The 144,179-nt window shown below is 39.1% G+C and overlaps 3 protein-coding genes and 1 long non-coding RNA gene across 4 annotated transcripts; 1 reads left to right on the top strand and 3 right to left on the bottom strand.

Annotated features, from left to right (window-relative positions):
• Positions 1–37,481: 37,481 nt before the first annotated feature.
• mtss1 (MTSS I-BAR domain containing 1) lies at positions 37,482–98,187 on the bottom strand (the record flags this gene model as incomplete). The annotated part of the gene is made up of 15 exons (XM_079241992.1): positions 98,102–98,187; positions 77,331–77,392; positions 73,249–73,322; positions 59,891–59,975; positions 58,382–58,473; positions 58,232–58,306; positions 47,637–47,794; positions 47,426–47,533; positions 46,768–46,865; positions 44,971–45,049; positions 44,139–44,315; positions 42,476–42,607; positions 41,505–41,655; positions 41,087–41,113; positions 37,482–38,515 (listed from the first exon to the last, which is right to left on the bottom strand). Exons 1-15 carry the CDS (start codon positions 98,171–98,173, stop codon positions 37,482–37,484), a joined length of 2,424 nt encoding a protein of 807 aa, XP_079098118.1. The 5' UTR covers positions 98,174–98,187.
• A 6,918-nt stretch (positions 98,188–105,105) lies between these two features.
• On the bottom strand, positions 105,106–106,584 carry LOC306757029 (E3 ubiquitin-protein ligase TRIM35-like; the record flags this gene model as incomplete). Its single annotated transcript, XM_079241993.1, has 1 exon — positions 105,106–106,584. Exon 1 carries the CDS (start codon positions 106,570–106,572, stop codon positions 105,106–105,108), a length of 1,467 nt encoding a protein of 488 aa, XP_079098119.1. The 5' UTR covers positions 106,573–106,584.
• A 4,088-nt stretch (positions 106,585–110,672) lies between these two features.
• osgn1 (oxidative stress induced growth inhibitor 1) lies at positions 110,673–123,923 on the bottom strand. The gene is made up of 8 exons (XM_079242360.1): positions 123,795–123,923; positions 118,590–118,652; positions 117,485–117,621; positions 117,211–117,402; positions 116,748–116,839; positions 114,424–114,623; positions 113,968–114,311; positions 110,673–113,789 (listed from the first exon to the last, which is right to left on the bottom strand). The coding sequence occupies exons 2-8, from the start codon at positions 118,645–118,647 to the stop codon at positions 113,196–113,198; spliced, it is 1,617 nt and encodes a 538-aa protein (XP_079098486.1). The 5' UTR covers positions 118,648–118,652; positions 123,795–123,923; the 3' UTR covers positions 110,673–113,195.
• LOC306757353 lies at positions 120,206–134,132 on the top strand. The gene is made up of 3 exons (XR_013771350.1): positions 120,206–120,343; positions 129,827–130,018; positions 134,000–134,132. It is a non-coding gene; the product is annotated as an uncharacterized lncRNA (long non-coding RNA).
• The last annotated feature ends 10,047 nt before the right edge of the window (positions 134,133–144,179 follow it).

Here is a 144,179-nt window from a genome sequence, read left to right on the forward strand (position 1 = left end):
ATTTTATTTACTTTTTTAGAAATATTAAAGGAGGCTTTTTTAAGTATTCTATGTAAAAGTAGGCAATGAACGGGCCCCAAAAAACATATTTGAAAGTTAAGTGACCGAGCAGACGGCAAATCAGTGAATTATGTTGCAAAGTTGAAGAATTTTTTTTAAGTCGCTCTTTTGCATAATTTTTTAATTCACCTCTGCATAATTTTCTTTTAATCCTTAAAAAGTCCTTTTTTTAAGTCCTTAAAAAGCAAATACTAGTTTAGAGCTGAAATATCTGTCAGTCTTTTGGTGGTTGTGGATGATATAATCCACTTGAAAAACTTTACTTTTGTTAACCTAAATAAAGGGCTTTTGAATATCTGAAACTGAACAACATGGAAGAAATGGCAGCAGCAGACTTGCCTATGTTTGTAAGCCATTATACTGAAAGAAAACCAGCAGCGAGAGACAATCCTTTTGGAGCTTAATATTTGTTCTTCAGCTTAAAGCAGATGGATCCATCACTGTGACCTTAAAAAGTTTCCCTTTGTTTTTTAACAAAGGTTAAAGCAGTTAAATATTATCTATAAACTCATTTATACCTGTAAATGTTTAAATGTATTTTTAAAAAATTGAATTTCATAAATTCCAAATTGTTAAAGATATGACTGTACCTTGTCTTCCTCATTCATTGAGTAGTGATGTATGAATGTGCATATCTGACTCCACCCACACGTTCATCTGCAAGCACCTGACAGCAGCTTTCCTTGTCTGTGTTAAGTAATGACAATGCAATGACTGTTTAAAAAAAAACAGAAAAAAGTGGCTGTCAACTAAGATAAATACGTTATCAAGGTCTAATGCACACAGGTGCACGATATTAATGATTTTCAATCATGCTTTTAACAATTTAAGTACAGTTGGTTCCAGCAGACACAGAATACAGCGGACAGCTAAGTTAGCAATGCTAGCTAGCTTAGCATTCACACAATAAAGCTGAAATTTTACTGACATAGGCTCTGCGTAGGTCCGCAGAGGCTCAATGTGCACCTCTTTGGAGCTGACATGCATCCCGGCTACATGAACGCAGCTACACAGAAGTACTGTGTATAGCAACTCTGGGCCAGTCTGCAAGCTGATCAGAAGCTCAAGTTAGCTTTCAGATTATCAGGCCTGATAGATCTGGGAACAGACCTTGCTCCTGATGATAGTTGGTTACTTAAAGGGGTCTTATTATGGTATTTGGAGTTTTCTGAGCTTTCTACAGTGTTAAAGCGTTGAATCCTCACTGTTTTTTATCACCTGTTTTTTATCACTGTTTGAGTTTGAGTTCCAGCACTCTCTCCGTTCGGTTTCCATGGCGACGAAAAACGCGTTGTTTTAGAGAGTTTTTTCTACTTGGAAATCCTTGTGACGTCCCGGGGGATAAGGTTCGGTGATTGGTTACCTTCTACTGGTTAACAAGGGCATGTACAAATACATCAGGCGGGTGGAAAACGTCAGATAAAGTTATTTCCAACGATGGCTGGTGAGTTTACCAAAGAGAGACATCCTGCTGCATTTGTTGCTTTGGGTTGCTGTTGTCCACTTCGTTTTCAGGGTCTGATTCAGGTTCCAACATGTAGGGCTGTATGCTATGTGTTGACATTGTATTTTGCTTTTTTATTGCGTTCATATTAGCCTAATCCTTTTCTTTATGAGATGTTACAATGACGGTGAAAGCAGGTGTGGTGCGCGCTCCCGATGTAGTGCAGTGGCGGGAGGCGGGGCTTAATGCAGAAGAGTCAGCCCTTCTGGTCTCAGAAATAAAAATAAATTAGCCTGAAATGCATATAATAGTTCCACTTTAACCTTCACCACACTGCATAAAAATTGTTGTTTTTTTCCTTGTAAAACTACATTCTTTTTACAAACAGAAAAAGAAAATCCTAAAGCGACACCACTCAATCGTCCTGCTCTGTCCCCCTTTACATCTTTTACTTGGTCCACATACCAATTAATCTTGCGGACGAAAAGAGCGATGATCTCTTTGTTGAAGAATAGCTCAAACAGTTCCAACTTCAGACACATCATTATCTTCTAAATGTGGCCCTGCAAGTTCTCAAACAGTGAACTGTGTTAGCTGTCGAACGCTAGAAAAAATGGGGCGCATGAAAGCGCCGGCAGTGTGTTGAAGGTTAACTTAGCTTGCGAAGTGCAGTCTTCTCACTTGATTTCAGTTCTTGTGTGAAGACCTTTATTCAGCCAGGAGAAGCAAGCCACAAAGCTGTCAGAACCTATCAAAATTTGCCAAATTTTACAGCTCCTTACTCGGTCTGTTCTCCATGAAGCCTGTACTAATGTCTTTGTGTTTGCAACTTTCTCATTTTATCTGTTCCATACTGTGTATGCAAAGTAGCTGGATGCCGTCATTTGGCAAGTTGTCAGGATTAGCTGGTGCTCATTTAGGATCTCGAGACTGTTTGACTTTGCCTTTGCAGACATGAGATGATTTCATGCAGATTTAAAGCAGAAATGCTTTGCTATGGCAGTGAGTAAGTTTTGTGAACAAAATTTAATTACACAGGAAAAACATCCTATGAAGATTTTCTGAAGATTAAAAATTTTCACTTGCCAATGCATAAATCCCAAAGGACAAAAAAGAAAAGAAAAAGAAAATGTGTGTATACAATAAAGATTTTAAAAACTTTACAAAGTAATCTGAGGCCACCAAGCCAGTTCCCCTCAACACTTTGGCTGCACTTATAAATCCTGTTCATGAAAAGCTATGAACATTCAGGGTTCAGGAACTACCCTGACCTTGCAGCAGCAGCTCCTGTTGGCCGCCTCAACAATGGAGGTATTGAACATAGTTCACTCGCAGTCAAGATTCCCCATCTTTCTTTAAAGGTGGGAGTTGAGTTCTTTGTAGATGAGTTCAACAGATATTCCCAGCAGACCCTCACAACCCGCTTGGGCCTGCCCAGTCTTACCAGCATCCTCTTCCACCATCTGAGCCACTGCAGCACCAGGTGATGATCAGTTGATAGCTCCACCCCTTTTACCCAAAGTATTCAAGACATGTGGTTGCAGGTCCAATGACAGGATGACAAAGTCGATCCTCAAACTGCAGCTTAGTGTCCTGGTGCGAAGTGCACTGTTGCCTCACTATTGACTGATGTTTAGACTTTCTAAAGACTTTCCATAAAGTCACAAATTTTGTTATCTTAGTTGACTCGGTGTTATCACTTGTCATTTAATAAGGCTCTGTCCATTGTGCTTGAGCATTGTGACTGTAAGTGTTTCGATGGGGATGTGGTTGAGAAATGACTCTCTGTTCTCTCAACTTTGCTGACTTATATTGAGATTCGCTTCTGATAAAGAACTCTTCCAACAGCGTAACCTCCCTGACACTTCTGACTGATAAAAGCATCACTGTTAATGTTTTACATCAGTTCATAATGAAACTCACAGGAACAGTGTTACAAGAAAATGAAAGTAATTCTTCCAGCCCCCCTTGAGCTACTTTGGAAAATAGATAAGAAGTCTAAAAGAGTGCTGATAAGTCTTTGAAGACCTAATTCTACAAGTGGATATTTTAAAAGTTAATTTTGTCCTTATTTTTGGGCACTAATCTTTCTCAGGGCCCAGCACAATTAGTCTGTACAATCATTAACATTCATCTACCCAGTAACTCACCTTATACCAACTGTATAGTTATTACATAGAGTTAGTTAACCATTCTGGGCCCCTGAGCAAGGTCCTTCACCCTAAACTGCTTCCCAAACCCTGTATGGTGGTAGCCCACTAATGCAACAAAGATGGCAAAAAGAACTAAAAGAATTTTCCTGCCATCCTATTATCTATCATTTTTTAGATAAACGTTATCCTAAAGCAGGGTTGTAAGGGGTTGGACATAATTTTTTCCTTGTTCATCTTCTTTTTGTTCTTCCTCCTCTTCAACTTATTATTGTTATTATTATTATTATTATTATTATTATTATTTCATTTGTGGTTCATCAGAGATCTAATTAAAGAACTAAATATATAAGTTGGTGTGTCCACAAGCCTTTTTATTGACCAAATAGCTAAACCTATAGATTTGTTGCAACATCACCACAGAACTGCATTACCCTCAGTGTTGTGCTTCTGCATGCTCAGAGTAAAAAATAAATAAAAATCATAAAGTCATTTCAGTTACTTTTAAAATCTGAAAAGCACTTTGTACTACATTTTATAACATTTAGTTATTCATGAATAAAGTTTTATTTGGTTTGATTTATTGTCTGGTGTGAATCAGTCAGGCTGGCAGAGGGTTGTACAGCTACAGGCTCTGCTGTATGTGGTTGTGATAAAGTAAAACACAATGTACAACATCTTGATGAGCAAAAAAACATATTTTTCAGTTTCATGAAATACATTTGAGATCAGTTAATGCTAGCACTGACGTTTTATGACCCTAGAATTGAAACAGCTGATTACAGGTCTGTCTTACTCAAATAAATTGTTGCTTCATTAGAACTTATTTCAGAAGGGTGGAAAATCATTTCTGAATAATTCCTTCAGTACGGTGGCCCTGAAGTGTCGCAGCAAAACAAAAGCCACAACACAATAAGCCCCAACACAACACAATAAGCCCCAACACAACCCAATAAGCCGCAAAACAACACAATAAGCCCAGCACAACACAATAAGCTGCAGCACAACACAATAAGACCCAACACAACACAATAAGCCCCAACACAACCCAATAAGCCGCAAAACAACACAATAAGCCCAGCACAACACAATAAGCTGCAGCACAACACAATAAGACCCAACACAACACAATAAGCCCCAACACAACCCAATAAGCCGCAAAACAACACAATAAGCTGCAGCACAACACAATAGGACCCAACACAACACAATAAGCCCCAAAACAACACAATAAGCCCAACACAACACAATAAGCCCCAACACAACCCAATAAGCCGCAAAACAACACAATAAGCTGCAGCACAACACAATAGGACCCAACACAACACAATAAGCTGCAGCACAACACAATAAGCCCCAACACAACCCAATAAGTCCCAAAACACCACAATAAGACCCAACACAACACAATAAGCCCCAACACAACCCAATAAGCCGCAAAACAACACAATAAGCTGCAGCACAACACAATAGGACCCAACACAACACAATAAGCCCCAAAACAACACAATAAGCCCAACACAACGCAATAAGCTGCAGCACAACACAATAAGCCCCAACACAACCCAATAAGTCCCAAAACACCACAATAAGCCCAACACAACACAATAAGCCCCAACACAACACAATTAGCCACAACAGAAGTGCTTTTTATCATTTTTCTCAGGACCACTGTAATGGAATTCACATAATCGGAAGAGCACCGCAACGTACGTAACATCCCAGAATGATGGAAGATGCAAAAGCACTTAAAAAGACGTGGTGTGCATGGTAAGCCTGTGGTGAAAATCTGCAACAACACACACCTAGTGTGTACTACATCCTCAGCAGAACAGGAGTTTGACTGGAGAAGGCTGAATAAGATACAGTATATCTTTGTGTTACTGATATTCATATATTCGCCTCATTTAACAGGAATGGAGTGAGTTGATAGAACCACTCCAATCACATTATCGATTTACATTGTCCTAACAAACACAGCATGCACAGAATTGTGATACTGAATAAAAGTTGTTGCGATTTACAATAATCACATGTACAATGAAACAGTTGACAATTTGTGAAAGCCTGTAAAAGGTGGCTAGCTGTAAGAAACTTCAGCATCTTTTGACCCCCCAAAAATTGGCACATTTGACTGATTAGAGTTTTAATATGTACCACCTAAAGGTGTTTAAGATCCTGGGCTCAAAAATATCACAATTTTTTTTAATTCTACGTTCCAGAAACACAAAGTTAAACTATGCTGAATAGAAGTAGATACATCCATTATAAATAAGCTGTTTTTTCACTTTTTATTGCTTACTTGAAATAAATGAGGAGAATTTCCGGATGTTGTAAAACCAGCAGACTCTCCCTTCTAAAATACTCTGTATCTTTTTGTTGTAGATACCAATGCAGTAAATTATTAAACCTCTCAAATTAATGAGTAACTGCAGGCAGTGTCGGCACATTCTTTTATCTTCCTTTTCAATGGAAACACACCCATCTTTACAACATGAAAATGAACACTAAATCTATTTGATCCAATCTAACAGCTACATTTTCCCACCTGCTCATGGAGAGGAACAGGAAGTCCTTATTTGGATCCTTTTAATTTCCAAAGGCATTTTTTTTTAGACTTACACGTTTAAAGAGCACATGCACGCCAAGTCAGAATCAGAAAGGAAGGAAGTAAAAGTATTAGAATAAAAAGAATAAAATAAAAGAACTAATAAATAAAACAGACATTAAAAACATTTGCTCAAAAAAAGGAGGGGAGGTAATAGGAATTAAATGTTTAAAAATCATGTTCAAGTTGTTGGAAACTGTCCTTCTATCTCAGTGCAGCGATCAGATTACTGTCTGGATATCATTGTAAGATAAGAGATGTGCTCCAGTGAATTGAAAAGGAAACGAGTGGCAGAATTTCCCTCCAACGGCCAGATTCTGACAGGTGTGAACTAGCACACCTGTAAAACTATATTTTACTGTGTGATACATGTGTGAATAGATGATGTATGCAGTCTACATCTATGTCACAATCTAAACAAACTGAACACCTGCCCGCTATCTGACATCTGTGAAAGTTTGGACACCAACTGACGTGAACACCGTGTGTGTAAAAGGCAGAGTACACCCTAGACAGCTCGCTAGTCCATCACAAGGCAGGTGGTGTTGCAGGTTAGCAAAAGAGAGGAAAAGACCTGCATTTAGAAGAAAACTCTTTTTCCTCCACTTGCGAGCTGAACTGGAGCAGGAAACTGTCACTGTTTTGGGTTTTTTATTTTGTCTTATGCAAGTATACCTCAGAAATACACCGCAGCAATTTGCGCAGTATAAAAGCTGACAATGCAGAAAACCCTATGTATTTACCCACAATGCAATGCTACACCAAATCCAGGAGGTGACTTTTTTTTTGGAGTCCGCTTCCTGTATTAGGTCCACTTGAAATGGACCGAAACCTGCGTTTGTAGGCGGACTTAGTCCGCCTCTTTCATCCAAATCAGAAATAATTTGGCGCATTCACATTTCCCCAAACAAAGCGGACTTTCCGAGCAAACAAACTGGGATTCGAATCAAAAAGGCTGATGTGAGTGTGCCCTTACTTACTGCATTTGCCCTCCTGTGACTGTTTCTAGCTCTGCATCTGTAAACTCTATATCAGATTAATAAGAACAGCTCTCTTAGTCATATCAGTGATTTACCTTCATATAGGCTACATGGGAAAATATCAGCCTCTTTAATGTGAATTTATGCAACAAGCATGAAATTCATCACAGTCCAGGTATAAAACGTCATTATCCTGAAACATTCTTGGCCAATTGTCACCACATGGATGATGGAGCTCATTTGTGCACTACATGAGAAATGATTTCAGACAGAAAGATTATCATGATGTAAAGTAGTTGGATGTGCCCCACACTCCAGCGGCACCTTCAGGTTAGACCAGAGTGTGTTGTTTCATCAAACTGTCAGCTGGTGTTTTACAGATCCACGTCAGCACTGTGTGAGTTAATGTGTAACCGCTGCTGTGTGTATACCTGACCCAGGTCATAGCGACTAGTGTATGTGTCTGTGTGTGTTCTGCCAGAGAGTGTAATAGGAAAAGTGTGTTTTATTTTATGCAAGTATCATAAGTGTGTGACTGAGGGAAATTTGAGTTCAAAGTGGAATAAAGGCAGCGGGTTGAGCTGGACCAACTTGACCCTGACCTACTTGCCTGTCAGATCAGGACACGCAGTGATGCTGAATGTCAGCGAAACTTTGCTGCTTCTAGGAAACTTTTACAGCAACAGCTCAGCAGCCAACAATCTGTTTGTCAGTGTGTGTAAAAAATAGATGTAAAAGCAGAATGTTCTACAGCTTCGTCTGATGATAACAACCATAGTAGTGTGACACCTTCTCTTGAGTCTCAAATGTCCTTTATTTGACTGGACACCCCTGGTGCTTCCTTTTATGATTGACAGGTTTCTCGAGGAGAGCAAAAACATCCTTTTCAGACCTGCGTGGGTCAACAGTATCCTTACACCTGTTTGAAGTAAATTCAAAGTAATTTCCTAATTAGTTGTCCTTTAAAAGTCTTGGTATTACAACTACAAATGTTTTGTAAGGCTATTAACCTGATGTTAGCTATGCTAATCCACTTATATGGTAGCAGTGGATTAGTTTAAAAAGAACGTGAGGAAAGCGTGCCATTTTTAGTTTTCAGTGAGTGTTTTTAAGGACTACACATCAACTCAATCAATTAAGATTTTCACATTCGAGCTGAAAACTATAAGACGCTCAAGGAATACCATAATACCTAAGTTACTAAGTGTTGGCTAAGCTAGAGCTGCATTGTCTAGTTCTAGGATGCTAGCTGATTTTAAAGTTGGCTAAGCCAAAATGTGGCCCATAACATGTCTAGAAGATATAAGAATGAAGACAATTGGTTAATTGTACGTTAATTACTTTAATAAAAAAAAAATAGGAAAGACACTGATCAAGTCGAGATGGACCCCACTCCCAGCAGATTTAGTCTACCATCACTATTACCAGTAAGCTCCACCAGACCACTAGCTCAGACACTGTGCATACGTACAATGACTACAGATGCAAGGTCTATGTTCATTATGTTCGGAGTTGTATTGAGTTCAGATGTGTACTTATGAGTTTATGCGTTATTGGTGATGAATAAGTGAACATGACACACAACCCAAGTCAAGCTGGTTAAAATAAAAAACACCAAAACCAAACAAACATGAAAGAGATAACTAGCACCTAGCTTATTGTAAATGTTGTAGTTCATTTTCTGTTACTGATGGTCAGACATGGTTATCAAAAAGTTTAGTTATCTAGATGTTTGAATTGCTTTCAGAAAGTTTATGACAACATGACTTAATCTGATACAGTCTGGTGTGTTTGATAAGGTGAACAACATGACTACACTGAAAGAAATCATCATTAGACATGTTTTTTTTATTATTATTTCTTTATCCCAGTTGGAAAATGTGGCAACTAAACATGCAAATATGGCTGAAAGGGAAGGAGGAGACGGGAAAGTACAGTGTATCATTAAAAGGTTTGTTTGTTTGTTTACACTATGTTAGTTGTTTAGAAGAAGACAGCGCCTTCGTCACAGAAGGAGATGGCTGCTGGCAGGAATGATCTCCTTTATATTTTTATGCATTTCCACTTCAGTCTGTTTCTCAGCTGAACTTCCTCCACCAACTTCACCTCTTCTCCCATGTAAATAGTTCCTCCTGATGTTGTCTGTTTTGTTTTGTTTACATTCAATATGAATATAAGAAAAAATGATTATTATGTGCTCCATATATGAGTAATTTTTTAAGTAACTGGATCAATGTTTTCAGTTGTTAAATTAACAGCAGTCTTAAGCTGCATCATGGCTACAGAATGAATATTAGATTAGTTTTTTTCTCTATACAGCAGGTGAAGAGAAAGATCAGCTTCATAATTTTAAAAAAAAAAAAAGTGTCTAGAATTGATTTTTTGCAAACAAAGAAAAAAAAAGCAAAAAAAGAAATACATTCCTCTTTTCACATTCAAAACACACATTTCAAGTTTGCACAGAGAATCCTGGAGATATCATTGTAAAAGTCATCTTAGCATGCATTTCTGAATAAGAGTCAGATTAGACAGAACAGAAAACTTTGTGGAGTTGTGTGTGCGTATTCGTGTGTGTGTGTGTTACTTCACTTTGACTGAACTGAATGAACTTGAATGAAAAACTTCTCTGATAATGTGTCATCTTTCCTCCTAACTCTTTGATTCTATCGTCCACTTCCAACTGGAATGAACTGGACCTCCTCATTTGCAGGTCAGACTGATCCATTTAGAAGTTAAATCTCTTGTAGCTGCAGCTCCAGGTTTGTCAGATAGACGAACATTTCCCTTTTTATGATTACATGATCTACCTGAGCCTACATCCCTTTAAATTCACTTCCATTTGTTCTTTTATACTGAATCACTGTTTTGATCAGTCAGAATCGGCTGCGTTGATGTTTTACCATGGTTCTACCCTTTCCTCTCATTTCATGTTTCTTTGCCTATGTGCCATCAGGTTCCCCATATAAAAGTCATTTAAGTAAAAAGGCAGATCGCAACGCAGCCTTTTTGCATTACTGCACTATGCCAATGATATACATATTTTAACAGAGAATTAGAGAATTGATGTTCAGTCAGGGTTACCCTGCTAGTAGCTTAAACAATTTTAACATCTTTATTTTATTATAAATAATTATAATAACTGATAATTATAAATTTAATTAGGAGAGTTTAGGGACTGCAAATAAATCATTTTGCTAGCTTTGAAAGTTTTTAATGTTGTACTACGCTGTTGAGTTTGTTAGATTAAGCTGGCATGCACCTGCCTACACATAGAAATAGTTGTTAGTGACTGCCTGCCTATTTTATTGGTTTAATATTTAGGCTTTGATATGAGAGAACACAAGAAATCACTACATAACTACCAATCAATTCTGTAAGACGACCAACTGTGCTGTTTGACTTTCACTGATTATGTTGATGTCACCAGAAAGAAGTGCTTTTGTAGCCTAAAACAGAGATTGATCACTAAAGTTTGTTCTGGAACTAATGGTTACTTTTTACCAGAGGTGGCAATTCCTGGTCCAGAAAGTAAAAATCCTGCCATGTTTTTGGGTCTACCTGTACTTTAGAAAAGGTGTTTTCACTAACAGGCTCATTTACCTGGGAAATAAATTTATTAAATTTATCTCGTTTGATGACTGTTCGGAACAGCTGCCGGACAGGACTTTTACTTTTTGGATCAGGAATTGCCACCTTTGCTTTTAACAACAATCACTAAGCAATAACCTTTTTCGTTATTCCTCCATAGTCTCTGTATACATCAAATTGTGGCTTTATGTTCACATTTAGACCCAAACTTAGCTTATAAATTGGATTGTAAATGAGTTGAAACCACTGCAGAAGCAGTGTTGCTCTTCAGGCTTTATGAAGAGCTGCTAACTCTTGGTATTACATGAATGCAAACATTTCCAGAGTCAGAAAACGTGACTGACTGAGTAGATAACCTTAGTCATTGTTCTATTTAGTGGGATCTCCATTGTCAGGATTGGTTCAGCCAGATCAGCTGAGAGAGAAAAATAAAAACAATTATCCTGAACCTGCTTCATAGTTCAGGGTACTGCGGTGCTCAAACTATAATGTGAATCTAGACCTGCAGCATTTCAGGATAAGACTCTTAACCCTCAGCAGATGGCTTACAAATCAGAATCAGCTTCATTTGCCTAGCATGAACATACAAGTGTAAGGAGTTACTGTGAGGACCCAGTAGTTCAGCCACACACAAAAGGAGCTGTGAACAAAAACCAGTTTGAGGAAAGATGGATGAGGCTAAAGAGCAGAGGATCAATCCAGGGACATGAACAGCTGTGAGAGTCCTGGTTCTAGAGACAAGGTCAGGGAGGGACAAGATTATATTGTAGGTGAAGTACTCAACCTGGATGATAGGCAAGGTCCAGAGACAAGGCAAGGGTCTGTGTCCAGAAAATCCAAGAGATGTCCGTCATGGGAGAGGACGGGAAAGGAGAGGAGAGGAATCCAGGGAGGTGAAGAAGTGGGTCGGCAGCAGGAGACAGTCCGTACACCGCTGGACAACAACAAGACATTGGTCAGATGATAATCTAGCAGCGGGGAACTGACTGGAGAGTGTTTAGTAGGCTGTGAGTCATGACAAAATGGGCAGAAGACCAGGTGAACTGAATGAAACTTATGAGTCCAGCCAAGGCAGTTAGCAAGCCTCAGGTGGACTGAGTTCCAGCTGATGAGTGCCAGCAGATGTTGTCACTCTAGTGCAAGGGTGTCAAACTCCAGTCCTCAAGGGACGCTATCCAGGCACTTTGTTATTTCCCTGCTCAAACACACCTGATTCAAATCAATTGGCTCCAACAGCTTCTTGTCAACTTGTTCATTCATTTCAGTCGGGTGTTTTGGAGCAAAGAGACAACCCAAACCTGCAGGACACTGACCCTCGAGGACTGAAGTTTGACACCTGTACACTAGTTGAAGCATCATGATAAGTAACAGGAAAAAAATAAGTAAGAAGTAATAAATATAACAGAGCCTTATATAGTTGTGTCTACTCCATACAGATCTATATATATATATATATATATATATATATATATATATATATATATATATATATATATATATATATATATATATATATATATATATATAATACAAATTACAAATATAATCACACATAATACACACATAGACTATACAAGTACACGATACACAGCAGATGCAGCAGAGGAGCAGTATTAAACAAATATGTGTTGATATCGTGTAGTTGTGGATTGTGCAACCAGTTAGCAGTTTATCTGTTCAATAAAATGATTGCACTGGGAAGAAGCTGTTCCAGTGCTTTTAGTCCTGGTCTGCAAGGTGCTGAGGCGCCTGCCAGATGGGAGCAGTTCAAAAGGACTGTGCAGGGTGAGAGGAGTCCTTTATGGTGTTCCCTGCCCTCCTTTGAGTTCTTGAGGAGTACAGGATCTGAATGGTTGGTAGAAAGGTGGGGGGGGGGGGGCTGTGTAGTCCTCATACAGTGTGTTGTAGTGTGGTCTCATCCAGCATGAGTGCAGCTCTAAAGCACAGTGATGGAAGAACAAAGAATAGACTGAATGACTGCTGTATAGTTTGGGGCAGTTCATGTTTCCTCAAGAGCCGCACGAAGTACATGCACTACTGGGCCTTCATGGATATGGAGCTGATGTTTTGCTCCCACCTCTGAGCCATGATTGTGTCCAGGAATCTGAATCTCTCTAATGACACTGAAAGAGGGTGGTAGAGCAGAGAAGTATCTTCTAAAGTCCACAATCACCTCTACCATGTTGAGCGTGTTCTCTCCGGATTGTTCTGACTGGACCAGACTTCCATGCTGATCACCTGCAAACTTGAGTAGCTTCACAGATGGTCCATGGATGTAGAGTTGAGAAGAGCAGTGGAGAGAGAACACATCCCAGGGGAGTGCCAGTGCAGACGGTCCTAGTGTCATGGCCGAGCTGTCCCAGTCCTACCTGTTGGCTTCCTTCAGTAAAGTATTTGAGGATCCACTTACTGTATAAACAGCCCAATGAGCTGGGACAGTTCGGTGCAGAGGGAGTACTTGATGAATGCGGAAGTCCACAAACAGGATCCATGCATAGATCCCAGAACAAACCAGGGGGTGCATGTTTGATGCTGCACCATCCACCAACCTGTTTGCCTTGTGGGCAAACCACAGGGGGTTCATTAGGGTTCCCTGTGAGGGACTGCAGGTGGCCCAGGTCTGCAGTTGCTCAGTCCTGTGATGGTGGGTTTCTTGGGGACCAGAATCATGGTAGAGTGCTTGGCATGAAGCAGAAGGGGACTTCACTCAGCTCTACAGATCTGTTGAAGACTTAAGAAAAGACAAGAGTCAGCTGATCTGCACGGCCCGCAGACAGGAGGTGGACACTCCACCTGGAGTTTTCCTGCTCTTCTGTCTCTGGAGCAACCGGGTCACTTCTCCCACGCTGACTCAAAGTGGTTTGGTGGGATGGAGAGGGATGGTGTGTGTGTGTGTGTGTGTGTGTGTGTGTGTGTGTGTGTGTGTGTGTGTGTGTGTGTGTGTGTGTGTGTGTTGGGTGGGGGGAGGGTGCTGAGCCAAGGGGGTCAATGTCCTTTGGAGGAGAGGAACAGGTGTAAAGTGTTCCTTCTCAAATCTACAGTAGAAACTGTTGAGGTTGTCAAGCAGGCCTTTGTTGAGGGGGGTGCAGGGTATTTCCTGTTGCTGGTATTCTTCTGCAGGCCTTTCCACACCGTTGGGTCTTCAGATTTTCAGATTAGGTTAGGGCCTCCTGCCCCTCTGATCTCCCTCATCAGTGTGCTCTGAGCTTCCCTGTAGAAGGTTTCGTCACGTCATCTGTGGACGTCCTGCTTGGCTCAATGAAGATGTCTAAGTTTTCAAGTGGTTGGCAAACATCCATCCTCACAAAAGCTAATGTCTAGTGTCACCGCCTGTAAGTTCATCAAGGCTGGTGGCTTCAGCTTCATAAGACGCTTCCTGTTTGGCTTCATCTCACTACTTCTTCACACTCCTAACTACAGGTTTAGCAGATTTTCATTTCTGCCGGTAGGCTGGAATGAGGTGAACTAAGCAGCGGTCCCCCAAGCTGCACTCTGAACAGAGCAATCAGCATGTTTCAATACGATGTAACAAAGGTCCGATATGCTGGTGGGACAGTTTACATGCAGTCGGTATTTGGGAAGTTTATGTTGTGTGTGTGATCCCATTCTAAACATGTAGTCTGTTGAGCCAGCAGCTGCATAGCCTCGCTGACGTAGGCCTGAGGTGGGATGTAGACCCCGAAAAAGACACATGTTTGAGGGCCAGACTTTATCCTCAGCTGATGTTTCTGTCCTCTCTGTCCCTGTCTTGTCTAAGTCTGAATGGAGTAATAATCATCAAAACTTTTTCCATTTCCTCTGATGATGACGGCTGGAAAACAAACTTTTCTCTACATTTTCAGAGCAAACCCAAGAAAAGCAGAATTCAACATCATTCCTTAGATTTTAACTAAACAGTGCTAGCAAGTGTTCTATTTGTTAACACTCTGGGGACGCCGGCATCGTCAGCGATGCCAGGGACCGTGTTGTGTTTAATCGAGCATAGCTGTTGAACCATAACAGATAGAAACTTAATTTTTTTTTTCCCCTCTTAATCGGGAGACTCCGGGCTTTCAGACGGTAGATCCATTCATAAGTGATACAGTGTTGTGTCAAAATAGGTGTTTCAATCAGAGCCTTTTTCCTTGGCGCATGACACGTGTTTCTGTCCAATCAGAGTCGATGATGCCTCAGGAAACGCCTCCAAACAGTGTCTATCACTATGCATTGGTGTCATAAGCAGTCGGATAGCTGCCTTCTGTATTTACAAGGCCGATAAATTATGAAAACAGCAGCTTTTATGCACGCATACCATGCGTAATTGCTCAAACAAACATTTGCATTACTCAAGTAGTTTATTTCAACATAAACGACACGACGTCGTCGTAAGAGATGTATAACTTGGTAACAGATACAGTGTGTGCAGCTGACAGTGATTTTGGAAAGCTGCGGTGCTTCAGTCCCCTTCAGTACGTTTAGTCATGCTTCAAAATTATAATACTCTTTATTTCAAGCAAAGGAGCCTCATTTGCATAGCTATTTATGATATTTTAAGTAAAAAAAAAAAAAAAAAAGGTATAGGACATTATGGGGCATTGAAAGGTGGTGTTTATTTGCATTTAAACAAAAAAAAAAAGTCAGGTTTATTTCTCTAAAATACCCTTGATACCAAGAGGGTTAAACAGGAAGTGCCTACTTTTTGCTGTTAACTAGCAATAGTTAGTAACCACTACTTTAGAGAAAAAGAAAACTATGAAGAAAAGAAACAATTCTTTTTATATGTTTGAATTAATGAGTAAATCGATATTTAAAACATATTATTATTATTCCAACTTGTCAGCTTGTGCCATGTTTTTCATAAACGTCCTACTTAAGTTTGTCAGTGAAATTAAAATGAAACCTCTATCTTACTTCACCAAACACACACGCACACACTCACAATCATCTCTCAGTTTTGCTTTCCACTGAAACTCAATAAGCATTTTTTTCTAAAAGGCTAACTGAACCCACACCCATAAGGAAGCAGCCTAATACGGGAGCATGCATTTGTGAATGAAAGATTATCTCTCTCGCTCGCTTTCTTTCTTTCTCTCCAGGGAGCGTTTTCTTGGAAGCACTCCAGAAACTTTGCAGTGGCGGGAAAACAGATGCATGAACACTGTAAAAAGAGATTAGCCGGGACACTGATATTCTTTTAGACAAACACTGAAGACAACAGCTGACATGTGGCGCTTTATGAGCCGCACAACATCTTTTCTGTCTTAGAATCCTGTGGCTCCCTTTTGTCCTGCTCACTGAGACAGAACCTGAACTTATCTAAACATCACGTTTATCTTATGGACTGTTTAAAATGATGAATTTCTTTTTTTATTTTACTTTTCATGAATAAGTTAAATGTAAATATTTGTATATTCTGCTTCCTGGTTCATTGCCGGGTCAGAGAACTTTCTGCCACATGGCGCCGCCGTTCACATTGTTAATAATCCTGTTACGATTCTCATATAGACAACTGGTTTCTGTATTTGGAATAAATTCTGCGTTTTCACCAGATTTCAAAGACTCATTTCTGTATATCATCCTGAAGTTTCACAGGAACACAACTTTGTTTTCTGTTCCCATTTCAGCCAGGAATGGATGCACACACACGTCCAAGTTAGTTTTTAATAAAACATGTCTCAGTCAGTCAACAGAGGAAATTAGTTTCTTAGTTTTGACATCATTACCAACACAAACACTGTCGAACAGAAGAAGGTGATAAAAATGTTGAACTGTGTAAAGTCAGAACCTGAAGTGGAACACAAGAAAACACTCATCAGCTGAGACAAAAGCAGCTGGAGGATGCAAAACGTTGACTTTATCTGTAATGTGAATGAGATCAGATGTACAAACACGTTACTCACACCTGCTGTCTATGTTTTGTTTTGTTTTTTTCAAGGGGAGGGGTTGTTTTTATAAAAAAAAAAAAAGTCCAGAAAACCATTTTGTATAAGTTGTGTATTGTTCTTGTGCTGCCGTACTTTTTGCAGTGTGTTACCACCCACACAGGCTCACATGGTCCTCCTCTCTCCCTCCCAGCTGCTGCTGTTTTCCTGCTGCTCTGTCGCCCCTCCTTCCCTGGCTCCTGATTGGCTGCAGAACTTTGGCGGGCTTTTCTCCTCCTCGTGACCACTACTGCTGCGGTCAGCCAGGCAGTGTAGGGGAACAAAAGTTCAGCAGGGTGGTTTCCCTGACGACGCATCCCTGAGCGCAGCCCTGCTCTGTAAACAGGTCGCTGGACTGCGGCACCATGAGGCTAAAAACTGACAGCAGGAACAGAGGCGGCGTCACAGATGGATGACTTCTGTTTGAGCTCACAGAATACAAACTTTCTGGAGTCTGAGAGTGAGACACATTTGTTCCATCAGCTCACACACTGACAATAGGTTAGTGAAAGTTAAATACCATGTGACGTTGGTAATAAATGGTGATCATCCACCTGGGCTTCTGCTTTCACTATGAAACTCCCAGTCCCTGCTGGAACCACGAAGACTAGATGTCAGCTTCAGAGGAGTCTTCAGTAATTGAATGAAAAGAGGCAAACACACTCCACCCAACAGCTTATCTTAAATATAATCCCTTCACCAGAAAGATGGATTAGAAAAGCTAAATAAACAAAATGTATTCAAATAAACATTTCCATGGAGTCCACTTCCATCACAGCTCTGAGGTGAGCAGGATGGATGAATAAATAAATACTATCATAGAGCTGTAATGATTTATGGGCTTCTAGTTTGGTGGCGGCAACACAGATGTGCTTCGCTTTAATGTCTCACAAATCTACCTGAAGAATTATCACTATTCATTCATTGTTTTTATTCTGCTGATTCCAGTGCAGGGTTGCATGGGACTGGAGTCTATTCCTGCAGCTAGGCGAGAGGCCGGGTGCACTCTGGACAGGTCGCCAGTCCATCGCACTTTGGAGCAAAATGGATACAAAGAACTTTCACTTTATCTATAAGACTCAGCTTTCTTAAGAAAAAACTCACTCAGACTGTTGTGTATTTCTTTTCCACTCACTGTAACAAGCATCTTTGTCTCTTTTTTTTCTCTCTTTTTTGCAAACAGTTGTAACAAATGTTGCAATGCAGTAAAAGCTGCGGTGGAACGTAAGTGTGAGATTAATTAAGATAGGAAAGGTGGGATAACATGCTGGAAAGAAAAATGGCATGTTCAGCGCTGCAAACATGAGTTAGTACCTCATAAACTGGAGTGGTCTGACTGTCCATGGGAAGTATAATACATGACATAGTTCATTCTGAAAAAGGCTCTGCATGTTTGAGCTGAGCACATACTTACTGGTCTATATTTACTGAATCAGTCTGTAAATTATAACTGGCAGCTTGTTGAGCGGCTGCGTGATGCTGTATGTCTATTTTAGAAGTGGGTTAATAGGTTAGTTACCGTCTACATAACCACGACAAGTTATCAGTCCAGATTTATAAATATCTTGACCTTGTAAAGCCATATATAATGTGACTCTCTTCATATTAAATATCATCATCACTAGAAGGTGAAGGAGTTCTTTCATGTGTATTCTTGGATTCAGCATGTTATGCAGCACATGCATGATGTAGGAATGACCTCATAGATAACAATGACTTGCTTAAATTTTTCAACTCTTTTCTTGATCCCATCAACACTGCTAAAATAGCAGATAATTGTGACTTTTATTGAAACAATCTAAGTAAAACTGAGCAGACCAAAGTTACTCTATGTGGTTTTGTTTGCTTTCATGCTCTTATAATCTCATCCAAAACTGCAACAAGTCAAAGTTGCTTTTATCTCACCAAATTTAACTTTGATAAGGCAGCCGGTGATGAAGTTTGTTCTGGGTTCAAATCATATCAGCTGGACAGGAGGAGCGCAGCCCACATCTATTCAAACTAAAAGGAAAGAAAGGAAAAAAGCAAGGAACACCAGCGTCAGATCAATGCAGGCAAACAGAGTGAGGCGAAACTTGGCACACAGTTTGGAACAAAATGACGTCTGTTTACTGGACCGATCAGAGGTTTTGTTCCCAGTCAACAGATCAGTTCAGACAGGATGGAGAGACTAAGAGGAGGAAGAGCTTTGTTCTTTTTTTTTTCCTTTTCAATTCTATCTAAATTGACCCACAGAGGACCTCTGGTGGTGAGATTGGATACTTATGTTAAACATTTTTGCTATTATTCATGCTACTTAAATCTTTATACTATTTTTGTCTGAATATCACTTAATCTCACATTTTTCTAATTGATTTGCTCCTCAGGCCTTAGCCGGGCTTTAGCATTCATAATAAACATAAAAAACAATAAACTCAAATTTAAATCTGTTATTTTTATTGTTTCCCTTCAACAAAGAAAAGTTTTCAAAAAATTATTTTCAGTATTTTCACTGTCCTGATTCATTTTAACCTATAAATATAAGTAGAATAACATTTAAAGCTTGCCGCGTCCCTAAAATTTGGATTCGACATATTTAGCTTTTTGTTTCACCACATATTTAATTACACTTATTATATGTTTAGAAACTGATGAAAAATCTGCTTAATCTTACCAAATCTAAGATCTCCACTGCTCACAGTTTGTTGTCGTTCAGTTCTTCTCAAGATGCTCTGTAGCTTCATTTGGAGACAGAAGTGAACAGCAGACACACCAGTCAGGCACACAAGCACCTCATGAAGCTATGTTGTTACATGCAGAATGATGTCTGGTACTGTCCAGCGAACAGCCATGGGCCACCCAGGAAAATATGTCACCACAAGGGGAGTATCATTCAAATGCATGTCTTACCCCAAAACCAGCTAAAACTGACCACAGAACCCATGTCCACTGCTTTTATGACCACCTAACACTGGTGTATGGCTTCTACTTTCAAGTTACATTTCTGGATGCCGTGTTTAGTGAAGCATGCCTTTCCAAGGTTTTCCACAGTGATGATACTTTTAACACATTGTTGCTTGACTGCTCAACCATCATGACCATCCAAAAGTGTTTTTTGTCCCTAGCCATCCCTGCGATGACGGGTCTGGACACACTTCTGGAATACAATGTTCCAAACCATTAGGTGTTTGTTGAGCATGGCGGAGCTTACTGTCCAAGCAGTGGCTGATAATGTGAGAGGTGATAAGTTGCAGGTGAATGTAATCCAATGGTGAATGAAAAACTTCAAATTAGACATTATATTATGTCTAATGTATATGATTATATCATAACTCAGAAAATTACTCAACTCAGTTCAATTCAACTTTATTTATAAAGCTCATTTAAGCAACCACAGCTGAAATAAAGTGATGTATATGATTAGACAAAGCAACAAAGGAAAATAAACTAATGAACAGGAAAATACATATTTTTACTTGGGTCACTACTCCACAGTCACTTGGGAGTAGGGTCACTGTTGTCACCATAAAAGAAGAGGTATAAAAATGTATCTCTACTTTTAATGAATTGATCTTTGAGTAACTGAATTTCAGTCAGTTCAAATGAATTTTTTTTTCCAGCTCTTGCCGTGACCCATCCCTGCTTGGAAAGACTGTATTTCAAAAATGCTTCTTGCATTACTAATGCTGATACCCGATCCTGTTCCAACTGGTATTACAGAGTAATGGTCACACTTTGATTACATTTTTAGGAAATAGAATTGTGATTAGTTTTGGGGATGATCCAGATCACCATCTGCATCCAGAAATGTTTTAAACGATCTTTTACATGTGCAGGCAACCTTTTAATTGTGTGTAGATGCGATGTGATAACTAACTATATTTTCTATCAAAAACTAACAAAGAAGTTGCAAACTTTAATACTGACACTGGTATGATGCTGGGTTTGTTGTCCCTGGGAAGCTCTTCATAGTCATGTGACCACTGGGTTTTTGCTGCAAATTTTCCAGCAAATTAAGAAAACTCCATCACCAGCTTCCATTTAACTGACCATCCCATCCTTATGGCAGCTACGTCAACCAGCACAGTTCAGGTTCAGTATTGTTCATGTGGACATAATCACTGTCAACACGTTGTTTTTGTTAGATGTTGAGCTTTAATTTCCAACTCACTGTTTTAATCCTTTCACTCTGTGATTCACTGATTCAAGTTTTACTATTCAAAGCGAAGAGGATGAAGGCTGCACACGTACAAGCAGGGACACAAAACGTACACAGGTATAAAATACTAAATGTGTGTGCATGTGTTTCTTCTGTGTGTGTACAGAAAAATGAAGGTAAGTGGTTAGTGCCAAAGTGTGTTTTGTGTTTGCAGAGTGCCTGTCATCACATGGCACCACGGCAACATGAGACAGATTGTTTCCATGACGCTGGCCAACAGAATGAGCCAGCTTGTTCTCGGGCAAGAATAACCCAGAGGACAAGATTAAAGGTGTGTGTGTGTGTGTGTGTGTGTGTGTGTGCTACCTTTTCTAGTTTGATCCCTGCCCTTCCTGGGACCTGCATATGATGGACCATCATGTATTGCACCCAGGATGAGTTGCACCCATTAGAGCATGAAAACGCTATTTACTGCTACCTGCAGCGACGTTTGCAGCTATTTTATATTTTAGAGTGTCTGGTGATCCAATACACAATTATCTGACATCAAGTTGGTCAATTTTTCTGCCTGAGAATCAGAGGAATTATTAGTGTAATACATGGACAGGAGCCATGTCAATAATAAACATGTTAAACAAAAACAGATACTATTTCATTCCTGTAATGTAATTAAATCAATAGTTTATTACAGATTATTCTGTTCTAATATATTCTAAGTCATTTAGCAGACTCTTTTATCCAAATCAACTTACATATGTGAGTGAGAATAACACATGCATGAAATCAAACAGTAGAGGACATGGTAGGAAGGTGCTGGTAGACTGTCTCGTTGGACGCAGGTCTTTCCATGAAGTGCTACAGGCTTTTTTTTTTGTTGTTGTTGTTTGTTTGTTTGTCTTTTACTCCCTTCCCACCCCATAATATCACTTATGTTATAATACAAAGAATTAATGCCATAATGTTTGTTGCGAAGAACTGGGCTAAGTTCTCCAACTTTCCAACAAATATAGCTAAACTAAGTGTTGAAGTGCTTAATGACAACAACAGCCAGATGAGTGCAGTTAAAAATGACAAAAATGCAGATGTTGGTATATTTGTCTCATGAAGTTTAATCTCAGAGTGGGGTTGTTGATGCCTGCCTGCATTTGTTCATGTGGCACGTTTCTGAAATGCAGCACACCTTTGTAGCACAAATGTTCTATAGTTTGGAAATAGTGTCTTACTGTTTGGAAGCTCCAGATTTTAGGCTTTTTTTTTTAAATTGTACATCAATTTAATGAACACACACTTTATTTTTCTTTGTCTCATTTTACTTGTGACCAGTGTTGTCTTGTGTTTGATTATGTGCCTCCTTTTTTTTTTTTTTTTTTACAAACAACTGTTGTTTCTGCAAACAAAGATGGGACTGGGAGAACTGGACCACACAGAAATAAGCCCTGAAGTCAGTCTTTGTGTCGGAACATCAGCTCCAGCTTTGATTAGCTGATAGCAGCAATTACCTCAAAAGAAAAAGGAAAAACTCTTTTAGACTAAAGCTTGATCTCTGTAAACAGAAACCTTCCCAGGCTTTAACTTCAGACCGTGATATAATTGTTTATAGACTTTAAAAACTGAGGTAAAACTATTTGAAGTACTAAACTGTCAGACGCTCTCTTTTTTTCCTCCCTCGTTATTTGTGGGACTTGTGAAGCTTGTGGCCCCCTGCTTTCCTTTATTCTGCCGCTGTTTAGTTTGCGATAAGAGGCAGGCTGGGCACACACTGTTTGCTACCACTGTTGTGTTATCATGCTCAGTGTTTGCTCACTGAAGTGTTTTATAGAGGAAATGCAGCAATAATAGTGAATGAGTCAGAACTTATTGGAGCACAAATGTCATAAAACTTCTACACGCTTCTGTATATCTAATGTTACAATCTTAAAGGAAGTAGTTCAGGAAGTGTGTGTCTATGATGTGACATGAGAACACATTAGTTCTTGTTTCTGCGTTTGTTTTCTATGAAGCTTTAATAATTAGAAAACTACTCACCACCTTAAATAAGTCATAACACAATATCATATTCATTTAAGATTTAGCAGCAACTCTGAATTACACAGAACAAGACAACAATGTGTGTGTGTGTCAGCAAGCCCCACATACTGACTGAACGATTCATCTTTGTATTTCTTCAGAATGACACTCTGTCATCCAACTTGTGCAGCCCAAAAGAAATTATTTAAAAGAGCCAAGCAAACATTTTCTTTTTTAGCTCTTTCTTCTTCTTCTTCATGTTCCCATGTTAGGTGGCTGGAGTTTTCCACTGACACGTGGTTAAATAGGTTTTATAAAATGAAGTGGAAAATATTTTACCAATGCACAGGATAGGAGTTGCTATTTTTCATCAACTGGTTCAGAGGGCAATACCTGTTGGCAAACATGCCTTCCTGCATCTTTCTGTCTTGCGGCTACATGAAGAAGGCTGTGACGGATTTTTGTAAGATGATATAAACAACAACTCACTGTTCAGTTCAACGACCCACTTTACTGTGACATGTCAAGGTTGAAAAGCATTGCAGCAACATCTCATTTTATCTTTCTGCTTTGTTATCGTGATCTGCTTGTAAAGTCTTAAAACTGTGTCCTAACACATGAGAGTCCAGGCTACTAGATAGACTGATGATAGACTGGAGATCCCTTCCTTTCACCTACTAGCTGCTGGGAAACGCGCCAGCCCTCTGCAACATTGCACAGCACGGGAATAAGTGGGTGTAGAAAAAGCACGGTTGGATGTAGTCCAGGCTATGTTCCTGCAGATATGTCTCAGTGAAAACTATTCCTTTTTCTGTATCCCTGCTGTGCCTTTGCTCACACTTCAAGCTCTATTTTATCAGCTACCAGTCTGACTTTTTCTCATCAAAACGGTTGGAAGTAATGGTTTGAATTTCTTCTGCTTTTCTTGCTGCATTGCACCTGCCCACATCCTCTTCATTTTCACTTGAAGTCATGTGGGATTTGTTGTGTAATTTCACTCATTAATTTGGTTTTAAAGAGTTCATTTGGTGTATCCTTCTGGTCATCAGCTTTTCCGTTGCCATGAAGACTCATTTTTAACAGATCTAAAACAAGTCCAGTGTAATAGGAGCAATCAGTTGAGCAGTGCAGCCTCCAAACTAGAATAAAAATTTTCTTTATATTGTCATTTGTCTTGTCCTTATTGACTATGTTATTGTGGTTGTTATGAAATCACAACTAAATTAAAAACAAATTAAAAGATCTTTCAGTGCACAATTGTAAAATAATACATAGTATTTAACAGCATGAGGGCTCTAGGGATATATCTGCTGTTCATTCTTGACTTGATTCACCTTTACCAGCAAGGGCAGCGAGTGAAGAGTTAAAACATGAACATATTTATTCATCAAATTCTTTTGAGACCTGTCCTGGCTTTTTATCTAATGGGACATTTCTGCAATTGGTAATTTACCTGGTAATTGGTAATTTCTTTTTTTTTTTAATCTCATATTGAGGCTTTTAGCTAAACTAAACGTATTGTGAAATAATAGCTTCACTATTGAGCTGATATCACTAAAGGCAGCAAACAACATTTCCCAAAATCTATTACAGTGCTAGTTAAGTACTGGTTTAGCATATGTACCTTTCTACTGACCAATGAAGAAATTGAAATGCTACAAGAACACTTAAAACTTGAGCAAGTTAAATGATGCTGTGGGATTGCTAAAAAATTACAGTATGAATAAGAAGAACACAAAACAGATTAACTTAATAGATAAAAGCAACATGTTTTATTGTCTCTGCTGTTTGATTCCTACAAAATCTGAAGATTTAAACCAGCAACCCTCCTGTCTGGTAAGATGTCTGTCATCAGTCCAAATTAAACTGACATCAGCCTGAATCACCACAAACTATGACTCAGTTCAGGTAAAACACATCAGTGAGACCTCACAGACACACACACACACACACACACACACACACACACACACACACACACACACACACACACACACACACACACACACACACACACACACACACACACACACACACACACACCATGCATCTCTCTGTCCCTGAAAATCATTTATCATTCTTAGGTTAGCAGCTGAAAATAGCACAATGGCATCATGATGATGCAGAACCAGGGAGAGATACCAGCTGATGACACAGCCACACGCACAGCAACGTACTCCATCTATGCATCGACTGAAGTAAAATGTCATTAACCATACAAGGTTACTTAAACCTGAACAAACTCACTCCACTAACTTCTCACAGCCTTTGGGACTGTTTCTGTTATGTTGCCTAGTAACCTGGGATCAATATCCACCCATCCAGAGGTTCAGAATTTGTAGCATCCCTTTGCCTTTGTGCTTATGAGTTTCCCCCAGGGGATGAATGAAGTGTGTGTATGTGTCTCTCTGTCCATCCATCCATCCATCCATCCATCCATCCATCCATCCATCCATCTATAGAATAAGACCCTTGGGGTAGGTGTCCAGTGGCGAAGAGCTGCTTGCAAAATGTGCTATATTGTCTTTTCTTTTCAAATCAGAAGATGACCACCTTGTTGAGAACAATGACATGAAGACTACTTTAACACATTTAGTTAACCCAAAAATGGAACAGTGGTTGCATATAGTCAGGGAGTGCCACAATGGATAGGTCATTACTCTGCAGCTCAACTATCTATGTCCACACTAGTGTGCATTGCACATCAGAAGGGATTTACAGGTGTTCACACTTTGATGACTGGATAATAAGTGTAGATTAAAAAGCCAATTTTTCCCTTGGTCAACACAAAACACAATAAGTCCCTGCTGGCATATGATGCCACCAGAAGTCTTTTGTCAGCTTTCCTGCATCAAACAATCCTGAAGTAAATGTAGGTTTTATTGGGCCTCCATGGAAAAAAAAAATACCTAGGTGTACACACTGAAATGTGCAGTTACATTTATGCAGCATTATTATCTATACAGACATTTTTATTCAAATCAAATCAAATCAAACTTTATTTGTATAGCACTTTTCGTGCTTAAAAACAATACAAAGTGCTTTACATTATAAAACAATTTACATCAAAGTAGCTAAAACACTAGCACACATACACATCCCCTTTCACCCACCCACAACCACCCTCACCCATGCCCTATTTGCCCTATAACAGTTAAAACAAGATGAGTGGCCAGGTGCATTTGTACCAGATGTGCACCAGATAAGGAAACGATATTCTCAGGGAGCCTCTACACAAAGGGCTACCCCCAACCAAGACCACCCAGGCCATCACCATGGGGGCCACCCGGGTCCGGGCAGATAGGACCCACGCCAGGCAGATGTCACATTATTGTGATTTATACACCAAAAGTAGTCTGTTTAACCCTCTTTCTATGTACAGTCTATGGTTTAACCAGGTGTTTTAAACATGGATACACCAGCTTTAACAACCCAAATTCCCAGGAGTCCAAATCTCTGCAGGGGGACAAAAAGGCCACAGAATGATGCTTCCACAGCCATGCTTCATTGTACCAGTTGTGTTCACAGGGTAACTGGTTTACTTCATGTGCATGTGCAGGATTTGATCCTGTTCCACGTTGCTCTCCTGTAGTGAATACAGAAGCAGTTCTGCATAAAACCAATAGATGGACAAATTTCCTTCTTTGATGCGTGTCTCATAATTTCCTTCAGTAATTTTTGATGCGTGCCATATTCAGCATGGAGGGGAGGAGCACAAACTTGGTCCAGAAGAATCCTGCACCCCCTAACTGAGCTGAGACCCCAGTAGACGGAGTCAAGTGGACTATCGTGGTGTGGAAACACTCTTTATATGGTTCTCTGGACAAACTTTCCAATCAGTCAATCAATCAATCAAAACTTTATTTATAGATCACTTTCATAAACCACAAGATATCCAAAGTGCTGTACAGGTTAATAAAATAAATCAACATTAAAAGCTTGAATAAAAACAGATAAATAGACAATACATGACAAAAATAAAGAGGGCCTAGTAGTCCAGCTCTCCAAAGTTAAAAGCCAATTTTCCAACCTTTAAAGTCTCTGATGACAGCTCTACTGAGCAGGACAATAAGGATTTTTTGGTCAACACTGCTTTGGAGGTTTGTTTTGATGCCATTTTTCCTTCTTTTTAAACTTTAAACATCTGCAGTCAATTGAAAAGAAACGTTCCCATAATTTGGTAAATTCTGTTTATCAGCTTTTGAAATATTCAGCAGCTGATAACATTTATCTCAAGCTGTCATAAAATAATCCTGATTTACAGACCTGGCTGCAGTTGACTTTTTTTTTTCTTTTTTAATCTGGATGAGTCATCAGCTCTGTGTGAATGTTAAGTGAGGTGATCTCACAGTGTCATCCACTTTTTACCATGAGTCACAAGGAAGTAAGACAAAATGTTATCTCACTCTAATGAAAAAAAGACATTTTCTCGACAAATATTAACACAGATGTGCAGAGATGATTCCCAGGATTTCACAGTGTTTTCTCTTTTTCTGAACCTTTTTACACAGAGCTGAGGCTTCCATTGTAAATCAAAGCACATTTTCATGAAGTGGAGTCATAAACACTGGAGCCCAGCAAGGCTTTTAACCTTTTCAGGTATAAAATAAGAAACAGTTTCTCATTTTTATTGTTACTGACAGATCATTGTTTTTGTTTATATATTTAATTATTCATTCATTTGTCTTTACACCCATTTTTCTGTTGGCACACCAGTGAAGATTCTCATTAATAAACAAATCTGCTGTATTTTTTATGGAATTTGAAAATAACCAAGAACACAGAAAAAGCATTGAGCTATTATTCCTATGTTCACAAATAGTCCTCAACAGATTCATTTCCCACATCAGCTGCTGTAAATTCAAGCTGTTTTGTTTGTCCAGAAAAAAAAAACACATTTAATATGAGAATGAAATAAAGAAAAAGAGAAAACCTTTATCATAAAAATGAGCAACAAGGGACACTCAGGGAGGGATGTTCACATTTAGTCACACACTGATAAAATAAGCTGCAATTAGCAAAGCAGGCACAAAGGCAGGAGACAAGGTTGGACGCGTCTGCTCATTCAAAACAATAGACTCGCAATGTTTGGTCTAACTGACCATTTATAGCTCTTTAAAGTCTGAGAGAACTACTGCCACCTAGTGGTGATGATGGGCATAGAAATGTTGAGGACAGTTGTCAGTGGATGGTGGCCATCAGTGGCCAAAATTCTTCCTGATATAATCATCTGTTCATCTGAATCCAGAGGTCTCAGGTGGACCCAACACCATCATTATAAAAATGGTGGTACATATATGGCAGCTGCCACGTAAGCATACACACAGGATGTAGGTCTAAATGTCTCACTTTAAACTGAATAAAAACAAAATAGTTATTTTAGTCTCAAGTGATTGAATACGAGTAAAAACTGGGATTTTACTGTTATACTACATTTTCTGTCAGCGGCCTTTGATTAAGTCACATTCTGTACTTTTAATACAGTTTCTGATCTACAGAATAGGGAAAGGCATAAAAAGAAGAGAATGAATACAAACACCAAAACCTTTTTCAAGTCCGAACTCCAAAATCTAACTTTTTGTACCATTTTATTTTTCTTGTTTCATTCTGAATTTTGAGAAGAGCATAATGATGCTATAAACCAAAAACCACCAGGAAAATGTTTTCCAAACATCTGACTATAGACGGAGCAGAGTTAGTTCATGATCTTGTAAGTATGTTACAAAAATACTTGCTTTTTTTTTTAGTAAACTTACTGACTTAGAAACATGCAGACTTGTTGGAACTACATTGCCTAATTACTGACTGATCCTAACTAATTCATTCATGTGTAAAACTGTAATTGCAATTTATTATAAAAAAATAAAAAAAAAAGCTATATTTTTAGGCATAAAACATTCAGTCAGTTTGGAATCAACTTTTAATTTTGTTGCAATAATTCCAATAAAGATTAAGCTTTTTTTTTTTTATGTTAAATTCTCTGCCAGTAATAAAGTTTCATGATGTAATACTTAACACAGGACCAAACTGAAGCTTTCCAGCTCACAAGGCATGATGAGCAGGCTTTAATGTGGCTGTGTGGAAGAGATGAGAGCAAAACATTGGAGTTGGTCACTGTTTTGGACTATTTTGCCTCCTGATGGTGCAGAGTGGAAGTGCAGCTGGCGCAACACCGGTGCAACACAGATTTGTGCAGAGTCACAGTGATGTGGCCTCTGAGTCACTGAGCCAAGAGAGTTTGCCTCCTGCAGTATTTGGGTCAGTCTGACTCACCATGGCAATAGTTGCAGTTTTTATGTAACGATGACCAACTACTTCATGAGGGGGGCACACTCACCTGCCTACGAATGCTTCTGTCCTTATATAAACAAGTGAAGAATTAAAGGAGAAAATCTGATCCAAGAAGCAGATTCACGTGTAACTGAGGTGATAAAGGTACCGTGTGGAAGACGGGATTGTGTCATCGAGTCTGTCTTTACAAAAATGAAAAGGCGAATGCACATTTGTAATTCAAGTCCTGTACTTTGCACCTGTTCACCCCCCCCCCACCCCACATCCCCCCTCCAAGCACCAGATGACTAAATAACAAAAAGCAGAAAGAAAGAATGGAAAATAATACAGTAAGGGGCGATGAGTCACTGCTGTGTAACTGAAGGAGAAACTCAGCTGAGTCACTCTTTTAATCTTTTGCCACTGCTGGTAAACTTAAAGCTGTTCAACTTTGACCTGAATCCCTGGAGCGTGTGTGTGTGTGTGCAGGGGGCACCAGCTTCCACATCACAAGGATCTTATCTTATCGTCTTTCACTGAGACCACTTTCATCAGTTTTGACTGGATAGCTAACAACGTTTAGGTTTGTTTGGTTGTCATGTACAACCGCTAGCACCGAGTCAGAGGTACTGAATTTAAAAAAAATGGTTAAGAAGTTATTAAGAAGAAATTCTTAATTATATTCTTACTGTTAATGTTTTTATTGTATTTAATTCTAATACACAGTGACTGAAATTGTCACCTGAACAACTGTAAACTACGTTCTGTAGCAGTTACATCATCTGTTGATGCAAATCAGCATCCCTTACTGACCTCTTATGTACAAAGTATTGCATAAGAAAAGGACAGATGCTTCCAGAAGCTCAGAAGAACAAATCAATTATAAGCTGTGGAGCAAAGCTCTTATCTTTTCCACATTGTTCTTCCCATCCTTGTCTAAGAATTTCAGAAAGGCTAATACTCCCATATATGATTTGAAAGTACAGTGTGGAAGAGTACCTGACATCTCGAGGCTCAAATTCACACTATTTCTTCTATGTGTCTTTCAATGTCTAGGAAAATACTTCCTGTGTTTGCAAGCATGCACAGCAACGTTCCTCTTCATCTTTGTGAAGGTTTGCTACAAACAACAGCAGCACAAAGCAGCCAAAACATTCAATTATAGAGTGAAAAAGCCAATCTGCCAGTCACATTGTTATTCTGGGACATTTCCACAAACAGTTTGCCGATCTGTTGCCAACTGTTAAGGATGTTTGTCACTGTGAACAGGGGAGGAAAAGTAACAAAGATCCTGGTATTTGCAAACAAGGTCTAAGATGAACTCTATCCCCCATTGTGTTCACCTCTGACCTCACGTTGAGGCACTCATGCTCTTGTTCGCATGAGTGCCTCTAGTGTTCAAACTAATAGTGTAACATGCCCACGCTACATGTAATGAGTCTACATGCAGCCTACTTGCCCAAACGAATGTCAGGAACACATGGCAGCCATGATACGTACGTGGACTGGTTGCCAACAGAAAGTATATCCCAACCCAAGACCTGCGTAAGGCCTTAACAATCCCAAACAATACTATAGACCCTACTGAAATGAACTAAAACTGCCATTTTAAATCTCAGAGGACTCTCAGTTTAGATGCGCAAGTTTAGAAACACTGTCATAAACATGGTGGCACAAATATGGCAGCTGCCATGAACAGTATGTGCTCTCACAGTCTCATACTGATATAATAAAAACATCAATTATTTAACATTTTCTGTCATTAACCTTTAGTTTATCTACATGCTACACCCCCCGCCCCCCATAGACCATTTAAAACAATGATGACAAAGTAGTGTGCAAAAAAAAGTGGGGTTTTTAAAAGTCCCAGAAGAAAAGACTCTCACAGCCCCTGTGGATATAAAACAGACACAAAAATGTACACTGCTCAAAAACACTAAAGTAACACATAGATCTGAAAGAATGAAATATTTTAATTAAATACTTTGTTCTTTCCATAGCTGAATGTGCTGACAGCAAAATCACACAAATTATCAATGAAAATCAAATGTATCAACCCATGGAGGTCTGGATTTGGAGTTATACTCTAAATGAAAGTAGAAAAACACATTACAGGCTGATCCAACTTTGATGTAATGTCCTTTGAACAAGTCAAAATGAGGCTCAGTAGTGTGTGTGGCATCCGCGTGGCTGTATGACCCCCCCCCTACAACGCCTGGGCATGCTCCTGATGAGGCGGTGGATGTTCTCCTGAGGGATCTCCTCCCAGACCTGGACTAAAGCATCCCCCAACTTCTGGACAGTCTGTGGTGCAACTTGGTGTTGGTGGATGGAGCGAGACATGATGTCCCAGATGTGTTCAATTGGATTCAGATCTGAGGAACAGGCAGGCCAGTCCTTAACATCAATGCCTTCGTGTTGCAGGAACTGCTGACACACTCCAGCCACATGAGGTCTAGCATTGTCTTGCATTAGGAGGAACCCAGGGCCAACCACACCAGCACATGGTCCCACAAGGGGTCTGAGGATCTCATCTCTGTACCTAATGGCAGTCAGGCTACCTCTGGTGAGAACATGGAGGGCTGTGCGATCCTCCAAAGAAATGCCACCCCACACCATTACTGACCCACTGCCAAACTGGTCATGCTGGAGGATGTTGCAGGCAGCAGAACGTTCTCCACGGCATCTCCAGACTGTCACATGTGCTCAGTGTGAACCTGCTTTCATCTGTGAAGAGCACAGGGCGCCAGTGGTGAATTTGCCAATCTTGGTGTTCTCTGGCAAATGCAAAACGTCCTGCACGGTGTTGGGCTGTAAGTACAATCCCCACCTGTGGACATCTGACCCTCATACGACCCTCATGGAGTCTGTTTCTGACTGTTTGAGCAGAAACATTTGTGGCCTGCTGGAGGTCATTTTGCAGGGCTCTGGCAGTGCTCCTCCTGTTCCTCCTTGCACAAAGAAGGAGGTATCGGTCCTGCTGCTGGGTTGTTGCCCTCCTCCACATCTCCTGAAGTACTGGCCTGTCTCCTGGTAGCCCCTCCATGCTCTGGACACTACGCTGACACACACAGCAAACCTTCTTGCCACAGCTTGCATTGATGTGCCATCCTGGATGAGCTGCACTACCTGAGCCACTTGTGTGGGTTGTAGACTCAGTATCATGCTACTACTAGAGTGAAAGCACCGCCAGCATTCAAAAGTGACCAAAACATCAGCAAGAAAGCAACAGAACTGAGAAGTGGTCTGTGGTCACCACCTGCAGAACCACTCCTTTATTGGGTGTGTCTAGCCAATTGTCTATAATTTCCACCTGTTGTCTATTCCATTTGCACAGCAGCATGTGAATCTGATTGTCAGTCAGTGTTGCTTCCTAAGTGGACAGTTGGATTTAACAGAAGTGTGGTTGACTTGGAGTTACATTGTGCTGTTTAAGTGTTCCCTTTATTTTTTTGTGCAGTGTATAAACCACTCGGCTGGTTGAGGGGTTTAATGACACTGACTATTTCTTTTTGGTCATTTTGAGGTCAGTTTTCTGTCACTGTAAAATTCCAGAGCTAAAATATTACTTTGACATTGTTTCACATTGTGACTGTATCATTTCACCCTTTCATTCAGTCATGCACCTCTAACAGACTAACATATGTTATGTCTAGCCCACCCACGTACATCAGTGTACGTTGTCCACCCAAGAAGATTAGAGACACTAGTCCTCTTCAGATACTACACACCTCTCTGCCAGAACTTTTTTTTTAAATGTAACAAAATTTCCGTCGTTAAACCTACTTTTCTGCTTCTAAGTAAACAAAGCATTTGCATAAAAATCTGCTATCCAATCACTTCTGGCCTTGTTTGTATACAGCTGATCAAGTTTCCAAAGCGCTTCCAAGCAGCATGGATTGCCCCCTGAGAAAGTCCCTCTTGGCTCAGAATAACGACCTGATTCGTGGCTCATTCAACTTTTGATATTTGAGCTGCAGCCATATTTAAAAGGAGTACGCTGCCCGCCGGCTTATTTAGCCAAACAAGCCTTTGATGAGTCAACAGAATCCACCTGAGTGGCATCTGAACACTGCTTCAGTGGAAGGAGACAGCAGCAGGACATTAGGAACGGAGCAAAACCAAGCCAAGTGGTTCTTCCAGGAAACGGTTTGTGAGACTTGCAGTAGTGCGAAGGCTGTCCATGTTTCAGCATGTGTTTGTCAGATGGCAAACAGCTTACCGAGATGATCCTGCAGTTGCAACACGATAACAGCAGGAAAAGATTGGGACTTCCTGCTGCCAGGGCTTTTGACACATGAAGGGTTTAACGGGTTCAACATGCTCCCAGGAGAGGTTTTGTGTGCTCGCCCCACCCTGGCCTAAATTACACCCTGAAGATCATCTGAAGATGTTTCAGCAGGCTGTGAGTCAGATGAGCAGAAGGTTCATCATCTGATGAGGATGAATTCTTATCCTGTTGGGCTTTTCCAGAAAGCAGATGTGGTGGGTGGAGAGATCCAGGGTGACATCGTCCAACACAGAGAGGGGGGGGCGCAAAAATACGTTTAAATGTTAGTGGGGATGATCTACTGTATAAACTGTAAAAACAGTGTTTTAAGTGGTGTAAGAGAAGTTGTGTTTTTATCATTTTAATTCTAGGATCTACCAATAAGCATGGATTTATAGACTGAAAGGCCAAATATCTACAGTAATATAAATGTTCACAAAAATTGAAATAGACCTACATTAGAACCGCTGCCATCAGACTTAGACATACGAAGTTTGGTAGAACTGACAGACTTTATAAATCTGACAGAAAAATGTCTTTAAATCTGATAGTTTCTTTTTTATTATTCTTTGCCCTTACCTGGTGTTTCAGTATATTTTACACTTTCAGGCTCCTAATGACCATCGGGTTACACTGACCGGAATCACAATTCAGTGATTCACCTTCAGATAGTTAGAAACGCTTTAAGCCAAGTTTCGGCCTTTTTCTTTCCTACTTTTTTCCATATTTAACTAAATAATACCTAAATCCAGCTTCGTTATTTTTTACCGGGATTACAAAAATATATTTAATTTCTCTCCTACAAACACTGTAGATGTATTAATGCGCAACAGCATAATGTGGTCATAGTCATATAGTTAAGTGTGTTATACAAAGAAACTTGTCTGTACAGAAGCAGGAACAAAGGGAAGGAAAAAGAAGTCAAATAAAGCAATAAAGCACACAAGAACCAGTTATCATCCTCATTATTATTATTATTGTCATTAATCCCACAGTGGATGTCAAGAGATGAACAAATAAGCTCTACATTCTGCTGGCTCATACGTCTGTTTGGTCCTTCACACACGTCGGATCAGCATCCAATCAGGTTTCAGATCCTCAGACATCAGGAAGGACACTGGGTTTTTCTCCTTGAAGCTTTTCTACAAAAATATGAGCGATGGCAGTGTGATCATATCAGAATATGTGTACATACATCTTTATATAAAGATTTAGACTTCTCCCTGGAATAGAAGCACGCGCGCGCGCACACACACACACATCTGCTGTGGGGCTTAGTGAGTCCTGTCAATCCAATAATGAGAAAAGCTTTTGGACATACCAAAAAGCAGCTTTTCATCATCAGTAAATAATTAACAAAAAAAAAAAAAAAAAAAAAAAAAAAAAAAGACAAGCTGCAGAGAACGGTAAGATGCACAAATGTCCCTCTGAGAGCAGAGAAAGCAACTTGTCTGCGCTGCATTTCCCAGCATGCAGCTGCAGCACGGCTGTAGCCAGATCCCAAACCCACCGAAATAAGAAATATCAGAGCCATTAACCAGACGAATATTTTACTCATTTTACTGGGTGATTATACTTTCTTTAAGCCTGTTTCTACTTTGCTGGTTCTTTTCTGCTTGAAAATAATTTGATCTTAACACAAATCAGACTTTAGTAAACAAACTGCAGAGCTGAAACAGAACAGAAACCTGCATGGCGGCAATTCTACAACTATTTCAATGGTTTGGGCGACACCGAAGCATGTTTCGGTTACGGCTTCTCAAATGTCTGTTTCATCATTTTAATCATTCTAAATGAGGATTAAAGCCTTTTGTTTTTGATAAGATGAAATATGTTTAGGTAATTTATAGATCATCAGTTTATCTTAACTTCAGTTTTTATTAAACATGTCCTTGTATCATCTTAGCTTTTTAAAGCAAAAACAGAACCTCATCATGTGACGTAAACTGTAGGCAAACACGCACAGCGATTTTAACACAAAGCAACAGAAGTTTCATATCTGCGATGGTCATAAAGAGGTGGTGTTGTTTCTCTAAACTCTAAATAGCCTGAACTTGGTGCCGGTCCACTAGAAAAAGAAGTAAACAGCTCCTGCTCTCTCATTAAGAAACACAATCAAATCGGACGAGTGTCTAAGAAGGATGTTAAAAAGGAAAAAGAATATATAGGAATTAAAAAGATCAGCTAATCGTTGGATGCTAGATGACAGCACAAGGTTGAGAAATTATCAGATGGAAATATTCTACCTCAAAAAAACAGGATCCAAAACAGAACCAGCTATTTTGGATCAACCAAACCATATATAAATAATTCAATTTAAAGTTATATCCTCACATTAACAGACTTGATGCAATTGGTCAAACACAGCACTTTACACGTGTCAAAGGAATGAAAGAAGAAGACTAAACACTGTTTGAGTGATTTTTCTGTCATTGGATTGAATTTGAACACCCAAACAAATACCAGTTTTTGTCTTCAGCGTGTCAGATCTTGAATCTACATGTGATGCTTTAAATAGAAACAGTCTCAGAGTTTTGCCTTTAAAAGTCTGCTAAGAAAGAGTAAAAGACTTAGGTTTAGCTGCAAAGAGGAGCTGCAATAATCAGTCAGCCAAAAAGGAAAAACTCCAAAAATGATCAAATTTTCCCCCTTAACTTTCAATTAAAATAATGATCAAATAAAGCACTGTTTAAAAATGAATAAAGCTGAGACAAACATCCATCATCTCTTTATAAAAAAAAATCTTATTTAATTACAAAACCTTGACCAGGATGTTTTTACAATAAATCTTTGGAAATAAATGAAATAAAAGTCAGGAAAGTGATTCCTGGATGAAAACGAGGTGTCTGCTGCCCCCTGGTGGCTGAACGGAGAGTCAGACGTTCACTATAAACTAATGTTCATCATCACAGGGATCTGGATTAGCAAACTTAAGGGATCACCACTGACTATAAAAATGAATAAAATGATCATGTGAAAAGAAAATCTTTCCCTAAATTATTTTGTGGTGAGTCAGTCTGTAGTTACTACATCAATCTGCCAGCATAAATGTTTGTTTTCTACCTGTAAATGCTGAAAATACCTTCTATCTATTACAGACTTCTCTACAGTGGAATAGCTCTGCTCGTCATAGCCAGCTACGTTCGCAGCAGTAACATCATCTGGTTCGTTAATCTGCTTCTCCTGATCAGCGTTGCCCCCCCAATAGTTAACCATAAATCACAGTTCTAGCTTCTCTGTATATTAACCCACTAATTACACAGCAAATCAGAAGATATTTTGACCGTTTCTACAACCTGCAGAGGCACCATTTGGCATTCTAAAAGCAGAAATAATTAGCGCTCAGAGAGTGCAATGAAATTGTGACTTTTTGTGTCAAACAAGGTACATGAGGCAAAACATTCAAACTCCCGAGATGCTCCAAAAGCTTGTTTTGTTCTAATATTTACAAGCGACAGATCAAGTCAATATGTTGTTCCGAGCGTTAACTCTTTGAGATGACCAAGTCCTCGATAAACACTCAGTCTTCCAAATACCACGGATCTTCACTGACCCACACGCAGAAACATTTTAGGGGAAAAAAAACAACCTAAAACTCCACAAGACACGGTTCAACCATGTAACACAGTGGAGGTTACAGACTAATTGACAACCCTGCCCTCCTGGAAGTCTCAGCAAAACGCATATCAAACACACCCAGATACTACCAACTTCCTGGTTAGGCCAATCAGCATCATCTGACCAGGAAGGGAGTGCTAGCTAAAGCAACAGTTTTATCAGTAAGACTGAGACATGCAAAGATGGTTTACAGTCAAAATCCAAACCAGAGAAAAGCCTGAAAAACCAAACTAGTCTTTGAGGAAGCCGTTTTTTTTTTTCTCTTTACACTAAAACAAAGCAAACGTTGACTTCCAGCAAGTTATCAGTTTTGTTTGTAAAGTCAACAATCTCAACGTGTGTTTCATTTCACCCCGTGCCGAATCCGTCTGGAACCTCCTTTCAGGCACTGAAGACTGAAAACGTAACAATTCACCAGCAGGAAAAGGAAACAGTCACTTGTTCCGACTCATTTGTGATCGGCTGGAGTGGGCAGGAGGGGGGCTGAGCGATCGTTGGTGATGGTCCTTTTCAGCTTTACTTTTCTAATGAGAGTCAGCATATCTGCACCTCCGCCTTGCTGGGTCGCTTGCTCGGCGCCTGGGTCCTGGCTGGAGGAGGAAGGATGAGCCAGGCGCTGATAGTTAGTGCTGGGGTCCCGGTTGGCAGGTTCTCCCTGCGCAACGGGAACCTGGAGTTGGGCCTGGTGCTGTTGCTGGAACAATCTCTGATTCTGTTGCTGGTTCAACTGTTGCTGTTCCTCGCCTTGTAGGCGATAGTGATCTTGCAGATGCTGCTGCCTCTGTTGAAACTGTTGCTGTATTTGCAGTTGATGCCACTGCTGCTGCTGCTGACTGCGGAGCTGCTGGTTGTGCTGCTGGAGCTGACTGCGTTGCTGCTGGTGGTTGAGTTGTTGCTGTTGCAGGTATTCTCTCTGTTGTTGCTGCTTGACGTTCCCCCCCTCTGGTGGCAGGGAGGGTATGGTAGGTACAGGCACGGGAATGGGCATCTGACCTGGAACGAGTTGGTAGTATGGAGAGGAAGGAGGAGGTAAAGCACTGAGGCTCTGGGTGGAGGTGCAGAGTTTACTGTGACCCAAGCCTACCACTCCTCCAGCAGGGGGCGCTGTGAAAACATTCTCATCGCTGCCACCATTTCCTGCAAGGGCTTTGAAGGGAACTTGCGGTGTGCAGATGGGAATGGGAACCCCGCCGCTGATTGTACCTCTGCGATAAGTCGGTTTTGATGAAGGTTTGCGCCGGATGGTCGCTGTGTGGGACGGCAGCTGACGGACAGATCCGCCACTCAACTCACAATCAACCAATAGGCTGACGGTAGAAGCAGGACGTTTGGACTGAGCGAACTCCCTGTACTGGAATCTTAGGTCGGAGTTCCTCGGGATGGTGGAAGACTTGTCGAAGTCTGACTGGCTATTACCGTGAGACAGCTGATGGAAAGAGATGGAGTCAGCATCCCCATGAAGTGAGATCGACTCGCAGTCCACTGCAGAGAGAGAGAGAAAAAAAAAAAGACAATGTTAGTTTTCTGTTCGCATTAAGCCATTACCCACATTTACTGATTTGATTGCTTTGAGATTTTTATTCTGTTTCCGTCTCATCTGACACCCTGATGCGAGAAGCAGAAACAGCACATGGTTTCATCAGCAGCTCACTGGATGTGGATGGAAAGAAACAATCAGGGGACGCATCATTTGGGACATGCAAACAACAGAATGGTCCAAATATTTATGCTGAGAAGAAAAACTTCTGGGAAATGATGTGAAACACAGCAACATTATAAAAGTCGTACAGTTTCATGACACAGGATGAGGAATTGGGTTATACAGAGCAAAGGCGATGCTGTTTTAAAGGACATTTTTGTTCCCCAGGGTGCTCACAAACAACACACGCTCAGATATATCTGAGAGAAGGATGGCATGCCAGGCTCTGAAGATGAGAGCTACCTCAACAAAACTAAATGTTTCACTCATGGAAGTGAGACTTTAACAATAATATCTTGCAAAATCTGAAAGATACTTGTTACCTATAAACAAGCAAACACATCAAACCTGTTTCACTGCTGAAAGCAAAAACACACTAAGCTGTAAATGCATGCAAGGAGGAGATACTGGGAGATATACCACTCTAAAGTAAACAAATAAATAAATAATTACTAACTGAAGCTCATATGAAAACATGTAACCAACATGTTTAATGGAGGACATGATGCCTGTTTAACAACGGCAGCCAAATTTCAAGCTCTGCGGTAGAAATTTATTTTAGGTCCGAAAATTATAAGATAATCTTATTTTACGTATAGTTTAGCTAAAATGATAAACACATCATTGTCTTATCAATGATTTCCTGGGAGATTAATTTTTTATTACATTTGACACAGTATCATATCTATTACCATGTAATGCTGGTTGTACATTAAATGATGTAATCTGCCATAAACTACAGTAGCTGGTTGGTGCTGGTGTTGCTGGTAAGAGATTGAAAAAGCCCCTGATTTTACTTGCACTAAAAAAAAGCTGCAGAAATGACATGTCTGGAGAGTTTCCGTCAGGACTCACAGCACATCACAGCACAGAAACAGCGCTGGTCAAAATACATTCTATTACAGAGAATTGATTGTGATCAAAACTAAATTAGACTGGTGCAAGTAACATTTATCTAATAGCTTCCAGTTTTTTCATGTAAACGAAAGCTTCCCCAGGCATCAGAGTGAGTCACGGAGGGTTCTGCGCTGCATTGGACTGATACTTTTTACATTGAAAATGATTCCAACAGAGAATATTACACAGAAGACACTCTGATATACCTGTGGGATCCCAAAAACATCTTAAAAAAAAAAAAGAAAAACACAAAGGGCTGAAAGACTCTCCTTCTAAAGGAATATCCTTCTTCTAAATTCAGACATGACTAAATCATTATCTTTATTTTAATGTTATCTTTGTTGGAAAAAAAAAATCTAGTTGCAGTTTTCACGACTAATATTCCGACTGATCCAGATTAATCTTTAAATTCCAGCTTTTGTTTAGAGTTCATTCAGAAATATATTATCCATATGAGATGGAGGAGTGTCACGTGACACAAAAATATGAATTGCTTCATATTCGAGGAAGGACAAAAAGTTGAGCTATACCTGGCTGGAATCACCAACAGCAAGATGCAACCAACGGCCAAAACACTGAAGTTTCCTCTAAACTATGTTCATATTCTGTCCTTGTAGTAAAAACTAAACAGTCTGACGTTATTTATCTTATTTGCCGCACATTACGTTATTTCTCTTTGTGATTTTCTGTGCACAGAGCGAGTTTCATCCCAGTGCCACACACACACCCTGAGGTCCTCTGGTACCTGGTACCAGTACAAAGTTGCTGCAGCCTATCCAAGGCCAATTAAACTAACATGAATGTCTTTGGACTGTAGGAGAACAAACACGAGCATACATTGGAAGAGCAAACCCCACACAGGAAGGCGGCTGTCTGAACCCCAGCTGAGGCTTGAACCAAAACCCTTGTTGCTGAGAGGCAGCGGTGCTAACCACCACACAACCATGTGGCACAGTTTATTCACACAGAGAGGACTAAACTAATAGCGAGGTTTTGGTCCATCAGCCTTGTCTGTGGAACATCCTGCCAGAGAATTAATGTTTCCAAAGAGACATTTAGGAGCTCAGTCTAATATGCAAGTTTTGATAATAACTAGCAGGAGAGATAACATATTTTTCTAAGTTTACATTTCCTACGTTGGTTTCTGTTAAAGCCAGAAAATAATTCAAAATGAAAGATCTCAGGGTTGCACATTTTCCCAACAGTGCACGTTGCTCTCAGACTGCAGGCTTACTTGAAGCCCCTCCCATCCTCTATGTATAAACTCATGCTTTACACGTAATTTAAACAAATAATATCAACAAATACTGATCAATACTACACGATGAAAGTAAGCATGAATAAATGTGGATGGATGCCGGATGCAGGTGTGATGACATGCAAACAGCCCCTCACTGGGAGAAAAGCAGACGACAGGACAGACAGGCAGATAATCAGACAGGTAGTCAGAGACCTACCATAGGAGGGAGGATCTCTCCTTACAGCTGGAAGAGAAGGAAGGAAGTTTAACAAAGAAAATGAATCCAGTCAAAGGAGCACAACAGAGACCCAAACAGGAACAAATATTCAGCAGACGGGCAGGTGAACAGTCGGTTTTATCAGAACACCAGAAATAAGAAGAAAACACACATAAATGGTTCAGTCAGACAGATAAATTAGTTTTCAAAGTTTGAGCTCCATGAATGTGCTGCAATATTCTTCTCTTTAATATTTACTTTAGTCTGTATGAAGGTAGAGAGCAAAACAAAACTTTCTCTGATTCGGAGCCTGAAGGTGTCCAGAAATCAAAAGCACAATCATCCTTTAAAGTACCAGAATTATTTGTTTGCTTTAGTTGATTAAACTAGTCATTGTCAAACTAGAGTCAGCACTCACGGTGTGTGTGTATGGTGTCCTCGGAGCAGGACGGGGTTGTGGTCTGGGTGCTGTAACCGCTGGAACAATGTAGAGAGTCTCTGCTGCTTCTCTGAGTGTCCGAATTCATCACGCCCAAAGTCAACGCCAGCTGATCCCGAGCCGAGCAGGACTGAAGTAAAAAGTGCAGGAGGAAATATCAAGGTTCATTTCAAGTGTTCCAAATGAAGAGACAGAATTTACAAGAGACACAAAACCACGAGAAAATGTTAACGTACAACGTGTCTGTGCATCATTTTGAATTCAATTCTAATCAAACAAATATGAAGCAGGTTGCTGAAGCTTTTGACATGATCTGTACCAGTGTGCACTGGTTCACTGACAAACAAGAGACGCAATCAGACGAACACTGAGACGTATATACGCCTGTATCCAACATGTGATCTATGGTAGCCGCATAAAGCTACAACCTTGTGCACTATCCTCACCTCTAATGGTCCCATGTGTGACTCATAAAAACAGTTTAACTAATAATCTGTAACCTGGCACAGTGTGTGAGTGAGAAAGCTTCACACAGCTGAAATATAAAGGCCGAACAGTGAAACTCTTAGTGATGTTAAACAAAAGCAGAGACCTCTTAAATATAAGATGGATGGAGGGATAAATTAACAAGGAAGTAAAAGACAGTTTCCTGATAAAAGGAGAGAATGATGGATAGAGGATAAATGAGCAAGGAAGGACGAGTTAGATAAGTCAGATTTTCTTTTATATTCCATTTTTAGTAATAATCTTCTAATTTCTTCTAATTAAGAAATTAAACTTTTTTTAATTTTTTTTTTTTTTACTTAAGATGACTTCCCTGCAAGTTGACATTTCTCCTGTGTGTTGAACTGTAACACAGCAGTGTTAAAAAAAATCCTACTGATGGAGCAACTCACACAGTAAAACAATACACTGTTGTCATTTCCTGAGAGTAGATCTTGTCGTGTTACCTTTCCAGATGCAGACATGGCTCGAGCTCGCTCTCCGTGGTGGACATGGGTATTGTGCGGGGGAGCCAACAGGCCATTCTCTGCCCCACCGCTCCCCCCAGCCGCCAGCTGATTGGTGGAGCCAACAGTATCCTGTCATGAACAAACCAGTCAGCCAGTCAGTCAGCTTGTATTGTCAAGGTAAATACCATCATCATCAGCCGAGCATACAGAGGATAATCCCCTGGAGCCATCATAGAAGTCCTTCATTCAATATGCCAATCCCTTAAATTCACACTCTTTTACTGTGCGGCAGCTTTGACTGCAAGTACAAAGCAGGTATGAAGAGGCTAGAAGTGTGTTTTCATATTCTACACCAGCAGAGCAACAGAATGCTTTATAACAAGGTGAGACAGAGTAAGATTGACTCGTCTTGTTTTTAACAGTAACTTCTGATAAATGTGCAGGATTCCTTGTACCAGCAGGACTTCTACAACAGCCGCTGGAGAACCAAAACATCTTAAAACTATTACTGATTGGCTGACGATGACAATAACTACCAGAATGTCAGTCAAAATATCACACAAGAATCTGAAGAAATAATTTGTTTTATCACTTTGAAAATGTTATAATGAACTGCGTTTTTATGGATTTATCTTCTTAATAAAACTTTGACGACACGTCTACATATGGTGCACTTTCATAATCCAGAGGAACACTGACACCAACAGCAATGAAGAGCCAACGCTGACATAGTTTAACAACAGGAAGGTGTTTTGGTAGGATAACAGAGGGAAGATGTGCCGGTGGGAATAAGACTGGCTAAGATTTGGAGGACATGTGACGACATGATCAAACGTGATGAGGCGCTGCAAAATGCTTTGTCAAAATCACAAGACATTTTCTCTGCAGAACTTTAGATGATTGTGTGTTTTCTTTTGGGTTCAGGCTGTTTTAAGCCAAAAATGAAAAATGTAGCATCTGACTGAAATGCCGCTGGTATTTTACACCAGATTTTAGACATTTTACATGTCTAAGAACTAATATAAAAATGTGAGTGAAGGTAATAACAGATTAAAAAGGGTTAAAGTAAAAATATTAAAACAGAAAATAATGATCTTTAAAAAAAATCTAATGTGTCATTTAGGAAAAGCAGTAAAATGTAGCAGTGACATTTTGCAAGATTTATTGTGCTTATCTGTCAGTTTGTACTGACAGATAAGCACAATGAATGAGAAAGGCTAAATTCACACAACAGACGCAACTTAAATATTAAAACATTAAATATTAAAACATTAAATATTAAAACGATAACGATACATAAACAGTGCAGAGTAGTGTATATATGGAGAAAAAACTGACAAAAGACAATACTGACTTTATAAAATTCAGATCGAACTGACAGAGATATGAGGCAAAGCCAAACTTTAGTGGGATGAGGCTGGAGCTGGATATATGAGGACTGGTTGGAAATATTTTGACTGGGTGAAATCCGGATATTGGATGCAAAGGGTTTAAACTCAGAGTTATGGGCTTGGGATAAAAAGGTTGCACAACGGGGGATGCTGTGAGATGAGTCGTATTCGAGGTGATGGGAGACAAACAGCAAAAAAAAAAAAAAAAAGAAAAAACACAGGACGGTACTCGGATTTGGAAGGATGAAGTAGTTGTAATTATTTCTCACAGTGGTTAAATCTCTGCGGCTAACGCGGCGGCTCTGAGCGGGGTGGTGGCCGTAGCCGGCTGCGCAACCATAGCGACCACGGCTGCCCTGACGACCGAGGCGAGAGGGGGAGTTCCCTTCGCTGAGGGACCGCCCGCTTTCATCACAGCCATACAGCAGATAGGGTGAGACGGAGCGCTACACACAGGAAAGGGTTAGAGTGGTGTGTGTGTGTGCTTTTTGTCACTGTCAGAATAAAAGGTTTCTATTTTCAAGAGACTGAAAAGGAGATTTAAGTTTAGAATGAATTAAAATTAAGATATTAAGAGTCAAGAATGAGACAAATGCAATCATCAGTACTGTTTACTGTGAGGCCAAAAGTCTGCAGAGACCCTGATGAAACGTCCACATGCAAAGACTGAATATATGTCATTTATCTGGCGTTGTAACAGTTTTCACTTTGATGGTAAAGCTGCAGATGTTGTTTCCAACAAACTGGCCTCAGACAATCTGCTTCTAACCAGCAACAAGATCACTGATGTCACACCAGTACAAATACTGGTGTAGCATGACAGGACCAGGTCTGCAGGCAGGAAAACTTCTAAACTGAGATAAAAGCATAGAACTGTACTGCTGTAACGAAAGGGGAAAAAAAACCCACTGCTTTCATAACATTGTGAAGTATAATTTAAAATTTGTTTGTACAATACAGAGGAAAAAAAAAAAGATCCAAACCTAAAACAACCTCCTCAAACTAAACAATAAAAGAAGTGAGCAGGGGTGACCACACACTTTCGGTCATGGAGTGCAAATTGTATTCTTGTTTCTGTAAATGTTTGTGTGTGTGTGTTACCTGGATGTGTACTCCATCCACAGCACAGCTGATTGAGTCCAAGGAAGGAACATGTCTCACTGATCCACACTGGTAGTTGCTGTCAAACCACAAGCACTTCAGGTTAATTTTCCCTCCATCACGTTGCAGCGATGATCAGCAGAAATAAAAACGGTTCTACTCTTTCAGAACCTTTTACTGTAGAAGTGAGTTAAAGTTAAAGACAAATCATCAGACAATACGCATTTTAAACAGTGTGTGAACTTATAGATTAAAGAGTACAATTACAATAAGATTAAAAGAATACAGAAAGCTGTCCTAAGTGTATACAGGATATATATCTTAGAATAGCATAGTGTTTAAGAAGCTAAGTGTTTCTCCATCCACTGCTAACAATGGATAAATGAACTTTATGTCCTCCAGGGTGAGGTCTTTTAATGCCCAAACAGTTAAAGGAATTACTAAACTGAAGTTACAGGCAAAGTTACACCGGATGCTGAAAGTAAAGCTGTATATATTTGTGCCATTTGGTGAGATTTTATTCTGAACATTGGTGAATATTTTTCCCTATATTTTTGCAAACAGAGCTGTCTTTATTAACTTTCAGGTAAATGTTGATTTAAAAAGAAAGCAAGAAAGACAGAAAGAACAAAATAAAGTAATATAAACGAAAAGAAAAAAAAGATTTCTTGCTCCCTGCTACAACAGTGCCCAGCAGCCAAAGAGTTAAAAGACATATTATAGCCTGCTAGTGGTAAAGTGACATTTTTAATCACAGGCTGTCATTGAAGGGCGATCAAACAATGAATCTTACAAGAGCTTCCATCAGTACTTTGGTCATTCAACATTTCTAAGTAACACATATATAAAACCATCTGTGATTTTGTCTGACCACGTTTCTTTCTGAAAGACGATTCCCCACTATCCTCCCCATTTTTAATAATGCGTTGGACAGTTCTTAGTCCAATTTTAGTTTCCGCAAACTCTTTACATGTTTTCTCTGCTTGATGAATGCAAATGATTCGAAACGTTTCCAACAGACCAAAATCTTTTCCCAGGATTAAAAACTAGGATTGTCAAAATTAAAATGAAATAGAGATATTTTAAATCCCAAATTTCACATTTTGCATTCTCTTAGTGAGATTTGGCTGATTTTGGACATATACTGTAGGTGCCTTGTCACAGCTGAACAGTCTAACCAGAAACTATGACAGTTTGCCAGCCTCACATTTCGAGCAGGGGTGTCCTGCTCTAAATGTGAGGCTGCTAAATGTGATGTTTCTCTGCTCCAACACACCTGAATCATAACAATGAGTCACTGTGCAGAACTTTATGGGCTGTTGGATTCATTGAATTTGAGTCCAGTGGGTTGAAGCAGGAAAACACTGAAAACCTGCAGAACTGCGACCCTCGAGGACAGACTTTAGACACCCCTGATTTAGTGGATGGCCACAGGATGACCCATGTGATTTATCACACTGTGAGCCACTCAGTTGCAGCAGCTGGCATTATGGTCCACACCTCCTATCAGTATGACATTTATTAGTACTCATATTGGTACTCTGTTATTGGTACTATTGGTACTAAATAGACAAATGTAAGTACTTGTACTTGGTTTGAGAAAATATGGTTTTAATGTATTGCTAATATTTCATTAATATAACACCCATAATGTTGCATTTTACAGTGTTTTTTGTTTTTTTTTAAAGACCTTCTTGTTTTATGCAGTCCTGTGAGATTTAGCTCAAATCAGCCACATAGAGAAATGCTGTTAGAAGAGGTTCAGTCAGGTATAAACCATGTCGGCTGTAGAGTCACCTGCTGATGCTGCTCTTTCTGGACAGAGTGTTACTGGGAGAGGCTGGAGGTGTCTGATAGGTGTAGTGGAAATCAGAACCTTTCAGGTCCAAAATCACCTGTCAAACAAAATGACAGAGAAAGATGAGGACTCAGCTAACCAATTTATCTCACATGACCTAATCCCTACTGTCTGTTAGTTTCTCTCTCATTCATCTAGAAGGATTTCTGAAAACGGCTTGCCGCTGCAGCTTTAAACAAACATTACTCAGGGAGGAGAAGACTGTGCTTGCTGTGGGAATATTTTTAGTAGTAAATCAATACACATCTGTTGCTCATTCGAGTAACCACAAAACAGGCAGCGTATGAAACACTGAGTGAAAAAAAAACTATTTTGTATTCTTAAACTACACAATAACATGAACCGCTTCGGATAAGGATGAAGCACAATTTGCTAGTTTTAAGGGTGTTTTCATCCTTAGAGCTTGAAAAAAAAAAAGGCCATTGGGCTTAATATAAAAAAACCCCACAAGTTAACTCTTTCTGATTAAACATTTAGATGCAAATAAAAACAGAAAACCTTCCCTTCTACCAAGAGAAAAATATGCCATTTGGCCTAAAGTTAGCTAAAAAGAAGAGGTCAAAGGCCTCAAAATAAAGAAAGAGAAATGAAAAACACCTGTTCACTGGCTGCTGGGAGTTTATTGGGTTCAGCTGTCAGGTTGGTCAGATCTTCCAGAATGGTCTGTAGGTGGGTAACCTCACTGAGCATGTTAATCTCATGGTCCTACAAACACACATTAGAACTGACAGTTATAGCAATTTTACTGATTTGCAAGGCCAAAAAGAAAGAAAAATAAAACACACACACAGCTCAAATGCAAACTGACCAGCACAGGCTTCAACATGCTGACAAAACTGCAGAAACGAGCTCTTTCTTCGATCATTGCTTTGCACACAGCTCGCTTTTCTGTTTCCTCCAGAACAGCGTAGCGCACGTTGACATCCTGCAGAGCGCTGTCCAGCTGACCCCGAGCTTCGCCCTTCCCTACAAAAAGCACAGATAGAGGACAGACTGGCGTTAGTAAATACAGAAAAGCAAGAGCAAGAACTCCTGATCGGTACTGTGTCGGTGAATGACGTGCAATGCTTGTTGGAGCCATCTGTAACAACACAGACAGGAAGGACATTAAGGAACATCTACGACTTTATCAGTGAATTTAAATAATATGAAAATACACTCGGACTGTGCTTCAAGTGCTTCAAGTGCTTCACACTTTAGTAGATGTCACCACCAGGGGTCCCTGCAACTCTATAATGCTCATATAAAAGCAGTATGGACACATGCAACACGCACACATTTGCTTGTCATACACACGCTGCCTGACCTTGTCCTGTTACTACAGAGAAGCAGTACTCTGAATGTGGCATAGCACCTGTATTAAAATTCATTTGCTTGATTTTAGTTGTCGAATTAATCATATTTAATTACAATTTCCTTCAAAAATCAACATATCGGACACAGAAATGATGCTAATCTGAGAGGCAGAGATATATGATCTCTTTTCCTTGGTCAGTGATGTGATTTACTGCACTGTTTGTTGGACTCCATCAGCAGCATGTGAGCTTAAACCAGCCTTGCTGCACGAGTACGTCCTGGAAGAGCACATGACAAACCCTAAAAACTAATTCACCACTTCAGTGTTTCTTAGAAACAGCTTCAAGTACACCAGCCAGAGCAATCTTCTGATCTTTAGCAGTCTGACTTGTAGATGGTGTTTTTCCTAACAAATCTATGTGGCAATAAAAGCCCTGAAGCGTCTTCTAGACATTGAAACACCAAGCAGGACAATTACATGTTTAGCTGTGACATATATTCATTATTTAGACTTTACATCACTGCGTAGTGAAACAACACAGTCTCACAGGTGGTACTTTGTAATTTTAGAAGCTGGACATGTCCTTTTCATTCCAAACCTACCTGAGACCTACAGACCTACATCAAAGCAGATGCATTTCCTCTTCAGTCTGAACTATCACATGTCACACTGACAGGCTGAAGAATAGGCTCATATCCCCACAGCTAACAGATTCCCGATTGTTCATCGAGAAGCTTAAACACCCAATAAGCCTAAAAATAGGGGAAAAAAACACATTTGTCCAGCGGCAGAATTTGAATCTAAAATAATCACCTTCATAAAACTAAAAAACTTCAGGACCATAAACAAGATTTTCTTCAGAATTTGTTTAAGTCTTTAACCAGTTGTAATAATAATCAGACTTTATGATACAATGTGTTTCCTTTATTTGATGCCCCAAATCTCTATTTTAATACATCTTTAGAATAATAAGCCAGATCACCTGCATTGGTACGCTTCCCACAGGAAGTATCTTCTCCCATTGCCGGCTATTTTATTGGTTAATTGTATTGGTGTAATGGTTTATATACAATGTTTAATACAGCGATAGGGAACCTTGGCCCGCGTCCTGCAAGTTTTTCATGTGTCCCTGTTCTAACATACCTGGTTCAAATTAATGAGTCACCACCCAGAACTTGATAGGTTGTTGGATCCATTTGACTTTAAACAAGTGTGCTAGAGCAGGGACACATGGAAAACATGCAGGACTGCGGCCCTGGAGGACCAGGCCTCCCCACCACTGAGTTAATATGAAGCCAGTATCAGCTGATAATGACACCAGTGCCGATACCAGTATTGTGCATCTGTAGTAAACATGTACTTGAAGGTTTCCTTCAGATGCCATAGAAAAGGACAGCAGGCAGAGGTGAGAAAAGTGGCTTGCTAACTTCTTGTTGGGAGTTTGCAGTGATCGCTTTGCTGTGGCTCTGTATTTCACCTCAGTTTGTTAGAATCCTCCCCTGGTAACTTCTGCTATTTTGTAGGTAAATAAAAGCTGACAGGGTGATTAAAAAGCAAAGTTTTCTTATTTTACTTATCAAGGTTGCAGCTGCTAAGCAAGAAGTCAACAACATGTGACCTAAACCAGTTCTGACAAAAGCAAAACATTTTACTTCATTCACCAGCATGTCCTAACGATCTTTATGGTGACGATGAGATTAGGGCCCTGCAATGAATCAAGGCAATAATGGTGTGAAACCAATGATTGAAGCTGGACCCGGTTTGGACCAAACACACAGCAAGAACACTAAAGAAAAAAAAAACTGAAAGGGAAACAATGCAGGATTTGTTTTGAAGTAGTCTTATTTCCATCCATGCACCAAGAAGTTGAAGGCTTCTGAGGATTTTTCTTTTTTTCTGCCCTGGAGAAGCTCTCATCGCCCCACCCCATCAGAACATCCTCCAAACAAGTCTGCTTTGCTATAAGATATATAAATGATGTCATACTAAGAAGTCCACAAGGGTCCATAAAGGCCCTTTTGAAGACACATGAGCATGCCGGCTGATAACACACCTGGATCAATCTCCACAAAGAAAACAAGATACCAGACAGAAGAAAGCAGAACAATCTTTTTTTTCTTGTTGTAGAAATATTCCTGAACAATGTCTGCACTACATACTTACATGAATGTATGGCAGGGACGGCATTTGCACAGCAGACCAAAAAAGGGGGAATCAACATGATGACATGCACATCTGTAGAGTTCCAGTCAGTTTTCACACATGAACATGAAAAACATGAATTTCCCTTTAATGTTGGACAAGCTTTAAAACCACAAGTGTCAAACTCACTGTAAAGTCTGCAGTAGCTGGACTAAAGTCAGATCAAAGTCATTGGGATCAAACTTTTTAGGTCTATGAACATCTGTACCAAATTCAACAACAACAGTACAAGAGCAGAACTGCGGCTAGCATTACAAAAAAAATGAAAGTCAGCTCTAGTATTTAAAGCTGCATTATCAGATCCTTACTACGTATCAGGAACAATGTTATGAAAGCCTGAAGATGTTGGCAGAGCTAACTTATAACTCAGCGGTATGCTGTTGATCTAAGCCTGAGCCTCGTGGCTTCAGCCCTGCAGGTAGAGAAAACCTGCAGGGCTCAGATCAGAGGACCACCCGGCTGTTGTAACACAACCAATGAATGTAAAAAAAAATAAGCCCTGAGTTGGTAAAGGTAGTTCAGATCTCCGTTAACAAGAAGGAGTCTCAGCACAACTCCAAGAGCTGCAATATTTGTAATAAATTCTTTAATTCCACTTCATTACATATGGAATATCTACGGCAGCATAGAGTTTATATTAGAATCTCAGGCATCAGGGACAAATTTACAGAGTCAGCAATAAAAGACAAGAAAGAACTCTGCTATTCACGATGGAGTCCGTTAATGAGTCCAGCATCATAGGAAGAAGAATGATGGTCAGGCTGATGGACAATATTTGACCCCAAAGCAGCATTTTTTTTTAAAAAAACTGTATTTTATTAGATGATCAAATAATAGACCAGGGGTGTCAAAAGCTGGTCCTACAGTGTCGGACATTAAATGGATCCAACAGCCTATGAAGCTCTGCACAATGAGTGATTCATTTGAGTCAGCTATGTTGGAACAGGGATACATGGAAAACCTCCATGATTTTGGCCCTCAAGGACCGAAGTCAGCTACATTAATGTCAGGGAAGTTCTATTTAATTGCATTTCCATTCCATTCCATTCAAAACAGGAGACAAAAAATAAAAAAAAATATCCCTGGTTTGATAGTTATTTTTCCTTAAAATAAAGTAACAAAAGGGCCAAAGACACCAAGGTTTTAGCGGAAGTGTCCTGCGTGTATCGGTGTACCAGGAAATTGCGCAAACAAACATTTTGATAAAATGCGTTAATTTTTTTTAACACACTGACTGACTAAAAGGACAGAAATAGGGTTTACAAAAAAATACAGAAAAGCAGAATGGAGAGGAAAGAAAAGATAAAGTTACACCAGACAGAAAGTAGAGCTGCAACTATCGAGTACTTTTGGAATCGGGCACTCTGTCGATTATTTCTTTGAGTAATCGAGTACTCTAACGATTATTTATTTTTTTATTATAATTTGTAAAAAAAAAAAAAAAAAAAAAAAAAAAAAAAAAAAAAAAAGAAAGAAATCAACCAAAGTAAATCTATAAATGTATATTTGTGAAGCTGTTGCATGTGTTGTTACTACCTAATGCATGAGGAAATTTTTTTAAAATATGATACTTTTAAAATGTGCCGACATGTTTGTGCACGCGCTCAATGTGTGGAGAAACAATTCTCAAACAATCGCTAATTACTGCCTTTTAAAAGTTTTAAAAGAAGAATTCACATATAAAGAAGGACAGTCTTGTAAACATGTCCAAAGTATCATAATTAGCCTATGTCTTGGTGGACGACGCGCCTGTTAAAAGCGTGTCTGTTTAATACGGAATAACAGTTTGCTGCAGGAACAGAGGCTACGCCTGCCGCCACACGCTGCCTAAAACATGCGCTTTGACTCTGCGTGTGTGCGGGAGAGACAGATGAGGGATGGATTACAAGACTGTTAATGTGCTTTAGCAGCCGACACCTCGCCATGCCTCGTCATTGCTGACTGATATCACCGGTTATAACACTGTACATTTTAACAGCCGCTGCTGCTGTTCATATAAATCGCGAAGCTGAATCTCCGCCTGGAGCGGTGAAGTGTCGGGGGGTTCGTTTCAGGTGCTGCAACATTGACACCTGCTATACAGCACACACACTGCACTACGTTTTCTGCCCTTTTCAGTGAGAAATGGTCCCACACTTGTGACTTTTTCGGCCTTTTCCTCCCCTCTTCTTCATTCTCTGTCATTAGAGACCAAAGCAACGAGAATCTTCAGACAGAAATAAACCGCTCGCCACTGCTGTTTGACACGTCCGTCATCAGTCCGGGTGAAACAGTCATACTGTACAGACAAACCGTAGGCGACACTGCAGATTCTGTTTTTATATATTTTATAAATGTTTAAATATTTTATATGTTTACTGAAACAGTGATGTAGTCCCTCCGAACAGCGCAGTGGTCTGAGAATGCCGTGATGATGCATAAATTCAAATATATCACCACGTGATATTTATCAAACGATGCGTCGAGGCAGATAATTTGCCTCGATCAATTTTTGTACTCGAGTTACCCGAGTAATCGTTGCAGCCCTAACAGAAAGCGATGGTCCTTGAAAACAGAGACACCAGACAAACTGCTTCACCTGTACAGGAACAACAGAGAACATGCTATGGCCTTTGCAGGAAAACAAAGCTAACAATCATGAGGAGTACCAATAAGAGATGAAAAGGCAACTTTATATTACATATACATATATATAAATACATATATATACATATATATATATTAACTAAAGCCAAAGTACTAGACACACACAAACCAAAAGCAGCCATTAGTATAAAAACCCACAGAGCTACACAGTGGCTGTGGCAGCATGTAGAACATACAGAGTGAAGAATGTTCAAAAAGTATGATTATGCAAATGTGACCAAGCCTGTGCAAAGGTCAGAGGCAGGCCCGGGGGACCCCGAGACCCGGGCAGTCAGCAACCATCCTAAAGAACCTTGCTCCTTCTCCCGTCTTTGTCTCCAGTTATTTCCCACTTTAAGTTAACACATTGTATGCCATATAATGTCAGATTTATCAGTTACCAGTGAAGCACTATAAGAGAAAAGACAGACATAAAAATAAGCAAATGTATTCAAATTATTTAAGAACTCACCTCCTGAAGAGTTATTTGCATATTATAATTCATTAGTCAGTTAATGCAGTACATGATCTGAATGTGTTTCTATCTAAAACAGAAAAAGAGCCCAAACTATGTCTCTTCAACTGATTTCTGAGCTTAGTATTCACCTAATTTCTGCAGTTTTATTCTTTTGTTATTCAGACATTTCTGTAGCAAACAAACACAAGTTATTTATCTTTAACAGACAGAAAAAGAGTGAAAACCAAAGTGACAGACAGTAAATCCTGTGGAAAACAGTGAGCGGCAATTTCCATAGCCAAGCAGGCACACTGCGAGCTTTGTGCCATGCACTCAATCCAAACAGTCTGTTCACTCAGGTGTGTGTGCGGGAACACGGAGAAGACTGAGGATAATTTCCATGTTGCTAACAGGAGCTGTGTGTTACTGTGCTGTTAGTCTGATGTCTGGCCTCTGTGGAAACACACAGGCTGCATGCTGTCAGGCGCTCTTTCTGTAAGGCTCTGGCTCACTACCCACAAAAACACAGAGCCTCCGTCCTGCACCGGGTCAAATCACTCAGTCTGTTAAAGGTGAAAGGCAGTTCAAATAGAGTAAATTCTCACCAGCTAGGAAATGTGCTGTGTCATGTTTGTTTCCAAACAGGATCTTTCAGGCTTTTCGTCATAAAACTGCAGTTTATTAGAAGTACTTTTAGACCAGTTTGTATTAACCATGCAATTAAAATATCCTTTCTAGCTCAGTGACAAAAAAAAAAAAAACTCATATCGCAGACTGAAATGCCTCTCAGGTCAGCCAAAGTCTGAGTAATTCAGTAAGTCAGACACATGGAAGCAACCAAGTTAAAATGTGAGGAATTTTCCCCATCACGACACTTCCCAGTGATCATATGTCACTGTTATTAGTCTGTGGAGATGTTTCCACATAAGCTGAGTAGGTGTAACCCAGAACAACAGTCTGACCTCACAAAGAATCTCAAAAGACTAATCTAAATGAGCTTCTGGATTCACAAGTGATGTTTGTTTAAGGATTAACTTGCTGTTTTATCATTCTGCCTGCTAAACAAAGAAAAAAAAAAAAACTTCACGCCTCAGGAGTAGTTTATGCTTTTGTAATTTGTCAATCTGCGAAGAATGACAAGAGTGGAATTTTGTCACCTTCCCATTCCGAAAAGAGCGTGTAAAGACCCTCTGTAGATGACTGTGAAAGTCTGTAAACAGAACATCTAACAAGTGGATCAACTGTGCATGAGCAAGGAAAACAAAACACCCTCTCTTCTCAAAACTTCTGAGATTTTCTTACTTTCTTACTGAGCAAATGAGGACAGAGGGAAGGAACATGTATCAGGATGGTGAAAGACTCAAGGCGGTATGGAGCACTATCTGCTCCACTGCTCTGCTGAAACGTCTCCATATACATCTGTTTTTATCACGACTGACTACTGCTTTGAGACGCATTAAGTCTAGACTTTCTGCATCTCACAGCGAGTATGTCGTCACTGTCAGACTGGGCAGGTAGTTTATGTCAGGTGATAAACGTTTAATGTCTCCACTGATTTCCCAACAACAGGTTTAGACATGAAGCAGCTGGATGCAGAAACTAAGTATACAAATGATCATTTTTTTCACCATTCACCTAGTTTAACCTCCTCCTCTTCTGTGCAGGATACTTTTGCCTTCAACATACCCGGCTTCCTTTTTAATCTCACTTCACTATCCAACTCTATTCCCCTCTTTGCAATCTCTCTATCTTCTCATTTATTTTTTCCACCTTCCAACAAACTTTGACTTTCCTACCTCTTCTGAAATCTATCTTCCCCTCAACTTCTCTGTTTTTCCCCATTTTTCCCCTTCAGATTCAATCACTTAACTTCTCCCTCAGATCTTTTTGCTGTTATTTGCCTCTTTAATAGCCTCTATCCTCCATCCCGCATCATTTGATTCTCCTTTTATCTGCATCTTCATCTTTCCCTAACCACATAACAGCCCTGTGACATCATCTTTTTCCTCCCCTCCATCCTGGAGGTCTGAAATAACCACAAACCCCAACATCCATCCTTATTCCTTCTAACTCATCTTTTCCTCTTCTCAGGAAGGAGTTCCCATTTATTTGTCTTGCCATAAACTTGGTTATATATATTTTCTATTGACACATATTTCTGTTTCTATCCTCTGTGTATTAACCGTGTGGCAAACACAAAGATCACATAGACTTAAACCAACCTCTTTTCGGGTGATTTTCCTCTTTGTTAACCATTTATATACCAGTTACAGTTCTGCTTAAACCCTAGACTAGGGGTACTCAGTTTGGTCCAAATTAATGAGTCTTTCTGCAGAACCTTATTGGCTGTTAGATCCATCTAATTAGATTCAGGTGTGTCAAAGCAGGAATACATGCAAAACCTGCTGGATTTGAAGGACCAAACTGAATAACCCTGCTTTAGACCATGCATGTGTTTTATGTCCATATAGAGACATGGATTCTTTGTCTGCCTTTGTTTCCTCAACGTCCCTCCCATTATCTGCTTCTCTCTGTCAGCAGTTGGAGATTCCCTTTTCCTCAAGTAGTTAAATACCACATAATGATAGATGTATGATACACACACACACTCAAAATCACATGGGATAATTAGAGAAGGGACAGATGTTTACTGTTTGCTGGCTTTCTTTTCATTCTACGCAGATTTGTGTCAGATAAAAGCAGAATCTGTAAAAACGATCTGAGAAAAGAAATTAGTTCATGGAAGTTTCAGGAGTTAAAGAAGGACAAAAAGACTCATAGCGAGAGGACAGAGAGTTAACATAGCTACATGGAGCTGCATGGAGATGCAGCTGTGATGCATCATTAGTATCTGGACTCTCTGCACATTCATACAGACTGAAAAAAGAAACAAAATCTTCAATAAAGCTCGTCAACACATTGAAAAACTGTTTCACACTCAAAATAGCTGCCTTTCTGTTAAGTTCTACTCTGAAACTACAGCATTTGCCAACACTGTTACATATCATATTGTGTCTTCAAGTAATCAGCCCGCTATACACCAAGGACAATTAGAATGGGGAGCTCTGAATGTTGTACTGGTCATTAGGCAGGAAAAAAAAAAACTTGTGAACGTGGAGCTGTGGCGTTTCTAACTGATTTACTGATTGTCTGTCTGAGCCTTAAAATCCTCAAAAGCACAACGAATAATCTGAGTGACACTTATCAGGTACATGAGTAGGATTTTGTCAGATCATCTCAACTGAGAAGCAGCTCTGATCCTCAGCACTCACTGTAGCTGTGTGCATACATTTCCTCTGCAAAGTGATGGGATCATTGTGTCCACACCAGGATATAACCAAACAAATAAATTTAAATAAAGTTTCTCTATGCAGCCTGGGACTGTGCGCCTCCTTCTGATCTGCGGTGGTTAATTTTAATATTCAAAAAATTCTAAATATAAAGTATCCACATGCAAAAGCAAGTAAAGGATGAGATTTGATATCTGATCTCGCACAATGCTCAAGATGGTTGATTAAAATAAAATACAGAAACCATGAAAATGATACAGAAATGGACAAAACAAGGCAAATGAAGAAAAAGGCAAAAACATGTTCAGAGATGTTAAACCCACATCAGACGTTGTTCTGTTTACCCTAGGTGGGTCTGCACTGAGACTTGTGATGTGTGCACGCGCTATTTCCGTGTCTGTGCATTTGTGGATTGGGCAGAGAGAGATACAGCGAGAGAGAGAGAGAGAGAGAGAGATACAGCGAGAGAGAGAGAGAGAAAGAGAGAGGGAGGGAGGGAGAGAGAGAGAGAGAGAGAGAGAGAGAGAAACAGAGCGGGCATTCTTATACTGGCTTCAATGTTCTGTTTTGATCTTGGTTTGTGTGTCTTGTGATGTGCACAAATGTGGGTTACTGCATGTGCTTGAGACTTTTTATTCTACTTAAGGCAGTCTGCATTCTTTCTCGAAAAGCTTTCAGTTTCTGACATTATGGGATGTGAAGACTAAATGAAGCCATGGCAACAGCGGGTGTGTCTGATAGCAGGTAAGGACACAGACCAGGTGCTTGCCTGGAGGTTTTCCATGGCAACTGTCCAAAGATCAAGTCTGGAGTCAGAAAAAAAGCCTCTGAGCACAGTTAGAGTAGGTAGACTGAGTGAATCCAAACTAGTCCAAAATCAGAACCTAAAAGCATTGATTTATGACTAAAAAGCTCTAAATCAAGTCTGAATGTCCAAACTGAAGTCATAAACAAATCATTATGTCTGTCAGCTGGTCTGCACTGATAAACAAGCCCGTCTGTCTGCCTTGGAAAATGTGGATGCAGAAGCATCGATTCAAAAGGTTTCTATTATCAAGAAAATGTACATTTTGTTGCACCTTAAGCAGGAAATCAGGTCAGTCCACGAGAAAAGGTTAAAGTCTAAATGAAGTCACAAGTCTCTGATGTTAAAGTCAAGACTGAAGATCTCCACAAACCTGAAAATCCACAAAAGTGTCAATCACCTTTAGCATTTGCCCCATGGGGCAATTATCTCAGTTGAGAAACATGTTATCAGAGAGATTATTTCTCTCCTTGGGGCATCAGGACAACTGTAATACAACATGTTGGGTTTTTTTTTAAATGTCTTCAGCAGAGGGCAGGATGGATGGACTCCTCGCATCTGTTGTTAATCTATGTGGAGAATTGTTTTCTTATTTGGCACGGTGTTTCTTGGATCCAGTTCTAATATTAACCTTCACCAATTATTGGAAAAAAAATGGACACAGTGACAGTTCTGTTAAGTATGGATGACACCCCAATGCATGTAAAAAGAAATGGGTTCATCTTACCTTTCTTGACCTTCTTCTGCAGTTTGATGGTGTCTGATGATTTCTTCTTGATTTCTGCTCTGGCCTTTTTATACTCTAAGCAAGAAAAATGGATGTATAATAAAAGTGTTATATCTCTGCAGGTATGTGTGTGTCAGTGTGTTAACGTACCTTTGGCGTGGTCTTTGTCCAGCTGACTGGCCCTTTTCTTCCAGTCTTCCATTGTTGACTCAAGTGGAGTGATGAGACTTTCAGACAGAGCTCTGAAAACATTAAGAAAAGTTTAGCCTTCTTAATTATTGTGTTTTACCTCGTTTTATTAAAGAAAAATAAAACTGTAAACGGCGTGTTCATATCCACCTGGCTTTCAATTATTTATCTTCTGGTGGGTTTCATCAAATAAACCCATATTTTGTCTTTTTACACCCAATTTTGGATTCAAATCAAGTCTGATGAACTGAAAATGAAAGTAATTTACTAATTTTGAGACCAATTTTTCATCATTCCTCATAAAATTCACCACAGTAAAACTTAAAACACACATTTTCTTTCCACATATTTTTTTATTTTTTAAATCAAAACACAAAAAATAAAACACAAACAACAATAAAAAAAAACAAAACAAAACAAAACAAAAAAAAAACTTTGTTGTTACTCTCAAGTTAACGTTGGGGAATCAGACTCCTTTTTAATGCTCAACTCAATGAGAGACGAGACAATTGCCTGCAGAGATGCAATAAAGACTGGGAGGGTGCAGATCTGGGGAAGAATACAAGAAACTCTGCAGCATTGTGAAACTCAGCCTTCACACTCCTCAAGTGATGAAGAAAAGTGATGAGAAAATCTTATGAAAGGACACTTTTCATAGTTGCACTCCATTAACCAGGTTTTATAGAAACGTGTTATTTGTGTTGGTAAAATGCAAAATCTCATTGTTGCCAATCCAACTCTAAAACATGAAATTAAGACTCTTTTGGATATTTTTTGTGACAGAGACTGGCAGGCTCATTTAGATCGAGGAAAGGATGGTTGCAGAAAAATACAGACCACCACCCCCTGACAAGTTTTTTGGGTGTCCTCAGTACCAATAAAAATTTTCATTTAAACAAGACAATAAGCCAGAGCACACTGTCAAGAATACTAAGGATTAGCTTCCGTAAAATGCTGAAATTCCATAATTTCTATGAATTTGAGGTTTAGACAGACTTCACCGAGTCAGTCTGAACCTCAACCCAAAGAACAAAAGGAAGGAAACCAAATAGACAGTTAATAGTCTGAATTTTTGCTGTATTTTTATGAGATATAGCACTTTTTGAATGTACTATTTTTAACAAATAAACATTTCGTGGGGGTTACTAAATGCTCAAACAGCAAAATTCTACAGTTGTAAATGGCGACGACAAAGGAAGGAGTAATGCAGAAGTAGTGACAGTGACAGTAAAGACGGGTGAAGTCATGACAGCTCTCTCCTGTCACACACACCTACTTAGATATACGCTGTCATGCACTACTATATGTCATCTGAGTGTAATTAAGTGTCTGATTCCCACACTGTCAAATTCAAGTTGTCATCACGCAGTCATTCGCAGCTTCACCCGTCTTTCCCCCTTGTAAACACCACATCAGATGCTACTGTGTCTAATGAATGCAAACATGCGTGTAGATGTTTATGTGTCTTACGTTGTGAACAGTTTGAGCTTGGATTCGATGCTGCGGTGTCTCAAACACATCCTGGTTAGCGCTGAGCCAATCTCTTTGGTAGCACCTGGAACAATTAATAAAACAGCCTAAAATTAACAGGAAAAATTTTTTTAAAAAAAACATGCACACACCAGTTAAATAGCATTTATCTGCTGTTGAAATGCAAATGAAACCTAAAACCTAAAATATTTCCCTTAAGTCTGTCTATAACTGGTCCAAGATCACCCAAGCATATAAAGAACTTATCACTAAATCTGTGTACAAGTTTGTGTGTGAAAGAAATGAAGCAAAAAGATTTTAAACTATGTTTTGTGTGTGTGTGAGTCAGCTGTAAAGCAGTTCTCCACTTTCACTTCTACCAAGCACTGCTTTACACTGTGCAGTCCAAACCTAAAGCAGCATCTTATTAACTTCGTACAACCGTACAACAGAAATCTCTACAGTAAACCCATAAAATGAGAGGGATGCATTTGTGGGTGTGTGCCGTCATTGCATCATGTTAAAGGCTAATAATGAAACCAATCTGATTAAGATCTTATGATGAATGTTGAAATGTGTAAAAATAATGCATGTAGGTGCATGTGTCTCATTTCGTTAATGAATTATGTAAGGCGGTGAGCATGTCCTTTCACAACCAGCTTAGATTAATGTTACGATATCAAGTTACACACACACACACACACACACACACACACTTATCACAACCTAAAGCTCTGAGATAAAGTACACAACAGTCCCACTTCATGCGACAATGTGACAACGATGGCTTGTCCGTACAAGCAAGCAGAGCAAAACAGAGTTTTCAGGTCAAACACGTTTCAACACACTGGCATGTAATCGCAGAGTGACAAGCAACTGACCGAAGCAGCTAGCTGACAAACACACTTCAAAAATATACATGATTGGAGGAAAAAAGTCAAGTTAATTAATTAATAAAGAGAAACACGGTCTGCATTTTTCAGTGTTTCAGAAGCATTTAATGGCACATGGACCAAAACTGAGAAACCACATTTTATTTTTTTTGCAATCTGGAACATTACTTTATAGCCTACTTTCATTTTATCCCACTATGATAGATGCCAGCAACTGGATATCAACCCACACTAAAGAAATGCAAGAGAACATCAGAAGAAGAGAGGAGAGGAAAGAGTAAAAGTGACAGAGCAATAGATACGACAAAGTCAGCTTCGGATTGACTTTTAATGGCTGGAGGGAGCTCATGAAAGTGACAAGGTGCATGACGGATGCTGAATTAGCCTTCGTTAGAGGACAGGAAGGTGAGAAAAATCTAAAGAATTTCACCAATGTTGCTTGATGTGTCAAGCCAAAGATCATTCCAAAGTCATTACAGACTCTGCAAAAATAGAGAAATTTGTTTGTTTTCTCGAGGTGTCAACAAAAAGAACAAAGTTCATTTTAGCCCATAATTCATACGCCAGGAGAAGCTACGCCTGCGCTACGGCAGGGATTGGCTGATGATTGGATTTCTTCTTTTCTAACGAAACAACAGTTTCTCAGAAAAAAATACACATCTTGGTACATCTTAACATCTTATTTAACATCTTTTTTAGGAAACATCCATTTGCAGATGCTCAACTGTTCCCTTGATACTCGTCTGGTTGGAGGTCATGATTTCATTACACCTGCGACGAGTAAATAAACATTTTGTGTATCCATTGGGATGACACGCAGTGACTCAGACAGTGAGAGTAGAACTAAAGGGAAAGGGGACCGTCAGATCGACAGCTCATCTTCCGTCATCCTCACACAAACAGAGTTGAGCTCATCGTAACTGTCTGTGTGCCCGTCAGTTTGTACGCAGACACAACGCCTCCTGTTAAACTAATCATTCATCACACTTAAATGTTTCAGTGGTGAGGATGTGCAACATTTTGCATTTCATTTCTTCTTTTTATGTGTATTACTTTCTGAGTTTGTATGACATATCAAAGAAAAATCAAACAGATTAACAATTTGCAGATCTAAAGTGTTTCTATTATTTATTACTGCTGTAAATATTATGCTTTGGACTGCTGATTGGCCAAAACAAGCAATAAATGAAGATCTCAGAGGAAGCTCTGTGACATAATGATGGGCATTTGTCCACAACTATTCTAATTATTTCATAAAACAACATGTGATAGATTATATATCTGACAGTTTAATAAGAAATGAAAATGTAAGCGATACAATATTGTGATTTATCCAACAGAAACAGCGAGGCAGTCTTCCAGTGACATTTGCTTTCATTCACAACATTCATGTCTCCTGTGATCGAAGTGATACAGCAGATTTACACTGAATAGTTCGTACTGTGAGAGTCCACGCTGAGTCGCTTCGGGTTGTTTGAATATCTAAACCTAACAGCTGCATGGAGAGGAAACAGGAAGGCAGGCACACAAGCTGTGAAACTAAATCATGAATGACATGTAAAATAGAACATTCAAGATGACTGATCAGGTATGTGCTTGCTCAGTCAGCAGGAAGTGATGTCATGATGGCATAGACTTTACGCTTCATCCATCATTCCTATCACACCTTCCATCCCTCCATCCTCATGTAGCCTGTGGTAAAACAGCAGCTCCTCATTTTTCTCTCTTTCTCTGGTCTGAACCAAACCTAATCCACCTTCTACTCCTTTATCTGGCTCGTCATGTTTTCTTATGCTCCCTTTCTCAATCAATCTTTCCTTTACTTTCCCCTGTTCATGTTCTTTCTCCAATTCCTCCTGACTCTACACCCCAGTTATGCTCCAACTGATCTGAAGCAAATCTCAATTATCCCACACACGTGACAGAGGGCAGGAACGCAAACAAAGACACGATCTCTGGAACAAAGTGTGGGTTAATAGTTAAGGTGTGGCGAGGTGTGTTTGTTTTGTTTACCTCACCCTCCTTGTTGCACATCTCATCCTTAAAGCTCAGAGAACATTTTAAGACGTGAATGTTGTGGCGACAAAATCTCAATCTTGATGCAGCAAAATCTGGTGTTTATGTAGTCAAATTGTACGTCCTAAAATATGTTTAAACAGCAAGTCAGTAAATGCATTGAAAATCTTTTATGTACGTTATGTTGTTAATGCACATTCATTACATCAAACAGTCGTTTTTACAGATTAACATCAGATTTAAAAACAAACACTACTGCTTTTTTTTTTTGTTTTGTTTTCAAAAACACTGTTGGCTGTCTCTAGTCCGTATGTAATTTCCAGGCTGTAAGTCACTACTTTTTTTCACTCAATTTGAATTCTGCTGCTTAAACAATGATGCGGCTAATTAGTGAATTTTACTGGCTTCTGAGTCATTTCGCACTTCATGCACACACCCTACTCATGGAAAACACAAAAACATACATATGATGCAGCCTTCGAGTTAAAGGCAATCAATCTGGTTTTTGAAAAACGAAATGGAGCTGCTGCAGGCTCATTAAGGTGTAGCTTATATTCAAGTATACTCAATAGTGTAGAAACTACAGTTTACTTTATAGATCACATATACAAGCTGGAAGGTAGTGAAACTATTTGATTTAAGAAAAAGTCTTAGAATTTGAAAAAGGAACAAAATAAGGCATTCAGCCTGAAAACTTTATGACATCAATGAAACACGATGGTATGGTTTTGGCAGCTGGTCCGCTTGCCATCATGAGAAAATAAGCCTTCTGAATAGAACTGCAAGGCCTAGGCAATACATGCTGCTGGCAATGAGTCTGCATAAGTATCATGGTGTTTATGCATTTCCAGCTTACCTTTGGCATACAGGTCGTGTGCCAATGTGAGGTAATGTGTCGAGTGCTCGAGGTGCAATACTGAACACTAGAGGCGCTCATGCGGACAAGAGCATGAACACGAGATTGGAAGTAAACACAATGGCAGATAGTTTTGAAGAACGATTCTTGGACCAGCTACCACCATTTTTAGGGTTATTTCTTCCTGTTAAACAGTCACAAACACTTGTCGCTTGTTAACGGATTGGTAAATGCCAGATCCTATTGTCTAGGTACTATGTACTGCCCCCTAGCAGTGACCTCCAGGATTGAACTGTGTACACAAGATGATAGTAAGCAATACTTCTATCTAATTAAACTGTGCAGGATTTACCTGCTTTTAGCAACTGTGAGAAATCCAGAGTCTGTTTTAAGTGTATGTAGTGAAATCTATGAATTATAAAGAATGACAACTATCCGTAAAATGGCATGATGTAGAGGTGCTTCAAAGTACGCTTGTGGTAAATAAGTTGGAATAGTGTCCAGAGAAAATTCCAAGAGCATAGTGGGTCACACTGAAATGTGAAGCCTGAAGAATTTTTAATGAGGCTCGAGACACTGATTTTATAAGTATTCCTAACAAAAATTACTTTCTTTTAAAGCACCCTCAAACTATAATTCCGAGCACTGGCTAAATAAAAGGTATTTTACATATACCACATGAATATACTGAGCAAAGAATGTATGCAACATGTCAAAACTGATGCAAATCCTTTCAGATTGATTAACTAATTGATATAGACAATAACTGTGACTGGTCCTCCATCATAACTTCATGCTTTCTAAAGATCTAATGTAATTTCAAAATGGTAAATTCATGCCATGTTAAATGGGCAGAAGACATATAATGTAAATATTGAAAGCAAAAATCCCTTCCCCTGGTTCATATTTTCCCTCCGTTTTCCAAAGATGCAATGCCAGAGAAACAGAGAGAGAACTGTTCACCCTTTTTCTTAATCCAAATTTTCCAGCTCCACTTTCCTCAACCCTCATCAAGTGGTCCTTTCAGAAAACTCAGTGTACGTTTTTTTTTTTTTCTTTACCCAGGTTGTTCCCAGTGATTTGCTTTTCTCTGCCTTCACTCCCAGACCTGTGTCATAAATCTAATTCCAACAGTCTGCAGACAGACTACTGGGAAATACAGATTTCACCAATGAAATTGAAACTTGATAAACTAATAGTTAAAAAAAAAAAAAAAAAAAAAAAAAAAAAAAAAAAAAGTACTGACAAGACATGACGATAACACCACCAGTCTGAAAATGCTACTGCTCCAATTCTTTCTCTTTGCATTGACTGAGGTATTGATTAACTGACCAGGGTGACCAGAGCAAACTGCCTTTTAATCTCTGTGCTGACCTCAGGAAAATACTGTAAGAATTAGCCAGTACTCAGTAGTTTGTCTTGTGATGAGCATGTACATGTGCGTGTGCTTTGAGAGCCCCATGACGGTAAAGACGTCAACAGTTCCTAAGTTGCCAGGGAAACCAGTCATGTGGAATCAGCAGAGAAGAGGAAAGGAAAACCTACTTTGAAAATCAGCTGATGATGACAAGACTTGTTCAAAGTTTTTAACTCATTGTTTTTGTCAGTCTTTACCATTAAACTATAAATCAGGTTAAGCACATATTAAGCTAATTTTAAATGTGGTCAATACATTCAGTTAGGTTGATTGCAGAGAAGTAGTACAGAAAAACATACAGTATGTATACGCAACAATTTATCCAGCCTTGTACTAATTAGCATTTGTGTGATTTGGGTAAAAACCAACACTGTGGAAGAGGATTAATGTATGCATGTATGTATGGATGTATGTATGGATGTATGTATGGATAGATGGATGAATGGATGGATGAATGGATGGATAGATAGATAGGGCAGAGCTATGAGAAAGTACATGAGCTCTGTCTGTGTAGGATCATGTGTAATTTCATTTGCTATGAACTCAAACTGTGGCAACCCAACACAGCAACAAGCAGACAAGAGGAAGAGCTGAAACCAGACAGAGTCAGGTTGACTTCATTAAAAGAAATATCTGAAACTCTCAGTTGTCTGAAAATAGCCAATTGTCTATTTTGGGAAATCTCAAGTTAAGTCAAGTTCATCCTTCTTTGGTTCTGGTTAAACTGCTGTGAACATGGGCAGGTCCACCAGAACGTGCCAAGGTGGCACAGAAACAAAGGAAGAGAATGGCGGCCATCCAGTAGTTTGTGTTCCTTTTTCTTGGCATGTAGTTTTAAACAACAAGAAATCCCCAATATATTTAAAAATAAGGCTGTTTCCACTCTTATTTCTGAGTCACATGAAAAGTGACAATTCCTTCTAACAATCAATCAAATCAAACTTTATTTAAATAGCACTTTTCATACAAAAGCATACCAAAGTGCTTAACAACATAAAAAAAAAGGGAAAAAAATTATTCACACTTAAAAACACACACGCACATTACCCACACGCACACACAACCCAACCCTTTCCCTGACCATTAATGCCAAAATAAAAACTACTAACTTGAGGATTCTACCTCTATATCTGGCTTGACACTGCTGCAAGGAAACAACATCTGGGGAATCCGTCCATGTCAGGAGCCTCCCCAGGAATGAACAACAGAGACACAGCCACAGGGAACGCCCAGGCCAGGATCCACACCACAGCCATGGGGCTGCAACCCCGCCACAACAACCCCTTCAGTCAAACAGGCGCAGCCTACGACATGGAGGATTGCCATGAAAAAAAAACCCCCCACTGGAACTAAAAACTTAAAAAGATAAAATAAAAACACACAAGATAAAATACCTAAATCAATAATGCTGCAAAACAACAATTAGATAATAATTAAACCTAAGTAATATCTAAATACCTAAAAAAGTACATAAAATATGTCATAAAATTGGGTAAGACTAATGTATAAAAGATTTTTTTTTTTAAATCAATGAAAAATAAATAAATACGTAAATAAATGTATCTATTAAAAATGAATAAATAAACATAAATAAGAAAAGAAGAAAAATTCAAGTGAAAGCTAAACTAAAAAGGTGGGTGTTGAGCCTTTCTTAAAAAATATCTACAGTCCCTGCGGCCCTGAGGTCCTCTGGCAGGCTATTCCAAAGGCGAGGACCATAAAAATGGAGAAACAAAAGCATGTATCAGCATCTCCGTACTGGCAAGAAAGAGAAATGGGCGGACTCTGGCAATGTTTTTAAGATGATAAAATCCTGTCTTTGTTACGTTTCTGATCTGTGGAGTAAAATTCAGCTCAGGGTCAAATAAAACACCCAGATTTCTCACACACTAAGAGGGATGGAAACCTTGCAGTCTGGTGAAATGATCTCTCTCTTGCCTTCAGGACCGATAATACAAAAAACTCAGTTTTGTCCTGGTTGAGCTGTAAGAAATTCTCTGCAGTCCATGACTTAATATCTAAAATACAGTTTAAAAGGGTATTAATCGGCTCTCGGTCATCAGGAGACACGGCGATGTAAAGCTGTGTATCATCAGCATATCTGTGAAAGGCAACAATGCCGTCTCTCCTGATGATGTCCCCAAGGGGCAACATGTACGGATTAAAAAGTATTGGGCCTAAAATTGATCCTTGGGGAACCCCACACTGGATTTCATGAATTCCTGAGGAGCATGTATCCAAACTTACCAAAAATCTTCTACCTGTGAGATAGAAGTCGAACCATTTAAAAGCGGTATCTGAGATGCCCACCAGACTTCTAAGTCTGGTCAATGTGGTTTGGTGGTCTATTGTGTCGAAGTTGGTACTAAGATCCAGCAGAACCAGAACAAAGTTTCTGTGAGCCCAAGTTACATCTTAAGTGCTCCATTTGGTCTTATCAGTAAGATATGATCCCAGTGGAAGGATCCCAAAATTTAGAATGGATGGCGTCAGATATTCCTGCACAGTTTTCATTTGTAGAAACAGAAAATAAAATGCATACCGCCCTGTCCCAAGTCAGACCACTTGGTGGAAATGGAACCTATTCTTCAATCTTAATAGTGTTTCATATTAAAATGCTAAAAGATACGCAGGTTGGCAAAGCACCTGGATGCTGTCAGTAACTTCCAGATTTCTACACTGCAAAACTACAATTAGAGTCAGATGACACTAAAATACGTTTCAACGTGTTCCAACAACAGGAGTGCAGTGCCATGGATGTGCCCTTGCGCTAGGCACCAGGCTGACAGCTATTCCTCTGTGAGTCTGTCCCTCCTGGTAAGCAATCTTTAAAACACAGCGACTTCCTCCCTGGATCACAGAAAGATGAGAACATGAGCATTACCGTGGAAACCAACCGCAGAGCCTGCACACAACAGACCTACCAGACCAGTTCTGACACACAGACGCAGAGTCCCCTGCGGGTGTTATAATGGGCTCATACGGAGGAAACTGATAAGTGTTTTTACATGGTTTAATGAGATGTCAAAGCAGAGTATAAGTGTGTATCAAAAGCACAAAAGATGCACCATGATAAATATTTCAATGTAAGTTTTCTAAAAGTCAGCTTCTCTATTATTTTTTTGTCTTTCTGTCCTGTCAAGAACTGACAGGCTGAAGAAACTGAGCAAAAGAATGGAGGAGGAGACAGCTGTCAAAACACATACACACAAACCGCAGTGGAATGTGTTTGGTTAACGTGTAGTGTGTGAATGCCGTATTAGCTTTAAAATAAGCTAAATGCTAACAGAAAGCAACAGTCTTATGTAAAGGGTCAAACATTTAAGGCCAATATAGACAAAAGAAATTTATTTCTGTTCAGTTTTCACAAATACACTGTGAAGATTCTTCAGGTATAACAAATTCTATATTTTCACCCTTATAAACAGCCTTCAAGAAAGATGTTCAAATGATAAGGTACACTACAATTATATACTTAAAACCTGTGGTTGCACGGTTTTGTTGCACTGGAGTCAACACATAAGCTTTATAAGAATATTTCATTCGGCTCAGATTAGGTTAAAAGTTTTCATGTGATTCATTAATACTAGAAAGTTCTCCTTTTCTTTCAATGACATAAAATAAGAAATGTCAGGAAAATATCTCATCACACTCTAGCTTGAAAACAATTTATGCAGGCTATTGTAAAGGCTCATTTATGCTCCTTTATACATGTAAATCAGTACATCCACGTCAAATTTAGGCCAACCATCCCTGTCCTCATTTTCCCACATACTTAACATCGGCATCGTTCTGAGGCAATACATCCTCTAGAGGGCAGTGCAGAGTTTACAAGTAACTGCCGAGTTTCGTCAACTATTTCACTCATTAGCAAACATGACAATGGACATGCAAATGCACACTATGTGCGTTATCATAATGCTAATACCTCAACCTTCTACCTCTTTTACTACTTGTTCATTTTTTCTTTTTAAGTTCAATAAAGGTTTCTTTAAAAGCTATGTAACATTTGTTATTGTCTGTCATTTTTACAATGTAAATTCAGGGATCAAAAGACCTATCAAGTACAAATACTGGCTCAAGAAAGTCAGCCGCCCATATTGGCCCTCAGGTAAGGCTGATGGGGGGAAAAAAATGGTATCAGCCCAAAAAGTCTATTTTAGTCCCTCGCTATAGGAAACCCATATTGGAAGTCTAAGTTTTAGTTATTTCTAATTACAGCAATCAGTTTTAACCAAATCTATGGTCGTACACACATACCATAATTAACTGTCTGTGCTCATGTTGTATTCTTGTTTGCTGGAATCTCTACCATGACAGCTATTATAACTAAATAATAATGTTCACAATCAATAGCAAAAATAAATTACAATTGCTCTGATTTCCAAGTGATTCTATTTTTTTTTTTCTACACAAGATGATACAAACTTATGATTTAGTGCTGGTGAAATGTTCAATCATTTTGCTTGAAGTGATGTCATGTGCTGCAGAATGTGATCTGAAGCTGCTTGAAGCTGCATTTTTCCCACTAACCTCTGTATCTAAAGGACTATTCATAAGTACATCCAGACTGAGTATGTTTTGTTTGATTCCTCAATACCCACAGACACATTTCTGCCAAGTGCTAACCATCAACAGTCATCAACTGCATCATTACACATCATTTTCCCCTTTTAGAAACAAACACAGAAATATGACAGAGCTGGTCTGCTGTTGTTTCGACAAATGGGAGTGCCCATGATCCACCTCCTCCCACACACACACACACATACATTACTGGATTTTCTTTTGATAATCAACTGATTTATGTCTTACATAATCATAACAGGCACTGAAGCTCTGGGCACACTGGTACTTCATAGCCCTCTGCATTTATACAGGCTGCAGTCTGTGTGTCGACCTAAATACTAATGCTTCATATGCACACGATTATCTGTTTATTTCATAAGTGGGCCAGCAATAACATTTTCAACATTTATTCATTTAATCAAATAAAACAAATAGTTTTATGCATGAAGCCAAGCCCATAAAGATATTGTTTTTGTAGTTTAATGGATTGTTTTGTCCACACAGACCCTGTACTTAAGGATTACCTGGAATGCTGAGCACAAGCTCAGTCTTACCAACCTACATCCCCGTCCAACCTCTCTAATGCTCTCTTGGCTTAGTGGGAGAAATTCCCTGCAGCCAGGTTCCAAAATCTGGTCAAAACATTGAGAGTGCTGTAACTGACAGCACATTAAAAGATAAGCTAGGACTGGGCAATATGGCTAAAAAACTAACTCAGATTTTTTTTTCACACCAAACTCGAAATCTGATTTTATCCATTACTTTTTTTTTTCCTTTCATAAAAAAACACATTAAACTCCTTAAAAACAACATTAAACTCAATGTTTGTCATGTAGGTGACCTTTCTGTATTAAATAAAAAAGATTGCCTGTTGGCAGGAATTTGCAGGTTACTGTGGCCTTCTGCATCTTGTAAAGAGCAGAATACTTCACACTGTTGTCAAGTGCAGAGCAGATTTTAACTGTGAATGGAGGTTCAGTTGACTGTATCTGTTAGTGCTTTCAGACAGAAACCATTCTGGTTTTGGTTCTGACTACAATATGAACCTTGCACCATTCTGGCTGACCAGTCAGTTCACACCAGTTTAACCAGAACCTAAATAAGATGACTACTCCACAGAAGTAAAACATAAACAGCTGGCAAATTGGGAAATGACAGTAGATGCTACATCATCAGGCTCCATTGTAACCTATGGTTTCCAATACAAAACCTCTATCTAATGATGTTTAGACGTTGTATAAAATGCAAATAAACAAATTGCAGTGATTAGTAAATCATTACATTTAAATTAATCTAAATAAACTAAAAAATGTTGCAATATAAAACTTGCAATGAAAACACCTCAATTTTGAGAGTACTCAAACATCAGTAAAATGTTTTTACACTCTCATGAAGTGTTTTTCAGATGTGTTAATATAGATGTATATTGCAGGAGTGTAATGCAAACAGTTTTTTTGTTTTTGCATTTACAGGTCACAAGACCCGACAATGGGAGTCACGTGACCAGTTAATTTCAAATAAGGATCCTGCGGTATGTTTGGATGGAGGAAAAGAAATATTTTCACAAATAGTTATCCATTAATTTTCCATTCTTCTTAGTCCATTTAAAGCTGGAGCCTCTCACAGTAATCATCAGGCGGCATGCACCCTGGACAGGTCCCCAGTCCATCACAATAGCTTAATTTAAACCAATTAAGCTACTCATTGTTATATGATGATACTGTAATTAAAAGTTGCCTTTTTAGGCTGGAGCTTCGTCCCTGCTAGCTGAGGGATTTAGTTTTGTTTTGTCTGTGTTTGTGTACGTGTGTGTCTTTGTGGGATATGAGCCGTGAGAAGGCCGAGCCAGCTGTTCACTAGAGAGGAGAAGCATCTTCTGTCAAGCAACTGGGGTGTAAGAAAACATTCACATTAGCCTTTTTTTGAATGCGCCAAACAAATTCTGATTCGAACCAAAGATGTATACTAGGTCTGCCAACAAATGCAGGTCTTGGCGCATTTCAAGTGGACCAAATAGAAGAAGGGAACTACAAAAAAAGTCACTTCATGCATTTTACGTAGTATTACATTGTGGGTAAGTACATAGTGATGGCGTTAAGAGCCCTCTTCCTCATCTGTTGTTCATACTGCCTCCATTGTTGCAGTGTATTTCTGCAGTATGTTTAATGCAAAAAGTTTCTTCTTCACGTAGGTCTTGTCCTCTCTTTTGCTTAATACTAGTGCAGCGCCATCTTTGGTGGGAATGGTGCGTTTAACAAAAGTGTAGCATGAACGCCATCTCGGTATGAATGGATAAACCCCCCACAACTGAGCCGAGTCCCCAATCGGACCGGGTCTAGCAGACTATCCTGATGTGAATGCACCCTAAATGTAAGTTAGAAAACTCCTTAGCTAGTTTCTCGTCCTTGAGAAAAGCCATTGCTTTCACCTGCAACTAACATAATCCAAAAATATTCAACTGAACTAGGATATCTATGTCTTCGGAGGTGATGTGGGACTTGTGTGGAGGAAAGTTTTAAAATGAAAAAAAAAAAAAAACTAGTCCACTTTAAAACCAACTAGGACATTAATATATATGGGTAATGAGGGTTAAACTACTTCTCACACATAAACTTTATTAAAGTAAAAATGACAGCACTCCACATGATGAAATACAATTGTGCGAACATGAAATGTGTGCAATATAATCCAGGGTAAATCAAGGCTGCACACAATCTCGCTGCCTCAGTTCAGAGAATCACAGGAAGACCAACAGGAGAAAAAAAGAGAGGAGGAGAAAAAAAGCACAAAACATTTAGGAGAAAAATGACCTAAACTGCCAGAGTATTCTGGCTTGAAAATATTAAAGAAACAAAAGAACCAAAGAAAAACATGCAATGAGGTCTGGCTAGGGATTTTTGTATTGGCAGCTTTCATCATGCAGTAGCACAATGGTGTCTACAATATTATTCTCAACAGCCTGTCCAGAAAGTAAAAGGAGCCAATCTGTTTCCTTATGAACTCTCTATTCATAAGGCAAAAAGGAAGTGCATGGAAAGATTAGACTGTGGGGGGGATGTAAGGAACATAAAAAAGAGGAAATAGGTTTCTTTTGGTTTACTACACTGTGATGTAACACACTCTTTGATTAGAGTGATTAATGATTTTCACCTTAATTTGTCTGGCTCACAGTCAATAACACAACAGCGGCAAGACCCAGTTCAGAAAACATTGTTTGGGGACAAATCTTTTAAAGGAAAAAAAACAAAAACCATGTTATTTACATATGAAATTACCTCTCAATAAAATGTCTTATCTGTTCTCTTGCATGGTACATGTTTGCATTGGCTTAACAAACTACAACAACACCCTGGATTTACTAACAGATCATTCATGAACGCTGCTGCCCCCTCTTCTCTCTCACCAACCGAATAGAGTAGAAGTACCAAGTATACAATGATAGATGTGAATTTCTATGGTAAACAATCCTACATCTTAAAGAAGAACCAAAAATAATATCACCATATGCTGGTCCAATAGTACAAAACTGTTTACATCTGAACAACACTGTGTATGTCTGTGTGTACTTGTTTCTCTGTGTTATCTATTTGTGTGTGTGTGTCCGCACCTCTGGTCCCAGTTGCCATGTCTGCCACCTTCTGAAAAGCATCCAAGAAGGCTCCAGTAACCATGATGGTTGTCCTGAATAAGAGATAAACACATAAAACATGTTACTCCAATCCACTAAATTCACATGTAGCATAAGTGGCCAAAAAATATATAAAAAACAATTATTTTTTATGTGTAACATGTCAATTAACACAAAATTCATCCACACTTTGATAGCTCAAATGTTTAGAGATCCCAAAACATTGATTAAACTAGTTGTCATCCAACAAATAAGCAGGAAAAGTCACATTAGGGGCATTTATGTGTCAGGTTCAATCTCCTTTGGATGATAGTTGAAGCTATTGGAGGAACAGCCAGCACAGACCAGAAAGACAGTCAAGAGAATAAAATTCACAAATGAGTTTGTACTTTGACCATGCTTCACCACTGGTTACCAAGGCAGCCGGATATCAGGCCCGCCATAGATTATCTGCTGCCAATCAAACAATTGATTGGAATAAGCAGTCACGTTTCATTTTAAAAAAGTATGTGTTCAATGAAAGATAATCAAGTGAGCCACTGGCGCCATATAAGGTTTGGAAAATTCAGGGCGACAGGAAGAAGTCCATCCTCTTAAAGTATCTGGACAGCAATTAGCAAACAAAGATATCACTGTAACAGAGTGGAAGATTTACTCATCGGGTGTGATGGCTGTATTTGGAAACATTTTTGGTTTTAATCAACATTACATCAGACAAGGCCAGGGCAACTTACTTTTTATGTAAGTGGTTATTTTATAACCACAATATTACCCATGTTAAAATACAAAGAATTAATACCATCATGTTTGTTGCAATGAACTGGGCTAAGTTCTCAAACTTTCCCAACAAATATAGCTAAACTTAATGCGAAAGTGCTTTTTGAAGAGCTGAGTCTTCAGCTTGCTCTTAAAAGTAGACAGTCGAGACGGCGTGTAGGTCTGGATTAAGGAGTGAAGGTAGACAGGAGCCGTTTGAGTTATTGTTTTGTAAGCCAGAAGCAAAGCTTTAAATGTGATGCGTGCTGCGACCGGAAGCCAGTGTAGTGCATAACTGCACCAAGTGAGGAGGTGTACAGTGAGAAGAGAAGAGGGCCAAGACTCTCCTTCATTGAGTCTGTCTTGCCAATTGTCTATAATTTCCACCTATTGTCTATTCCATTTTCACAACAGCATGTGAAATTGATTGTCAATCGGTGTTGCTTCCTAAGCAGACAGTTGGATTTCACAGAAGTGTGGTTGACTTGGAGTTACATTGTGTTGTTTAAATGTTCCCTTTATTTTTTTAGCACTGTAGTATTGAGCCCTATCCTTAGCATCTATCAAGCTTGAAATTTTATTATCGTGACAACCTTAACACTATAAGCATACTGTTCAAAAACATAACATTCAGCCACAGTCCCTCTTGATAAGTGAGAATTTCCTAAACAAATATCATGTCAATGTTTCCTGGACACTTTATATTAGCTAACTTTCCTTTTAACTAAAGCCCAACAAAAAAAAGACAAAGAAACAAGTAAAGTAAAAACACATCATCAACAAGTTTCAACTTAGTTTTACTAGGACTAGTGGAGCCGCATAAATGACCATTTGCCTTCAAAGGCCTGAGTTAACTGTGCAACTGGAGACTTTCTGAGACACACACATCATCTTCATCAATAGACCTTTTGTCTGTGTGTCCCTTACCAGTCAAGTTTTCTATAGCTGTACACGCGCGCGCACACACACACACACACACACACACACACACACACACACACACACACACACACACACACACACACACACACACACACACACACACACACACACACACACACACACACACACTACTGACAACAGTGTCACCTGATCGTACATTTGCAGGGGTAATGACTGTGTGTGTCAGTCTGACCTCAGTGGAAAGTCTGTTTCATAACATGACCAAAAACTTGACTCTCATATAAACATCCACACACACACAAAAAAAAAAATAAATTAAAAAAATAAAAATAAAAAAAAATCAGAAGCATTTTTGCCTTGTTTCTGGTAAAACAACAAATTAAAACAATTTTTATTCATATTTTAATTTAAACCCCTCATAAAAAAATCTATCAATAGGAAAATCACAAGTTAAAAAAAGAATGATTAGAACACCTTTCTGTGCCTCTGTGAAACTTCAGGTGTGAAAACATGTTTAATAATCTTGTCTCATCGGCCATTGTAGATTCTATCTACAATATTGTACTTGTCATTTTTTCTGCAGTGATCTCTCAACTAATCAGATGTTTACCTCTTCTGTTATTGTCGTGTTTATAGTTTTGTTTACGCCCTACAAATTTGGTAACCCTATTGAATCCAAGTTATGTAATGTGCCCCCTAGTGCAATCCTTCGAAAATTAACAAAGTTTGCCATTAAGTGCATAAACAATGAAGTTGCCTGCCTACAGGAATGGGTGGTTGAAAAGTAAGTAAATTATTTTCCTACAGTCTGAAAAGTAATGCCTTGAGTTCTATTATGCAACACCTTTGGTAATCTATGAAAGAAAGTTTTTAGTAACAGGTGTTAATTATGGTTTTAAAACAGCCTTATATACATGATTAATTCATTCATTTTCTATACCATTTAGTGCAATTCAGGGGGGCCAGTTAAGGATGTGCAATTTCAGCAACCTCATGATTTAATTATTAAAATTATTGGAATTTTAATTACACCTTTTTCCCCAATGAGAGTTTTTTTCTGGATTAATACGAATACTCGCTTCAGAAATACTCGCTTATTCCGCTAAAAGTAAAGGGATTGGGATTGGTGACTATTTCTCTCGAAACACCATCCAATACCAAGGAAACTGCATATTTTCTTTCCTAAGTGTGATTTTAAGTAAGATGTAAATACATAACATTAAGAATTTCTAGAGATTTTTCACTAATAATAATGAGACAATGTGTGACATGAGAACATATGTCATACATACCCCAGGCAACTTACAAATATTTGGATGTTTTTTTATTTGATTTTTGTGGCAATTCAAAGAATTAAAAGAACTAAGAATGAAGTCCATATTAAATGGATCATTTACATACACATGAAGTAACATTTTGTTGCAAACAGTGTGCACGGCCTATATGCATCAGTGTGTTTGTGTGTGTCGGTGTGTGTGTGTGAAGCTGCCTGACTGGCAGTGCTAATAGACTGTGACGGGCTGCAGCAGGCAGAATGATGCCAATCAAAGTAAACTGGCCTACAGGGAAATGGGGTTATTATAGTTTTCTCCAACTGAGCCAGCTACTGAATCCCTGTATGAGTGAAAGAGTGCCTGATCAGTATGTGGACATTATTAATATGAAGTACAACAACAAGTTATCAGCATATTTGGATTAAACACATATATAGAGCAAAAAAAAGTTCATAGAAATACAAAGTTTGAGCATCTTGTGCAAAATCATGGCGCTAGAACTATTTTACTTGTAACGACAAGTTCAGTCAATATAATAAATAAAAAAATATTTTTAAGATCTGAATCATCAAACAGGTCCCAAATTGCTTAAAGGTGTAGACTACGTGTCTAGCATGACAGAAAACCAAGTCAGGCATTTGAACTGGACAAAGTTAAGCCAAGCAGTGCACCAAACAAAACCACATTGCTAACAAGACCTAACAGAACCACGCCCAATGAAAGGTTACTCTTTCATACACAAACCAAAGTGATTGCATAATGAGAAGCTTTGGCTTCTTGCTGGTTTATCACATAAGCTAAAACATTTTCCTTGGAAAAACCTTTGAAGAATGTGACCAAGTATTTGAAGCCAATGCGCTACCATTTAATCAATTCAAACCATTTGTAAATCTATTTCTGGTACCTCTTCTGCTGCTGTCAGTGGTGATCAGTACTGACAGATTTCAGAGGCAACACAAGAGACAAATATAATTTGAGTGAAAATTTGGTGGTATCATATGATTGCTTATGATGAAAAATACAAAGAGGACTTCCATTTGGGTTATCATTGGGGTTCAGTTTGGAGTCGCTTCTCCTCAAGTGAAACTATGTTTTCAAAAATTGCATTTTATAGTGACTGTTTCTTACCTTAGCTGTGATTGTAGCTTTGCTCCTTTGGTTACAAAGTCTTCCCAGGTAGGATAACTGGCCTGAAACAAAAGCAAGAGAAATAAAAATTAGAATAATAAAAATATTCAGTTCAGATCTGTACCATTTAACACCACCAAATGGCAACAAAAATGATCTCAAAATACAACATCGGTCTCATTTCAGAAAATTCCACGTTTAACTTGGACCTCAAATTTGGGCACCCATAGTCTTCCTGAGGTGGACAAAAGTTATTTCATCATTTTGTCAAACTTATGACCAATAGCAGTGAAATAGTTTGACTCAACAAAAGATTTACAGTGTGACACTAGTGCTTTCATGGAGCATTTCAGCTTAAAAATAAGAGCTGAAAACAATGATATGATAAGATCCCACTAAAGACCATCATCTGGTTGATCACACACAGCTAAAGTATTATCAGTTTTCATGACATTGTTTCAGCTGGCCTGTGTACTCTGCTGAGGTGATGAAACACTACTGTTCCAGATGATGCACTAGTATGAGGGAAAAAAATTACTTTTTAAGATGCATCATAATGTTGGCATTGGTGCATTGACACACAAATGCTTAGAAAGACAGACATTTTACATGTTGAACTACTACAACTCAAACATATGGAAGTGAACTTAATAGTCATAATCACAGAATATGGAATCTGACCAGGACCCTCCATATTAAAAGTTAGCTTGTGGAGGTACTTTGGCTTCAAAATCGTGGGTAAACACATCGAAAACACAGTTCTGTGCAAGATGATAGCTAGGAGAAATGGTTCACAGTCATACATGAAAGAATGCATTCAATTATGATGAAAATGTGGTCAACTCCAGACAGCCAGAATCAAATGAAGCTCCATGTTTAGTTCTGATGTGGTGGAAACACATGTTTTCCTGCATTAACCAGAAGATGACTAAGTTTTGTTCTTCGCTGTTTGTCTTGACAAATATGAGAAACCATGTTACACATTTACACTTGGAAATTAGTAGTCAAGTAATCATGCAAGGGAAAAAATGAATCAGAAATCTTTTTATAGTCTCATAGCAGCCATCTGAATCTTAATCAAATCTATCCAAGATATGCCTCAATCATGTGTCCCCACCGTAATGAACAGTTACATCTAACAAATGGGAACAAAAATCTTAGAAAGGCACCTAACTGGCCTTAAGGATCTGGACCTAACCTGGTAATCTGGTGATGGTTACGTTTCACAACCTATATTTATATGCCATTTCTCGACTTCAAAATTAAGCAACTTCAGTGACGCCCAATTGTTGGAAGCACTTTCATCACATATGACATCAATATCACAACGATATGAATGTTTAATCATAGAATGAAGATGATCACCCAGAACAATTTTGTTTTGATCTGCAATGAGCTCTTTCTTCAAGAAAACGAGTAGACAAGAAGCATAATGGGAACACTGAATCCTTTCAATACAGGGGTCAGAAGCTCCTTAAAGATATCACCTCATTTGTAATAACTTGCAAATGAATCGTTTATCAAAATCATAGCAGCACTCTGTGTGACCTCTGTGCGCGCACAGAATGTCACAGAATATGTGGATTATAGTCGTTCCTCTAGTTTTCTCCAAGCACCAGGTCTGAACTGGGTGAAAACAATGAACAAATGAGTGACTTGTGTTATTTCTGGCTTCACACGAGGACAGAAGCTGGGAACATTTGGGCTGACCATCAGCAAAATGCAGGGCCAAATACATGCAACACAATGTTGCCGCCATGCAACAGCCATTTATTTTCCATGGCACTGCAGCATTTACTGATTAGGTGTGTGAACAGAAATGCTTCAGCGCTCTGGAGAGGAAGGCCACCTTTCTTCAATAAGTTAAAAAAAACTTTAATAATTTTTTTCCCATGTAAAATGAATAATCCAGTAAGCTTTAAATCTACTCACATTATGAAGGTGGCTGACAAGCTCTAAAAAAGTAAGAACAGGTTTTAATCTGCTATTCAGACATTAAAATATCCTCCCATGCTGACTTCTATGGGGTAAAAGCTGCTCTTCTATCTGCAATTTCCAACAGCAGCTGATTGATTATGTAATGCAAGGCTGCTTCATGCTGCAGGCTTTGACCTTGAGTTGCATCTGTGACCCAACGGCAGCTGGTTTAGCAATGTTTTTGTAAGTGAATAAAAAATACACGAAAAAACCCTGCTGAAACAGAACCCCAATCTTTCTTTACTTTCCGAAAACCAGTCATCATGTCTGTCCCCAATCTCTGCTTGTCCACTGAAGAGAGGATAATACCAATTTAACCCCTAACACAGCATTCTTAGCCTCTTAGCTCCACACCGCTAAAGCTGTTAGCCAGCCCCCACCTCATAGATATCCAGACACGCACACAGCAGGAGGCTGACAGGTTTAAAGGCTGTAGGGATTTAGCACTGTGTGATGAAATACTGCAGGTGACTGAATGAATGGCTCTGGCAACCCTGAGATAAATAGAAGTATAAAAGAAATGAATAAAATGAACAGAAGAGGACTGGACTCAAAAAGCTTTATTGATCTCAGGAGGCAGAAGGACAGGTTGCAGCTCAAGAATATATCTCTATCGCTATACTAAAAAACATATATAAACTCATGAAACTCATACACAAATAACTATATAAATAAATAAACAAACATATATACCTATATAAAGAAATAAAACATATACATATACACACACACACACACACACACATATATATATATATATATATATATATTATACATTGACTTTCCTCTTCTAACACAATAAACATCACCCTGAACAGAAATATCAAACTGCAAATCAAGAAATGCAACTCCTGCTTGAATTTCAGTCTGTGTTGCCCTTGGAAGGTCTTGATCCTTCACCACTTCTCACTTCAACCAAAAATTCTCCAAAGATATGCCTGCTGCCAGGAATGTCATAGTGAGTTGCAGACAAAATATCCCAGCACAGGCTGAGCAGCAGGCAGAGTTGAAGAGACCACAGACAGACGTGTATCAGTGTCCACAGAGGCCTTATACTAAGAGCTTTAGCGCTGTGGCTGCTAAATTAGGTTGTAGTGACCCACAGGGGTCATTGATGGTTTTAGAAGGTTCCCTAGACAGCTGCCAACAATACAGCTGTCTCCTCCCATCTGGCTGTACAGCTATTTTTATGTCTCTATTACATTTCAGCTGTTACAAAAAATGCAATAAAAGTGGTGGAGTTTTATGTTGGTGTGAGCAAAAAATATAGTTTTGGTGTTTTGTTTTGTTTTTTAACCTCATTAAAATGCATGTTTCTATAGATTAAAAAGTGGCTCCAGCTTCTAAATATAAAATGCACATTAAACTGTCCAATTTTTTTTTTTTTTAATTACTTTTACTTTTTTCTGCCTCAATGAAAAATATTATAAAGAAAAGAAAATTACTGCAGAAGTAGCATCAAAATACTGGTAAAAAAAAAAAAAAAAGTGTTTTTGCAGCTTATTTTTCTTCCAGTAAAGGCAATGATGAGGTATTTTTACAGTTACAAAATGTTTCTCAGTTTACATTTTTACAACCTTTTAAACATATATTTGTCTATTAATGGATGTATTTGAGAAACTTCCCTATCACTGACCAGCTTGGGAACTAGTAACGTCCATGTGCATTTACAAACGATATTTCATTAACTAACTGCCTTCATATCCTGCCTGAAGCTCTGTCAAGTTTAATGGAAAAGGTTCCCATGCTCCACTGAAGCTGACAGAGTAAACCATTCACAAAGCTTGAGCTCTCCATGTATAGAAGTCATACAGCGCTGTTATTCTATATGTCAAGCCAACCAGTCAATGCTGCCAGGTATAAGGTTACTAAAGACTGTGTGTGTAGTCACCTGCTATCAGTGTCTAATCCTACCATGATAATCCTGACTTGCTCTACTGACTGACAGAAAGACCAGACACAGAGTCGAGGGGGGGACACAGGAAAGTGAGAATATTGCCCTGTTGACCTGTCCATAGTATAAATCCAACTTTGTTTTTAATTCAAATATTCATCATGTAAGATATTAAGTTATCAGTTAGCAACAGCCCCTTAGTGTTGCCAAAAAAAGGACCAATACACTTATACTAAAGGTTACTAAAATGTATCTAGCTAGATATTAATTAGATATTTAGTAACATAGTTAGTGACACTGAAATGCTACCTTTGGATATGCCTGTTTATGGACAAGACCTGCAGTTTCTAATCATTTCGCACAAGCTGGCCCCTTCCCCAAACCACAGCTACCTGGGCTACGGGATTTTTTTTTTCCCCTGAATTGATCATTCTGAATTAAACTATGCCAAATTAAAGTATTTTCCTTTGAATTTACATGGAAATAATCATTTTGAATTTACATGGTAAACATGTTTTATTGTGTGTACTTAATTCTGCTTTAGTTCGGTGGGTTGTGAGGGGTTCTATTTGGACAAGGGGCAAAAGTGACATACTTTCACCTACCAAAAATAAACAAACTATTTCCTAGTGAATGGGGGGAACTGCAATTTCTAGCATTACCACGTGGGCTTGACTTAACTGCTGGTGGAAGCCGCTTTATTCACCCTGTTATACTCTGAAACATCAATGATGTTGTCTTAAAGCATCTGTTTTAAAACAGCTGACTGGCAAAAAAGAACGTGCCTTTGTTGCATGCTTCACTTTTGCAATGTACAGCTTTGCTAGGGCTCATTGCCACATGTTTTCTGCCAGATAAGATAGGAACTGCTGGAGTTTCATTAACAGCAAGGTAGTGAAGTGTCCTTCTTTGTAAACAGGTTCCAAGTAAATTCTAGCGAACTGGTTTTAGAGTTCAACCTCAATCAAGCTGTGTAAGTGTTTGAGAAACGTTAGCAACCCAATGATTTCAGTTTCACTTCTTATCTGAACAGAAACTGGATCCACTAATTAAGTGTCAGCAGGTAAGTTGCAAAAACAGATGTTTTTAAATTAAACATGCTTATAGGGTTGCAACAATTCATTGACGTTGTCGACAAAAATCGACAATGAAAATACAGTAAATTCCATTGTCAACTATTGTCGCCAGATGCATTTTTTCAATGGAGTAAGGCATCTCACTTAATCATAATCTCTGCGTGCTATTGCGTCTCTGCTGGGCAGTAATGTACACAGAAATGGCAGCATCCGCAACAACAATGTGTGCAAAAACATCTCAAGTTTGTAAACATTCAAGCCTGGACAAGGGAAACAAAAAGATCTCCTACATGTTTGCAAAACAGACCTTGCTTATCATGGCAGCATGTCGCCGATGCATGAGCATTTAAATAGGAAGCAGATAAGGCATTTAAATAAAATGGAGTCTGGTTCAACTCTGTAAGATTGCATTCTATGCTAACTAGCAGACAGATATCAAAAATAAACCCTCTTGTCTGACTGAATGCCTGACTAAAGTATTTTTAACTTAAATGCATGCAGTCTGAATAAGAGAGCCACCATGGACCCCTTTCTGCAGAGGAGGCAGACCCTGCAACAGGCGACTGCCCTCTCAGAGTCAGTCTTGGAGATGCTGATCTGTGATATGAGGCGGCTCATTTCATTCAGTTTGTTTGAACAACTGAATGCTTTATTTTCAGCTATAAATGTCATTAAAACTGTTCGATTTCAGATAGTTGGAATTGTAAGATTCTCTTGCAAAACTGCAGTTGACCACTAAACGCAGTTCACTAAAATGCTCTATTTTATTTACTGTTTTACTGCTGCTAATGTGCTCTTGGTATAGAGCAGGGGGAGGCAACCCCGGTCCTCGAGTGCCACAGTCCTGCAAATGTTAATCGTTTCCCTGCTGCAACACAGCTGATTCAAATCAATGGCTAATTAGCCAAATTAGGTCTGATGTGTGCGAGTTGTGTTGCAGATGAGGAACTCCTAACATTTGCAGGACTGTGGCACTCGAGGACCAGAGTTGCCTACCCCTGGTTTAGAGTAAAAAAATAAAAATTAAATTAAATTTAAAAAAAAAAAAAAGTTTACTTGATTTTAAAATTTATTTTAAAAGAAAAATTCCCTTTCCTTATAAAAAATGGACAGAGATTTATTTATTTATGTCTATACTGACTGAGCACTGTTCCTATCAAATGGTTTAACAATACAGGAGATTTTTGTTTACTTTATGAAAACCCGTCTTTCAGCAGCAAAGTTGATTAAAAGAGACATTTTTTTATTAAAGTACCCATCTTTCTTTTGTTTATTACCATTTGCCATGTAATTAAAGCAGCCTCTTGCTAAATTACAGTCGACTAACCCTAACCCTTGACATGCAGTGACAATTTTTGACACTATAAAAATGGTCATTTACATTGTGTCCTGAATACACTGGCCAAGAAGTAGCATACAGAAACAGGAGGATGACAAGGATTGAGACCTTTAGTTAACTACACATCTGTTGTGAAGAAGTAAAGTTATAAATGTATGAGCATAATATGTTTGATTCCAATGCTAGCTCCAATCATGGTGTATCGGAGGCAGTACTTAAACCCAACAGAATAAAAGTCGAACAGTCTTGTTTGTGTGCATTTAGCAGAACATCACTGGTCATCAATTCAGACAACTGTAAACTGAACTGTGTCATCACAAAAGTTATTTTTCCACTTGACATCTTTGCTTTGTGTCAGACAAATAATATTTTGGACTGAATTGGAAAGGATTATTTAACATTGTGCTTGGCAGAGGTTTGCACTCTCCGACTGCTTTTCCTTATCACATTGTTATCAGAAATCATCAGGAGTCACGTTGCAGGAAGTGATCGTAAAAACACTGGGATTGTGCAAAATCCACTGAAACCAGTTAGAAAGTGAAACCTGACAAACAGAAACATTCATCACTTTGAGTCTGTAAAAACTTGTTAATTGTACTTTTAAGGAGAAAATTAAAACTTTGTATGAAATAATTTTCCTTTAAGTGTGTATATGATTTATCTCTACATGAATTACACATAAAATATACTTCTTATTAATTGCATTCATTGTTCTTATTGTGAATAAATCTCAACATGAATATTCTTTAAAAAATAGGTCACAAATTTTCACAAATAAAGTGATATTATGAAGCTTTTATCTTCTTGCAAGCTTTATCAAATGTTAAATTGGAGAACATGGAGCCTTTATTTCTGGTAATGAGACTGATCATCAATCAGTGCTCTATTGTGTTATACCAGCAGCAGAATGGTACATGTAAATAAATTAAAGAAATTTGATAAAAACATAACCTGATGAAGAACTCAGGTGAGCAATTGCATATCAATCGGAACAAATTAAAAAGAGCTTTACATCCATACATGCACTCCCTTTATTTCTGAAGCAGGTTTCCTCATGTAAATGATACTGTTAATTATTTTTCAACTGCACTTGTAAATGTAATAAATCAATCACAAATCCTCATGACTGTGACTAGACCATGTGAGACTATGACAAAGGAATTACAGTGTACACTGAAATAAAACAATGCAATATTACTGTGACTTACCTTGAAGCCACACAAATATATCAGGTTTTGCATTCTCACCCAATAATACCAATTATTAGGGATCCATTGTCCAACATGAACCTAGAATTATTTTTCATGACAAAGCAGTACTTAAGTTAAGAAACCATCTTAGTATTGATCACATGAAAGTAAAATATACTTTCCAAACATGCCCTAGTAGTAATGGCTCAAGTCATCACAGGGATGTAACCATTTTGAAGCAACAAACAAGCAAAGGTTGTGGAAAGGTTTGACTGTTTAAACAGCAGGTTGAAGTCTTGTTCAGGATAATGTCTAAAAAATACTTACTCAAAAGGGAAAGTAGATGGACATGGAATGTAAACACCAGGTAAATGGTTTACACACTGCACTCAATGTGGACCACAACTGTACAGGCGTTTAACTGCTGTTTTTCACTCTGTAACTTGTACACTTGGAACTAAAGTCCAGTGTAAATGTGTAATTCTAATTTATTATGCTTAAAAAAACTATACACACCATATACATGTGTGTATAGTATACACATACACACATACACAGGTGATCTCACTTCTGTCTGCGGACAGAGAAAGTGTGTTAGTGAATGTGTCAACCAGCTGAAAATCAGACAAACGTATCAAAGTTTTTCAAATTCTTTCAGCAGGTGAAGATGGAAACACTTCCACTCCACTGAGGAGCAGCCTGTTCTGGTATTACACGGTGGGTGTCATGCCCATCAGAAGAAATGCACACAGCTGAACAAGCATAAGCATCTACTGTCATTCTAGTATTTCTGGACTTTAGGAATACTTAGAGCAATTGCACTCAATGAAACGGTCTTCATCAGGACACTGAACCAGTTGAACTGTTTTCTGTCACCCATGTGTTTTTATACAACAGTTTTAGCTATGAACCTGGAGGAAACACTGACCGTGTAATGCAGACAACAAGCTTTCTAATAGTGTATTTCAAAAGATCATGCAGATGTGTATATTCTGTTATTACAGTTATTTTACAATTATTTCCAGATACCAGATTGTTGTGGTTAAATAGACTCAGTGTTTTCATAAAAATAATTAACAGAGAAAGTATTTAATATTCAAGAAAATATATGTAAATAAATATGAATTGAATTGAATCAGATTTGATCAAAATCGAATCAGACTGTTGTAAATTGTCCACCTGGAGAACACGCACAGCTAAATATTTCTGAGGCATATTCAGCTTAAAGTCAGCTTCCATCTCTTCACACTCGCAAACTAGCTCACTAGATAGCTGCGTATGCTATGTGTCCATGCTTTTTTCCTGTCTCTACTGAAACATGCATGTGCAAAACTGAGTTTCTGGATGGCAAGGAAGTGAATTGTGTGTCTGCTGTGCATGAGAAAACCCAAACTAAGAAAATGACGCTCAAAACACTGCCATGGCAGGTTTTACTAGATGTTCATAATAGAGCTCTTTTATATAATGCAAGTAAAACCTCTCAGAATATTTTGAACAAATTTGATATATGGCCCACCCCTACCTTCAACATGAAGAAAAATTACTCATCAGGGATAATAATGAGCAATAAAGCTGATCCAATATTGGCAACATAGTCAGACTAAACAGTCCATCTGGATCCAAAGAAGATGTGGAGAGGTGAGAATAATTTCAATATTTCCAGCCTCACATACAAAGGTACAGGGTTACCTCTAATGATAAAAAAAAAATCATTCACATCAGGCAATGTTAATGATGATAGATGATTTAAGGTTTGCTGAATGCCTTGAGGGGGAGTTTAAGCGGAGACAACAGAAGAGAATGGATAATATATCCTTTTATTCTACATTCCAGGATCTTATCTAACAATCTTTTTTCTTTATTACCAACAGCATTACCATGAGGTTAGTCATTATTCACATCATTGCTACAGGAGTAAAGGTAATATGAACGACTATGCTCAAAAATACCTGCATGTGATTGCAGTGATATCTAAAATTTGCTCATAAACAGTGTGTGTGTACATATTATATATGTAAATACATTCATGCATGTATACATATAATACTAGGGGTGAGTTGAATAACTACTTACATGATTCATCCCGACATGGCATGTGCCAATTCAATTATGATTGGTAAATGTTGAAACATGATTATTTTTCGAAATAATTACATGACAAAAAATGCAAAGTGTGGCAGGAACATAAAGTTTCAACAGTTGATGGTTTGCCGCTTGGACAAACCATAATCAACAGATGGCAGCTAGCCTTTTAGCCACAGTTACTGAGCATTAGATTTACTCATCAAGTTCAAAGTCTGTTGTTTGGAAATATTTATGTCTTTATGAACATGAGAAGGCAAAAAGACTTCTTCCATATGAGCCCATGTATAATTCAGGTAGCATCCAATTTAAAATCAGAAAAGACACAAAAAAAAAAATCAGCTTGTTTTTCATTATTGTGTTAGAAATCTGAAATTCAAGACTAAAAACATATTGCTTTAAACTTTCAATCTAAATTTAAGTTGGGTTTTTTTTATTTAAACAAGACAAAAAAACACTGAAAAGAAATAGATTTTTACATTTAAGTTGTCACAAAATGCCGTTTCCTGCTTTGTGTGCTGTCCAGAAGCAGATCAGTGGATACAATGCATGTTGAGCCACGACCCACAAGATAGAGCAGTGGTGTTCAACAGGTTTCCTTGATTCTTCTAATCACGCTCTGTACACAATCTGCTGTTATGAAACGACTTGTTTTCTGGGTAATGGTCACACAACAGATGGACCAAAATGTAGGATGTGACGACTAAATGTTTACGTGTGTGATAAGTCTAACGGGTCATCCTGCGGCCATCCCCTGCATGTAAGGCTTATAAACTGTCAGAATCGTCATTAATGGGTAGGATTAAGTGGTTTTGGTTAACTGCTGTGACAAAGCTTAAATATTTATGGTTGTAAATAAAAGATAGTGGAGACAAGTTTGTTGGGTTACTTGAATTAAATCAATCAATCAATCAAAATTTGATTTTAAAGTAAGAAACAGCTGAGGAGTAAGAAAAAAACCTGAATGGGGAAAACAGACGCATTGATGATAATCAAACTATTTAATCTAAGGACCTGAATCGTAATCCAGTAAAATCATGAGGTACTTAAGATTGCACACCCGTTAATACATCATTTCAGCTTGCTCAGCTTTCAGGCTGAATCAGCTGACTTCCACACTAAGATCTTGTGTTGTAACCTGAAGCATGTGAAGCCCTCAGTGAGGCTGAAGAGGATATAAGGAGAGCTCTGTCATTCCTCTCTCTCTGCAGCAGTGTCAGTATGCATGCCTCCATGTCTGTCTCTATCATCACAGAGGTTTGCAGCAGGCTGAGAGAGATAAAGCTATGCTGGCAAATTCCTCAACTAGCCTAGTAAAAGACCTTCTGAGTGTTGCATCATGAAACACACAAAGAAAAGATTCTCAAGCTCACAAATCTCAGTAAAAGGAGCAGTCTGCAGGGTTTAGTAATATTCACAGACCAGATTACAGACTGCAAGTAACTGAATATCCTTTTGTCTCACCATCTACTTCCAAACACGAGTAGAAACTACAGCAGCGTAAAACATGGCAGCTCCGCTCTGATGCCATTGTTTTAACAGCATATGTTTTATTTTGGGTTTTTTTGTGTACACCAACTACTTTCCGTAATGATCGTTCAAAGGAAAACAAAGAACTGTTCTAACGACAAAATTTATGCTTTGATTTTCATGCATTCTAGTTTTTTTTTTTAATCTTACGAACACTCATGAGTGTTCTTACAAACATCTGAGTGCCAATATGTTTGAACAGAATCCGTCGTTAAAGTTGTTGTTTGCTGCTCAGTTCATTGAAATATAGCAAAAGAATAATAGTAATGTCTTTGTAAATTTAAAAAAAAATGGAAAAAAATACTCCGTCAAAGCATTTTGTTGTTTTCGGATGAATAGCAAGGTTGTGTCCCAATATTATTTTTTCCCCCTCAGAGAAAAATCGAACTATTTTTTATTCATTCCAAATCAAGTGGCAGCCAAGATGTGAGCAAGAGCAAATTCACATCAGCCTTTTTGATTTGAATCCAAGTCTGTTTGCTGGGAAAGTGCGCTTCGTTTGGGGAGTTGTGAATACGACAAACAAATTCTGAATCAGACCAAAGACTCAGACTCAGTCCATTTCCAGTGGACCAAACACAGGAAGCGTACTACAAACAAATGACTCCCTGCATTTGGCGTAGCTCTGCATTGTGGGTAAATACATAGCGATCACCTTCTGCCTTGTCTGTTGTTCATACTGCGCACGTTATTGCAGTGTATTTCTGCAGTATACTTGTATAAGACAAAATAAAAAAAATTAAAAAAACAGTGATAGTTTCATGCTTCTGGTCTGATGAACACCATCACCACAACAGACTGTTGCATGCCCATTTGAAGTCCTTAACCAGATCAAAAGCAATAGCCCTACCTAAAAGTCAAATCATTCAGACTCCCAAAGCCACCATCTGAATATGGTGTCCCGCTTTAAAAGAGGAAACTACTCATTTGTTTGACAGAGCAGCTCCGAGGGCATAAGCCTCCAACAATGCAACATGTGGATTATGAGTCTATTTCATTGAGTAACAACCATTTTCTACCACAGTGGGTTTTTTTTATCACAATGATAGGTAAAATAGGAGATCATGGTTATGTCCTGGGCGCCTGGTTGAGAACACCTCTGATCAACCTTCAGACTCATTTAATCAGATTCATGCAAATGCTCCATCGTTGCTCTGCATCTTAAGAGGATGCTGGATGTGTCTGGACCCAGCCGATGGCAATTTCCTTTACAAATTCTAAGGTACAGTATTAGGTGAAAATTTGTTCCATGGTGTCCAACTTCACCCTTTAATGACAACGCCACATGAGTGAATGCCCTGACATGCTCATAGGACCAGAAAGCAGGCTCACTCAGTTCCTCAATTGGAGATGAAGTTTCTTTAAATATCGCTACATGATTATTCATAATCAAGTGTATCACTTTAAAAATTAGGTCAATCAGGTTTCCGAGCCGATCTTTATTATAACTTATTTTCATCCTTTCTGCTGACATTCTGTTATTTTTTCTTGTTTCCGTCTCATTCCTTTCTGGATCTGCACATGGCTCTTTAATCCCATGAGCTTAAAAGGTATTTAAGGGCATCTACATGTTAATAATGGAAAGCTGGCACCTCCATAGAAAAAGATTGGCAAAAAACAATTTCGCATTTGGTAATCTGACAGAATATTTCTTAAAACAAACTTCTTAGATACAATTGATAAACAAATACAGAAGATTTTGTGAATATTAGTGAATAAGGTCCAATAAGAACACAACAAAAGCAGATGGAAAGTATTTTTACTTTTGATGAAACTGAATAATAATCTGGTTGGTTGAAATAGAATTAATGCAGTCTTTCAAAAAAAATGGCTTGAATTGAGCCATTTTTTAAACTTGCCAGAGATTTAAAATAATCTACATACACTTTGCATTGCAGTTTAACTGGAAAAATAAGATCATTCTTCGCCATGTTCTTGAATCTGCTCAAATTTGAATATTTTATGAACTGCTCACAGAGTCTGAAATGAAGAAAATGTCATCATATATTCTCTCTTTTTATTTTCCCCCTCTTGTCTATTTCCACAGTCCTACCTCATGTCTCTGTTGATGTGGAGAACAGGAAGCAAATGGCAGCTGATTCGCATGTGACTTCCATTTCTGTTACTTTGCATATAATTTGTGTATCTCATGTTGTCCAGCCCCGTCCAACATTCAAACACAGATTAGGGAGACGCAAACGCTGCAACAGGTATTTACCGGTGAAACGCCATATGGGCATATAGTTCCCCGAGATGGAAGGAGATCACTGCTGCCGTTGCCAAGCACAACTGATAAATAACTGATGGTGACTGACACAAAATTACACAAACAATTTTATATTGTTATGGATATCGTTATGGGATAAAAATTATAAAAAAGGCTAAATAAAACCTGGGAGTTTTTACACTGGATAAATTTGTAAAATAACTCACAGGAAATTATGATAAATCAACAAGAGACTTCAAGTAATAAAAAAGAACAAACTATGATGGAGCATATCTGTCCCTCCTTGAACAGTCATAGTAATAACCAATGGTGGGTAATAATGAGACCACAGTCTCATGCTTGTACCAAAATATTATCATCTAATATAATGAAGTATGAAGCCAAACAAGTTACACCACCACTTGGGTACTTTTCATCCTCAACACAAAGAAAAGCCTGCAAGTTACTTTAGAAATAAACTATCCAACTATCATATATAGCAAAGATGTTTTACTAAAGCAGTATCGTCTCATAGAAAACTCCACTCACCTGTAGTTTGCAGAGATTCCTGGTTTAAAATGTTTCACACTGAAGCAGAAGAACGGATAATAATACTGACATGGTTTTAATTATAGTTACCTACAATACAGACACTAAAACTAAAGACGCATTTCTTAGTTTGTTTCTTTGATTCATGTAACGGGAGGGCGGCTTGACATTATTGTCGTCAATGAAAAGGGGGCCCTGCAGAAACAGTTTGGAAACCACTGAGCTAAAGGAACACCAGGACAAGAAATGCAAAAGTTAGTCTCCAGGCCTGTGTAGGGTTTATGTGATGATAAATCGCAGCATATTTAATGAACAAGGTTTTAAAAAAAAAAAAAAAAATGGTCCCAGTTCAGCGTTTCACAGAATTTGATGGCCGCTGGATGGTGGCGAGATTGAAAATGTTTTATCATTCACACTTGAATGCACTAAACTTTCACCTCAAAACATACCATGAGTTAACTCACCACCTATTTCTTTCTTTCCGATTTCATTCACTTTTCAATCACCTTATCTCTTATCCGCCAAAGGCGCTTTGTTTCCCTCTTCCTCTCCAACATTTCTTGCATCCATCCTTCTGTCCTCATCTCTTCTCCCAAACCACACCAACGCTTTCAACTAGCACACCTTTACATGGACAGTAATGTGTGAATTTCCATTGCGTGTGTGTGAGGCAATGCCGGTATTTCTATGATACACATTTCACCAGTTCTGCAACAGAATGTGAAACATTATTATGTCCACACCCACATTCACCTGAGGCTGCTTATTTTCCTTTCAGAAGTTAGTGTTCTCTGGAATCAGCCACTCCCACACAAGCAAACTATCAGGAACTACACAGCATAAATCAGTAATGAGAAATCACATCGTATAATGGCCTCAAGTTGTAGGGTGTGTTTTGGTCTGTGTGTGTGTGTGTGTGTGTGTGTGTGTGTGTGTGTGTGTGTGTGTGTGTGTGTCTGTGTGTGCAAGAAAAACCTGTATTTTACTCTTTATACACATTAATTTAATGGCATATAAACATGAATTACTACAAAACACAGTAATGTAGCCTTAAATGTGTGTGTCCACATAGAAATGGGACTCCACCGTTGAAAATCATTTATTATTCTACACACACACACACACCGCAGCTTCTGGCTCATTTACACTTCACCTTCAGTAACTCCGCAGGACACATGACACACACATAATTTGTATGTAAACGTATGATCACCCACAAGCTGGTTGTCACATGAAGACAACCTCTGGGGAGGAAGAGTAGCAGGTCGATAGTAATATGGACGACGCTTTCTTTAAATAACGGCTAACAAAGACGACAGACCTGAATACACAGAGGACATTTTGAAAATCACAGGCAAGACTATTTGTGAAGAATCTCTCAGTTCCTTCTCAGGTTGATTCTGTCCCTCTAAGCCGATTGCTTTTTTCCCCAAAGTTTCAGAAGTATCTGCACAATCTGCTTACTGTAAAATAATAGATTCCAGGTTCTCCATAGCTCTATCAAACGGGGAAAAACATGTCAGATTGTTGGCCTATGAATCTACACAAAATTGTGAAGAACTGTGTGAAGTAGATAACTTTTTCTTTTTTGCATATGGCAAAAGAAACTCCTGTTGGTGGAACAAAAAGCACTGGACCAATCGTTTTCCATGTTATTGTTCTCCTGCTTGGACTGATAACTCTTGCTGTTCTAATCAGGAATATCAAGAAATTTACCAAGATGGAACTGATCCAGGCTAGAGATGGAGAAAACCGCAGTGATAGATTAATTTTAAAGCACTAAAGTGTTGTTGTTAACTCTTCAGGCAACTTCCATGTCTTTGCTTGCTTAGTTATTAACCTCTATATATTATTTCGGTATTGCTCTTTTATAAAAACAAGTCAAACCGTCTTCTTAATTTCACTATCATGTTTTGGATGCTTGGACCTTGTTTAACACAAAGTGAACAAAAATCCTTCAATCGGTTCAGTTTGTACTTTTATGAACTAAACCTTTATATTCCCACAAAACATCTGTTATGAACAAAGTCAACAAACTTATACTCAAATGTAAATCAAATTCTTCCAACAAAATGAGTTATTTCAGAGGCAGAATATAGGAAGAGATGCAAAACCTATAAGTGGAGAAAAAGCATAACACAGACGAGTGGGAGGAGTAACAGAGCAGAAGCGGGAACGCCATGGGTGGATAACTGTAGACAAGTAAGAGCTTGGAGGTGAGTGTGAAGGAGCAGAGTCAGCACATCACGATGGAGGGATAGGTGAGTGTAGAGATGGAGGAGTATGGAAGGTCGATGACTCATAACGTCACTCCTAATATAGCTGAGACGGAAATCAATATGCTGTCTGTCTCTCCAGTAGAACTGAAAAAGTCCCATGAAGCTGCTGCAGGATGGATTTTCCCATCAAAAAGTCTAAATACCGATTCATCCATACACAATGAGCATAGACAACATTTGTCTCAGTTTGTTCATATTTCATTTGGGTATAAATTAGATCCTGATGCAAGTTGACACATAGCCAACATACTCTCTACCATATAGTGATGTTGAACAATGACAGGTATTTAAGGTAAGGTTCCTTAACTCTGATGTTATGAACTTCACCTGCCTGACAAAAACAAAGCGAAGTCTCCATATTAGACTAACTAAATATCAAGTTTTTCATCATAAAACTGACAGACAGTGCACGTGCATGGAGATAAAGGAGTAAGGTAAGACCTTAACTAACAGAGAGTCAGCAGACGCTGCAGTGATGTAAACATGAAGCCTCATGTAACGGAAAATACCAACAATATAATCTGCAAATAGGTTCAGTCTTATATCAGTTTAAAGTGACAGAAACAAAAAACGCTTCTGGTGCTGACCAACAAAGGTAACATCAAGTTTATAAATCAGTGTTTTTTCTTGTTATTCAACTTATTCTTCACAACCTAAATTTTGCGTACATGGCATAAAATCTGCTCACAATGAGAAATGCCAAACAGAAGCTTTTTGCTTCCAAAAAGTTGACAAGTTGGTGCACAGATCATCCCTGCAGTTAGCAATGAAGCAATCCCACCTTTATCCCTTCATCTTTATTGCAATCCTACAATTTTTGTCCATCCATATTGGAGGGCAGTTGCCTTTAAACAGCTTGCTATGGGCACTTCTTTGAATAACATGAGAGAAATGGACATCAGAGGTGGGGACAGACCCGCCATGCCAGATTGTGAATGCTTGTGTTGCACTTTCAGCCTAAGTTTCTAAACTGCAACGTCCCTCTTGGGTTGCATTAAATTATATCCTCCACTGCTTAGCTGTGTAATGTATCAAACCCCTAAAAAAGTTTCTGTATGACACACTTTTTCTTGATAACTGAATAAGTTTTAAAAGACAGCTTTCTTCATTAAAAAAAAAAAAAAAAAAAAGACCTCCTAGCCTCTGCGCCTTCATGTTTTCTGGCTTATTAAAGAGTGTAAGCGCTTTACAGACATGTTATGGTGCCCTGAGGAGATGGTTATCTGAACAGCAACTCGCTGCTTAATTAGACATGACTTCTGTGTGCATGTGCAGCAGATGGTATGAGTGCCCCTATTGGTGCTGTGCCATGTTAGTTAAATACCAGGATGTGATGCCTCTGAATCTCACACACAGTTCATTGAACTCACACAATCCACCAAAAACCCATTCCTTTTCCTTGTTAACTGACAGCAGGGGTGACTCATCTGTGCAGCTAACTGTTCTCACTAAAGGATGTCTGCAAGTTTCATCACGTCACATGAAAAATGCTTTAACTCCTGATTTATATGGAAACGCCCACATTTTTCCTTGGATTCTTCTAACCTGTGGCCTCTCAGATGGTATACAATTCCCACGACGGTAGCGTGCTCCTACTGTCAGGGAAGCAGATCTGGTTTTGGTCAAAGATTGTTGGGGGGGAAAAAAGTTTTGAGTTTCTGTCTGAAAATGTGCAGCATGTTGTTTTAAAATAATGCCCAAAAATGCTGCCATGACTTCTGTGAGTCATCTGAAGATTCACTATTACACAATATCCTGGTACTTCTGAAAACTCCATCCTCATCGCTGTTTTTTTTTTAGCTGTACTCTGAACAACACACTCTGTCATGCAACAGCCTTCTTAACAAACCAATTTTCTCCCTCGGACACTCACCAATGGCTGAAGGAGACTCTACCACAGTTACAGATCATTCATGGCAGCACCTAACTTCAGCGGGACAGTTGGACATCTCTCTATTAACAGCTCGGGAATGGATTCACTACGTTCCCTAAAAGATTCCAATCGATGAATCACACACAGTGGCCGCTACATGTTCATGTTGACATCCTAATGGGTCAGCGGCGCGTTGGTGGAACAAGGGGAGGGGTGGCGGGCTGTAATGTTGCTGATGAGGGTGCAGCCTAACACCTTGTGTTCTTGTCTTATATGAATCACTTTTACACAAACTGTTTCATCTCTTGTAAGAACATGTTCTTATAAAAACAGATAACACCCATCAGGCTACAACAAACTATTTACAGTCACTTTGTCCACTTATGAGATTTATGAAACCAAAGTAGCACACTCATAAGCATCTCAGGATTAGGGGGGGGGGGGGGGGTGTAAGAATATCAATTTATTGAAATATCGCAATATTTTGTGTGACAGCCTTATATCGATATTCAAAAGCATTGTATCAATTTTATCAAACAACCAATCTTTACTGATGAGGCAGATTTTCATTTCTTTATTCATCTTGTACATAAAGATCAGTGTTTTTATTAATTCTGCAGTGAAATGTAGATCCTCTGTTCTTATTTATTTAATTATTTTATGGAATGCCCCTTGAGATGTACCATCTCGTTTTCGAGGGGGTCCAAGGGGTTCTTATTCGGTAAGTTGATGTCAAGCATGCAACGGCGTACAGTGTTACTACAAGTAAAGAAAAGTTGCAATATAAAGGCGGTCCTTGGGTTACGCGGTTTCTCCACCTATGGTGTTTCGACTTTACAATGCTTAATAAATAAATGTAAATAAAGAAAAAAGGGCAAGTTTCAAAGTTACGAGATTTTGTATAAGCTCTTATAACGCGGAGGCTGAGACGACGCCTCAGTGCGTGTATATTTATTTTTTTTTAATTGAAATGTCAACTTTAATTGCCTGTACTGTTTTTCCTTTAATATAATGTATATTATGTGTATTTAGATAGTTAATAAGCGAATAAGAGTATTTATGGGGTATCTAAGGGTAAAAATCTGACTTAAGCTGAATTTTGTGTTACACCGCGGTGTAGGAATGGAACTCATTTGTAAACCGAAGGACGCCTGTAGTGTCTTGCTGATATATTGCAATATATCGTATTGTTGGCCCATATTGTCATACATATCGTATCGCCAGATTCTTCACCCCTACTCAGGATATCCATGAAAAAGAGAAGAATGTACTGTGTATTGAATTGGAGGTCATGTGGAATAAAAGGCCACTTCTGTAGTAGCTTCTAATTACATGTGTACTGAACTCTCTTGACTGTAGTGCAGTATGCATGGTTTTCCAGACAGCAAGTCAATAAGCACTGTAATCTGTCCAATAATGGACATTTCAGGCAGACAACGGCACTGATATGGAAGGTATTTTAAAAAGGACACATTCGATAAACCTGAAAGCAGTGAACCCTACAGCTTTTCATTTGTGTCATCAACAAGAGCTGCGACTAACAACTATTTTCTGACACTGATGGAAAGAAAAAACTTTTTCCAAGTACCTAAGAGCAGTTTTGATTGTTTTATCTGCATTCAGAAAAAACACAAAAATATCCTGTTGTGCTGCACACAAGAGAAGACAAAACCGTGAAGTGTTTTGTTTAATTTTATTTTCAATGTAGCTTAAATAACTGATTATCAAACCAGACAAAGATATGTTTCTGCTACATGGATAAGATTTAAATCAAGTTATATAAGAACGGTTAGAAACTCCAAAAGCCACCATGTGTCATGGACTGAAGTACTTGCAATCCGCTTATCACTATTTACTTATTTTTATATAAAGCATCCTTGGATTTAACCTTTTTTTTGCCATGATTCAACAGTACTATCATGTGTTTGTGCATGCTCAGATGCTGATATACTCCTCTATGGACTGAAGATGGCCAGTAAAAATGTCTATCAGGGTAATACTACCCCCAAAAAAGTCACTTTAAAAGCCTCAGAGCCTTTTGCTGGTTATTTTGGTCAAAAAGGAAAAAAAGATACAACTTAAAAAGAGGCACTGCTAACGATGAACATCTGAGAGCAGTGAAACAGTGACAGACAGCAAAGGGCAGTCTGCTTGACAAACATCAAAGAGCACACAGCTGGTAAAATCCACCCCCATCCAGCCCTGCTACCCTCTCAGATGGCCCACTTCCAGTTTTAACCTCAGCTCAGTCATTACCCAATCAACATCACCAGCACACACATCCAGATATTCCACGTTCAGCTATATATAAACCTACATTTCCATGTATATTTGCATCCTCTGGCATGCTAATCCGTTCCTGAGACTGTTTTCAGTTTAATCAAGTGTGACTGCATTGTTCTCCGCTTTTTCCGCACCTTATGACTCAGTGTGAAGTATGAGATTATGAAAGTCATAACGTTAAAGGAGGAAATTTCAACATGGATGTTTAAATCTGGGAAGTGTGACTGTTAAGTGAAGCAATCGTGGAATCTCCACTAGAAATTAATGGACCTTCAAACTAGTCTTTGTATAAATAGACTTAAATAAAGCAAGAAATTATAACTATGCAATCAATAAATAAATAAAAAGTAAACAAAAACCCATCAGAACAGAAAAAAAATCTGAAAAATGCAAAGTGTATTTATCTACTTTTGTGCCTATAAAAAGTAAACGTATGAAATCTTGTGAGAGAAATAAAGTGAGTTTCCAACAAGTAAATTCAGTGTTTTCTTACCTTCATGTCGTTCATGATGAGCTGGAAGAGCCCTCCCAATGCGCTGCATTCCTTCTCGATACCCGCATCCATTTTTCCACAGGCTTGGAAAAAAAAATCCTAAACCCCCCAACAGGCAAACTATTTTTTCTTCCTGCCCCCCTAAAACAAAACTTCCAGGCAAGTTTTTAAATACTCCAACAGAAGAATCAATAGAGGCGATTTATTTAAAGGAGGGGGTTGAGTTAAAAACACCCCGGGGGCAAAGTCCACTTTAAAAGAAACAGCCAAAAACAGCTGTGGAAAATAATGGGGGTAAAAAAACAAAAAAAAAAAAAAAGGAAAAACACACAGACTGCCACACAAGCACGCATACACAGGGGTAAAATCCAAGTCGCAGCAGCTCACAGCAACATTTGGCTGCAGTCAGCCGATGCTACCAGCCGGCCAACTTGACAAACATCCCAAAAAACACCGCATCATGACTGAATCATGCAGCACTCTGTCTGCAAAAGGTCTGACACTTGTTTTAAACTTGCCCCCAGCTGGTTTTAGTCCCAGAAAGCTAGCAGCTCCTTGCTAACTTGGCTAGCTATGTTAGCCTTAACTCCGCTAGCAACCTGTGACTGTGCGCGTGTCCAAACACAAACGCGCGCACATAGATACACAGTCCGATCGATCAGTTCGGTTGGGGGAAAAAAACCAATATGGCTCTTATATTGTGTCCAGCGTGGATTTAAAGCATCCAGTAGTTGTCTTCTAAAAATGTATCCGTGTGAATTTGCGTAGTTCTCTAATGAGTTTTAACGACAGAGGCAGCCGTCTTCCAATCGTTACTCCAACAGGAGTCCTAACCTGGAGGGAATGAGTGTGTCCCGAGCCTTGCCTGAAGTTAGGCGACATTATAGATACAGCATCCGGTAAGAAATGTCAAAGTAAAAGTCTTCGTACAGATATATCTATCTATCTATCTATCTATCTATCTATCTATCTATCTATCTATCTATCTATCTATCTATCTATCTAACTAGTATAACGTAACAATAGTATGACAGTACCTACAAAGACAATCTATTTTTTGTTGGTTTTTGTTTGTGTTTTTTACTCTGTCCTTACTGTACCTACTGTACGTGTTATCTCAATGTTTCTAAACACTGTTTTAACTATTTTGTATGTCAATATTAATGAGACAGTGCACTACAATAGTAAAAATGCAGTGTTTTATTCTGCTTTTGTTGTTGTTTGTTAATGTGAGCACCGTTTTAAAAGGGGTGTTTCTTTTTTGTTTTAGTATAGTTAATTTCAGTGTCAGCTTTATTTATATAGCACAATTTAAATGCCAAGAGCCAGCCAAAGTGCTTTACAGCAAGATACACACATCAAATAAAGCACGCACAAACACACACACACACACACACACACACACACATATATATATATGTACTAAAATAATTATAAGTTAATCAGTATAATAAAGGAATAAAAACAGACATAATAAACTCTGCCCAGCCGAAGGCTAGGGTAAACAGGTGGGTCTTTAGATGGGTTTTAAATATTAAAAGGCTGTTTGCAGACGATACATCCAGGGGTAATGAGTTCCATAATGTGGGACCCACAACCGCAAAAGCTTGGTCCCCTTGAGATGTCATTAGGGATCGGGAACATCCAAGACCATCTGGTCAGCTGACATAGTACATAGTAAACTGTTTAAGCCTACAGATCAGTTGACATATGGTAACAGAAATTATCATAGTGGCAGAATTTATGTTTCTTGTTGAATATGAGAAGTGACACAGGAATGTTAAACAATACGTTAAACTTATTGTTTTTCCAGTTAATAACGAATGCTGATTAAGTTTTCTGGGTTTTTTTTTGTTTGTTTTATTTATTTATTTATTTATTTATTTTTTTTGGGGGGGGGGGGGGGTTTGTTTGTTCGTTTGGTTTTTAGGCCCGAGCACCTTGGCGGTGCGAAGGCCTATTGTATTTGCAGTGTTTATTATTTTTATTCGGACACTTCGCGTGCTTTTTTGGAGGCCTGAACGTGCTCGAAAACTCACCAAATTTTGCGTACCCCCCCAAGGGAATACGAAAAATTTGATATTTTGAGGTGCTCCAGAATGTTTGGGCGAAACTGAACGAGAGCGCCACCTATTTTAGGTGCCCCGCCACTGCATGTCGTTAATCTTTATGAAAATTCATACACATGATCTACATGACAGGACAAACAAAAAATCCTCTTAATGTCATGGTGAAATGTCGACAGGAAGGCGGCCATTTTAGGTCAAAGTCAATATTTTGGCGTTTTAGCACCTCGCATTTTAACGAACTCGTCCTAGAGCTTTTATCCCACTGAGCCACAAATTGCTCAGGATGTTCAGGAGGCATGTGTGATTAAATGTTGTGTTATTTCTTCTAATAGGAGACTTAGTTTACGAGGGGCGGGGCCTCAAAGTTTGATGTCTCGCCATGAAAAATTAAACGGATATAACTCCCACATAAAGCAACATTTCTGCACCAAATTTGCTAGATATGATGGCAGTCCCCTCCTACAGAGTTCTATATGTCAATATTTTGATTATGAAATAGCCACGCCCCCTGGAGGTCAAAAGTGTTGTTTTTTGCTCACACACCCATAACTCTGGTTTGGTGGACACCACATGGCCCAAATTCACTCAGGCATCACAAAACATGTTGGTGAAGAGATCTGATAAAGGACGTTGCTCTACGCTGCACGGCGTGCCCGTGACGCCATGGCGAAGTTCCATGCGGCGGCGTGACATCATAAATCACTATAAAATTCTCAATTTTGATCTGATCACCCTAAAACTTATAGGGATTAATAAGGGATCAGTCCTGAACAGATTAATGTGACCATTGCTGGTGTAGACCTAAGCCCCGCCCACTTACAACAGGAAGTGGTTTTTTCCACGTTTGAGGGTCATGCTTCTAAGCAAATGGTCCAAAACACTTGAGCCTCCTCCAAAACATGTCAAACCCATTCATGATGCCACAATAAAAACCTCAAGTCGCTACGCTAAACGGGACATGGCGAATGGCGGTCCAACGCCATGAAACAGGAAGTACCTGTGACCAAGCCATGGAACCTTGGACCGCCATCAAACTTGCCATGACTGATGACAGTAAGGCCCTGAACTAAGCCCCATTGAAACATTATGGAATAAATGGAGCATGTCTCCATAGCGCCCCCTACAATATTTCAATCAATCAGCCCCGCCCACTACATTGATCGACATGGATAAAATTCAGCACAGTTGGAGAACCTGCCAGTACCTTCAAAAAAGTCTCTTGGACATATGGGCTAAATTCAACAGGAAGTCGGCCATTTTGAAAAAGGTGCCATTTTTGGGGTCATTTCTTTGCCATGCATTTTAAACAACTCCTCCTAGGGATATTGTCCAACTGACACCCAACTTGCACAGGATGCTCAGGAGGCATGTGTGATGTAAAGTTGTGTTATTTCTTCTAATAGAAGATTTAGTTTAGGAGGGGCGGGCCCTCAAAGTTTTATGTCTCATTAACAATGACTTATTGCTAAAACTCCCACATAAAACAACATATCAGCACAGGAATCGACACATTTGATGCCAGTCCCATGATGAACAAAATCTGCAATGCAATAATGGGACTATGAACTAGCCCCACCCCTTGGCAACAACAAGTGTCTGATATCATGAACCAGGAAGTACCTGTAACAAAGCCATGAAACCTTTGATCTTCACCATACTTGCCATGAGTCATGAAAGTTATGCCCTTAATAGAGTAAAATTAAAATATAGTGGAAAAGATAGTAAATGGCTCCATAGCGCCCCCTACAATATTTTAATTAATCAGCCCCGCCCACTACATTGACTGACATGGATATGATTCGGGAAACTTGTAGACCCTCCCAGTACCTTCAAAAAAGTCTCTTGGACATATGGGCTAAATCCAACAGGAAGTCGGCCATTTTGAAAAGGGTGCCATTTTTGGGGTCATTTCTGTCATTTTCTTTGCCATGCATTTGGAGGAACTTGTCCTAAGAATTTTGTCCAACTTTAACCCAAATGAGTCAGGATGCTCAAGAGGCATGTGTGATTAAAAGTTGTGCTATTTCTTTTAATAGGGGATATCGTTTAGGAGAGGCGGGGCAGCAAAGCAGATGTGATGCAATGAAAAGGAAAACTGACATAACTCCCACAAAAAACAACCAACCTGCACCAAATTTGCTACAGATGATGCCAGTCATATCCTTCACATTTCTGTATGTCAATAATTAGATTATAAATTAGCCCCGCCCCTTGGTGACAGGAAGTGACCGTTCATAAGGTCTAAATGGCCTGAAGTGCAGTCTGGCTGCACTTTAGGTTGAGAGAGGCATGGGAAGGATGTTGCCAGGGGAGGCGGTGGCATTATGCCGAGTGGCGCCATGGTGCGAGGGCCTATATCACTGCTTGCGGTTTTAATTTTTCTTTTTTTTTTTCTCCAAACAATGACATCACTGTACAATTGGTATTTTCAGTAATTGTGATGTTGCTTCTAAACTACAAAACAAACAGTTTTGTATATTCCTGTCCAGATCTACTAGATTGTACTTTGTTTTAAGGTTTTTTTTAAAGTAATACACTAAATTAATTTATAAATTGAGAGTTTAGACTTAATAAGGTTTTATTATTAACTTTATTTGTGTTTCCTGTTAACACACAATTCTGCGCACTTGACGTAAACGTGTGTCTGAATGGTGAAGGTTTGTTGTGCGTCGAGGACGCGGAGGTTCTGCGGGGAGGAGCCATGGAGGGAAGAATGAGACATTTCATTTATTCATGTTTTTTTTTTTTTTTTTTTTTTTTTTTTTAAATTTATGACATGTCATTAATTAGGTAAATCTCGCTTCTTAAAAGGCCCCCTTAAAAACAGAAGATGTAAAGAATTATATATATGATACACTGATACAAATAATATTAGAACTCAAAATAAACTTAAAGAGTATGTTGTATCAGGATAAAAAAAAGATCTTTCCTGAATATCTTTAGCCCGTAATTGCTTGATCTGTTTAAAAAACATGCTGCTTCTGTCACATCTGTTATTACACAGATCTAAAAACATATAGATTACATTATTAACCTATGAAATTCTATTTACAAAAAATCATTTTTTCCCATCAAACAGTTAAAATTTTTCCTGTGTTATTGTTGCTATACACTAAAATAGTTACATTTCTGAGATGTTCCATTCATCTCCACTGAGCTGATAAAGGAAGCAATGAGAAACAACATTTCCTTTACAAACAGTTTTCTGCTGTCTCACAAATGACAATAATCTATCATAAATTGATTTGGTTACAAACATTCACACAGCGTGGTGCTCACACTAAGGGTCAAACCTTACATTCTGCCCTGGCCTCATTGGTTTGCCCTACACATTTTTGTTTTGCTAAGATGTCCTTTTTTATGAGATCAAAGAATAGAGGTCATCCACTGTCTGTCCACTGTGGGATTTGGAGAGACATTTGGATGGTTTGGTGACTTCTATTCCTTGATCTCCAACAGGGAAGAGGGGAGAACCTGAAAATGAGCTTCAGTCTGTGTTGAGTATAGGATTCTGCAGTGACAAACTGATCATTACAAGGAGATCATCACACGTTGAGTTTGTCTCACTGTATCTTACTGATTCACCCAGCAACAAGCTGAGTCACGGATAAAGAAAACCCTCTTCCCAGTCTGGTTACCATGGCGACCAGTAAGGTGGTGTCTGCTTGTGTTTGCATGTGTGTGATTTGCTGAATCACCAGATTGTCCCCCACCAAACACTAAGAAGGTTTCCATAGAGACCAAAGGTCAATGCAGAATAAAATGACCATCATAAAGTAATAAACCGTAACTGTTGTGTTTTTTAACTTTAATCTGGTTAGGTTGGTGATTTATATTATTTGCATATTTGGACATTTAAAAATAAAAAAAATAAATAAAAGCCCACACAACATTGAAAGTGAATGGCTAAATAAGTAAAGGTATAATAGTAAATATTTAATAAATTCTTAATGAAATTCATTACATTTTTAAGATTTTCTGTGGAAAAAAAACAATTTTCTTTAAACTTATATTCAAAATAAAAATAAAAAACATCTCAATAAGTCCTAAGGGATGGTCTTTGACCATAAAAAAAAAGCTGTTGCATGGTTGACACATTTTATTTTATTTTATTATTTATGTTTAGCTCAGTTTAATTCACTGAATCCATAAAACATTAAAAAAGATGGAGCTGTACCATAGACCGTATATGACATATACAACCTATGAGCAGTAAACACACATTAGCTACATCTACAGTGAAAAATGAAAATCAACAACAACTACAGCGACACCTGCTGACCGGAGCTGCAACTGCTACTAAAATGCAGCAGAAAACGGAGTTTGTGACGTCTGCAGTGTTTAAGATCAATTTTTAATCATTCTAATCTTTTAAACCTGAATCCTATTTTGATCCAACAAGATTTTTTTTCATTTCCCAATTTAGAGCTGCAGACGTTTCCAGATACAAGAATTGTACCTTAGTGAATAATGCTAAGCACCTTGAAAGGGTTTCAGAATCAAGACCCACGATATGAGATAGCAGATAGCAGTGTTGTTTGCCAGATCTAAACCAATGGCAAATGCTATCTTTGAGAAACAGAAACGGAGGATTATCTTCATTTTCTCGTTTGTTTCTGATCAAAACAATCAAAACAAGTGTCTTTTGTGGGATTTTGCCACCAAAATATATCCTCATGCTTCCACTCTGCCTCTGTGGAGTCTGTCAGTGGATAGTTTGGCCTCAGGAGGAATGAGGAAATTTTAGGTTTTATTTTGCTGCTTTAATAATAAATCATGTTAAATTTTTAAAGGAAGCACAACTTAAACATCATGTGACAACACTGCAATTTAATTAAATTAAGTGAATTGAAAAACACTTTATTAATCCCACTTCACTTTTCTCTCTCTCTTTTTATTATTTTTTTGTTTGTTTGTTTGTTTGTTTGTTTTTTTTTAGATTTCTTCAATATCATTACCATCAGCAGTATCACCTTCATCCTCATTGTTAACATCACCACTGCTGTTGTCTCCATTCTCATCAAACACCATGGGCAATATCTTTAATGGTAATGTGCTTCCTGTGTAAAAGACTGGAAACAGCATCTCATTACAAGTGTGTGTTAAGCTGTGTATGTGTGTGTTAGTTTCAGCATTGAAGAAAGACAGTCTTCCTCTCTCACAGTCCAGATGAACGCTGATCGCCTGCAGCTTCCTCTCAGGTTGAAAAGGAAAAGGATCTGGTGTGGAGATGATGATGTATTTGTCCTTAGAAAAAGCGACGGCCCACAATCCAGACTTTATATCAGTGCGTCCCTTCCGCCTGAACGTTTGTGTCGCCACACCAACAAACCAAGCTGTGCTGTCTCCAACTTCAACAGCCCATCTATGGATGCCTGAGTTGAAGCCCTCCGAGGCCAGGATCATACCATGACAGTCAAATCTCTCTGGATTCTCTGGAAGCTTCTGTCTTTTTCCACATCTTACACTCAGCAGATCCTCAGACATGATGAGTCCTGCTTCAGCTGTGTTTGGATCCAGAATCACAGGCGTATAAGCGACTATCTCCTTCATCTTGTTCCATATGCTGAAGGTCAGGTTGCCCAGATGTTTGGCCTCATCGATCAAAGCTCCTGAGAGCAGCTGCGGACTGTCCAGCAGGGGGCACTGCTGGACTCTTTCAACTGCAGCCCTGTAGCTCTGCAGGAATGAGACATCTGCAGCTCTCAGATTCTCCTCTGTGGCTCGGAGTGTGTCTGAAAGTGCTGCTATCGCTCTGCTTAGAGCTTCAGTCTTCTCCTTTATAATCTCGCTCTTCTGCTGCTCTTCCTCCTTCAAGGCAATAATCCGAGCATCTTCTTCCTCTTGGAGAAACAGGTGCAGCTTCTGAAACTGCTTCTTAATCTCTGTCTCAGTGCGTTGGGCCTGGACCTGAATGTGTTCTGCAGTTTGATCACAGTTTCCTTTAACTTGGTTGAAAAGCTTCAGTTTCTCCTGTAAGAGAGTCAGAGATTCCCGCACCTCCTTTCTGTGATCCTGTGCAGCCTCATTGATGGGTCTGAATCTGTGGTTCTTATGGGATTTGGAGTCTCTGCAGATGAGACAAACAAGCTGCTGATGGTCCACGCAGAACAGTTTTAGCTTTTCATTGTGCAGACTGCAGAGATCTTCAGACTCAGCTGCAGCTTTGCAGGCTCTCTCCCGTAAGAAGGCCTCACACGTGTTCTTTAACACCAGGTTGCAGTGCGGCCGCTTGCTTCCGGAGGCAGTTTTACAAACAGGACACTCGCGCATTTGTTTCTTCTTCCACCATCTTTTCAAACAGTTTTTACAAAAGCTGTGGCTGCATGACAGGAAGACAGGATCTCTGAATATGTCTCGACAAACCGGGCAGGAGAGTTCCTCCTCCAGTCCAGAGGCCATTTTGTCTGTGGCCGATGCTGTAATCACACCAGGCAGAAGGTTAAAACAGGAAGTAAGACACTTACTTCTCTATGGTTATTTTCGCTCCGATTTGTGGTTCTTTGAAAAAACTCGCGTTCAGTGATTAAAGCCAGCGACTGAGAAGAATGAGGCCTACTTTGGCCTTCTTTCTCTCTCTGGTGGAGTTTTGAATTTGTATCACGGTGAATATTGACGTCTTTATCTCACCGTCTCCTTTCCACAGAGAAACAACTTCTGCTTCCTGTCTCGTATCATGTGGTCCATGACATGCATGAAGTATTTTCATAAATAGGAGGTGGTGCATTGTCATTCACACTGGGACCCCTTTAAACCGCTGCTTTAACTCCTTAAAGTCATTTCCAAACTGCTTAAAACAATAAAGGGGACACTCAGACACATCTTAGGTTTGGATGAATTAAATATTTTAGTTGAAAATCTTTATTCATTAGATAAAATAAGAATGGTCAATGGAAATCCAAATCATAAATCCATGATTCTGGTTTCAAAATGAAAGTGGAAAATAAATCACAGGCTGCCCAACTTCTGTGGATATTCTCCCAGATATTCGTAACAATGTGCAGCAGTGTTTGTGGCCTCGACGTGCCTGTTTGTTCTCCCTGTAACGTCTGGGCACATTCCTGACAAGACAACATGTAATTCCTCAGGGATCTCCTCCCAGACCTGGATCAGGGCGCTGGTCAATCGTTGGATAATCTGTGGTACGATTTGGCAGAACTAGACATGATTTTCCAGAGATGCTGATTTGGATTCAGGATTTGGGTCTGGGGACCAGGCAGGAAAGTCCAAAGCATCAATGCCTTTAACATGCAGGAACTGCTGACAAACTACCATCAACATGAAGCCAAATCTCAAATCTCACATTTATATTTGACTCTTGAACGACACATCTGATGTTAAAACTGAGACTTTTTGCCATTTCATTAAAAGTATTAACAGATTCTGAATTTGGTGGCAGGAACACTGTAACCGGGTGGTGTCTATGTGAAGGAATTTGGTTTCTGATATTTACTCAGTTATATTGACATTATGCATTCATCATGTCTTCTTAAGAATGGGACGTCCTCGGCTATGTCCTTGGGTGTCATGGTGGCCTGGCTTGTATGTGATGTGTGTGCCAGTCAGGGACAGAGGCCAGACAGAGAGCAGATAAGGTCTAGTTTTATGTATATAAGCAGGGAGATGCCATCTGATCTCTGGAACATTCTTTAGCTCTCCCACCATGATTTCTACTGACTGATGCTATTCTGATAAGAACTGAAATTTTTACTTCATTTCTCTTTGTGTCTTTCCACAACAATCTATCATTGTGCAGCACCTCCTTTTCTTTGCACGACTGTCCATAAATGTCAGGAAATGAGGAGGGTAGTTGCTGGAGTTGTAGGGAAGAACTGTTGTCCCATACTTCTGGGACATACATCTGATGCAGGATTTTAGCTGCTCAACTGTCTATGAGAGATTTTTCTTTTCATGATGCTCCAAATGTTTTCTGTCAGTGAAAGGTCTGGACTCCACATGAGAAACCACATGTTTGCAGCTGTTCATGAGAGTAAAAACCTGACCAAAGCTGGTGGATCCCCTGCACTGAAACAGACCACATGACTTCAAAAGTCCTTACAAGTGTCATTCAGAGACGGGGGGATGTGGTCAGAGTCCTCAGAGCTTTAATCGAGCCTTTAGCAGAATTTGGACATTTAATTTGAAAAATGTAGTACTATCTGGTTTAATGGTGCGCAGCATCAACAATGTCACAGAGCCCTTAAAGTTTCACCACTGTATAATCTCTCCTCGTCTCAGCTTAGTATGACCTACAGCTTAAATAAAACAGGTCTCATGATGTGCAGCAGGGATCCTCAATCCTGGTATGCGAGGGCCGGTGTCCTGCAAGTTTTCCAAGTGTCCCTGCTGGAAGACATCTGACTCAGACCCAGATAAGCTCGGCATGTCTGCTAAATGCACATTGATTTGAATCAGTCGTGTTGCAGCAGGAACACACCTGCAGGACACCAGCCCTTGGGGACCAGATCTAAGGATTCCTGATGTACTGCACGCACAGCTCCCTCATTATTTTTTTCCAATTTTTTATTTTTTATTTATTTATTTTTTTATTGAAGTATCTTGTTTTCCAAAACTAAGAAACAGTATACATGTCCAACAAATCAAACGAAGAAAAACAAAAAGAGAAACAATCATCTCTGCTTTACAAACATATTTAGACTTTGTCTTAACGAAGTGGCTCCATTTTTTTTCCAAAGGTTTTCACATTTTTCTAACGATTGTCCTTAAGAAAAAGTTATTCGCTTCATAACGTAGATTCCGTGTATTATTTCCTTCCATTCTGAAATAGTTGGAGGTTCTTGTAGCCTTTTCTGTGTGATGGCCTTTTTACAGGCTGACTGTAATATCTGAAGGAGATAACAGTCTTGTTTCTTCAGTGCCGTTGTTTCTTCATTAAATACTTGAAAACAATTTTCCAGTTGTTGCCCCATAATCGGTTGAATGGTTTTAACTACATAGAGGGAGATTTTAGGGCATTCCCAGAAGATGTGAAGATAACCGGCAGATGTACACACACATTTCCTCCAGCATTTATTATGTTCAATGGTTTTGCTTTGAAGCGCCTTGACTCGGAGGGCCAAAAAAGAAATGCATTGTATTCTTCCAGGTGAACTCCCTCCACAAATCAGAGTTTGAAGTAGTTGCCATGGTTTTTTACAAATATTTGACCTCTTCTTCGGTTAATTCTATTTTATACATATTTCTCCCATCTGAGTTTAATGTACTTTGTAGACCTTTTCTGTTCCATCTGCAGAGTTAAATGGGTCCTAGAGATAGGTTTTCTGTTTAGTTTCCCTTTGCAAGCATTTTTAAAAATGTTGACTAAAGAGGGTCTATCTTGCTTTTTAGTCATGATATTTGCATTAAAATAATATCTTAACTGGAGATACCTGAATAAGTCACCTTTTTCCAGGTTATAACAACCTGATAGCTGCTGGAAAGTATCTTTTGAGATGATATCTGCCAATGTGCAGTCATACAGACCAGAGTTTAAACCGGTTATCAGTTTTAGCTGGAGGAAATCCTGAGTTGTATGGCGGCCAGGGTAAGATTTTAGCCTAATCTTCGGAGATGTTATTTTTAAATTGTTTAAGCCAGATGCTGAGTGGTACCTTAATCCAGTTAGACACCTTATTTAAAAGCACGTTTACTAGTGGTCAGTCCCCTAGAATAGAGGGTAGGGGGGTGTGGGTTTCAGCTTGGTCTATTTCTTTCCACCTGGCATCACATGCTGGGTCACACCATGCTATCAGAACTCTGAGCTGAGCTGCCTTGTACTACACAGCTCCCTCAATAAAAGAAAACTGTTTATTTATATTCCACCTTTTCACTACCAAAAGTATCACGTTATAATTTAAGTTTCACCTTTTTACCGTAAAAACTTGTAACATTGTGATGTGATATGTTTCATGGTTTTACAAAAAAATTGAATTTTAGAAATTTTGTCAAATTTTTCAAAAGGTAGAAAAACCAGGATTATCACTCCAAAGAAGAAAGAAAACATAAAACAATGAAAATGTGTAAAAAGATTGTAAATCTTAGCAGAGAAATAGAATATACAATCAAAGTCACAAACAAGCAGTTGTGAGCTGAGAATACAGTATCTGTTTCCAGAAGTGCTACAGGTCAGTTCAGGTCAGTACAGGGCAGCCGTGCAGCGACTTCAGCGACTCCTGTTGGATGGTACAAAGATGCTCTCAGGCGCTCTAATAAATTAAACCAAACATCTGAGAAACCTGTCTTAGCCATATATTTTGAAGACAATTTTATGAAGATTTAGTCAAAAATATTGAAAAAAATGAACACAAGATGAAGAAAAATTAATCGATGAAACTGAAAATGTGAATAAATTACAAATAAAATGCTAAAATAGGCTAAATCTCTCTAAACTTGCCATCTGCAACCTGCAGTGATGCAGAACTGAAGATATTTCATGCCGAGCTTGTCATCCACAATAACAATGAAAAAAGAAAACATCAGATTTAGATCTCCAGTTTATTGGAAAGTTGTGTACAAATGAGGGAAAACGTGTATTTAACAGAACAAATGGAAAATCATTTTCAATCCTTGTTTTTACAAAACAATGAACAGACAGGATAGAAGTTTTACTGCATCAGAACAGACATTCAGAAGAAGGCGTTTTCATTCGGCGTGTAAAAGAACTAAAAATAATGCAAGTGATGAGTTTTAAAAGGCACAATCGGCTCCGATGGACCACGGTTCAGTTTCAGCTGACGCGACATCACCACACCAGCGTTTCTGCTTACAGGTTTCTTCTACTACGGTTTTTATTTTTAACAAGTTGATTAAAAATGTTTGTTTAGCTGAAAAAACTAGAAACAGACAGATATTTTAGCAGAAAAAATATGACTTAAACCCAGTTTAAATCACTGATACAGTGTGTGACTGAATGGATTTTATTGCAAAACATCAGATTGCAACTTCATGCAAAACAATACCTTTTACATCATAACTTTGTTAGTCAATGAAAAAAAAAAGTTTTCATGTCTGATTACTGCAGAGTTGAATGTAGTATTAAATATAAAACCACAAAATGACATCTCTCTTGGTTAATTTTAGTTTAAATGCAGTGCCTAATGCAAGAACTAGTGTTTTTCTTGAAATTAAACAAAATATAATAACGTCACCAGCAGTTGACACATTGAGAGCAGAAAACAAACAGATCCCATTAATATATATATAAAAAAAAAAAAAAAAAAATCAGTTTCAGCAAATTAAACAAAGAAGTTTGAAGCTGAGATTTACAGGCAGCTGAGGAAGTAGTGCGATTTTCATGAGCTGAAAATATTTACCAAAACAAGGTGTGTGCAGTATTACTAAGTCTTTCAGGAGGCAACCCTGTGATTTATTCTGTTAAATATCTCACAATGACTTACAAAGAATACAAAAGAGGAATTTCTATGATAAAAAAAAAAAATGTTTTTGTCTGCAAGCAAAACATGAAAAGTTTCAGTGCTTAATTTCTTCTGCATAAATATTAATCTAATCTGTTTAATTAAAAATTACAGTAACATTTCAACAGATTACACTTTCTTTTAGCCTGATTAATAAAGAAGTGGATCATTAAGGCACCAAATATATAAAAAGCTAAATTCCAGTGTCATAAAAGCTGCTAAATGAACATATTTCCTAACAAAAATGAGACAAAATGTTTTCCATTATGTATAAAATTGTTTCCTAATGTTAAAAAAAAAATGGCAAAGTTAATTAGTAAATACAGTAACATAATGGGAAAAAAAAAAAAAAAAAATCGCACCAACATGGAAATATAAAAGTACCACAGATTCATAAAATATCAAATCAGCTGTATAAAAACAGATAAAAAATATATTGGCAAAGAATGAATCTCTTACCCATTTAACCTTAAAATCTTCATAGGAACTTAGTGATGCAAAATGACTGATGACTACAGTGGAAAATGCTGAAACCTGTTCAGTTTTTCATTGAAAGACTGATGTCATTGCAAACTAGAAAAAGAAAAAGTCTGGTAAAATAGAGCCAAATTTACCGCAAAACCTTGAAAAAAAGATTTGCGCATTGCATCTTGGGAAACTTAATCTGGAGTCTTACGTTCTGGAGCCACCTGAGATGCATTTACTTTTAAAGTTCAACAATAATATTTGACAAAGCTTTTGTTTGCTAAAGACTTTTTCCAGAGTCACAGTAGCAGGTTTGAAAAACTGCAAAGGCTCATGGGAAATGCACATTCAGAGAGGGATTACACCTTTTGTGCTTCTTAACCTATAAATTTCCGTAATGTGCTTTACTTTCTCTGATGTTTACATTTTTACAGTGTTGTAGGGATATTCAGCTTGGATTGAACGCTAACCCATTGCTCCCCTCCAAGCACCTCCACATGTTACACACCACTGGAAGGCTAGGATTGTGGAGATTTGAAGGATTTAGACAACCCCAGGTTACAACCAGATCTGTAGATTCAGCAAACACTTTTTCTGACCAGTCGTCTACACAGTTTATCTTTGAAGCCCCACTGCACCCCAGCAGCAGATGTGATACTGCAACCATAACAGTACTGGTCCATCAGCAAGGGTCCAGCTAAAGAAGCCCAGTGAAATAGTTGCCCCGCAACAAATTATTTAACTATAAAACCCATTTTAGGCAAAAATTGAAGGACTATAAAGGGTCAAAGCTGGCACCATTAATGTGGAAAACACACCCACCGCCACTGCTTCTGCTAAACATTTTTCACTGGGAGTAAAAAATGATGCTGATTAACGTAATAACTGATCTTGCATTGTTTGTATGAACGGTAGATCTGCAGCCAAGTCGGTGTTGTCAGATTGATTTAGCTTTTTAAAGATGTAGCAGCGCATGTTTCAGCATATAGATGTAGAAAAACTGCCACGGAACTTGGTATTTTGTATTTTTTAAAAGCTATAAAAATATCCAGCACCCGGGATGTACTGAAGAAAATGTGATGAAGATTTCTTTTATAAAAGTTAAAAAGATTCCTAACTAAGAGCATTGCCGTGTATTAGCTGCTATTAGGTCAGAACCTCTACGGCTCTCTGAGTGCCAACTCGCCTGTCCAGCCATGTGTCTGTGGTAACAACCTCCTCTTCTCCTCCTGCACTCTGTCCCTTTGTGAAATCGCTAGCGATAGCCAGCGCTCCTCCTTTCAGAAACCTGACAAAGTTCTCGCCGACTAGAGGGCCCATGGCGTAAAGGCCCGGCCCTTCTGCAGTGATCACCCTGTTCGTGAATGGGTCCACCTCGATCGGGTTCCTTCGGCAAGAGATCGGTTCCTCTGGGTTGACGCCTAACGAGCGACCATTGTCTTCAAGAAAGGAAAGATTAGGATGGGAGCCGATTAGAACCAGCGCTTTGGAGACCTGGACGACTGTCTGTTCTCCGGAGTCGGACTCCAGGATGCACTTTCGGTCTGGTTGGAATGCAACGACTTTGTGGTGTGGGAAGCTCAGGTAACCGGGATAGGAGGAGGGGGAGGAAGAGTTGTTGGAAGAGGATGGAGGTGGGAGGGGTGAGGATGAAGGGGTGGAGTGAGATTCAACGTTCCTGGCGTGCTCCTGCAGTGGAGGGGTGAGTTGGTGCTGCTGTTGGGTCATCATCTGATGAACCTGGAGGCCAAAGCATGGGAGACACAGCCCATGTTAAGTAATGAAGGTTTTAAATAGGAGGTTGAAGTGCTCACTACTAAACTAAAGCAAACACAGCTACTGATGAATGAAAACGTAAAATTCTAAACTCCCCAAGTTAAGATGGGAAGATGTGCATCGTCGACCAGCCTCTCCTCACCTTGTGATATTCAGGGTAGAGCAGTTTGGGCAGCTGGTTGAAGATCAGGCCTGGGTCTGTGACCGAGCGTCTGAAGGCGTGGTAAACAGGTGTGTTAAGATGATGGGCGGCAAGGACTGCGTCAGCTGCTGTAAGCCCCGCCCCCACCACCAGCACTGGGTCTGAGGTCGGGTCGAGCTCGCCACGAGAAATGGCGGCCTCTAGCTCCCAGAAAGAGTGGCAGACAAACGGCAGTGACTCTCCCTCCACTCCAAGCCTGGCGGGGATGTCATGCGTGCCTGTCGCCAGCACCACTTTGTGGGCCAACAAGGAGAAAGGCACCTCCTCTGAAACAGAAGAACCATCTAGAAGCAGGAAAAAAAGAAACAAGAAGTGGAAAATTTACATTTTTCTATTTAAAAAGATTATAAAAAAAAAAAAAAAAAGCAGTAGCAATGACCAGGAGTGTTTTCTTACCTCCAAGTACTTCACCCTCCCTCCTCTGCACACCGGTCACTTTCCAGCAGGGGGGCAAACCCTCCTGGTTGCCAGGCTGCCTGGTTACTGAGGTAACAGTGGTCCCACAGGCAAAGTTCTGCTCCAGAGACATCTGGGAAACGTAGTGTTGATAGTAGGAGGCTATTTCCGCCGGTGTGGCGCGGTCATTTCTCAAATTTCTGCAACAAAAATAACATGAAAATACTTTTTAATAAAACATACACAAAAAAACAGGAAAAAACATGGTGCTTCTGGACAGATGCCTGACATATACAAAGCAATCTAATAAAATCAATACACTTACTGAAGAACTTGATGGAAAAAAAACCTACAAGCGATTAATAAAATGTATATAGGTCTAGATCATAATGTCACAGTTATTAAATCAAACAGCCAAATTATGTCAATAAAGTGGCATACAGGAGTCATTTTAGAAAACAAACTCGAGAGACAGTAATACATAATCTAGCTAGTGGGTGTTCTTTAGCTTTTAAATGACCTTCTAAGGACTGTAACTTCTGCCCACTTACTGTCTATGCTAGCTAATAAAAGAACATGGACCAATATGACATATTTAGCCCAGTTGAGGAGTTCATCTTTTAATCAAACATCACTACCACATCAGGGTAGCATACAATCCATTGACACATTTAGCTAATTTAGAAAAGTATTGTTTCTCTTTTAGTTGTTTTCAGTTAGCTACGCTGTTTAAAATATAGCCATGTCTTATTGTCATTTCTATGTCTTTTAAAACAAATATTCTGGTTACAAATTAGTAACTTTTGCTTTCATTTTCTGTTAATAATATCTTTTTATGTTCAGGTTTTTATCAGACTATAAGTGTTTAGCATCAGGTTGTTAGCTAGCAACAGTAACAGTGAGGTTGTCTGTAGGGTTAGTTTGACAGTAAGTTCATTTTAACTTGGCTGTTTGTTGGTTAACAGACACTAGTTTTGGCCTGGCTAACAAATTTATCTCACAATATGATTATATTTAGATTTAAATGTCCCTGTCCCAATACCCTCACTACAACCTATGGTCCTCTCTGAAGTGTGTACCTGGTAGACGTGCAGTTAAAGATTTGAGTGTACAGGTTACAAGTGTGGGGAAAACAGCAGAATTGAGACAGTGATGGTTACTTGGGCCTTTGTGTAATTTCTGCGACTTTTGTGTCCATTTTTTTGCAGCTGAACATGATGATTAAACTTCAGCTAACAACCATTTTGAGAAGAAAAGAGCATAGGCACAGAAGGAGGCTCATAAGCCAGACTCTCGTCATTGTGCAGGTGATCAATGTTGTGGCTACTGGGATGTCGTTGAAAAGGCCTTTTTTTTTCCTTCACTACAGGCACAGGAGCTCGATCACCAAACATCACCTGTTTTCCTCATTTTTGATTGAAAATGTCACATGTAGCAATAAATTATAGGTAATATGATTTGTACAAAGTGTGGACTGAGGCTGCAAAGGGACAGGGCTTACACCCACTCTGGAGAATTGGGACACACTGAACGCTCAAACCTGTTAATATAAGCGAGCATTTCAGGGGTACAAAGATGGTCGTGTGGGTATTGAGACAGGGCCTAACTCATGTCCTTCATACGAACTGAAAGTGTTACTAGTTAGCCAAATGCTAATGAGCATCATTTCCACTAGCTATTTTTAAAAAAAAAAGAAAAAAAAAATTAAAACAGTCGGTTATCAGTAGGTGGTTACGTTTCACAAGCTTATGATGAACAAAGTAGTGGTCACAAAGAAATATTAAAACCTTTAAAATAAATTGTTGCTAAATCGAGTCATTATAGCAATAGTCCAAGGAAAATGTGAGGAGCGTGGGCTGCTTCAGCTACTATTGACTTTGTATAAAAAATTTAAACTCATCATGAATTATATTACTTCATTTTTGCTACCATGGGCCTTTACTAAAAAGATATTTTCTTCTCAGGTGAATAACTCCATTTCAAAATAATGCAAAAACTACTTCAAACAACTTTTGCCATTTCATAGAAATATAGCAACAAAAATAATAAAATAAGATATTGATCATACACGAATTATATTTTTATTATTTGACTCAGTTGGTAAAGCAACATTACTGATTACATATTTTAAAAATGTCAACTCCTTCTCTCCTATTTTTAGTTTCCCAAATAAAAACTCGAGAAACGAAGGTCAATCAGTGTGATGACAACATTTTTTCTTTTTTTAAGATGTCTCAATGTCTTTGGTCTTTGAGCTTGATAAATACACTCCATTATGCTTGTTGCATTATGAACAAAATAAAATAGTTCAATTATGATCAAACCTGCGTTTGTCTCTCATCCAGTCTTTAAGTTTGAGTCCAGGAAGCTCCATCCAGTTAGCCAGGCTCAGAGTCAGCATGGAGCCCTCCATAGCCTGGAAACACCACAGAAGAAAGTGTCATCAGACAGACTTACTGACCAAAAGTTTTAGTTCAAAGCTATCCTCTTCTTTTAAATGAGATGCTAGTGTGCTTTTGTTACGTTATTTTTTTCATCAAAAGGGCAGGGTGTACAAATAATGAGCTTGCAGGGTGAAACAAAATTAATCCATGCACATAATGCTAAAACTATTAAAAAGGCAAAGTCATGTTGTGTGGCTGTCCCATTTATATTTAGAGAAGGAACAACAAGAAGAGCTCAATAGATGACATTCATTTAAAAACACAAAATTTAAGAAAGAAATACAAAAGGTGTCAAGATCTGTTTTCATCATAATCAGTAAATAAAATCACACTGGCTACATACGTGCCAAGCCCCTCCAGGCGGGCCTTTTCCAAGCACCAGGTGAGGGACAGCACGCTCCGGCTCATATCGCCATTCCAGCGGAGAGGTGTGGTCCAATCCAAAGTCACTGTCAGGCAGCAGCAGCGAGTCAAAGAGCACTGCGACGGGATTGGACGACCGTCCCTCCAAGCCCTCACACAAGTACTCCAGATCCTGCATGTTGAAAGGGAAAGGAGTTACCATGAGGCACTGGAAATATTTAGGATTTTTCAGGAAATATCAGACTAAAAATGACCTGCTCCAGCAGTGACAGGTGAGGCTGCTCCCCCAGCTTGCTGTGCAGTAGGGGGTTCGGGTGCCATGCTTCAGGGGACAGGTACGGAGTGTAACCTGACAACAGGTATGACAGGCAGATTCCTGATGGGCCGTTACCTGAGAAACACATAGAGAGAGCGAGAGAGACAGAGAGACACAGAAAGAGAGGGAGAGAGAGATGAGTTCTGGTGGCGTTGTTAAGGAGTAGCTCATTAATTTAATTGGTTTCTGACTGCACTTGCAATCAACCTGAAGTTCAATAGGCTTGTTATTGTGTGGATATTGTGTCCGGACTTGGTTGCTATAGTTACACCTATATTTTGTTATATTTGCCCTGGTTGTATGATCTTTGTTTTTATTATCTAAAAAAATTGAAGTTTAAAAATATATATTAATAGAGTAAAAAGTTTTGAAGATGAAAAACATGTTTGAGCTTTAAAGCTTTAAAAATAAATAAATAAATGACAACACATACAAGCAATAGAAAAGTGACAAATTCCAATATTTTTGCCCCAAATTAGAAAAAGCTCAATGTATAAAAAGTAAAATAACTACATTTGAAAAGACATTGAGTGAATGTGACGTTAAAGTTTTGTGGTCATCCAGCATGACTCAGCAGATCTGAATGCAGTTCATATTAAAGCCAATGACTCAGCAAATGCAGGCACACAGCACTAAACCTTACCATGCATGTTTACAGGACGAATGGTTTTCATACATTCACTTTCCAAACCGTCACACATTATAAAGAAAGAAGAACAAATGAACTTTGATTTATATGAAAATATTTTATGGTTTTTTTTTGCAGGTTTGTGGTGTAGTATCTCAACTTTCTGATGAGCTGTGTGGCGTCTGACAAACATCTGTTGGCAGCTTGCAGCATCGTGTTTTTTGCTATGTAACAATCTGTAAGTTGTGGTTAATGCACAACACCAATATGCCAATCTTTCGGTTACAGAAATTAGTCTTTATTTTGTGTGCTGCATTGTTTTAACAGCTGCCTGTTAAGTGGCACAAAATACCAACTATCAAAGCTCCCTGCTGCTCTTTAAGGGTTCTCCCACAACCACATCAAAACAACTTACCAATAATCACTGCAGGCAAAATTTCTCCAGATGCAATTTCTTTATCTTGAAGAGCCATCTTGACTGCAAAGAAGAAGAGACTTTTGTTATGACTGGACAGTAACTCCACCACCAATTTTCTTTTTTTTTTAAATTTTAGACAAGGAGAAACAAAACTAGTTAATCATAAGTCCAGTATCACCAGTGAGTCACTTCATTTACATGACTGCACACACTTCCCTGTGCAACCTCACAGTCTAACAGCAACATGACCTCAATAATGAAAGGCGCTCAGATAGAACACATGCAGCGGCTTTAACCCTTAAACACCCAAACCATGAAAAAATGTTCAGAAAAGGTCAAGTTCTTTATTTGTCCCTTAAACAAAATGTGTAAAAAAAAAAAAAAACCACATTTGTTAATATTTACTATTTATTACCATGTGACATCTATATATGTATATTATATATGTATATATAAATATATATGTATGATATATGTCAAAACTCCTACAGTTTAATCTTTAGCTTTCTGATGTCCGTGAAGGGCCAGATGAGAAAAGTCAGATTGTGTTTCACAGGATCTTGAACAAAGTTTTTACCGTACAGTGTGGCCAAATGTCTCAGAAACTGCATGTATTATATATGTCTCGTTAAGTTAAAACCACAGAATATCAGCATGGAAAACATGTTTGAGAGATTTCCTTTGTTCTATAATACAGATTTGTGAATTTTTGGTGGTTGGCATCTCCGGTCCTGGCAGGAGTTTCTCTGCTGCAACACACCTGACACACATCAATAATAAGCAGACTTGTGCTGAGCTTGACATGAAACTCTGCACAAGTCTGCTAATTAGACATTTATTTTAGTCAGCTGTGTTGCAGCAGGGAAACTCCAAACACATGCAGGACTGCAGCACTGGAGTTGCCCACCCCTTATATAGACGACAGACACTGCACTCATTTCGTTAGTTTTTGCACAGAAGCAGAACTACGTGGAGTTGTGTCACCAGAAGAGTGAGGAAAGACTCATGTGCAGCCTGTATGTTACAACAGTTTACTCAGCCAATCAGAGGAGGTTAAAAAGCCTTCATAACCCTATAACATTCAACACGCGATGCTCTTATTTCACAGGAAGACTAAAGAAAATGTGAGGCAGATACAAATATGTAATTGTTTATTCTGAATTTGACCCTCTTTTATTAGTGGGAATCATCTTCATTTTTTCCTAAAACCTTGACCTTGGACATTATTTCCTTGCACAAAGACTCATGTTTCACAGATGCAGCAGCCAAGCCAAATCTAAGAAGTAGCAGATTTTAAAAAAAAAAGAAAGCTCTGACTTTATTCTCATCATGTCTTTGGATCAACTCTCGTATATTGAAACTTATTTATATGAAGTATTTTGAGTGGCTGTGCTCCATTTATCATGATGTCAGCTCAGATCTGATGCACGTACACCACTAACAGGGCTGGGCCGGGCAATCTGAGGTCAGCTGTGCACAGCGCCCGGTTGCTCCCTACAAACTGCTGTGTCATGCTTACACAAACAAACACAGAAATGTGAGAGGAGAGAGAAGGCAAGGAGGGGGGGGCAAAGTTAAGTGTACAGTGCACATGAGAGCAGAAGAGGAGAGAGAAAAGAAGAAAAGGTGAAGAAGGAGGAGAAACAAAGAGAAAGGAATGAACCAGAACATGAAGACAAGCAGACGTGGGAGACGGCGGTAAAATGATTACATAAGAGCAGTGAAGAGGCTGGCGTCTGGCCCAGAGCTGAGTAGGTTGACATAGCACACATACACCCATACGCTCATGCAGCTGAGCATTGCGTGCAGCCTTAGTCGCAGAATTTTCTTGTGAAGCTAATCTGATCATTTGTTCCCTTCATTCTTTGGAAGGAAAATGCATGATTTTTCCAGCTGGGAAAAATGACCAAGACCGAATTTACAGTGGAAGCAGAGTCAAGAGTCAGTGGAGCTCATTGTTTCCGATCTTAATTCTACAGACAAAACAAGAGAGTAAAGCGGATTTAGCTATTTTCAATGAAAGTTTGAAAAAATAAACATGCATATGCAAACCACACAAACCTATTAATGTGCAAAAATGGTCCAAGCAGGTGTTTTCTTGCTCCAGCTGCCACCCAGTAGCGGTACCAGCATCATGCCATAAAAACTTTAGTTTATTTCTTCACCGTAACAACAACAGTCTCTGGAGTCTAACTGATTTACTTGCACATATCCTATACTTACAAAAGTGCAGCTGCGTCATTTTAGTTGTCAGTGATGATTCTGATCAAACACCATTTCTGTACCGTACAGGGTTGATTTCTGAGTCCTACACTTCAGAAATGAAATTAAATCCTTATTTGTCTGTACAGATTGAACAAAAACAAGCTGCTTTTGCAGCTTATGTTGTATTGTCCTCATTTACTTTTACTGGAGACCCTAAACTCAAAAGGCATGTTTAGTATAAACGGGCTGCAGCAGACAAAACATCGTCATGTTGCACAGCATCATGAGATGTATTGAACTGGCGCTGTAAAAATCTTATTGAATTAAACAGTTATTCCTGTTGAGTATGGGGAAATAATAATTGATGATCCACATACATATATACATACATATATACATATACATATACATACATATATACATATACATATATATATATATACATATATATATATACATATACATATACATATATATATATATACATATATATATATACATATACATATACATATATATATACATATACATATATATATACACATATACATATATATATACATATACATATATATATACATATATATATATATACACATATATATATACATACATATATATATACATATACATATATATATATATATATATTCAGTGTTCCTGCTATAGATGCTTTGATGACTAAGTCCTGATCTTTATTGTTGATCTCTTTGTTTTTCTGTGTGAAACAGTGTAATAATGCAGAAACAGGTCAAAAGAAAGACACAGTATTATCTGCACACAACATTTCACATAATGGATCATGCATTTTGCTTGTTGTCTTTTTCTCTGTCTTCATCATGTCTGATGAGTGTTTTCTTCCACATTATTGCATACCAGCCACTACATATAGTTAATATAGTTATAAATTCAAATAAATTTTAAAACAATATCAGAAAAAAACTATCTCGCGGCCAAACTTGCCAAACAAGTCTCCCCTCAGCTTGCTGATCAAAAAATAATTGCTTTAATTAAAGACCTGATGGCGAACCAAAACAATCTTTAACAACCCCAAATTACATTAAGGAGAGACTCATCCCTCAACCGTTGTACCATATAATTAATCTATTAATTAATGTATTAGCAAAGCTATGACAACAATGACAGCACCAGTTACTACTGGAAGTCAGCTTATATGAATGCAAGAATGGGTGTGACGGTGTGTGTGCACAGGGAAATATGTAAGCTCAGTGTTACATAAGCCTTAAATTATAACAATCAAACATGTTCGTAAGGACTTTCTCTGGTTTTTTTTCTGCAAATCAAATAACTTATTACTTCTGGCATGTTTCATTATTTTTTTTTAACTTCTATTTAAGAACAAACTACTGAAAGAAGAAAGCAAAGATTACTAAAAAACTAATTTTGCCAAGTGTTGCGAGACATTTGAGAGCAATATTAAAAGGCAGCAGCAGTGGATGTTCCTGTTTGTCCTCTTTCTGTCCTGCAAATACAGCTAAAAGCCAGAGTCTTATTCATCTTATATCTTATTTTATGTAACACCTTACACAACTGTGCCTCTAACTAACCCTCCGAACCTGTGCAGATGCCGACCTAGTGTCACCCTGAGTGCTGGCCAGCCCATCTGCCATCTGCACTGACCAGACGGCTAATGAGATTTTAATCATGGCTGCAGGATTGACAAAAGGCCTGCTGGAGTCTGTGAAGTCAGCCAAAGCCCACAGAGGAGCCAGTTTGTGCCACATAAACCGGTGTGTAGTAATCCAGACTGGCAGGACTCACGTTTTTTGTTGAATGCTTCTGCATTTGGGATTCTGGCCAAGACAAGATAGTCAACTTCACCTCTCCAAGCCTGTTACTTACATTCTTCCTACACTTTAAGACTTCTTGGATTGAGTGGTTAATCTCATAATTTATGAGAATTCAAGGATAAATCTGAGGTCGGATACAATGCACTGGGTGCCTTTTGTTCTGATTAAAAGTAACCATAATTTTGCCATTATAGAAGCAAATGATGCACTGTTAGTGCTCATGATTGTTTCAGGATCTTATGTGCAACCTGTAACCTCTGACCTCCATCCTGTAAGTCTCTTATAAATCCTGTGTCTTCTGAGGAACCAACAACAAACAAAACAAGCAACTTACAAATCCAGAAGTGCACTGATAAAATAAAGGTTTCACAATATTTACAACTAATGTAGTGTTTTTACATTTTCAACCTTGAGAATACTTGAATTACTTTATAGTGTTTCAAATAACGTCACAAATATGACAAGGACACAGATATGAAACTTCATGCTTACAAGAAGCAAGGAAAAACACTGATACTATAAGGTTATTTATGTTGTTGCATTACAAAGAAAAAGACTATTTGCTAAAATTTGCAAATGCAAAAGTATGTAAATCAGTTTGTAGTAAGATGAGTAAACAAACACACAGTATCTGGAAAAAACAAGCCCGACTCAAACTGACAGTTTTTTTTACATTAATTCAAAAGTAATAATACATGAATGCTGTTACACTGGCTGGAACTCTTATATGAGTAAGAATTTAGCAAATAAAACATTCATAAATGAAAATGGACCTATAACTTGTAGGGGAGTGTAAACCTTATATTTCTACAACCTTCATTGTAAAGAAGTGCATTCTCCTGCAAATATGCCCGGAAGAGTCCATCTATCAAAATACTATCAAATGAGTCTATTGTCTAAATTTAGCACGCGACGCTGGCAGGGGTCCCACAGTGTGACTTGGATACGTGAGACTGTCCGGTCTGCAGAGTGGACCACCCACCCGCCGCCTGTAAGCTGCAGGAAGAACGTCATGATGGTATGAGCTGAAGGCAGAGAGACCTGCCCTCTTTCAGCTGCACTCCTAAAGCCCACGCCTGCTATGAAACAGCCCTTAATATCGCCATTCCGGCCGCAGGCCCGTCCATCCTCCCTGTCGTAAACCTGCAGGAAAATTTTGTTTAAAAAAAAAAAAGATACTACTCACAGTTGCGTTCTGGCGATCAAGCTCTGCGTCTTTTTTTTTTTTTGGGTAGATATGGGTTTTGTCTTCTTTTCTTCGGAGCAGCTTCTCAGTCTGTCATTCTGTAACTCCTCGTCTGGTTTTCATTCGTCGTCTTCCGCACATGTGCTGCGTGAGACTCTCAGTGCGGTGAGAAGCCGCTCATTCAGATATATAGAGCTCCGGCATCCCGGTCCGCCAACCAATCAACTGCCGGTCTGGGCACAGACGCGTCATAGCCCCGCCTCTTCTCCAGCGCTGCTGTCGTAACTTACAAAGATCGTCTATGCATGCCAGATGCCGACACCAGGGCAAACCAGCTTCTGGTCACTTCTACACAGATAAGAAAAAAAAAAAAGTTTGTCTATTTTATTATACTACATTTGATTACCAAAAACAAAATAAAGGCGTCGTATCAGAAAGATGTAGGTGCAAGATTATGGGATGTCATTTGAAGGAAAACATTAACTTCACCTAACATAATCGGCAATGAATATATATTAAATGCCACATGAGGCAAATGCAAACAAGAAATTCAGAAAGTTCTTAATTTATTGCATGTTTATGTCCATCTTTGTGCTTCTCTTTTCTGGCATAAACACTTAAACATATTTTACTGTTGTCTATTTTAATGTACAAAAAGCTCTGCGTATGAAATGAAAATTAGCCTAGAAAGTACTTAATGAAATATAAAAAACGGAAAGGAGGGAACTAAGGAAGCTGTAAAAAAAATGCTCACAGTATTTTCTGTTTCCATCCATCCATCCATCTTCTGCCGCTTATCCGGGATCGGGTCGCGGGGGCAGCAGCCTAAGCAGGGAAGCCCAGACTTCCCTCTCCCCAGCCACATTTGCCAACTCTGCGGGGGGGATCCCGAGGCGTTCCCAGGCCAGCCGAGAGATGTAATCCCTCCAGCGTGTCCTGGGTCTTCCCCGGGGTCTCCTCCCCGAGGGACGTGCCTGGAACACCTCACCAGGGAGGCGTCCAGGAGGCATCCTGACCAGATGCCCGAGCCACCTCAACTGGTTCCTCTCGATGCGAAGGAGCAGCGGCTCTACTCTGAGCCCCTCCCGGATGACCGAGCTCCTCACCCTATCTCTAAGGGAGAGCCCGGCCACCCTGCGGAGGAAACTCATTTCAGCCGCCTGTATACGAGATCTCGTTCTTTCGGTCACGACCCACAGCTCATGACCATAGGTGAGGGTAGGAACGTAGATCGACTGATAAATCGAGAGCTTCGCCTTCTGGCTCAGCTCCTTCTTCACCACGACAGACCGGCGCAGAGCCCGCATTACTGCAGACGCCGCACCGATCCGTCTGTCGATCTCACGCTCCATCCTTCCCTCACTCGTGAACAAGACCCCGAGATATTTAAACTCCTCCACTTGAGGCAGGACCTGACTCCCGACCCGGAGAGGGCAATCCACCCTATTCCGACTGAGGACCATGGTCTCAGATTTTGAGGTGCTGATTCTCATCCCAGCCGTTTCACACTCGGCCGCGAATCGCTCAAGCGAGAGCTGGAGATCACGACCAGATGAAGCCAACAGGACCACGTCATCCGCAAAAAGCAGGGACCCAATCCTGAGGCCACCAAGTCGGATCCCCTCAACCCATCGGCTGCACCTAGAAATTCTGTCCATATAAGTTATGAACAGAATCGGTGATAAAGGGCAGCCTTGGCGGAGTCCAACCCTCACCGGAAACGAATCCGACTTACTACCGGCAATGCGGACCAAGCTCTGACACCTGTCGTACAGGGACCGGACAGCTCATACAAGGGGGTCCGGTACCCCATACTCCCAGAGTACCCCCCACAGGAGCCCCCGGGGGACACGGTCGAATGCCTTCTCCAGGTCCACAAAGCACATGTAGACTGGTTGGGCAAACTCCCATGCCCCCTCCAGGACCCCAGAGAGGGTATAGAGCTGGTCCACTGTTCCGCGACCAGGACGAAAACCACACTGCTTCTCCTCAATCCGGGATTCGACTATCCGGCGGACCCTTCTCTCTAGGACCCCTGAATAGACCTTACCAGGGAGGCTGAGGAGTGTGATTCCCCTGTAATTGGAACACACCCTCCGGTCCCCCTTCTTAAAAAGGGGGACCACCACCCCAGTCTGCCAATCCAGCGGTACTGCCCCCGATGTCCACGCGATGCTGCAGAGGCGTGTCAGCCAGGACAGCCCCATAGCATCCAGAGCCTTAAGGAACTCCGGGCGGATCTCATCCACCCCCGGGGCCTTGCCGCCAAGGAGCTTTTTGACCACCTCAGCGACTTCAGCCCCAGAGATAGGAGAGTCCACCCCTGAGTCCACCAGCTCTGCTCCCTCATGGGAAGACGTGTTGGTAGGATTGAGGAGGTCTTCGAAGTATTCCCTCCACCGACCCACAACGTCCCGAGTTGAGGTCAGCAGCACCCCATCTCCACTGTACACAGTATTGATGGAGCACTGCTTCCCCCCCCTGAGCCGCCGGATGGTGGACCAGAATCTCCTCGAAGCCGTCCGGAAGTCTTTCTCCATGGCCTCGCCGAACTCCTCCCATGCCCGAGTTTTTGCCTCGGCAACGGCCGAAGCCGCATGCCGCTTAGCCCGTCGGTACCCATCAGCTGCCTCCAGAGTCCCACAGGCCAAGAAGGCCCGATAGGACTCCTTCTTCAGCTTGACGGCATCCCTCACTGCTGGTGTCCACCAACGAGTCCTGGGATTACCGCCACGACAGGCACCAACGACCTTGCAGCCACAGCTCCGGCTGGCCGCCTCAGCAATAGAGGCACGGAACACAGCCCATTCGGACTCAATGTCCCCCGCCTCACCCGGGACATGTTCGAAGCTCTGCTGAAGGTGGGAGTTGAAGCTCGCTCTGACAGGGGACTCAGCCAGACGTTCCCAGCAGACCCTCACAACACGTTTGGGCCTGCCAGCTCTGACCGGCTTCCTCCCCCACCATCTGAGCCAACTCACCACCAGGTGGTGATCAGTTGACAGCTCCGCCCCCCTCTTCACCCGAGTGTCCAAGGCATGTGGCCGCAGGTCCGACGATACGACTACAAAGTCGATCATTGAACTGCGGCCCAGGGAATCCTGATGCCAGGTGTACATATGGACACTCTTATGCTGGAACATGGTGTTCGTTATAGACAATCCATGACGAGCACAGGAGTCCAATAACAAAACACCATTTGGGTTCAGAGGGGGGGGACCATGCCTCCCAATCACTCCCCTCCAGGTCTCACTGTCATTGCCCACGTGAGCATTGAAGTCCCCCAGCAGAACAATGGAGTCCCCAGAAGGAGCACCCTCCAGCACTCCCTCCAAGGACCCCAGAAAGGGTGGGTACTCTGAACTGCTGTTCGGTGCATAAGCACAGACAACAGTCAGGACCCGTCCCCCCACCCGGAGGCGGAGGGAAACTACCCTTTCATCCACCGGGGTAAACCCCAACGTGCAGGCACCAAGCTGGGGGCTGATGAGAATGCCCACACCTGCTCGGCGCCTCTCACCATGAGCAACTCCAGAGTGGAAGAAGGTCCAGCCCCTCTCGAGGGTACTGGTTCCAGAGCCCAAGCCATGAGTCGAGGTGAGTCCAACTATATCTAGTCGGAACCGCTCAACCTCGCGCACAAGCTCAGGCTCCTTCCCCACCAGAGAGGTGACGTTCCACGTCCCTAGAGCCAGCTTCTGCAGCCGGGGATCGGACCGCCAGGGTCCCCGCCCCTTGCTGCCGCTTGTATTTTCTGTTTATATTGATGAATTAATATTGTATAATCTGTAGAATTTATACATTAATAGTTGGCCATTTTCTGCCAGCATTCTTTCCTGACTTGCATGTACTCGTCTGCATGACATGACTGAGTTCTTCATATTTCTGCAGAATGATTGCTTACTTCTCTATGATGCTCTGCAGGGTTTCATCTTACCAGATCCTGAATATCTAGTTCAGTCAACTTAGGTAACAGAGAGATATGCTGATCTTGACATATATGCTTGCAGATATGTCAGTAATGCTTATACACTGTACCTAACTAAGCACTCAGAGTCCAGACCTCTGCCAAGCCACTCATTTCCACCCATACTGTCAACATTCCTGTGTCTATAATTCCATCAAGCTCACACCCAAAAACGAAAGGAATCTCATGCAGACAAAGATCCATTCATTCATTCATTCATTCATTCATTCATTCATTCATTAACAGCTTAGTCCGATGAAAGGATGCTGGTGCCTATCCCAGCAGTCTTCGAGCAACAGACGAAGATCTATTCTCAGAAGATAAATGATAAACAAAAACTTGCCTTGTAGTTTTTGCATTAAAATGTTAACAAACAGACAGATAAGCACAAGCAAAAACGTAACCTCCTTGGCAAAAGTAGTAAAAAAAAACAAACAAAAACACTATACCAGGTCTTATGGACGTTTATGATTCCCAGTTTTACATTGAAATTGGTGTTATCCACTTCTCACAATTTGTTTTCTTGTGATCTTTTGTTTGGTTCCTGGCATATTGAGTCATGTTGGCAATAATCATCCCATGTCATGTTAGTACTGACTTGGTATTCAAGTCATTTCAGCTTTATTTGTATACTGCCACTTCACAACAATGCCATCTCAGGACACTTTAACGACTCATCAGTTTTAGAGAATTCATATTTAATAGCCTAGTCAAGGAAACCCAAAGGATTGCATCCAATGTTGACTTAGATCCAATCCCCCATCCTAAGCAGGCACAAGGTGACAGAGAAAAAGGAAAAAAAAAAACAACTCCCTTTTAATAATTCCTAATTGTGCCGCACAGGTCCAACCTCTGGTCCAAGCTATGTTGGTTATTCTTTTTAAAGAATAAATATATTAAGATAATTACAAAATAACTATATTATTTTAAACCTTCTTGGCCAGTATATGAAATTGCTAAAAATGTTACCATGGGATTCATGACACATTCGCATTTTGTACATTAAATGTGAGTTCCCTTTTTTTCCAACATGTAACTCCTGAAAGAAGCAACTTTCCCTTCTGTGAATCAACACCACATGTTGAAATTAGGCAGGCCATCTTGTAATTCCACAAAAGTTCAGGTCAAAGCACAAGCAGCTGGTTAGACTGGCTCTTTAAAAAGGTCATCACGTGTCTGAGGTTGGTTGCATTCACACAGATCAGCTCTTCAAACATGGCTGCTAGAGGTCTGTTACATCACAGTTCATATAAAATAAGATGACCTGATAATGTATTATTTATTATCATTGCTCATTTTCCCAGAAATATTAAATTTTCAGTCAGAATCATTGTATTGAGAGTGAATATGTTGATATATCAGGGGTGCGGATTGTGGTTGGAAATGCGAGCAGAGTGGGAACTCTTCTGTTTGTCCTTCTAGACGGTGGTCTTCAGGCAGAGTGGTGTCTGAAACCGAGTTAGGTCAGTTTTCCAACAGCCTCAAAATGTCCTTATCTGATTAAAGCTAAGCTGATGCAAGAAGCACATTTTGTTTGATCACGTACTTTAATTCCTGTTGGGTTTATTCTCCCCTTTGTTTGTCTTTTTATTTTCAGTTAAACAGTAATTCATTGAGTTTTCTTCAGGTTTGCAGATACAGCAACATTAAATTTTCTGTACACCAGCACATGAAAAGTATATAAATGTTGTTGATAGTCATGGTTCCTACAACTGATGTGTATCAATAACTTAGTACACCTGTCGATTTAATATTTTCATTCAGTTTTGTAAGTCACCATGGATAAAAGCATCTGCCAAATGACTGTCTGACCTGACTTCACATCAGACTGCATATTATTCTTGTCCAACATTTATTTTATCATTACATTGACATTTTAGAATCAATAACCAGTAAAACATGAAAACAAAAAATATAAGACTGAATTTATTTTCAGGTGTTGTCTTCTATGATGCTATATTTACACAGGACGAAGAGTGCATGTGCTGTGCTCATATTGTGTTTTTCCACTGATGCAAATAACAGAATAAAAGTTGATAGGTTATATATTTTCATTTCTCCGTAGTGTTTCATACACTTTGGTGTTGTCATCTATAACGTGTCACTGCGAATGTTTGGCGCACTGCAGACTACTGACCACCTGCTGCAACTCTCTGGTCTCCATGGCTCTGGCTTCTGGCTCTTTCCACAATGATACAACAGGCAGATGATCACCAATCACAAGGATCTCCAGTTCCTGAGGGCGGTTGTCCTCCAGGTATCAGATCTTTTCCTGATGCAACACATCTAATTCAAACAAAACGGATCTGCAAGAGCTTGTTGTCTTGTTTTGTGCAATAACCGTTCATTTGAATCGGGTGTGTTGCTGTAGCAACACATCCCACACCTGCAGGACACCGGCCCTTCAATACCAGAGTTTCTGACATTCTTTTCACTCACTGATGAGGCTCTTTGGAGAGTAAAAAAAAAAGGGAGCTGGCTCTCACCATAATGGCATTCCTCCAAGATTGTGTCAGCCTTTCTACTAGACTTTTACTTTAAAGTTTTAATGCTTTAATGGAACTTAAAAAGCTGGAATGTAATTTAAAAACGACGACTTAGCTGAAATATGACATTATTTTTTAAGGGGGAAAGATACTCTTAACATGCACTAGCTCTAAGCTTAACCGCAAAAAATCAATCAATCAATCTTTTATTTAAGCACCATTCATACAATAAAATGTAACGCAAAGTGCTTTACATTAAAAACCAAAAAAAATATTTTAAAAAAATCTACTTATATCGCCTTAAATTGATAATCTGTTCAAACACATTAAATTGTGTCTCAGGAGGCGCTGTCCCAACCTCATAACTGTGTCGGGAAGGCAAAATACTGGAAAAAAATAAAATAAAATAAAAAAAGATACTAAGACTAAATAAAAAGTAAGGCGAATAAAAAATAAATAAAGGAATAAAAACAAAATAAGGACATAGTAAGAAGCAATAAAATACACAATTTAAAATAAATAAATAAATAATAATAAAAATAAAAACATCACAGATCAGAGTTAACATGTAGGAAAATAATAAATAATACTTAAAGAAAGGATAAAAAAAACCAGTAATGAGTTTGATTACTTACAACAAAAGTCGAACTAGCCTCAAACTTTTAGTCTGTCTTCTTTTTCTTCACCATCACAAGACGGTTGTGTGATGTGTGTCTCATGAATCCTGCACTGTTTGCACTTTGTCTTCTTAAAATAACTCCTCTTCCACGTTTTGATTATAATGATAACACACCATGTGATCAGAGTTCGTAGAAAGTCTGAAGAAGTAGGACAACACCTTCTCACCTGCACTGAAAGGATCCTGTAATGTTGCAATGTCTTTTCAGGAGATCACCATGGTTACAGGAGTTCATTTCCTGTGTGTAACAGTAAGGTTGTGTCAGTGTGACCTGAAACAGGCTATGCTGACACAACATTACAGAAGGAGCTAGAACGGCTGACATTAATGTGCTTTTGGAACAAAATAACGAAACCATCATGGGAACAACAGCTCTTTGCAGAATAAATCCATAAGGCATATGAAACTGGTCAAACTCCTCCGTTCATATGACATACGGTGTGTGGCTGGAAGCAACAAAAGTAATCAGAAGAGCAACTGAATTAGCGATCATGAATCCCGACTGGAAGTGATTAAGTGCTGTTATACTGGCTCTACTGATGTGCCAACAAGGCAGCCGGAGCTCCAGGAGAATATTTTAATTGCATTGTTTTCTTTTTGTTTTTTTTAATCTTTTATGTCTGTTTATCCTTCTTAGTTTTAAAGCCCAACTTCAACCAAATAAGTTTGCAATGTGTAAAACAGTGATAAAAAAGCGACTTAAAACATCTTTCAGTCTCTCCATCCTCCAGATGCGGACTTCTTTTGGCTGTTAAGGCTTGAAGAACAGAAGGAAATGTGTGTAAATGTCTGATGAAATGCTGCAACACTAAAACACAAGTAACAAAAAAAGTTAAAAAAACCATCTTTGTGTGCATTAGGTAACATGTATATGGTAGACTGGGCTAAGTGTGTGTAACGCCTTTGCAGTGTGCTTGTGTCCTACAGGGTTTTTCCCAGGAGGCACAGCTGTTCCTTCACATCCATAACGGTAGTTCCTCCACTCCCTTTTTACTTTAGGTCAGTGATTTTCAACCTTTTTTGAGCCAAGGCACACTTTTTTTCACTGAAAAATCACAAGGCACATCACAAACCAAAATGTTTTTTTTTTTTTTTCCAAAAGTCTATATTATTAATATAAAGTCCATCTCGTCAAAGCCTCTTGAATAGAAATCAGATGAACACAAGAAGAAGGAATTTTATAATCTTTCACTGGGGCCTGTTTGGATGAACACAGAGCTGCTTTTTAAACCAACTAGGTGACATTGGTTAATTTTTCAGGGCACGCCTGATAATCTCTCACGGCACACGAGTGTGCCAAGGCACAGTGGTTGAAAATCACTGCTTTATATGATGCTTTCTGCTTGGTTAAGTTTAGGAAAACATAACTATGTTGTTTGGTTTAATAATACCAAATAGTGTTTTAGGTACAACATTCTGTCATAATAATTCATGACGCTTACGGCATTTTCCAATGCTAAATACACACACTCAATGACAAACTGGAAATACGCCCAACATTTATTGACCAAAGCAGAGTTGCTCTCAGTGATCTAAATGTAAACAAGAAAAGAAAAATTAAAAGTTGTGATCTCCTCCATTGCATGGCACTGACCTTCAAGAAATCTGAGATCGCCCAAACAAGCTGGGTGAAAAGTAAATTATAGCTGGCTGTAGTCATGCTAATATTACTGTTGGCGCCTCCTCTTACAAACATAAACACTAGACAAGCACAGCTGGCTAAAGAAAACAAGGGCATTTATCACATTGCTGACCCGGAAAATTCACAGAAAAAAATTAATTTAATCTGAAAATTTTTCCAAAATCAAGCTAATGGCCAACAAACAGAAAAAAAATCTGTCTAAAACAGGTAAGCAGCCAAAAAAAAAAAAAAAAAAAAATGGATGGATGGATGAAACTTTGGAGAAAATGCTAAAAAGTCTGATTATTCTGTGCTAGGAGAGTTCCTGTGAGGGAGAAAAATTTGTCAGTGCCTGCTGATGGAAACTTGACATGTTTTCACCGAGGTTCACTGTTTTTTTATGAGAATATTTGAGTACTTGTCACGAATGGAGGACAGAATGAATGTAAAGAAGCCTTTGGGAAAATGTGCGAGTCTGTGAGTCACTGTTTAATCCTGTCCAGGAAGCTTTCTATTGTCTGTCAGTGGGTGTTTGAGCGCCAACGGGATCTGCTTTTAACAGCAGAGATCACAGGCTGACTATGAACAGATCAGGGCCAAACAAAAGAGCCTCTGAAGGGTTAAATGTACACAAAGCATTCCTCCTGAGCCCTTTTCCAGGAACAGACAGGACATTTGACCAAGACAGAGACAAGTGATGGTTCAGTGGTGTCCAGACATGGAGCAAGCTTTAAACTTCCCACAAAACTTCACCCAAAGAAAACAGCAGTGCACAACGTGTGATAATACTTTGCACCAATGTGACACTTAAACTGACCATGGGCAGAGCAGATGGCTGTGAGATTTCAAACACAAGTTGTACTTTAGATTAAATACTAAACATATTCTTTGAATCATTAAGTCCTAGAATATGTAGCCATTTTAAGAGATGAGCACAGTAAAAAAAAATGGATAAAAAATGTATAGTTTGGACTCTCTGCTGAACACTGTGCTGGTATGGTACACACAGATAATGACTCAAATCTGGTTAATTAAAACAAGTTTATCTTAAATGGATTGAGAAATGTAGTTTTACAGAATTTGCTGATGATGGTGAGCAGTATAATCTGCCTCAAGCATCATCATGCATCATGAAAATCCAGTATTCCACAAAACAATGTACTGATGTGAGCTGCAAATAATAATTTTCTGAATATAGAATCATTTTGGTGTTTATGGGACTTTCAGGTTAATATATATATATATATATATATATATATATATATATATATACATATGTGTGTGTGTGCGTGTGTGTGTGTGTGTGTGTGTGTGTGTGTGTGTGTGTGTGTGTGTGTGTGTGTAAGAAATGAAGAACTTCAATTCTGCCCAAACATTTTGATTGTTTTTTACAGATTTACAGGAAACTGTGGGGTTTAACTATATTTCTTATTGTTCATGACTATAATGTAGAGACTACTATCAGGATGAAGAACCACTGCACCTGCAAGATCACCTACCCCAGCTTTAATGTTCACATCTTTCAGATGCAAGACTGAAAGATACAGAAGATCATTCCTGCCAGCAGCCTCCGGAACAAGACCTCCTCAAATTAATTATTATTATATACTACAATTTTGAATTTCCCTTTGGGGATTAATAGAGTATTTTTCATTTCATTTTCATTTCATTTCGTAAGTTAGTTTCCAAGATCACAAGAAACCTTAAACGATTCACAAAAAGTGATTTTTTTTCCAATGAATAATTCCATTAAACAACTCTGAACCATAATTAAGGTATTCAAAATATAACTTATTTAATCAATTTTGAGATGATGCATTTCTGAAGTTTGTTTGCAGTTCCATATAAACAGATTCCAGCTTCCAGCATTCACACATTGCTAAAAGGGGCTTAGAATATTGAGATTACAGTCAGTAACCTCGCTGTGTTGTTGATTATGTTCATGCTCATACTTTTGGAACTGAGTGGGAACCAACCCCTGACCCCGTCAGAGTCCTCACCCCGTCTCTCCATTACAGCTGCTGTCTGGTTACCCTGGTTCGAAGAGTTTGCTGACAATTAGATTAAAATATTATCCAAATAAGATTATGTAATACTTCTGTCTATGTGCAGAGAGGCCTACCGATTGGTTGTGATGTAACACTTTGCTGTGGGGCTCAAACAGCATTATGGAAACTGCTGGGATTAACAGATGCTATCCTTCAGCGTCTTGACAAGCAGAACTTCAAACATTGTCAGAATTGATGATAGATATCATAAATTTACTCTGTCATTACCCTGAAGGTAGGGTTAAGTTCCACTTGTGCCTCCTTACTAAGCAAATGGGGACATCCATTTCAAATACCAGGATCCAGTCCCTGCATGCTCATAGGGGCCACCACCACAGCAATCCCCCAACTCTCAGGCACCCAAGGCCCCACCACGCAGCCGTGAAGCTGCAGTGCTGGACCCCACACCACTTAAACAGGAACAGTCACCATGGAATCAAATGGAATCAGTACAACATATTTGTATACATTGTGATCCAAACACAAGTGTTTTTTTACATTTGTATTTTTAACACTGTGTGGGATCTACTATCCTTTATTGTCCAGCAGTAGAGGAGAAAGTGGCTCAGGGAGATGTACTTAACTTTACACCTATATGTCATAAGCAGCTGCCCTATCAAGTGAACTAAACAACATTTAGCATTTAGCTTTAAAAAAAAAAAAAAAAAGAAAAAAGAAAAATATTATTTTCTAGGTCTTTCTGTCTGGTAATTTTTGTCCTGAAGTGCAACACTTCAACGGTTTAGTAACCCTGCTGCTCTGCTGCTGCCTCCACTGTCTGGAAACTCCAACAGAATCAGCTATTAAACTTTCCGCTTCAGAGGGCTGAGTGGAGAAGAAGCTGCAGCTAGCAGCTAATGGTTAGCAGTGGTGAAGCAGAAACTGCTTTGTGGTGTTTATTGCTAAAGCTTGTAGCAAAAAAATTGCTGCTAAACAGGCAGCTTCTCAGAGCTAACTTCCTCTGCTGACAAAGTAGCTGAAATGCTGTGTGTTTCTCTCCGCTCTCTAGCTCGACCATGCTTAAAGTGGCCACACTGTTCTGTTAACACAGTGCTGTAAACCAGGAATCCCCAATCCTGGTCCTCGAGGACCAGTTTCCTACAGATTTTCCAAGTGTCCCCACTGCACCACACCTGATTCAAATCCATGTGTATTGCATAGACTGTATGTAAAAAGATGGATGGAACCTCAGTGACGTCACCCATAGGTTTCTGAAGAGCTGATTTGAAGCTCGGTGGGCGGTTCCTACCATCGCCATCTTGGCAGGGGCATGCATGTCGTATCGCCCGGAAAATACAAATATGGGCAAAGAAGTAGAGTTGAGAGGGGGGCTGTGAGCATCATGGTGGATGATTGACATCGAGCAAACTTTGAGCTGTCTGTAGCTAAGAGCTCACTGAGATAACAGGAGCTAACCAGCTAACGGAGGTAAGCGGGCTACAGCTAAGTCATTTAGTTAACCGGCTAAAAATCACGGTTGTTCTAGTTCTTCTTACTTGAAGCGGGAGATCTGGTATCTGTCAATCAAAAGGACACACCCCTAAATATGACGAATTTCGAGATTAAATTACTTTTAAACGGGCGAGTTAGAAAATAATTTTACTCCCCCCACAGTTGTCATGAAGGTAAACCTGACCTATTAAACCGAAAATGGATTTTTGAACAAGGCTGTAAACATGTTTATTTCTGCTTTAAAGTTGGCCTTTTTAACATGGGAGTTTTTGCATGGGAATTCGCTCTGTTTTTACATCCAGCCCCTAGCGGATGAAGGGGGAACTGTAGTTTGATGCACTTCCGCATAGGCTTCACTTTTAACCGTCGGAGGTTGCCTATTGGTATTTAGCAGACATGTACAGAGCTTGTCTTAGTCTGAGTCAGGTGTGTTCCAGCAGGAACATTTGGAAAACCTGAAGGACACTGGTCCTTGAGGACCAGGGTTGGGGATCCCTGTTGTAACCAGCAATGTGCTCGTAAGTGTCCCGAACCTCTAGCCGCTCATTACGTCCGACCCACAGCCCAACTAGCTCTCTGTTGTAGCGTTCCTTTGATTGTGTGTGAGTGTGTGAGTGTGTGAGCGTGCGAGCCTGTGGCTGTGGAGATAAAACGGAGCGGAGCCACGGAGTGGGTTGGCAGAGCGGGTGGCAGCTTAGTTTAAGAGCATCTATGTATCGTGACTTACACTGGTTTTGGGTACCGGTGCTAGACTCAAATCATCCAGGACTTTAGCCACGGAAAAAACGTCTGGTAGCGCCACTGCTCAGGCCACTGCAACCACAGGGCAGGAAGAAACAAACTTTCCCTCCACACCCTGCCCCACCCAATGCCACCTGGGAGGCAACTGGAGGAAGAAGAAAGTTTGGCAACTGCCAATAAAACACAAGCATATGAAGAAGATGAGGATAGCGATAAACTATTTGACCTTGAATACAATAAAAAAAAGACTAAACTGCAATTAGCAACATGACTATATGCTCACTAAAACTAAACAAAGGGAAACAAAAATTAAAATATCCTTAAAAATAACTGTTGTATTGTTATTAGGTAAAACATAAACATAACATCCGGTTAAAGATCTTAAGTCTTCCCATTCAAATACACATGCTTATTGCCCCAATCATATGCAGTTATTATTTTTCATATTAAAATCAGCAAACTGTCAAAAACATTCAAAGGGGTAATTTTAAGTTTTTTTACATGTGAAAGACTGGAGAGCGTATGCTTGTTTGATCTGTGTGCTTATTTATAATTGAGACAGCGGCACAGTGGTTAGATCACAGCTGGATGATTTGTCAATGTTTTTTACTTAAAAAAATCTTTGATGCAGTTCCAAAAGGAATACTTTTTTGAAAAGTCTTTTTTTTTCCTGCTCTATGGAGGAACTGTCCTTACAATGCAGCTCTGCAGCCAGACTGTCTTGAACTGATTTACTTTTTTTTTTTTTTTTTTGTGACAAAAAAGTTCTGATGAATACATTTAAAAAAAGAAAACAGGTATGTTTTTAAATATGTTTTAAAAATGACACAAAATCCGTTGCTCTGTTTAGAGCAACATACTTTGAGTCAGCTCAAGGTTTTGGAGGCTTGAGAAGAAATACCCTGTCTCTTTTGATTGCTTTATGTCCAACAATACATTTGATTCACACAATTTATTTTCACAATTACACATCCAGAAATGGAAAATAGCTGCTGGAACAAAAGAAAAAAAACAAAACAAAAACTATTTCACAGATAAAATGCTGAATGGCAACCAAGACCACCAGCCCAGCTGAATGTGTTGAATAACAGGGTCTAAAGTCACCGTGATTCCTCCTCATTAATATATCCTTCTGGATGTATTTCCTATAAAAGTGATAGAGATGATATAAATCATCCAAAATGTTGTTTTTTGTCTATTGTGTTGCTTTTATGCAGAAGAAACAATGCTAAATCCTCACTATAAATCCTCTAAAGATCCAATGTTCAAGAATAAAAATCTTATAATGTTTGACTTAAGATTAATGCCCCTTTAATCAAGTAGGCAATAAAGAAAATATCTTTATGATGACGGGATTGACGGAATTATTGCTTTCAGGAAAATCGTTGTAAAGTTATATAATACCTATGTAGCTTTTTCTTTTTTCTTTCTCTCCTTTCCATAGTGCTGATTCATTTTGCTTCCCCACCCTTGGAAAGAGGAGCTGGCTTCCAAAGCTGTGCAAACACTCTTGAAGTTTAAATTCCTATTCAAGAGAGATGTATAGTGTGCTTTATTTATTTGTCGTTCTTTTGAACGTCAGAGGTTTGAACTTGCCTGTTTGATGAATGTTTTCTTTAATCCAGCGAGGGATGGGCTCTTTGCAGCCTTACAGCATTAAACCTACTTAATCAACAGTTTTACTTGTGATTTAAATCACTCAGATTTATAATAAATAAAGGAAGCGAGCAAAAATTGAATGCCAGAATAAACCCACATGCTGGTGGTTCAAGAAATAAGTGATTATCACTTTTCTTTTCTTCTCTTTTTGTGTTTCTAAGACGGTTTCTCAATTCAGTACTGAGCCTGTTTAACCACGGTTCATGATAGACTTGTTTTATTCCTTATCCGTTGTGTAAGGCTATTTTCCAGTCTGTTGTTGTTTTTTCATCATATTTGTTTCCACCATGAGCACTGAACGTAGGATGCTTGCCCCCATTCGGACAACAGCTGAGCATGTTACAAGTCAGTCTGGCAGCAGGAGTGCAGGGAGAGGCAGCTTGGTGATGCAGTCACTGAGGGATGACAGTGAATATTGAGCTATTAGGAGGAACCCAGTTGCTGTCTGCTTAACTATAAATAAGAAACAGTTTCCAGAAGGGCTCAAGTGAGAATCTTTAGGGAAACCAAACACACTGACTCACACTGGCTCTTTCATTTTAACGGGCTACTTGAGCTTCATTGTCATCAAAATTTTGGTATTATTGTCATCATCAACTTTTAGTGTTCTTTCGATTTGCTCCCAAAACATGGATTTATCTCTGATGACAGAGAGGAGCTCCAGCTACCGTAACAACTTATGATGATGCTCACATTGTAAAAAGAATGGATTCAAGCCCTATGATCCATTCATAACCTTAATCAAGGAAAATCATAAACTGAAAAACAAACAGGAAATTGAATATTTTTTACATCATGAAATGTTGTAATTACATGTAACCATGGCAATTTATAAAACGGCATTGTAAAAACAATATGTTCAATCTTCTGACACAATGCATTTCTTAACTCAAATCAGAAAATGAAGTGTTTTAGCAAAGGTTTTCTAACTGATTGTGATTGCTAGTTCAGAGTTAAAGTTGATAAATATTTAACTAAGACTTAAAGAAAATGTGCAAGAAGTTTTTTTGGGTAGTTTAAAACTGTGACTCAGTTACTTTTATACTGAAAAGTAACTGAGACTTCCTCTGATCCTTTTGCTTTATGTAGGTTTATGCTCCAAATCATGCTGCAATTCATTATTGGAATCCAAAACTAGTTAACTTAAACCAAAATAAGTGTGAGTGGTGTGTATTTGGGCTTGTGTGTGTATGTTTGTGATTGAAGAGTTATGAGATTTATTATTTGTTATTAATCTCTCTAAAGATCTTCTCTCATTGTGTCCCAAAACTGCAGAAGTTCAGCAATTATATAGAGCAATTTTTGAATCCTATTTTTGCATCTGATAAAATAATGTGAACCTGTTTTACTCAATTATAACTCTAAAATAGATGTTTTGTATGACGCTTTTATAAACGTTAGTTATTTATCTCAGAGCATCAACCGCGTAAAATAAATAACAGTTTGTTTGTTTTTTATTTAAGAAGTTAATGAAAGCTGTAGAATTAACAGCAAACTGCATGTAATCAAACATGGAGTCACACAATACATTGACAACTGTTCTGTTAAAAGACACTCGACAAAAGCTGCTGCAATGCAGTGTTAAAAAAGATTAAGGCTTTTGCAGGTTAAGCCTGTGACTGCTTAAAACCCAGAGCATTGTGGTACGGCAGCTTCTGTCAGCTGCCTTTGTCCAATCAAGCTTCAGTCACTCAGAATAAAGGAACTGGGCGTCAGCTTGTGTTCACCTGAAATGTGAAGGAGATTTGTACGAAGGAACATTAAAGCTCATTATGCAACCAATAATCCACAAATACCAGTTTTTGTACAAGTCGATCGCCTTTCAGGAGACACACTGTGGTTTCTTCTTGCTTAGTGGTAGGAAAAGACATTTTAAAATTTTTATGTAAGGAATTAAGGTTCTGGGAAACAGCTCATCTAATGCTTAACAAAAATGAACTGAAAGTGGTTATTTTTTAAAGTCTGATGTGACATTTGGATCATGATTGTCCAGATGAGGGTGAAGACAGTGGTTTTTGTGGTTAATAAGTGTTTTTTGGGTTTTTGTTTTTTTTTTTTGCTTATCCCCACAGCTTGTGTCTTTGGCCATTAGGAATCTCAGCCATTATTAGATTTTTGTTTGGGGTCAATTTTTATCTCTTTGTATCAAAGTATTAAGTCTCCAGTCAAAACCAGTTTATCTATGTGAGTAAAATCTAAGTTAATCACCAACACGTGTTTGCTGTAGAGATGTGTACCTGAGAATTAAACTTATCTCACCAAAAGAGGCCAATTTCCTGGTTACTGTGTAACTTTTATCAGTTTGGGGCCTATCTCTGGCATTCCTTTCATGCTGTCCTTTTACCCAGGTTGCTGGCCCTTTCCCTTTTTTCATCTTATCCTTACTGTAATTTTCCCTCCATTCATGCAGCTGCCCTCTTTCCCTCTATATCTATGATACATTAACAAGTCTAAGTCTAAAGTGTATGTTTTACATCTCTTTTTTGTGCACTGTCATTTTAATCAGATACAGTTATTACAGTAATATTTCTGGTACTTTTCCACTGATAGGGTTTTTTTTATTTTTATTTACTAACAGCTAATAAGAAATAATTATTCTTTATTGTTATAGCAACAGACTTGCCATCCAGAAGCTAGTAATGTCCTGTTTGTTTCCTTTGCTAATGCATAGATTCATCTGCATTCTGTAGAAACTCCTAAAGGTGCAACCTTTTTATTGTTTGTATTTCTGAAGGTCCCTTCCAGAACAAAGTGTTTTCTATTGTGTTAATCCTGCAGTTCTCCTGGGGGGGGGGGGGGGGGTCACACATTTTAGGTTCTAATTTGTCTGAAATGAAATAACCTTTTGTTGACCTTCAGATCTTTGGTATAATTCTTCATTTTAACTAAGCAGTCATCTGTTTTCATGTGATAAAATTGCATTAACACACAAAGCGATGTTCATTACATCTGACTGATCTGTGTTGACTGGTTCTGACTGACCCTTAAAACTCTTAAAATTATCAACAGTTTGAGGTTAGGAGATGTCTTTCTGAAGCTGCACACATCTATTTACCAGTTAGTCTCCCATCAGACCCAGTCTTGTCAGAACTCGTCATACAGGAAGTCTGTATATATACTTATTTATGTGTTTAAAACAACTTTTGGTATGTGTTTTTACTCCTTTGAGAGAAAGAGAGAGAGGGAGGGAGGGAGAGGTGGCAGGAAGTGTCTTAAGTAGTGGAAATATGTGTGAAAAGAACGAAGCTTACCTTCTGCTCATTAGTGTAAGTACCAGAAACAATCAAAACATTTTGCGATGTAATAATTCTGTTGCAAAAGGTTGTAAAGCTCAGATTAAAACAGCGAAAATAAACCCAGGCACTATCATTTAAAACATTCAGTCTTTCCATACACAAAAGCAAGTAAACCAATGAGAGAAATGTAAATACGTTCATATTAATGTGCTTGAATTTTCTTTTAGTAGATCTGTTGGATTAATTGCCTGATTCAGCAGTCCAACCCAGTAATTTGTCAGTCTGCTCATTTGTCCCTTCTTATCTACACAGTTGTTTGCACCACATTCATACAAAAGCCAACATGACTGGCAACAAGGTTGCTAAGTGACAGAATAATAAAAACATTTGTTACAAAGGATGGGTGTGTGTGTGTGTGTGTGTGTATGTGGATTAAAACCTGTCCTGGTCCTGTCCATACATACATACCCAATTTGGAAAGACTGCTACTGAAACTCTTATTATTAATAGAATTTCTTTTAAATACTAGAATTGCATTAATCCTGGTTTTACTGGTGAGTTAAATTTGAACCAGAAAAAATGTTAGAGTATAAGTATGACATTAAAACTGGAATGCTGCAACAAAGTTGGATTCTTCTGCCTGGTCGAAAGCACCACTTCAAAATAAAAAAAAAAGTTGTATTTTTAAAGGAACTCTGCGTGTCAAAAACAAGTTATTCTAAGAAAATATGTATTTTTTCATGTTTTTTTAAACTAATGATTAAAATTTTTGATCAGGCATGAAATCTCAGGCCTCTCTCACTTTGGACTTGCATTTGAGTGTGTTGTGCTTTGCTGCAGGAGCAGTTACACAATAACTCATGCAAACACATCATTGCATTTCTGACCTAAATAGAGGGATTTGCCTGTAGGCATTTGGCATGGAGGAATAATTTGCCTTGAAAAATGTTTTGTTGCTACATTTAAGGAAACTAAACAAATGAAAATCAAGTCAGTTCAAGCAGTAAAGCTGGAGCCTCTCCCAGCAGTTAAGAGGAGAGTGGCAGGGTACACCCTTTACTCGAATGATGGATAATGGTTTTTTCATAGTTTTATCTAAAATAAGGAAAGCACAATGATTCTGAGTACTGTTTTCCACCAAGATCCAGAATACAGGAAAAACCACTTAGTTCTATCCCACAATGTTCAGATGCAAACTAAATAAACTAAAATAATCTCTCATAAATATGTATTCCAACTATATTAACAATTCATTTAATCCAAGTTATTATTGGTTTCCCCAGCGTTGCATCAACAACAAATGACAACTAAAGTTAGCATCGCTAGCTTTAGCCAGCTGACAACTGCGAAACCTAAACTTAGTTATGCAGCAACAACTATTTAGTTTTCTGTTTTTAGCTTATTTGTCCTGTGTTGTTTGTTTGTTTTGGATTGGCTATAACAACATTTCACCTCGGCAGATTATTATTAGCAAATACTGAAGTTATGGACGTTAGTCAAGCTTATTAACTACTTTATCTTATCTAACTAAACGGAAGTTACGACCTGTAATAAAGTCTCAAACATCAACCGCATGACTCGAGAATACAGAAATATGTTGCAGTAATGTGAATCTGAAGTTGAATTAAACACATCTATATGACACTGGGTTAAATCCAGACATCAATAGGTCAAAAGTAAGTAGACAGGAAGAAAATGAGAAAGGAAAAACCTCTGTAGTGCCAAAGCTTTGAAAACATTTCAGCAGTGCTATCGGTGAGTTGTTATGGTTTGTAACGCAATTATGGTCAAAGTTTAGACATTTTGCCCATTGACAGCAGTAAAACTTTTCCACTATAAGTCATAAAAAGAGAGCATCTTGTTTTTGTAAAAAACAGTGAAATGTCAAGTGTTGCCATCATTTTTACTGATCAGTATTTCAGAATCTTCTTCTCTTTCCATTTTTGACCTTTGTCTGTCCAATCGCCATGACTCTGCAACTCTGTGTTAAGTAATAACCCGCTGCACGTCGCCCTGTGACAGCAGTTGTGACGGCAACCATATAAGTACTTCTGCTGAGGCATACTAGCAGATGAAAACCCGGTCACATGAACGTTATGACCATAAGACGTAAATGAAAAGATAATTCAACCAGAGAGCACACTTTGATTTCATTGGGAAAGTATATCCGAACTTTTGCCATGGTTCGCTCACAGTCTCACACAAACACTCGCTTGAGAGTTTTTGTCCTTTTCACAGAGGAAGTAATTCCTAAGTTGTTTCTGACAAGCAGTCATTGATATCTGATCATGTGACTTAAACCGTGCAAACGTGATGAAGCTGAAAAACCTGTCTGTGCCGGAGGTGAGGGTGGATGGTGGAGGATAAAATGTCTTCAGCTTTTTTTTACAAGAGATGAATTTTTAAACAAGTCATTCAGTTCACAGCATTGTGAATGTGTGTGTTGCTGCATCCCATGTGCTGCGGCCCTTGTGGGAGCAGTTTGAGTTTTGCAAC

The sequence above is a fragment of the Telmatherina bonti genome, assembly GCF_933228915.1.
Source record: "Telmatherina bonti genome assembly, chromosome: 6".
NCBI lineage: Eukaryota > Metazoa > Chordata > Actinopteri > Atheriniformes > Telmatherinidae > Telmatherina > Telmatherina bonti.

Bases quoted from the DNA above. Each gene is read 5' to 3' on its own strand.
- osgn1 (XM_079242360.1), bottom strand. From the start codon at position 118,647: ATGGCTCTTCAAGATAAAGAAATTGCATCTGGAGAAATTTTGCCTGCA. The intron at 117,403-117,484 runs GTCATTTTTAGT...TTCAACATGCAG, and splicing joins ACCTGTCACTGCTGGAGCAG to GATCTGGAGTACTTGTGTGA. The intron at 114,624-116,747 runs GTTTGATCATAA...TTTTTGTTGCAG, and splicing joins TGGATGAGAGACAAACGCAG to AAATTTGAGAAATGACCGCG.